The following is a 144179-nucleotide window of genomic DNA, read 5'->3' on the forward strand; positions in this document are numbered from 1 at the left end:
ACAAACAGGCCAAAAAAGTAACTCACTATACTCCAGATTAACAAACCTAGGTGGGCATTCTACATGAAAATAGAGGCATTCTAATTTATTTATTTTTAGAAATATTAATAAGAACACCCAAATGCTTCCCAAGCTTTAGAATGATTAGCACCATTCTGTTTAACTACATACATTGGTAAATGTTTCTTTCTTTCTTTGGCTAAAACACGAAGGAAGAAAATAGGGAGGGAAAAAATATCAAAGGCTTGCTATACATTTTCTTTGCTATCAGCATGGGGATTCCTGAACTGTGCAATAGCTTATGCAATTAATTAATAGGCAAATGTGAGTATTGTCCACGCTGGTTTCATTCCAGACTGTGGTCACATCCACACAAGTGCTGTTATGTGACTTTAATCATCATGGATTCCCCCAAAGAATCCTGGAAACTGCAGTTTGTTCAGGGTGCTGAGAGTTGTTAGGAAACCCATCACAAAGATAAAATTCCCAGCACCCTTAACAAACTGTCCCCATCCTGATTTGCTTGTGAAGTGTTTATATGTCTTCCCATTAAATCATTCACCCATTCAACACTTTTCAATGCATTTCCCTATCCTTTTCCTAACCATGAAGTCTTCCTTTTTTTCAAGTGGATTTGTTGTGATGGGGTGACAGAGTGCTTTCATCAGCTTTAATTGTACAAACGTACATCTCCTAGTATGTGCTTTAATTTTTCCCGCAAAATGCCGATAGTCTGGATGTATCCTCAATGTTTACACCTGAAGCTAAGTTCTCTGTAACTTGAAAAATCATTCCCAATATTTTCAATATTGGTTGGTCCAAAACAAGCTGTCCTTCAGCTGGAACAAACTAAGGATGTGATTCTAGAGTAAGTCTCATTGAACTTAATGAGACTTATCTCTGGGTAAACACACACAGCATTGGGTTGCATGAGACACTAGGATGATTATTAACAGCTTGCCAATAAGCCATTCTGCAGACATTACACTCAGCATGCAGTGTGGTTAATGCAATGTAGCAGATGTTCCAGTGGCAGCAATGGAGGAACCAGTCTTAAATAAATCCTCCTAGTCTGGTCTTGAATAAATTCAGCTAGAATTAATTGACAAGAACAACATAACAAGGAAGAAAAGGAACCATCAAAGTATTTTGTTAAAGGCCTCCTTCACGTGGTACAAGCAAAACTGTGTCCTTGCACCTCTGCCGTGATTTGAACAATTTCTGCAATGTCTGAAAGGCATTCACATGTTTGTAAAGAAGCACTAACCATATCCCTAATACCTTTGATTAGGGACGCAGGTGGCGCTGTGGTCTAAACCACTGAGCCTAGGGCTTGCCGATCGGAAGGTCGGTGGTTTGAATCCCCACAACGGAGTGAGCTCCCGTTGCTCGGTCCCTGCTCCTGCCAACCTAGCAGTTCGAAAGCACGTTAAAGTGCAAGCAGATAAATAGGTACCGCTCCTGCGGGAAGGTAAATGGCATTTCAGTGCACTGCTCTGGTTTCGCCAGAAGTGGCTTAGTCATGCTAACCACATGACCCAGAAAAACTGTCTGCAGACAAACGTTGGCTCCCTTGGCCAATAAAGCTAGATGAGCGCCGCAACCCTAGAGTTGTCCGTGACTGGACTTAACTGTCAGGGGTCATTTACCTTTACTTTTTAGTACCTATGATTAGTGAATACTCCTAGACAAACATTCACCATTTAGGGCTGACTATTAGAAGTTACAGTAGCATAGCATCTTTCTAAGATGTTTTTTCATTACTGCCACTGCAACAGAAGTCACTGTGTTGACAGCCCAGCCATCATCTTGCATCATCCACATCCTAACCCAGATTTGATATTGTTCTGAGCCAAGGATGGTGAACCTCAGGCATGGGGCTGAATTCAGCCCTCCAAGCGTCTCCATATAGCTCTTGGGACCTTCCCTAGGTCACACACCTCTCCAGCCACATTCCCTACTGGCCCTGCTTTGCAAACTCCTTAGATGTTTTTGCCTGGCTGGGATGTGTCCTTGAACTCTGATAAGGCCTCTTGCTTGCCTTGATGGAAGATAGAGAGGGGGGTGTGAGTGAGTGAAGAAACTAGTCCACTGTACCACAGTAAAGTTTACATTAATTACTCTACCCAAATGTGCCTCTGGCCCACCAATGGCATAGAATCAGAGAATTGTAAAGTTGGAAAGGACCATGAGGGTCATCTAGTCCAACCCCCAATGTAGGACTTTAACCCATGTAGGACTTTGCCCAATGTAGGACTTTAACCCAGGACTCTGAGATTTAAGCATTATTCTTTCCTCACTTTTCTATCTAAGGCAAAAGTGAACTTCTAGCAACAGTATCTTTTGTGTGTGTGTGCGCACACACACACACACACACACACACACACACGGTGTGAGGGAAGGACTTCGGGGGCGGAGTGTTTTTTCAGTCCACTGCTAACAATTCGAGTTTTTCCTTTTTTTCTTTCTCATGTGTGCCAGCAGGTGCGACCTGACATTCTTCAGGGTGGGGAAAAAAACCTTCACCTTTTGTGGCCAGAGAAAAGTACTGGCACATTCTTATCCTTTGATATGATGCATACTTCTCAAAATTCGCAGGAGAATAGAATTGCCACTCGGGAGGAAATGCTTATTAGAATACTGGGACTCTGTAGTATGCTGTGACTTAGATCTATTGCTAGTAACAGATCAGGCAAAAAAATGTTCCCATTATGTCAATTGCAAATGAAAGCTACACACATAGATTTCACAGAAATCACAAAGCAAATGTCCATCCATCATACTCCGACTTTGTTGTAATCTGCATCCATGTCTCTATATCACTTTAATGTCTCCGGGTTTTTTGATCTGAAATTGTTGACAACCTGGGAAACTAAAATAGTGTTCTATTCCAACGATTTCCTGTGAATGCTACTTTTGCATTTACTTAGCAATTATGGAGCACTTGGCAGAGTACAAAACAGAGACATGATTATATAGTCTCCGCTTACATTCTAGGGGAAATATAAAAATGGCAGCTCCATTCTGTTCTTTTTCTGGAAAGGCAGACACATTTTTCCCCAGGACGACTCCACACTGACAATGGGGAAATGACTGTGTGTACTGAGCAGCCTGTATGTGCCCCACCATTGACCCCCATCAGCGTCCTTCACTGAATGTACCAGTGGATACACTAGGCAGCCTAAAGCAGGTCTGTAGTCAGGATTATTATGCCGAGGGGGCCTGAGGGACCGAGGATGAATTGCAGGACATCCAGAACACACACACAGTTGGGCTCTTTTATGTAAAGTTCTTTGACTGTATTACATTTTAGTGTGCAGTTGCATAGAATGCTGCATAACTCTTCCCTTTATCCTCCCAAATAAAAGGGCAAAGGATTACTTTTTAAAATGAGAGTTGAATATTGAGAGAAGGAGTCTTGAATACCCCTGGGGGCTAAAATGCCCCAGAGCTCTGTTTTCCCTAGTCTGAAACATTTAGGATGTGAAAACAACATCAACTTTTATTAATAATCTTTTCTGTAACAGAGCCTAGGGTGCTGTAGAACAACGGATGACAACAGAATTACATCAGTGGTTAAAATTAACATAGAACTTAAATATTCATAAAAGCAGTGTTGTTGTTTTCTGGGGGGGCGCATACCCCTAAACATTTTGTGAACCTAACAGGAGAAGAAACTTTTTTAAAAAAAAAAAAAATTCTCTAGCACAGTGAGTCGTCATTTCCGTTGAATAGCACGGGGAATCGTCAGTTACATTGCTACCCCCGATAGCAGCCTCATTTCCTGTCACTGTGTTTCCTGAGTCTCAGATGGAAGTGAGCATTTAATGTGTGGAGTAGGAGTTGGAATCTAGCACAGTGACTGGTCAGTTTCGTTGTTACCACCTCCTATGGCGGATTCATTTCCTTTCCCAGTGTTTCCCGAGTCTCAGACAGAACAAGCGTTTAATGTGTGAAGCAGTGTGGAATGTGGATGTGTGGAATCAGGAAGAAGTTAGTGCACACAAGCTCATGCCAATGTGGAAGTTATTGTGAGCTGTCAGCTGTGTAATATGAGGTAATGCATGTTCTTTGTATTATTGTCCATTTCCTGTATTTATTTTTCCCAGTTTGAACTATAAAATTGTGATTTTCTTGAGTCAAAATGAGAGTACCCTTAAACATTTTAGAAAAAAGCACTTGCATAAAAGACACGAATCCATGCACTGGTGTTCAGGGCAGAGTTTACAAGATCCTACTGAAAAAGCTGGGCAAACAGAAACTATTATAGCTGATTCCCAAATCCAAACAACGAAGGGGACAGACACAACTCCAAGGAACAAAGAGTTGAGATCCAGTAACAAAAAGGGATATTCACAACTACGTAGGTAATAGTTGTCCAGTACCTTTGGATCTCGGTAGGGCATTTTTTGGGCAGGGCCATGGTACCCTCTCCTTCAAGGTGAAAGATACCATTCCCTCTCACAGGGAGACATTAACCAGACCCAGGCAATCCCTCACAGCTAGGTTACACAAGCCAAGATTCTAATGTAGCAGTTAGAATAGATGCAATGGATGAGCACATCTGAGCTCTGAGGTAAACATTGCACCATGTGGAGACATCCTAGAAAAGAGGCACATTGCATGTTAACTAACGCAGCAAAAAATGGATGCACTGGTACTTTTCCTACTTGAAGGTCACAAATGAAGAAGAACTTGCAAACCCAAACACAACCTGCCAGCAAGTCACATATGTGTGGTATTTGCCACAAATTCTCCACACCATGTCGGCCTCCCATCTCCCTTTGATCTTTATTCAGAAATCAGTTTTTTTAAAAAGGGAGATTAGACTCTATGGCCTTTCTCTTCAGACTAAAATTAAATAGCTAAGCTTGAAAAGGTTACAGAAACATAATCCTTCCCTGGGCCCTCAAGTGAGTTGCTACAAAGTCCCATAACATACCTTAGGTTTGCACAGTGCCAACCTAACCATCCCCTCACCACATCTCCTCTCCCTCCCTCCCAGGAAGCAATAAGAGCTCACCTGCCAGGAAGCCAGTGAATAAATCTAGCAACCAAATCAAGTATTTTAAAAGACAGTTAACTTTTTGTTTTGCTTTAAACATGGTGCAAAATCCTATATTTGAAGGATAATGCATTCAAAGGCATGCCTATGGACTAATATTTCAATCTGATGCCTTGCCACAAAGTACAAGAACAACACCACTAATGTGTCAGATATCTCCAATTTCATGTCATTATGCATTTACCATCTCATGCTAAAATACTTATTGAACTAGCTATCCAATGTTATTTAAAAATGGGTTAGGAATGGAATGCCTGGCACAATGGAACACATGAGCAATCCCAGAGTTATAAATGATCGGTGGAAAGATGGATAATTCTTAGCTATATACAAAGCAAATGGTACCAGCTACGATCATTTATCAGAGATGACATCTGCAATTCATTCTGCTCTGTGCATATCTGAAAATCAGCAGCATTTTCATTCTAAGTGTGGGGCAGCTCCACAGAGACGCTGTCTCAAGTCTCAGGGGAACAGGTTAAGTCTACTTAATATGGGGACGAATCTGATTTCCAGGATGCTATTTGTCAGTCAACGTAAGAATTTAAGATATAAGATATATACACTTTTTATGAAAGTCCAATTATGATTACACATCTTCAGTGCACTTAAGCCTTGAGGTCCCAGATGATGTTGAACTGCAACTCCCATCATCCCTGACCACTGGCTAAGCTGGCTGGAGATTATGGTAGTTGTAGTCCGACAGCATCTGGGGATCTGAGGATGAAGAATGCTGCGCTGGATAAACTTGTAACTTTTCTTTAAGCTTCACTGCTAGACCCACATTCCCTCCCTCTCTGTTTCACAGGATGAAATCTGTCAGTCCTGTCTGCAAGAATGTGCTACTTTCCTCCTTTCCACGTCCCTTTTGTCTTTTTATTTCATACCTTTTGTCAGCCAGTCCCCTTCCTTGCACTCGCATGTGCAATCAGACGAAGCTTCAGAACTGACATCAGCAGACAGAGACATGGCAGAGCAGCGAGGGAAAAGTAAAGTGTGAGAGGCTGAGTCCAGAAGCCCTTGGAGAGATTTTCTGTCAGGCTGTGGTGAGGAAATGCAAAGTACAGCTCTATTCTTTCTTCTTCCGAGCATCCAAAGGGCTTCCCTGCCCTCCAGATAGAATGTGTGATGAGGCGGGTGGGGGACAAGTTGGACTGGACTCCCATTATGTAAAATAAAGCCAGTTTTTATTGACATTTTCAAGACTGGCTCCGGGTCTGGGTGTGCCCTGGGAACAGTGTTGTCTGGTAGACCGCCTCCTACCTCAGTGGTACCTGGGGACAGAGGTAGTGAGGCACCATTCAAATTTTGCACAGGGCACCTGAGATAGCATATACCTGAGTGATACTATGTCAGAGGAATTCTGGGAAATTTAAAATGGTGGGTTACAGTTCCAACACAATAGGGCGAGGGCAGGCATCAGCAGCAGTGGTTCTGCTGTAAATTTGGATGGCATGGGCACAATGCTACTACTACAGTGGTATCTTGGTTTTCAAATGTTTGGGAAGACGAATGTTTCAGTTTTTGAACGCCGAAAACCCGGAAGTAAATGCTTCCGTTTTCAAACACGCCTCAGAAGTCGAACAGCTTCCGCTGAGTTTTTTCCCCAATTTTCTCTATTGAATTTGCAGACCGCCCTTCGTGCCTTGGTTTTCGAATGTTTTGGAAGTCAAATGGTCTTCCGGAACAGATTACAGTACATTCAAAAACCAAGGTACCACTTTATTCCCCAAATCTTGGACCTCTTCTTCTGATTTGGACAGTCTCTTCCATATCTCAGCTTTCTCAAAGAGGCCAGCCAGCTTCCACTTAATAGCTTCATGCTCACATTATCCTTTATCAGGCCTAGTCTCTGTGTTATTATGACCACCAGATGGAATTTTATGAAACTAACTGCTCCTTGATCAGTGGAACAGTAGGTTTCCATGAGAGTATGTAGCTCTTCAAAAGGGAGGTGAGGTGAGAAAGTTGTGACAGATTTTTTTTAACAAGGAGGGAGGAGATATTGCTTGCAGTGTAATAAAACACTGTTTTCTTCCTCCTAAGTAAAATTATTTAGTACATCTTAGCTGCATTTCCTTGCCTTCTTTTGATTTGTGTCATTTTCATGCTACATGTCCTAACGATGTCTGGGAAGGCATTTTTTGGTATGCACTTCAATCCCCGGCAATAGAGGTCATTTCAGGCCATGGAAAAGGCAACCTCGGGCTTATTCCCTACAGCTCGTGTCTGTTTTGAAGATGGTGTAGAATTCTGTCTTGCTTATTTATCACAGCCCAGTGGTCATAGCAGGATGCCTTCCTCCCAAACTTAGCCACTGTTCACAAATAAACTAACGGTCCCAAAGTATTTGTTTTTCAAATGTGTAACTTATTAGTGAGCTCGTTTATAAACTGCTGCCGCTGCTGTCCAAATCATTTCTTCAAAGGTCATGTTCCCGATTAAAAGAATAGGGATCAAAGTTATTAGAAGAAATTGTGATGCGTGGGTGTGGGTGTGTAAATGAATCATTAAATGAGATTTTTTGACAGAGTTCAGAAGGGATTGTGGACTTCCTGTCTGACATCAGCACATTAACACCATGTTAAGTGGAAAATATATTAGGTAATGAAAAGGGTGGCAGGAAACCTCGGATAGTTCAGAGCTGAAATGCTGTGTGGGAGGGGGGAATCCACAGGTCAATGGGCAGATCTTTGATGGCAGAGAGGGGCAGCACTATTAACAGTATTAACGAAAAAGCCATGCTTAGCAAGGCTTAGAACAGGAGTGGGAAATTTGTGGTCCTCTGAATCTTGTTGGGCTAGAACCCGTATCATCCCTGACCATGTGCCATGCTGTCTGCAGCTGATGGGAGTTGGAATTGAACTCTAGAGGGTCACAGTTCCCCTACCTCTGACACATGCCAACATCTTGTTTCTCCATTAGAACATGTTGTTGTTGTCATTTAGTCGTTTAGTCGTGTCTGTCCCTTCGTGACCCCATGGACCAGAGCACATCAGGCACTCCTGTCTTCCACTGCCTCCTGCAATTTGCTCAAACTCATGCTGGTAGCTTCGAGAACACTGTCCAACCATCTCGTCCTCTGTCGTCCCCTTCTCATTGTGCCCTCCATCTTTCCCAGCATCAGGGTCTTTTCCAGGGAGTCTTCTCTTCTCATGAGGTGGCCAGAGTATTGGAGCCTCAGCTTCACAATCTGTCCTTCCAGTGAGCACTCAGGGCTGATTTCCTTAAAAATGAATTGGTTTGATCTTCTTGCAGTCCATGGGACTCTCAAGAGTCTCCTCCAGCACCATAATTCAAAAGCATCAATTCTTTGGCGATCAGCCTTCTTTATGGTCCAGCTCTCACTTCCACACATCACTACTGGGAAAACCATAGCTTTAACTATATGGACCTTTGTTGGCAAGGTGATGTCTCTGCTTTTTAAGATGCTGTCTAGGTTTGTCATTGCTTTTCTCCCAAGAAGCAGGCATCTTTTAATTTCGTGGCTGCTGTCACCATCTGCAGTGATCACGGAGCCCAAGACTCCATTTCTTCCCCTTCTATTTGCCAGGAGGTGATGGACCCAGTGACCATGATCTTCGGGGGGTTTTGATGTTGAGCTTCAAACCATATTTTGCGCTCTCCTCTTTCACCCTCATTAAAAGGTTCTTTAATTCCTCCTCACTTTCTGCCATCAAGGTTGTGTCATCTGCATATCTGAGGTTGCTGATCTTTCTTCCGGCAATCTTAATTCTGGTTTGGGATTCATCCAGCCCAGCCTTTCACATGAGGAATTCTGCATTTAAGTTAAATAAGCAGGGAGACAATATACAGCCTTGCCGTACTCCTTTCCCAATTTTGAACCAATCAGTTGTTCCATATCCAGTTCTAACTGTAGCTTCTTGTCCCACATAGAGATTTCTCAGGTGATCAGGCACTCCCATTTCTTTAAGAACTTGCCATAGTTTGCTGTGGGTGACCCAGTCAACAGCTTTTGCATAGTCAATGAAGCAGAAGTAGATGTCTTTCTGGAACTCTCTAAAATGGAAAATTGATGGTTGTGATGAATAAAGATGGCTGTGGACAAGAAATGGAATGATGCTTAAGATTCAATTTATGCCCTCCTTACATTTTAGCAGTGCCTCCCAGTGCGTCCTGAAGTGTTACTGAGTGGGACACACAATGTGGGTGGCTTCCCCCCCCCCCCGCCCATTTGCTATACTATCTTGTTGTGAGAACCCTTTAAGAAAGATTCCTTTCCTCCCTATATGTTGTACTTAAATTCTATTCAAATACACACTGCCTATATATACCTTCATTCGCTACCTCAATTAAGATTTAAAATGAAAAATAAAGTAATCTTAACTAGCAGCCTTGTACCCAGAATTGATTGGCAATAATAATAAGAATAAGAGTAAGAATAAGAATAAGAATAAGAATAAGAATAAGAATTTATTACGGGCGGGCCTCCACAGCCACTTAGGAAGCTTCCAGAAGGATATTTAAAACACAATAAAAGATCAAACATTAAAAACTTCCCTAAACAGGGCTGCCTTCAGATGTCTTCTAAAAGTCATTTAGTTGTTTATTTCCTTGGCATCTGGTGGGAGTGCGTTCCACAGGGCGGGCGCCACTGCTGAGAAGGCCCTCTGCCTGGTTCCCTGTAACCTCACTTCTCACAGTGAGGGAACCACCAGAAGGCCCTCGGCGCTGGACCTCAGTGTCCAGGCTGAATGAGGGGGTGGAGACACTCCTTCAGGTATCCTGGGCCAAGGCCGTTTAGGGCTTTAAAGGTCAGCAGCAACACTTAGAATTGTGCTTGGAAATGTATTGGGAGCCAATGTAGGTCTTTCAGGACTGGTGTTATATGGTCTCAGCGGCCACTTGCAGTCACCAGTCTAGCTGTCACATTCTGGATTAATTGTAGTTTCTGGGTCACCTTTAAAGGTAGCCCCACATAAAGCACATTGCAGTAGTCCAAGTGAGAGATAACTAGAGCATGCACCACTCTGGCGAGACAGTCTGTGGGCAGATAGGGTCTCAGCCTGCATACCAGATGGAGCTGGTAAACAGCTGCCCTGAACAGAGAATTGACCTGTGCCTCAAAGGACATCTGCGAGTCCAAAATGACTCCCAGGCTGAGCACCTGGTCCCTCAGGGGCACAGTTACCCCATTCAGGACCAGGGAGTCCTCCACACCAGCCCACCCTCTGTCCCCCCCCCAAACAGTACAGTGTTACCTCAGGTTACATATGCTTCAGGTTATATACGCTTCAGGTTACAGACTCCGCTAACCCAGAAATAGTACCTTGGGTTAAGAACTTTGCTTCAGGATGAGAACAGAAATCGTGCTCCGGCGGTGCAGTGGCAGCAGGAGGCCCCATTAGTTAAAGTGGTGCTTCAGGTTAAGAACAGTTTCAGGTTAAGAATGGACCTCCGGAATGGATTAAGTACTTAATCCAACCACCTCCAGGCTTCAAAGAAGCCCCCGAAAATCAGTGCAGTTTTGAAACCAGTGGTTAACATCAGTGGAGTTTTGAAAGATTCAGTCCACCAGTTTGGTGCAAAATAGCATTCAACTGTATCTGAAGACAGAAGAAAACCTGCTCTTTGACCATATAGAATTTAGTTATGATATCTGAAGAGGTGTCCAAATGTGTAGAGAGCAGATGGGCAGATAGAGAGAGAACTTTCCAAAATATATAGTAGCAGATAATAATAACAACATATTTTTATGGTCGGCCATTAAAATTCCCAATTAAACTCCCAATGTGGCTTATAAAACATAACAGATAACTGCTGATGTGATATTATAGCTGGGGAGCAGACATTCTGGAGACTCTCCCACAGGGACGAGCCAGGCTAGGAAGAAAACTTCAATTTAAATTGGACGTGGGCTGTGAGATATTTGGGTTTCAAACTCAGTGACTAGCCACAGTGGAATATAGAGAATATTGAAAGAATCTTGTGGGTAGGGGACTGGAGAGAGGGTGCTTGAAGGTCACTGTCTGCTAAAGAAAATACAGTTATAAACAAAATCTTTGCTCCAAAAAGTGATGAATCACTGCTCCAAACCTGCTAACCAGGAGACAGCGTCTCACTGTACTTCCTCTAAAGTAAGAAGTAAGTGTGGGACTCGGAGGATTTTCAGCTCTGAAGGGATATCTGATACAATAAATAAATTAAAATAGAAAAAAAAAAGTCTTGAAAATGCAGTTGTGACCAGCTAATGGGGAAAAGCAAAGGAGCAGCAGTTATAAACTAAATAGAATTTGATGCTAAAAGTATAGTTACGGACATAGCATCACAAGTTAAGGTAACTATAGCCAAGGTCAAAGGATCTGAATCAACATCTGTAATGATTGCCTCAGCCAAGTTTCCTGATGTGTTCATTTCCAATGGATAAGAACGGAGAGAAATCTGGGCGACCAACTTTTTGCTTTTGTTTTCCCCCCTTGTTTGAAGTATTTCTTTTCAGTGTGAGATACCACATCCTGATTACAAGTGTGCTCAAGGGGCATGTGATGGATAGAACTGCTTTGCTTCAGAGATCCCTGGTGAAGTTCCAGACAGACAGAAAACTCCCCTTTCCCTCCCTCCTTCCCCTCCCTGAAGTCAGGGAGACCTAAAATAATAGTGAAAAGGTTAAAAGGAAGCATACAGCTCCACATTTTACTCTAATAAAGCTGTCCAGTACCTGGCCAACTAACAGAACCGTTTTTTAAAAAAAAATCAAATGGTAACTGCTTTGCTATATAAAAGCTGGCTTCAAATGGATGATAATAGTGTGGCTCTAATACATAATACTGTAGTTATCTAGATTAACAAACAAGACAAGGGTTTTTTTAATCAAGTGTGTATCAAATATATTAATAATAAAGCTTGCAGGTGACAGGAGCCTTGAGCTGTTTATATAGGTTTGTATCAATGTAGGGAGGATTTTGATAATCAAAATCTTGAATAACTTTGGATAACTTAATAATAATAATAATAATAATAATAATAATTTATTATTTATACCCCTCCCATCCAGTTGGGTTTCCCCAGCCACTCTTGGCAGCTCCCAACAGAATATTAATAATAATAATAAAGTGACAAAACTAAGATATGGATTGGATAATAGATGCCCTAATTGTTTGTTTATATAGATGTAAAGAATGAAAATGAAAGACAAGGAGAAGAGGGATGGGCTTAAGTTTATAGGAAATAGTTTAGTGCCCAGATGAATGATTATTTGAAAGAGAGGACATGCATCAAATTCTAGCCACATTTACACTCACATTAAATTTAAGTGGATGCATAAGTTTGACTCTGGATTTATTGCTGGAAGTTTATGGAAACTGTCACTTAAAAGACCGTGGTTGGTTGTCAACTAAGTTTTACTCAGAATAGACCCATTAAAATTATTGGGCCTAACTTAGCCATGTCCATTAATTCCTAGTCTATGTTAATAACACTCTGTTTCCTCTTCTTTTCCTGGACCTATGTTCTATGAAACTGGTGAGTCTACAAAAAAATTGGACACAGAGACATAACTATGCAGATGGGGAAATATTCAAATGCACAAGTTTTGCGTTTTTGTTTTTTGGTCATAGGACCATGTCCTGCACTGGCATCAGCATTTGTAGTGGCCATTTTTTTAGGATAGAATTTGATCTAGAGCTTGTCACAGCTCAGCCACCAAACCTACATTTAGCATCACCATTTAGGATTGCCTTCACCAGGTACCTGTGGTGGGCCACACCCTAACCAGGGCCCAACACTAACGTCATCCACACTCAAAGCACTCTTGTATCTTTTTTAACAGTCATTGCTTACCCCAAAGAATCCTGGGAACTGTAGTTTGTTAAGGGTGCTGTGAGTTCTTAGGAGACCTTTCAGAGAGCTACAATTACCAGCAGCCTGAACAAACTACAGTTTCCAGATTCTTTGGGCGAAGCTGTGACTGCTAAAGTGGTACGGTCCTGGGCACTATAGTATGTTAAGGGTGCTTAGAATTATAACTTTCTGAAGAGTAAACTACAGTTACCAGAATTGTTGGTGGGGGAGGGGGAGGCTTTGAGTGTGGTTTGAAGGTAGACCATTAACACAGCCACTATCTTGGTATCTGCCATTTTGTTGCACTTTTTGATGGAAAGAGCCAGATTGTAAAAGGAAGTAAGACCAGTTGTAAGTCAACTTACATCCAAGTCAGGCTTAGGATTGTTTTGCACTGCCATACTGTCAGATCTTAAGTACAAGAAAAGGACTTCTTTCTTTTTCCTGTAGGGTATCGTTGAACAGGCCAGCTTAAGCCTTACGCTTGAATAACGAAATAATGTTCAGGCACCAACAATTTATAGGCTGCGACTTCACCCCTGACATAATAAATGTTTCACTGTGCTGTTTCATTGCAGGACACTGATTTAAGACACCTCGACTCTGTTAATCTTTGGCTTTCAATTGTAGGAGAACAAATTGATTAAAAAGGTAAATAAATGCCGTGGGAGTAACCAAAGGGCCAGCCGTTACTTTCCAAGTCAGCATTTACGTGACTTGGGTTCATTTTGATGAGAATAATTTACAGCAAGATGAATAAATAATAGCAGCGTGTTCTCACTGTCTGAACACAATACATAATACCCTGGGATTTATTTATTTTTTTAAAAAAACCTCTGCTCTAATGACTGATGGTTGGCTTTTATGTCGTGAGCAACTGTGACAAGTAAATCATCTGAAAATAACAGACACGCTTAGCTTTGTGTAAACCACACTCCTCAAAGGGCATCCCAAGTCAATTTGGAGAGACACTGCGCTGCAGTAAAGCAGTGTGATCTCTTTTCTCCTTTCTTTATCAATAGAGAGCCCCGCAGATGGTTTGCTGGGCTCACTGTCAGCTATTTACTACTACGTGGTTGGATCCATCTCTTCAAAAGACAGGTGTATGTATCATGAAGGGAGGTGTGCTTCTGGTTCAATGAAGCACAGAAATGTGCTGCATTTAAGCATTTGGATGAGGGAAACCTCCTTGAGCTGTTGCTGGGCCCACCACTGTCCTAGCATATACCATGTTTCTTACCACCATAACAAGAGAGGTGTGTGTGTGTGTGTGTGTGTGTGTGTGTGTCTTAAACAAGGACACCTTGGCTCTTTTTAGGTGACACTTCGCTTCAAATCTCCTGATGACAGCTCCCAGGGGTGTCATATAGATTTATAAATAGCATGGGGAACAAGATGAAACCCTGTAGGACACGACAAGACACCACAAGACAACTTGTTGAATATTAGCCTCGCATGACTACTTTCTGGAAATGGCCCTGGCGGTAGGAGCAAATCGACTATAGTATGGTATTTACAACCCCCTCAGAGGTCCCAGAAATATACTGTGCTCAACAGTGTCAAAAGTGGCTGAGAGATCAAAGATAACTGCTTTTAGTTCTTGAATGAGGCTCTTTCAGTCCCAGCCACTGACTTTTGAATATTGCCATGTCCCAGTCAACAAATGCCTCATATCAGCCGTTGCCAACCTGGTGCCCTTCGGGGGTTTTGGACTCCAACTTCCATTGAGCCCAGACAGTTCAGGAGTTGTAGTTCAAAACATCTTGAGGACATCAGCATGGCAACCCATGACCCAGATAGAAGCCTATACAGATTTGAGTCAGCAGGAGACAACCGTGGCTGGCTTGAGAAACCTTATGAGGAAGATGAGAAAGAATACTACATCCTTTCAAAGGCATTGCTCCAGAAATGTTCACTTCTTGTTTAAAGTATCATCTTATTGTCATCAAGCAACAGGCCTTCAAAGCAATGTTAACATTTCCTCTTTCAATTGTGATCCTCTCTACCTCATCTCTCAGCTATTTCGTACCAACTTTTGACCTTCCTCTTCCTGCTGAGCCCAATATGGGGTGTCTGCAAACATCCCTGAACTTTCACTTTGGCCTGGATTTTCTTTGGACCCTGAAAAAGGTTCATTAATTTGAAACACATCAACGTGCATTCGGGGAAGGATTAACTCACTCAGCACTGGTGCTTGGAACAGTTCTGAAGAACATGATGTAACCTCTTGATCCACAGATCTGCAGGAGATTTGAAAAATGACATTAAAGGCTTTCCACCCCCTGCCCCCGGTAGAAATACATCTAAAACAAACAAACAGAGAACTGCATCAAACTTCCAAATAATATTTTGGGCCAAGATTTTCAAAGGACCTCAGCATGGGGTGGATTTTCAAATGAATCCAACTCCCTCTGCGGCATGGGTTCTTCTGAGACTTGTGTACAGAGTTGCAAAGGGATTTGTACCCCTTTAATAGCTCCTAGAATACTTATTTTTAAACTATGTGTACAGATTGTGGAATATACTGATGTTGCCCTTTAAAAGAGCTTCAGTGCCACCTTTTGTGGTGTATGGTGTGTTAGGGGAGGGATATTATTCCTTCTGAGGCAGTTTGTCCATCTTTGGCCCCCACCTAGCACTCAGATCTCTCAGATCAGGTTTAAGACATGAATAAAAATGCATAGTGTTATGCTCAATATTTCTTTGGAAAAACCATCCAAAATCAAAATTGCAAGAGCAGCCAAGGCAATATGCTGAAATAGAATAGCGTCGTTCATTGAGAAATCATGAATTTCCAATATGCACTTGAAAGGCAAAGTAAGGATGGACTGAATGAAGGCTAAGCAATGGGCAATAGTGCAAAAACAAGCAATATTGGTACACAATAAAATAATAGCTTTGTCCATTATAATTTTGTGCAGTCTGGAGGCCAAGATGATGCAGCCATCCATTGAGTAAGAGGCATTTGGGACTGTAAGCACAATGGCAGCCCTAACTACTATTTCTAGCTGGAGATTCCAGGGACTGACCCTGGGTACTTCAGTGATAATGGTCAAAGGGACCATTATCTTTTCTTTTCTATGGTCAAAAGGACCATTATCTTTTCTAATCTTTTCTTCTTCTTCTTCTTTTTTGGCTGTAATTTTCAGACCCTACCTTTTGGGCTGTAATTTTCAGACCCTACCTTAATATGTATTTTTGTTCGGTTCCTACTTCTCCTGTGTTCTAATGAATTAGAGATGTCAGCTTTAATGCATTGCAAAGGGAGACTCGGTGAGGATTCCGTTTGCAAGGGGATTTTTGCCAGGTTGGTTCCTAAGAAAAACAATTTAGAATGAAACAGAGCATGCTCATTTAATAAAGAAATAACCATTTCATCTATAATTCAGTATGAATCCACCTACTGGTGTGTGTGTTTGGGAAACAAATTAACAGGACAAGTGCTGCCAAATCTAAATTAGCTTAATCCCAAAAGTAGATTGATTCATGGCTTATGTGCAGCTAACTGCAGAATGCTAAATGGCCCCACCTGTGCCTATATCCTCAGGCCCAAGCTAAGTCATCATTTCAAATGGCTTCTTGATATTTACTATCTTTTAAATATAGGTATAGGAGCTTGATACTCATCTTGTATGGATACCTATCCATTGAGATGATAGGGGGCTATTTTTTCTCCTGAACCTAAAACTGCAAACAAGTTTACATATACATATTGAGAGCAATGGATTACACTTGGCACTAAGGGACGTGAGACGCTGCCTTATACCAAGTCAGATAATTGTTCCATGATCAATATTAGCATCGTCTTCACTTACAAACCATCCAGGCTCCATGGTTCCAAGCCAGGGGTTTTCCAAGCCAGCCCTATGTGGAGATGTTGGGAGTTCTGCAAGCAAAGCAGGTTCTCTACCACTGAGCTATGCCCCTTCCCCCAAATATTTGGGAACCTGGGGCCCTGCAGCTACTGTTGGACTCCAGCTCCCATCATTTCTAGCCAGCACGGCCAATGATCAGAGTTGACTCTGGGAAGAAGTACTTCCTTTTATCTGTTCTGAAACATTGAACTTTGAGAAAGGGAGAAAGACTTCTCTCTATCAACTTTCTCTATACCATGCACAATTGGATACACCACTATCACATGCCTCCCTTATTCATCTTTTCCCTCAAACCTTACAAGCGAAAAAGCCTCTAAAATTGGTCATGGGGACCAAATTGTTCAACTGTGCAGGAAACAATATAGCTGCAAAAATTGTCATTGGGTGAATTCCAGATAAGCCTGAATGATTGCTCCAGGTATTTGCACACTTTCCAGAAAAGGGGGAAGGGAATGGCCCTGAAATCACAGATAGGTAAATATTCACATTTTGTCCCATGAATATTTGAGAAATGAACTACAGTATTTCTTGTTATCATGACCAAGCAGTGAATGTAAGGAGAGTTAAGTCTCAAACATAATTGAAGTAGGGTTGCCATATTTCAAACAGTGAAAATCCGGACCGAAAAGTTGAGCTTTTCTCGGCCAGAGTTGTTCAGACAGCTGGATTCCAGGTATGTCCGGGAAATCCCATATGTATGGCAATCCTTAATGAAGATTCAGCCTCCACGTCTAACCATCTATCTTAAAGATCAGTAACAGATGGCAAATAATTGGTCATGGATAAGACCCATGTCAGTTTTCTCCATTGGTTTTGGCTGTTAAAAATCTAAAAGAAAATCACAACAGCACATAACTGGAGTGACTCAGAGGGGAAAATAAGGTCAAATAAGAGGCTGGCCCAGAGTTTGCTGGAAAATGTTCAACTGGTTTCCTGTACAGAACATGTTACCATAATTACCAGACCACTGGGCACTCCTCCTTATATTTAACCTTCTTAGTGACTTAAAAATAATAATAATCTAGGCACATGGATATGAAGCTATGTACCTTACTTGATTCGTATTTTCTTTTACTTCATCAGAGGCAGAGTAATACCCAGTTCCCACAAATGACAGAGGAAACAATTTCTTGGTGTTCCCTCTCTTGGGCAGTAATTACAATTTGCTTGGAATGCAGTTTATTGTGATTCATTAAGCACACTTCCCAAGGGCATAATTGAGTAGCACCTACATAAATATCTGATCCAGTTAAATTCTTGGAGACGATCACAATGAAAATAATAGTAGATACAACATTAAAAATGTACGGAGATAAAATTAACAGGATATCAAAGTTTTCACCGTATATCAGATCTCAGTTCAGCCCTTATTAACGCCTATGAGAAGACTTTGACTGACTTGAAAGATATTGAATAAGTTGTTGAATGATACTTCCATTTTTGCACAGGTATGGTGAATAGCAGGCCAGCTCTACTAGAAATGGAGGGTTCTGGTGGATGCAGTGAAAAAGTCAGCTAGAATCACCTTCCCTAATGTTTCATGTTCATTTAAGGCAATTCCTGATCAAGATATCTGCATTCCAGACTGTATAATAGAGTTGTCAGTCTACTGTTTCCAACCTCCAGGAGAAAACCCCCAGATAGACTGAGGTGGGGAGCCTGCGGTCTTTCAGATCTTGATGGACTGCAGCTCCCATCATCCCTGGCCATTAGGCCTGCTGACTCCGGTTGATGGAAATTGGACTCTGACATCATCTGGAAGGCCACAAGTTCTCCATCCCTCTTATAGACAAAGATAAGGAAAACCTGAAAATGAAACCAGTTTCTTCATTTTATTTACTTGTTTGTAAGTTCATTAAGTATAATTATGCCATATTTCTACAAATGATATTCAAGAGAGATAAGAACAAATAAGACGTCATATACATAACATGCAATATTGTAAAAGACACAATAAATGTACCCCTGCCTGTACGGGCCAGTCATGTCCGGCTCTAGGGTTGTGCGCTCATCTCACTTAAGAGGCCGGGAGCCAGTGCTGTCCGCAGACACTTCCGGGTCACGTGGCCAGCGTGACGAAGCTGCTCTGGCGAGCCGGCACCAGCACACGGAAACACTGTTTACCTTCCCGCTATAAAGCCGTACCTATTTATCTACCTGCACTTAGGGGTGCTTTCGAACTGCTAGGTGGGCAGGAGCTGGGACCAAAAGACGGGAGCTCACCCCGCCGCGGGGATTCGAACCGCCGACCATACGATCAGCAAGTCCTAGGCACTGAGGTTTTACCCACAGCGCTACCTGCATCCCTAAAAGTCACAATATATAACAGCAAATATATAGAGAGATAGAGACAATAAAGGAGCATAGAGACAATAAAGGAGCAAGTTCAATTTTGAACCTTGTACTGCCCAAACAAAGAGCAATGAAAGTAAATTAAGCTAGCTGGTAAGCAAAAATAAGTTAAATATTAAAAAGTCAGCAAAACAGAACAGGGTTTGCCTGGTGCCAGAAGAAGAAGAAGAAGAAGAAGAAGAAGAAGAAGAAGAAGAAGAAACCATGCATATCAACCACTGAAGCCTCCTTCCCAACAAACAATCACCTGATAAATGGATGTGGTAGCATCTGGAGAAGGGTTCTTTAACAAAGATTCCAGCTGCTGTTTGCACAAGAATCACTCAGGTATATGGGCATCTGCAGGGTAGTTGCCTGATACCTCAAGTTTCACAAATGATATAAATGAACTCTTCTTTAAAATGAAAGCTGGAGCTCTGAAGATTATGGTTCACCTTAGGGGACAACTCCCCCTCCCCAATGTGAATGCCCATGCTCAGGCACCATGGTCCAAAAGCATTTGGGCTTAGTAGCTCAGAAGTATCACCTTTAAATGGACCTGGACATACTGTGAGCTAGTGAAGTTCTTTAAAAAAATATGTTCATAATGACAACCCACCCCATCAACATGTTCTTTGCCAGATTTTTCACTTTTTAATGGTAGCCCTGTGTATCACACATTACGACCTCAGCCCAGCGTCTCCACCCCCATCGCTCAGCCCAGACACTGAGGTCCATCTCTGAGGGCCTTCTGACGGTTCCCTCACTGCAAGAAGTGAGGTTACAGGGAACCAGGCAGAGGGCCTTCTTGGTAGTGGTGCCTGCCCTGTGGAACGCCCTCCCATCAGATGTCCAGGAAATAAACAACTATCTGACTTTTAGAAGACATCTGAAGGCAGCCCTGTTTAGGGAAGTTTTTAATGGTTGGTTCTATTTCTAATATTCCACGCAAGCTGCTGGTGATAACCACGGTCAGTTCATTCAGTTCCAGGAGAAAATGCAGCTGCTGTACAAACTTAAGTTGGAAAAAGTCAGTGCAAGCCCCAGATCCTGTCTTGGCCATCCAGCAGCAAATGTAGATCGAGGACTACCAGCAAGCTGCCAGCTTGATTCCTACAATTCTAAGAGTACAATGCACTCTGTACAGGTTTTAGTGTCTGAGGACTTCCTGTGACCAACTCTTGAAGGTTTGTTCCTTTCTCCTTTGTGTGTGGGGAAAGGGATCTGTGGTTGGTTGATGGTAAGGGAAAGGAACCTATTCTAAATCCCTTATTGTTATTGCTACCCCAGGATCAACACTGAAATAAAAAAGGGATTCTAGTGAGGAGGAGACCATGTACAATTGAGTCAGACCATTGTTATATTTAGTTCCATCTCTTCCACACCAGGGGTAGCCAATGTGGTACCCTAGCCAGCATAACCAATGACTAGGAATTATGGGAGTTGTAGTCCAATATCAGGACATGGGTGGCGCTGTGGGTTAAACCACAGAGCCTGGGTCTTGCCGATCAGAAGGTCGGCAGTTCGAATCCCTGTAACTGGGTGAGCTCCCGTTGCTCGGTCCCTGCTCCTGCCAACCTAGCAGTTTGAAAGCACGTCAAAGTGCAAGTAGATAAATAGGTACCGTTCCAGCGGGAAGGTAAACGGCGTTTCCGTGCACTGCTCTGGTTCGCCAGAAGCAGCTTAGTCATGCTGGCCACATGACCCGGAAGCTGTACGCCAGCTCCCTCAGCCAATAAAGCGAGATGAGCGCCGCAACCCCAGATTTGGTCACGGCTGGACCTAATGGTCAGGGGTCCCTTTACCCTAGTCCAAGATCAGAGGAGCACCACATTGGCTATCTGTTGCGTATACAGACTGGCCCTGGAAAGCCACAGCCAGTCGGTGCAGACAATACTAAACCAATAATGAAAAGCAGTTAAAAGGAAGCTTTCTATGTTCTTTTCCAGTTGTGAATCCTCATGAACATTTTAAGCTCTGATGTGCATTCTGCCACAGACCCATGTCTCTCTCTCTGCAATGTTCTTTTATAGTTTCTTTAAGTATCATTGTCAGGTACCAGACACACAAAGTTTTGTGTGGTGCTGTCTTTTCTTCTCTTTTTGCCCCTTGTTCTGCCTGAGTTTGGCCTTTTGCATTATTATTTTTTTCTAGTTACCTTGGGTTATGCTTCTTGTATGTGCAAGTTTAATTGCATGAAGAGCCGAACGTCAAGGCACTTTTAATTAATGCCTTAAGAAAGGTATAAACTGGAGCTCAGAAGATGAAAGCTCGGCATTTGACTAATTTAACTAAATCACACATTCAGGAATCGCCATAGCTATAAGGACAAGACCCTTTGCCAACTGTTTTTGCACACTTTGAGAATTATTCTCTTTTCTTCAGAGAGTCTTATAATATCAACATTAAAGTAAGCTCCACGGTGGACTTTCATGTTCAAAGTTCTTTTCATTTTCCCCCCTTCTTCAGATCTGATTAAAACCTTCAAACTTGCAAGTTGATATTCTTCTGCATATTGGAAAGGAGCGGGTAGGGAAGAACTGATAAATCTTTCTGCCTTTTGGGATCCCCCTGCATGAAAGATATTCTGCAGTGCTACAAAATATGCTATGGTGTTCACCTAGAAAAGCGGGTGGTGGTTTTAGTGGGGAATGTGGTTGAGGCAGACAGACAGCATTACACTGGAATTTATAGTATTATCTTCTAGACACTTAAAAAAAAAAAATCCACACTCCCTCATCCACACTGTGTAATATGGAATTTTCCATGTCCCATGTCACTTGATTCCCAGTATAAGAACTGCTCATGTTTCACTCAATCAGATTGAAGGATTTCATTGGTTATATTAGCCAGGCTCCTCAGAATGCAAGGATTCAAAGACTCCATTAAACTAATATGAAACGATTAATCTTAGGATTGTGGGTTAGAGCCCCACACTGGGCAAAGGATTCCTACATTTCCAACTCTACAGTTCTATTATTCCATGAATAACAAAGCTGAAAGGGTTCTGACCTAGTTTTTTAAAAAATATCTACCCTGCCTTTTCTCCAGGCAGCTCAAGATGGTAAACATGGCCCTCCCCACCAGTCTTCCATTTTATCTTCACAATAATCATGGGAAGTCCTTAAGGTGGGAAGACAGTGAGTGGCCCTTGCTTGCCCTGTGAGCTTAATGGCTAAGTGAGGATTTGACCCTGATTCTTCCTGGCCCTAGTCTGATACTTTAACCACTACAGTACGTGTATAGGGTCATACGTGTAACCTTATGCCACCTTCCTCCCTCATGAATGGGTAAAGTTTTCATAATATGTGCATTTTAGTTATAGATGTTCATATTTTATTACTTACTTAATTGGTTTGTATACTTGTAAAACAGCTAAGAAGCCTATTTTGCCATCAAGCAGTATATAATTAAGGGACGTGGGTGGCGCTGTGGGCTAAAGCCTCAGTGCCTAGGGCTTGCCGATCGAAAGGTCGGCGGTTCGAATCCCCGCGGCGGGGTGCGCTCCCGCTGTTCGGTCTCAGCGCCTGCCAACCTAGCAGTTCGAAAGCACCCCTGGGTGCAAGTAGATAAATAGGGACCGCTTACTAGCGGGAAGGTAAACGGTGTTTCCGTGTGCGGCTCTGGCTCGCCAGAGCAGCGATGTCACGCTGGCCACGTGACCCGGAAGTGTCTTCGGACAACGCTGGCCCTTGGCCTCTTTGAGTGAGATGGGCGCACAACCCTAGAGTCTGTCAAGACTGGCCCGTACGGGCAGGGGTACCTTTACCTTTTAGTATATAATTAAATTGCTACCACCATTATTATCTAATAAAAGGTAGCAGGAAATTCTTGTTTGTGATGAAAAATGACCCATGCTCTTGCCACATGTAAAGCGTGGTTGTGTGAATTCACCCTGGCTTTCATGTTGGAACGGAAGACTGCCTAGGATCAGTTCTTAGAAGCTTTGCTCCCTAATCCTAAGTAGGTGAGGACAGGATATTTGTACATAGTTACATATTCTGGGACACTTTTCTTCACTGCTACTCCACATTTTGCAGAAATCAACGGCAATTATGGGTCCTCTTGAACACATTAAGCCCAATTAGGCATCCCACAAAGCTATGGTACATTTCTTTCTTTGTACATGAATGTGTTGAGTGTGTTCCTCCTCTAGTTTATTTAACCATTTGGTTTAAAAGGGTGTATATGACCAGAGACATCCTGCATAGTACATCATAGATGAAAGTTCCAGTGCAAAGCAGAACAACCTTAGCTAGAAAACACAAACTCTTGCCTGATGAAAAACAAACTAAAAAATGTGTTGCACAGTAGTTAGGACATCTTGGCAGTGATAATTCATGTACCAGTAACAGCTTATGTGATTTTGAGGCTTTACAGCCTTTGGGTAAAGAATTGTTCTGAGTGCTGCTGATACTGCTATTGCTTTGAGCGTCATCACACATATTTTTTCATGGTATTAAATCATTATTTTATAAACAATTGTTTGTAATAAAACTGCTTCATTACGATTGGACCCATCCCAAGCTCCTTGACTCTAAAATAAGGGTAAAGCTGGGACATATCTTACAGAGATAAACTATACAGAAATATACAAATACCAGAAGGTGGGCTGTATTAGCTGGGGAAAGCTAATATTTTGGCCCAGGTTTTATTTTTCTGTTGGAGAAGGAGTATTTAACATCCCCATTATAATCTCTCTAGACTCACCATTGGTGATAAGATTCTTTCACAAGCCACTGTAAAGGACTCCTATTAATGGAAATAGAAGTGATGCAAACTGTAATTTTCTAGCATCAAAAATGAATGGGAGAATTTATTTCCTCAGCTAAATATTCTGATTCCTGCAATGTGAGCACCAGCTACGAAGCACATATTTGAAGTTTACAGTCCATACTTTTCCATTCTGATGATAGGAAATTTCTTTGGAAGGGCATTAGCTCAGTGCTAGAGTATTTACTTTGCATGCAGAAGGTGCCAGGTTTAGTTCCTGGTGTCTCTGAGTAGGGCTGAGAATGTCCCCTGGAGAGTCACTGCCAGTCAGATGGATCAATGGTCCTATGAGTGTAATCATAGGGAAATTACCCCTGTATATTGATAATCTCCGTATGGGCTGTTGCTGCCATTTTGTGGCTGGACCTGCCCTCCAGCTGCCATTTCATCATTTGCCCTGGCTGATGGGAAACATCATTCCATTATAAGTTTATTTTTTAGTAGATTTCGTAAACCTGACATTGTCCAAATTAGTTTATCTGGTTGGAAATTTGCAGCATCTATCTATCTATCTATCTATCTATCTATCTATCTATCATCTATCTATCATCTATCTATCTATCTATCTATCTATCTATCATCTATCATCTATCATCTATCATCTATCTATCTATCATCTATCTATCTATCTATCATCTATCATCTATCTATCTATCTATCATCTATCTATCCATCATCTATCTATCTATCTATCTATCTATCTATCTATCTATCTATCATCTATCTATCTATCATCTATCATCTATCTATCTATCTATCTATCTATCATCATCTATCTATTTTATATATTGCCCTTCATCCAAGGATCACAAGGCAGTTTTCGGTGTAAAAGCACAAAAATCCATAATATAATAAAAGACAAAACAATAGCGTCCCCCAGTTTCAAACCGCATAGATTGTTTAATTGGCCAAAATCCTAATTAGCCAAATCAACCATTGTAAGATGGTTTCGTAACAGTGATAAATCTAAGGTAACATGCTTTGTATGCTACTGTCAGACAGGCCCTCTTGGTATGCAACAGCGGGGGTGAAGGGAAGGTGATAACACCTTCCCTGAAATTTTAATGTCTGTTCAATTTGGCCCACAGATTCTAACCTGCAGCACTGTAGCACATTCCAGTATGCATAAGCAACTCCATGCTCTGGCTTGATTAGGTGGAGGCCCTGAAAGGTAAAATCAAGGTTAGAAAGGGGCCCACACAGAGCAGAATATGTGAAAAACCCTGGTTTGCTTAGCCAGTCTTATGGGTGTATTCCTTCTGTGATAAGTAATGGTCAAGAGCACAAGCAGTGACTCATTTCTTCCAGAAGAGTCATCCCAAATGAATATTTATCCCAAATGGCTGTTATCTATCTATGAAAGAGGGGCTGTTTAACTATCTCATATACAGTTGATTTATCTTCGTAATGTGGAACCTCTTAATGACCTCTCCTTACTTACATTGTTAAACTTTTATTCAAGTACAATTTGAAGCCAAATAAATAATTTTACATATTTTTAAAGGTCTGATATCACTATAACTCTACGATAGTGAACTCTTGGCTTCATTTATGGGGTTGAATCTAAATTAATATTAATATTTCTTAATCTTTTTTTCCCACACAGCCCTATGCATGTTTGCTCAAAAGTAAGCCCCTCTGGAACTTATTCTCCCTGAGTTCAGTGGAACTTACTCCCAGGTAAATGCATACAGTGGTACCTCAGGTTAAGAACTTAATTCGTTCTGGGGGTCCATTCTTAATCTGAAACTGTTCTTAACCTGAAGTACCACTTTAGCTAATGGGGCCTCCCACTGCCGCCGCGCCACCACACAATTTCTGTTCTCATCCTGAAGCAAAGTTCTTAACCTGATATACTATTTCTGGGTTAGCGGAGTCTAACCTGAAGCGTCTGTAACCTGAAGCATCTGTAACCCAAGGTACCGCTGTATTGGACTGCAGCCTGCATATTTTCCAGTCTTTACAATGAGAGTGAATCTGAGGCTGTGTAACACCATGTTTCATTCTAGAATCAATGGAGATGGAGTACTTGTCCACACACAGCCTAGATCTATTGTATTCTTTTTCCTTTTTGCCCTTGAAAAGTGCTTCTTGAGAAACTGGCTTCATTCCAAATATGAAATATCACTGCATATCGATTTTTGCATTACCCAGCAGTGTGCTTATTTGAAAATGGATGTAGGGGGTCTGGGCTATTGGAGTTGTATCCTCAGCAGCCCAGAGATACTTTGGGTGGATGTATAACAAGATTGTAATCACTCCTTATTTGTTCACCTGGAGCATTTGCAGGGAGACAAAAGCATTGATAACCTAAAGAAGGGAAGGGTTTTAAAATACATTTTAAGTACTCACACCCCACCCTTTGGATGGCAGGATCGAGAATCAATCTAGACTGAAAACAGCATGTTGAGGACAAGCATGAACAATTCCAGATTAAGAAAACCTGATTTTGTGCTACACAAGTGTGCATGTGCTCAAAAATGTTCCAGAGTTCCTGTGCTCCAAAACAGCATAGAATAAAAAAAAAAATATTTTCATAGTCTCTGGCAAAGTTATTTATTTGTTTCTGTCATGCTTAACGTTCAACCAGTGTTTGAATTTTGGGTGAAAAGGTGGGGTCTCTTCATAAAACTTCTCCCCCTCCCCCTTTTAGCCCTATCATGGCTCCTTTAGGTTTCTAAAGACATAGCTAAGGGGACTGCAACAAATGTTAAAGGGATGGCACACCCTCACACACATATTATTTAAACACTGCTTTCAGCCACTAATATATTTCCCTTAACTAGGCTTGAATCTTTGCATTTTTGGATGCTTGTTCTAAATCCTTACAACTAAGGGAATCAGTTCCACCACAATTTTTCCATCTGCATGTGAAGAGAAAGACTGCCAATCAACCAGACCCAAGTTGACCAATTTTTGCTTTTAGGATTGTTACTAGAAAAGCAAAGGGGCAAAACTGCTGAGTGTGTGTTATCACCCAGTGATAGCCTGGGCAGCAAGGTCAGCAGCCAGCTCTGAGTGCTGATATACATTGAGCAGTTTGATACTGACACAGTACAGAAGTAGTCAATCCCCATTCTGCTACTTCACGAAACTGTCAGGGAAGGTTGTTGTGTTCCCTTCCTGTGCGCCTCAGCACTCGGAAGCTCAAGGTACTGGGATTCAGATATGGAAATGTTAAATTCAAAATTATTTTGCGTCCTATAGTCCTGAGAAGCATCAGAAACACATCATCAGCCTTTCTGAGTTTAAGCTACCGATAGTGATCTGCTAGCTGGTTGCTGGGGAACAAAACAAAGCAATTGAACAAATATAAAGAAGAAGAAGAAGCAGAAGCAGAAGCAGAAGCAGAAGAAGAAACAGCATCAGACAAAATCGTTCATATGAGGGTCAGCAGTAAAATTAATAAATATCTTAGGAGAATAAAGTCATTCCGTATAGTTACTCTGTATAGGTCAAGCAGAGTTCTTGGGTGAGGGAAGTCTACAAGTTCATGAGGCCATCGGTGGAAACAGCCTGACCCTTGTATCCACCAACTTTATAAATCTTAAAGAGTGGGGTCTCTGAGGCTGATCTTAGGACCTGGGCGTATGGCTTTAAGAAGTTGTTCAAGTGACTGGGTCCCAAACGGTTCAGGGTTTTAAAGATTAATATTGGAATTTTAAATTGAGCCTGGTAATGAATAGGTACACAATGCAACAATGTTGTGAAACTGGTGTGTTAAGATTAAACTGCCTAGGTCCCACCAGCGTTCTGGCAGCTGAATTTTGCACCACCTGAAGTTTCCAGCAAACCTTTAAAAGCAGCCCTATGCAGAGAGCATGACCATCGTTTGGTCCAGAAGTAACCAACACATGTGTGGCCATGGCCAAACTGATTTCTCCAGACAGGGTCTCATCTGGAGAGCCAACCTAAGCTGGTAAAAGTCATGAAAGTAAGCTGCAAAGAAGACACATTGTGAAAATAAGCAATTGCTCATTGCAATCAATAATTCCCTGAAAGGAATATTAGTGGCACAATATTGTAATGATGCACCTACATAGCTCCCATATGCTTGAAAAGGTACATTTTCAGTTGACTGGGCCTTTAAAGCAAAGGAAACCCCAAAATAACATGGTTTAAGTCCATAATCACCATTTCTGAATATTCAAACAACAATGTTCATGGTGAAATGCCAGATTTTGAAAAAGGTATTTTGGGTTTAAATAAAAATCTGCTTTCTACTTCTTGGATAAGAAAGAGTCCAAAGTGTTTAGTGAAATGATCTTTCATAAGTTATTAGCATCATTTGAACTGAATTATTGCAGTCACTCAGCTCCATCTTCTGGTCTCCAAATGCACAACACCAGTTTTTTAATATGTACATGGATGGAGTGGAGTTTGGTTTTTGGTTGTATAGCTGCCTTATGAAACATTAGCAATCATTTATATTGCAAAGTTTAGTGTGCAAAATGCATGAATAGTCCATTCTCCTTTCTGAATCATTATCCCCCTTCCCTGTAAAGAAAACCGAAGCTAATAGACAGATTGATATATAAATAGTTTGTTCCACCCTTCCTACAAGGAGTTCAAAATGGCTCGCTGCAATTATTTGAAACAGGTTAGACTCAGACGGTGACTTGCTTAAAACACCACGCTAGCCACAAATCTCACTGGACCATCTTTTGATTTGGCAAACCCACCCAAGGGAAGTGTGACTTTCAAGCTACATGCTGTTTGTTTGGGGAAGGGCTGGGCTTAGTGGTAGTGTAGCTGCTTTGCATGCAGAATCCCCAGTATCTCCAGGTAGGACTGGGAAACACCCCAGTCTAAAATGCTGGAGATCTGTTTCCAGAGTGTCGACCAAAGATTTGAGTTGGTGTAAAGTTGCTTCCTAAGTTCCTGATTGTTCTCTGGTCCTGACTGGTTCTACCCCTTCTGCATTCTTGTGTTGTCCTCTGATCGCAATTGTTTTCCAATTCTGATTTACAGCTCACAGATCCTAATTCACTCTGGACTGCTGCCCATAGCCTGTCCTTGACAGTTAAGCAGGAAACTGGTGGTGTTTAAATGTGGGTAACAGTAGTGTGTATGCTAAAGTCTGCTGAAGGGTAGTGAGACGAATGTTTGCAATGGAGGGAGCAGATGTTCCAGACTGAAAGGTCAACCCTGCTGTGAAGGCATAGCAAAATACCTATCTGTGAGGGCAGTGAGACAGTCAAAAATAAAAATACTATTTAATAATAATAATATTCACAATTGGAAATAATAATAATAATTTTTATCAATGAGAAGAAAATAGAAGTGAGTGTGACATAATTAGGCTATTGTATTGCTGGCTGCTTGGTGGCTGTTTAACAATTGGAAATAATAGTCATAATAGTAAAATATTGATAAAGACAGAAAGAGAAAACTGAACACAGCTGTAAAAAAGCCTAAAAACTAAAAATTGGCAAAATCCTGTTCAGACTTCAAAACCCCTAATCAAATAGCAGATTCAATTACTATGATCATTCCTGCTCAGTATGGCAAGAGTTAGAAGAACAATAAGACATACCACCAGAAACAATAATATTAATCTCTTGTCGCCATACATGGCACCATGAAAATACCCAAACATAGTACAGAAATGGAACTGGTTGTATTTCACTAAAAAGGACACATCCAAACTTATCCCCCCCCCCAAAAAAAAAAAAAGAAAAAGAAAAAGAGAGAGCTTGCTTCATGATTCAACTAAGATGTTAAAACTTAGTTATTTAGCAGCTGTTCCCATTCCCTGTAAACTGCACGGCTTTCCGTTTATATTCCTCAGCAGAGCGTTGTAAAGAGTTCGTAGCTGAGCTATTAAAAAAGACCCCCTGGTGCTGCTCCAGCTAGAATCTGAGCAGCCCGGATGGGCTAAGCCATGCTTTCCTGTCAAAGTGACATCTCTGTTTCAGGCTGAAGAGAAATGGCAGAGTCACCTGCTTCTTGGGTTCTCACCAGCTGAAAACTCTCAGTGGATCTTGTATGCTTGACTTTGCTACAGTGCTACGTTTCAGACAGTAGGCAAGAAAAACGTGGGGTGAGGGAGAGAAGGAGAGATGGCAGCTGTAGCACCACCTGAGTACCAACTGCATGAGGCATATAGGGTTGTTTATCTGTGCACCCAGGTAAGATTGAGTGCCCATGCTGAAACTGCGTTTGAGCATTGTACTAGGGACATAAGCCTTTTTTTCTGAATTGTGTGCATCAGGGGTTGACAGCATGACACCCTTGGGTGCCAACATGCCCACCAGTACCTCCTACTGCATGTGTGAAATCTCTCGGTGAACATTCCTGAAAAATCCACAAAGGATACGAGCCCCTCTTTGCATAGGGGCTCACCTCTCCTATATCCTGAACGCATCCAGTTAAGCAAGCCTACATTTCATTGGGGTTTTTTCCCACTGATGGGAGGAGAGGGGAGCATGGCTGCATCATTTTGTGATCCTTTTCCTTCCTGCTAGTTTTGATGCAGCAGTCAGTTTGTGCTACTTCACACACCTCCCACAAACAGTCATTTCACAACCGGGATCCACACAGCAATTCCTCAAAATATCAAATGGACTCCGAAAGGTTAAGCACCCCTGGTGGACTGGTGCTGAGAGAAAGCCTACAAGGCTGGCTGGCTGGCTTCTGCTTCTGTCTCTTGCAGGAAAGGCTATATGACAAATAAGAATGAAAGCAAAATATACAAACAGACATTCGTATGAATAGTCATAGTAAGAATAGCAGTGAAGATGCTTTGAGCAAATGTGAGCAAAACTACCCAAAACTACCCAAAACTCTAAATCAGTGTAGAAGATGTGGTTTTATATTTGAAGAGGAAACACACATTTTTGTCTATTTCTAGATTGTAAGCCTCTTGGGACAGGGACCAGCTCACTCATTCTTTGTAAAGTATAATGTACATGAATGTGGCTACATTATTAATAATACTAAAGCAGCAAGCATAGGGAAAGAAAACAAAAGGTTTTTGTTTATTTTTTATTTTATTTTTTGTTAAAACAAAGCAGCATTTACACTTTGGTGAAAAACCCACCTCTGTAATTTACATTACAATATCCATACAGAAAAACAAAGTAGAACTCAATTAATTGGTTTTGCAAACTTCTGTAGCAATATATTTGCTCAAACAGATCTCATTCTGAAAAATAATTACTGTCCACTATACTCTATGACTGCTACTATTAAAAAGACTGGTATTTAAAAAAATAGGGGAAATGTTTGTTTGGTGATATTGTTTATTTGTCTGCATTTAACTACTACTTACATTTAGTTTTCTTAGAAAGATGTCATTTACAAACAAAACTATACCAAAAAAAAAGCCTCTGTCCATGGCACAAACTAACAATCTGCACATGACTTGTAGAACACAGTAAACCAAGGTTTGGCATAGCAAGTTATCTGAACCCACTCTTGTGGCTAAACTTTGTTCTCACTAGCCACAAGCTGTAACCAAGGTTTGCTCTTGCTTTAGCTCAGCATGGTGCTGGGCCAAAAGGGAGCTTGCATGTTCGTGCAGGCTTGCTAAGCTGTTGTTTGGCTTGCTGTTGTGTTGAGCAAGACCAATATGTTGAGTATGGTTCCAATGCTGTGAACTGTGGCAGCATGTCAGAAAACTCAAACAGGTAAGTGCAAAGAAGTTATCTGACTATCTGGTGTCACTGCACCCAGGAATTCAGCCTGCCAAATCATTTTTAATACATTTATTTAGAGCCTTTCTATATCGCTTTCTGCCAAAGGTGACCTCAAAGCCACTTTGCATATAACAGTCACACAATTTCAATGCAAATCATAAAAGGCAATAAAAACACCAGCCATAAACAATGAAAACCAATTCATCAAGAACAGTTGAGTGTGTAAAGCTCTCAAAAGGAAGCAAGCAACAGAAACTGGGCGTCTTCACACATTTCTTAAGCTGGGCTCTGTCCAAGGATGTCAGGTGCTGATACAAGCCCTCCTTACCATATTACTTAAACTCAGTGCTTTTTTACTAAATAAAATAAAATAAAAAATGTTCAGGGGTAATCTCCTTTTCCTACTCATACTGAAATCCTGCCCCTCAATGAGGCCAAATTCACAAAATGTTTAGGGGTACCCCCCCCCCGAAAAGCACTGCTCGTACTATTACTTGAGTTAGGTTGAAAAGCTTTTACTTGGTTCTTCTGAATTACAACCTCAATTACGCAAAAATAAGTTCCGTTAACACTTACTGTAAGCTCTAGGCTCTTGAGACTGCGATCCTAAGCATACTCACTCTAAAGTCATTCCTGTTAGTAACAGTGGGGAGGTATATCTTTAAATATGTGTAGGGTAGGATCAGGTATCAAAAATAAGGTTTGGGCTCAGATCTAAGCCATGATCCTAGGCATGATTCTGCAGGGACTGGGGATCTCAGTTTCGCAGCAAATCTAATAGGCTGAACTTCCCCACCTTGCCAGATCAAATGATGAACAGTGAATTCAACCATTCTTCCTGGATGGATAGACTGTGTGAACTTGGTTGTTGAGCCAATCCAGCCACATATCTACCTGCCCCACATCTGATGTCACATATGGATGTGATTTGGAGGATATAGCCTTGCAGGCCAAAATGGGCTGGAGGGTCATTACCACAGACATATAATTGACTTCTATTTGAAACTGCAGGTTTCCATTTGGAATTAAGGTGCCAAGTCATGAAGTTCTGATGCACTGGAATCATGATTCTAAACACATTCCCCTGGTTGATTTCATTGGACCTACTTAAGTGTGTCAAGGATCAAATTTGTAAAATTATTGTATTTTAATCCTATTGGCATCCAAAGTTCCTTAAGCAGCATATAATGTTTCTGAGCTATGTTCTAGCCATGCCAAAAAATATAGTGCAGGTTTCAAGCCTTATGCATGTTTTCCACTTAGAAATGGCAGGAGCATACTCTTTCAGCAACAGAGGTGTTATGCTATGAAGAAATCTAAATGGGATGCATAGGAGGCCATTACGCTGCTCGCTAATAAAACATATATAGCATTCTTCCTAGAATGCAAAGCTGGGATCCCTCATGGTGAATGGACAACATACTTTAATATCCATACAGACTTTCAACCTGTCCAGTAAGTCAGATATATTACTTTCATCATATCTTCCTCTATGAATATCATAACTTGAAATATATAGTACAATGAGATCTTCCTGGCTCAGAATGTTTTATAAATGGAATGTCAGGTTACTCTATTATGGCAACTTTTTGATAGTAGAAGTTGTAGCCTGGTTGCTGCTGCTAATAGATCTGCTCTGAGAAAGAGGTTGGACCCATTTAATATAATCGCTTAAAAATAGTAAAAATGTGTTGGGGTGCTCTCATTTGTAATTTTCTTCTAAATACTTGTGTCACTATTATTTACCTGGGACCTTTGAGACAGGATCTTCATATATACTTGATTTGCTCTACCTCTGTAGACCTGTAACACTCTTTTCGTAGGATCTATGTGCAATATTATTCTTGAGGAAAAAATGAAACGTCTTGGTTCAGTTTACTCAGTGTGATTATTTGCAGCCACAGTACAATATATTAGAACCAAAACATAAAACTGAGTGCAGATAGATGTTTCTGGATTTATTCTCCAAGGTATAAAATATGAATGGTATAATTGTTGAACAGCAAACAATTCAACTAAAAACTCTTGAAATGTTATAACTGAAACTATTTTGATGAAATATTAATCTTGGTATAGTCCCTTTATTTTGGAAAAGGATGCAATTCTTTTGTTCTCAAAACACATTATTAGAAAAGGAGAACCTTTACAGTTCAATTTCTGTCCTTATTCATGTTGTGCAAAACAATCTGGATTTTCTCATGAGAGATTAATGAACATATGGGAGATCAGTGGCAGCAACACTCAGCATCTCATCCATAAGCAATGGGCATGAATGCGATCTAATGTCATTCTTTTTGGAGATGGCTTCATCCAGATCCAGCTGTTTATCACTGATCTTCACCTCCATGCAGCCATTATAAAACACTGTTACAGGGGTTGCCTCAAGTGGAACAACTGCATTAAAAAAAATCAGCAATCTTTATTGAAATATTGATCCATGCTTCTTTTTATTTTTTGACATGTATAAATGCTAAAAGATGTATTCAGTTGTGTATCTCGTATTACACATATAGACACACACACACATATTCAAACAAATGTAGAAATCAAGCAAGAGTGAGGAATGTCACACACAGAGATTAAACAAACAAAATAACATGGAAGACAAACATTTCAGCTATTGAAAATGCTCTGCATACTCCTGACATTGGGCTCCAATCCTTTCTGCAAAACAGTGACAGTCTGTAGGTACCCATTCATAATTTGTTAATCACATTTTTTTGTTTTGTTCTTGTTATGGGTTTTGTTATTAAGCCTCATTTTGCCACATGACCTTCAAGCTGGAACACTTCTCAAGGAGGCTAATGGGGTGGGGAGTTAATCTTATTGAAAAAGCTCCTCTTTATCCAGCCATTCCCAATCTCTTTTCTTAAAACATCTCATGGTTAAACTGTAGCCACATGGCTCAAACTATGAGGGAAACCTCCCTTAGGTGGCAATTGATGGTAGAAGATTGGGATTTTCCCAGAGAATTTCCCATTGACAAAAATGTGACTATAGGTGATGTGCCCTTTGACTTACTGTTGTGTTGATTTATGTACCTGGATTATTTCTTTGTGTGTGCTAATTCTTTTCCTGGTCCTTGAGCACTATGAAGCACATGGTGGTTCCATGTGATTCTAATTTGCTCTTTTCCCATTACTTCTATTGCCAAGGTTTAGATCATCAGCATATTTTTCTCAGCTGATCTCCCCTTTCTCAAATGAGAGGGAAACACCCAAAAGGGCGACTACTGACCACTGGATAGCAAAGAGTATGAAACTTCCATACAATGTGCTGAAGCTGATTCCACCCATAGCTAATCTAAACTCAAAGCTTACTTGCACCAGCTAGGTAACATTGTTTATGAATGTTACCTCAGTGAATTTCAGTTATTCACAATTTCCAGGTTGATTTTTACACACACAAGGAAGTTCACCAAATCATAATAGCAGGTAGCATTTTGGATGGCCTCTCATAAAAAGGCTTTCCTTCACACATCTCCAAATTATTAATATAGAAATAATAGGTTGCAAAATACACTAGCTTAGTTGCATTTCGTATGTAATTCCTCAGACTAGCCAGCAGAGGACACTTAAAGTATGCTGTAACAGCTTCATAAGATTACAGAGGGGGGGGAAACATAAAGGCAGGGAAGGAGGGAAAATAGGTCCCCTAGGGTCATGTCCAAAAATAGACTATGTGAGAGAAAGTCCTCTTCTATTAGTGCCAAACTAATGCAGTTTTAACCACTATTGCAATACCAGGTTTCGCTAGAAACTATGCAACAGGGTTTTAAAAGAAACAAAAGGACAAATAAAATTGAAACAAAAAAGTATTAAAGCATAACTTGATTATTCTAATCAATTAAATTAATTAAAGGGAACAACACTTACCAGGAATGCCACCTAAGTAGGTATCGACAGAGCCATTCATCGCTTGATCAAGGGCAGAGAGTTCCTGTTCCAAGGAGGCAAGCAGAGTGTGTGAATCAGCTGTAAGTTCAAGCTGCTGCCTAGTCACTCTGAGTCTCAGCAGCGTTCTTCCTGAGGTACACAATCGCTTTGACTCCAACTGGGCCACAATGACATTCTCAACTGATACAATGATATCCTATGGACCAGAAGCAAAAAATGGCCTTGTTAACTGAATTTCTTTATTTCTTTTTTTCTATCCACAAGGAAACTCGAAGCAGTTGACAGTAGAACAGTAAAACAAATACAGAGATATAAAAAATCCACAGACAAACATGAAAAAAGTTACAACAAATCAACAAATGCTGTAATACCCTATGAATAAAATACCCAAGAGAAAAAAACCACCACTTACCAAACAATGCACAATTCATAAATATTCAATCAATGCATCCTGACAGCAAAACCATGGTAATAAACAACAAGGGGACATGCACTTTAGTAGAATATATCCCCCAGCTGAAAATATACTGAAAATATTGTGATGCACCATTAAAGCAGGCAAATCCACTCTAGAGCCAGCAGCAGCTAAGCAAAAGCAAAAGAGGAGCCCTGCTGGATCACACTAAAAGCCTATCTAGTCGAGCATCCTGCTCTCACTGTAGCCATCCAGGTGTCTATGGGAAGGCCCCTGGCAGTTTATTAACAGAATGGCCAGGCTAATCACAAGATCCTCTAACCAGGGAGGCACCCATTAGTACTCTTTCATCATAGGGAACTGAGAGTCATTATACCCCAATACACCTGGCTCACACTAGGGGCTTCCCTAGAAAACCTGTTTATTGAGCATTCAGCCTAATTTACTTGTACAAAGCTTACATAGTGGCTAGACAAGGTTCCAGTCTTTACTGAGCATTTGTTGTGATTTGTCTGTGGGATGGATAACAGTGAGCACTCCTTCTGATTTGCAAGTGTGCTGGTTACACATTTTCCCGCTAATCATTCATTCATCCTATATTTTTCAGTGCCTTCAGGGATAACATCCCCAATTGCAAAGTCTCAGCTGTTGCTGTTTTAAAGTGGGTTTGATGCACCAGGGCGAGAGAGCACTTTAACTGCGCAAACCTAAATTTACAGTGCGCGCTTGAATCCCTCCCACCGAAGAAAGAGAGACTGGGGGGGGGGGGAGAGGCAGCCTTCTCCATTCTCCCAACTAGCAACATAAAGAGGTGAGGTGCTGGAGGCAACTGTCTCCAGTAATGGTTGCGACTGTAGCCCAGCCTGGGGAGTCCTCACAAGGTGACAAAGCTGTACTTCAACGCCAAGGGAATCTCTGGTCTACTACCTTTAATTGTTACATGTTTTATTATCATACTGTAGCACATGAGAAACCAACTGTATCAACGTTTTCAAAGAACTTCAGCATCATTATTTCTGATGATGTTAATAATAATAATTTTTATTTATACCCCGCCCTTCCCAGCCAAGGCCGGGCTCAGGGCGGCTAACAAGCAATAATAAAAACAAGTTGAATGAATACAACTTAAAAACAAGATTAAAATACAACATTAAAATATTAAAATGAGGCATTTTAATAAAAAGTAAAGCACTTTTGCAGGACTGTACTAACTAACATCCAGAGAAGAGTTTGCTTTAAAGAATCAGGTCATAAAAATTCTGCACATAGTAAGCTAGCAGGTCAAGGAGAGATTTCCCACAGCAAGCTTTCAAGCATGCTATCTCCCAAGGGCATTCTGGAGTGGTGCAGCCAAGAAAGGAAAGCTGCCCCTTTGAGTCACCTCAGAGTTCACCACTCTCAGTGGAAAAGCTCCATTCACAATTCCAAAAACAGCCTAGTCATTTACAAGTCCTAACATTAGAACTGTCCCTCGAGTCTTCACCTTGCTTTAAGCCTCTGTGGAGTGGGGGGTGGAGGAGGATACCGAATTTCAGTCAGATCAGATGCCATGGGAAGGTTGAGGGCTAAAATAGTATCCACACTTTCCCTCAACAAATTATCCCCCCTCACTCAGCAAAAGAAAGAATCTGGCCAGCTCTGCCCACCATGCATGAAGAACTACCTGTGTGCCCTTGGAGTTGGAGTCAACTATGGACAAAGCAAGAGGCACTGTTTCACCAGAAACCAAGGCAAGCAGGACTCCAGTGCCTGTGGATGGCCGGATGGCCAGGGTCACGTTTATTAACCAATCTTCGCCGTTGTTCAGGCTGCTGTCTGTTTTATTTTAAACAAATAAAGCAAGAGAAAATTGTCAATTTAGCAAGCCACAAAAGAATTGCTTTCTAGTTTGCTTGGAAAACTTGACTCTCTAACCAAATATTTAACACTGGGGTTTTGTCCTTCCTGAACTTTTTTGTTTAACGACCAGTATGTAATTTCCTCAGAGATCCCCCTTTTGATGGTTATAAGCCTCCCAGGAAGCCCTGATAAAGAACAGGATCAGAGTGTGCCAGTTGCCCTGAAATACTTATTCTTGGTTACTGGTCAAACTGTATGATTGCAATGTTCACAGAAAATAGGTAGCTGCTGATCTACAGCACATCACAAGAAGCTTTTCACCCGATAATCTAGTTAGAATCACATCCTGACAACAATTTAGGCCGTCTAAATCTGAAGGACTGCCTACTTCCTTTTGCCTCCCTTGATGGTCTGGCCTACAAGTGTTTACCTATATATGTTTCAAAACATTACGTCCCACTTCTCAGGGCAAAACCCTCCCAAGTGTGCATCAAAACCATTCCACAGTAAAATTAAAACCTTGAAATATTATACTGAAACAAAAGCAACTATATATAAAAAAATCAGAATGCTGCTTCTTAAATATTTTGAAATGAAAAGGTGTCTTGAAAGATGGTAGGATAGGAGCCACTATATATCTCCTTAGGAATGAAATGGGCAGGAGGCCTGTACTAAAAATGTGCTCTGACATTTCATCTGCCATACACAGAAGCAGAGCTGAGGCCTGGGAAATAACTCAAACTAAACAGAGGACACTACCTCCTACTTTGGGAATTCTGGTACCACATCAAGCCTACCACCCACATGGTTAGATGGAGAACATTTTTATAGTTCCACTGATTGCACTGAGGGCAAAATGAAAGATAATGCCCTCCCCTCTCTGTGTGCTGTTCCTTAAATATAGTAACTAAAAGGTAAAGGTAAAGGACCCCTGACAGTTAAGTCCAGTCACAGACGACTCTGGGGTTGCAGCGCTCATCTCACTTTACAGGCCAAGGGAGCCGGCATTTGTCCACAGACATTTTTCCCAGGTCATGTGGCCAGCATGACTAAGCCACTTCTGGCGCAATGGAACACCGAAACCAGAGCAGTGCATGGAAATGCTGTTTACCTTCCCGCCAGAGTGGTACCTATTTATCTACTTGCACTTTGACGTGCTTTCGAACTGCTAGGTTGACAGGAGCTGGGACTGAGCAATGGAAGCTCACTCTGTTGCTGGGATTTTAACCACCGACCTTCTGATCGGTAAGCCCAAGAAGCTCTGTGGTTTCGCCCACAGTGCCACCTGCGTCCCAAATATAGTAACTACCCCAGGTGAAAAATATTTTCAGAGAAAGTGTGAGAATTACTTACTGTAGTTAATATGAAACTTTGCTACTCCAGTGCCAGGATAGTAAGATCCTTTCCCAACGCTTACTAAACAGTGTTTGCTTTCTTTCTGTTGAATGATGTCTTTTACACCAGAATTTCCCTGATTCAACAAGTTCCAGGCACGGATACACCCATCCAGGCGTGGGTTAATCTGAAGAAGAAGTTGCAGCATTGTTTGTGGCAATCCACAATGTTCCAAAAACATACCCCATACTACATGTTACCAAATGTCATCTAGAAACCTTTTTCTTGTTTCTTTTTTGGAAAAAATTAATTAAGTTTTATAAATATGCCAAATAGTATAATTTTATATGCTAACAAAATTATAAATGGTATATTAAAGGTAAAGGTAAAGGGAGCCCTGATGTTAATCGCCAACTCTGGGGTTGCGGCACTCATCTCGTTTTATTGGCCGAGGAAGCTGGCGTATAGCTTCCAGGTCATGTGGCCAGCATGACTAAGCCACTTCTGGAGAACCAGAGCAGCACACAGAAACACGGTTTACCTTCCCGCTGGAGCGGTACCTATTTATCTACTTGCACTTTGACGTGCTTTCAAACTACTAGGTTGGCAGGAGCTGGGACCGAGCAACGGGAGCTCACCCCGTCACGGGGATTCGAACTGCCGACCTTCTGATCAGCAAGTCCTAGGCTCTGTGGTTTAACCCACAGCACCACCCGCGTCCCTTTTAAATGGTATATTATATGTTGTTAAATTAGTCCATTGAGGTTTAATAGGAAAGTAAGCATTTTTTCCAATTTGCCCAAATATTTCACCACCTACCACAAAAATAGAGAACACAGGCTCTCTATTTCCCACAGAATTCCCACAGACTTTACATCAGTACCCAGGATTTCCTAGATCATGTACTTAGCTGCAAAATGAATTATGTTCCTAACTTGCCATAAATCCAATAATGTATACTATAGTTTCCGCCCTCTACAAGAATTGATAAATGTCACAAGGTTTGCACGTCAGCAGAAGAAAAGAATTATAGGTGAGACAAGATAGATTCACGGTTCTTTTTCTCTTATTCTGAAAATGCATGGTCACCCTGACACAGCAATTGCAATGAGCATGTTCGGTGTTATTCAAGGAGGGTCTGCTTCCACCCCAATCACAGTTCAGGAAAGAAAGAAAAATCTGCTTGGGATCAAGAGTTTTTTGTCCATCTCTGAAGTAAGATACAAAAGTGTGTTTTTTTAGATCACACAGTGAGGTTTTATCTAGCTAAAGAACTGTCAGTACCTGTGTGGTGCAGCTCAGTTTTGCTTTCTGCTCTTTCTTCAAAGAGGTGGATTTTATTTTTATTTTTAGTCAACTGGACAGCAAGCTATACAAGAGCAATGAACAAAAGGACCTGAATTCTAATTTTTGGACAAGCCAATTTCTTGTCCAAAACCCTCGTAAAATAAGAGCTTGCAGTATGGAGACAGCTTTCTGTGGGCTGACTGGTTCTCAGAAAGAAACTTTAATTATATGCCCATCAAGCTAGATAAAAAGAACCCTCAATTTAAATGTTCCATAGGGCCAGTGTTCACACTTACAAGGTTTTTAACCTGTGTGCAGGTTTCTTTTTGTGCAGTGTTCCCACACCAGGACAACATTGTGGCCACAGTTTGCTTGTATGCAAATGCTGCACAGGAGTCTAAGAACCCTTTAAATTCCTTTCCTTTTTATCACTGTTGCCGCAAGAGTCCAGGGGGTCAGTGCATCTAGATGTTAATCAGAAGGTCAGGGGTTGAGCCCACCCAGGGCAGGATTCCTGCATTGTGGGTGCTTGGACTAGATAACCCTCTACAATTCTATGATGCTTGAAACTTAAAGCTGCTTCTTTTATCTGCCCCTTGTTTCAGGGCCTTTGCAGGAGTGGTTTCAAGGATATGGAATGGCTGGGGAAACCCAGCCAGATGGGCGGGGTATAAATAATAAAATTACTACTACTACTACTACGGAATGTCCTTCCTTGGAAAACTCAGCAAGCTCCTTCTCTTTCAATCTTTAAGTCAAAACACTTGAAGTTCACTGGATTTTTGGATGTTTCTAAGTTGCATCCTGCTGCTACAATTAGTTTACTGTTGCTCTGGTAACCTGCACTTTGTTTCCTTTTTCTTGCAGCGGCATATATTTATTATGATACATATATATAGTAAACTGCTATATTGTGCCCAAATGGCAGGATACAAATCTTCTAAATAAATAAATCTAGCACAAAACTGCTAGCACAAATGAGCCTGTTGCAAATCTGGTGTTTCCAAGCTTAATAGCCCTATTCTAGTCCTCTCCATTACAACCCTCCATGAGCTGAACCACTTTTTCCTCCATTCCAGGATGGCTCCCCTTTTTACTGAAGTTACATGAATCTGCAGCAGTAGATACAATTAGTTGCATGCATCCTTGAATACTTATTTCTGTTCAGAGTTTCCCCAACTTGAATGGCTTTCAAACTAATGTGTTTCCTTTTTTCTTTTCTTTTTATCTGGGGTCTGGAATTACTTGGAACAAGGAAGACCAGACTTGTAGATTAATCTACAAAGTGGATGTGTGTTCTAAGAATGAAACTAAATAATGAAATTCACAAATCTACCTGAAAGGATAATCTCTCACTGGCCACTGAAATGCAGTGGTACAAAGCTTTGTAAAAGATCTCAGGAAATATTGTCCATGATGATGTTTTTAAAAAGGGGGGGGGATGCATTAACTCTAATTACAATAAAGGAGATAACGCAACACCTGATGTGTGACATTAGCACTGAAAACAATTACCGGCTTAATGAGAGTGTTGTCCACTTTGCGAGGTAGTCCTGCAATATACACCTTTGTCTCCAGAAAGCCATTGGAGGGCTTAAAAAGATTTCTTGGGCTATTGATGCTCATAACTGCTTCTTTTGCTATTTTTACACTGATGCTGTGCTCTAGTTCTTCCACGGAGATCTAAAGGTAAAAGAACCAGATATACTTCTGAATGTTGAGAGAAGTCGTCCCAAACCAACCAAGGGGATCTGTATTCAAACAGCATTCTGCTTTGACTGGCACAAGGAAAAAGGAGCTCAGTTTGGTTAAAAGAAACACAAAAAACCTATGTCCAGCACCCAGGGTGTGTGCACACTGATAGTATGTGCATACATCCATATGCAGAAGTGGTGTTGGGAGCATGAAACAGTATCCACACAAGTGCATGTGCTCACAAAGGACAGGATCTGCTAGAAGTGAATTTTCCAGCTTTTACAGCCATTCTTTAGAAAATGCCAGTATGAGCTCCTCTTGTCTGAATGAAGAATAGGAACTGTATCAAATCTTAGACTCAGAGCTCCAACGGAGGGTTCTTTTATTATGAAGACATGGAAGTATTCTGGGGACATGAAAGTACTTTGTGAAAATGACAATCTGAAGCTAGTATTGCATATTCATCAAGGGGCTTTAAAAGTGGCATCTTCTTTTATAAGCAATTCAATGTTCAGTTTCCTAACTCATGGGGGAGGGGGCTTACCATGTGCCACAAACCATCGTTAATGGCTTTGCCACCGCTTGTTACTTTGGCTGCCAGTTCATTCTTGAATTGAATTTCAATCTTTCCATCACGCAGTGCAAGCAAAAACCATTCTGTGTTGTCGTGGGATTCGGCATACAGTATAACACCCTCATTATCGTAAGTCCGGAAATCAAATTCTGCAGAAAATCTGGGTTGTTAGGAAGGGGGAGAATGAAGTATGACTGATAAAGGAACTGGATCTGTACTTTAAGAACTTTGCAACAGAATGACAATACAATTAATAAATGGTACTGATAGGAGAGCTGCACGCTACTATTCAACAGAAACTGATAATAATAGGACTAAATGTGCATTCATACTGCTATCTACTTAAATGTGCATTCATACTGATATACACTTACCTTGTAACTTCTGGCAATCTGAACCTTAAATACAAAACAGGGATCCCTGAAAATTGCTCTGCCAGATAAAGCAATTCATAATACTTTTCAAGATTCAGGGCGAGACAATTCTGCACAACCTAGACATAAGAGAAAACGAAATGTTACATTATGGTTTGATCAAGTGAGTCCACATTTCTGTTCTGAGCCAGTTTTTGTAATTTATTCCTAATCAATAGGATGAATTCAAGCAACTACCTCCTCCCCAACTATCTCCATGTACGTTGGCTCTTGCAGTCACCATGCAGTGAGAAGGTTTTACACATAAGCAATAATATTGATTATACTGGGATGATATTTAATTTAACTGGTTCCTGGTACTGAATTTCCCACACATTAGATTTGGAAACAGTTTCCACCCACTAAAGGGAAGACTGTTAATAATCCTGCCCAGATTAACAAAGACTTCTGTTTATTCTGCCTAGTATTAAAAAATAAACCTGTGAAGCTGAAATCTTCTAGGGCAATATTTACTCGGAAGATAAATGGCCTGCTTGCCAGTTCCATTATCTTCAGGGAATGGAATCACACCCCAGGTTGCCTAATCATTAAATCACAGTTAACTACCACTCACTAGGTTCTCTTAAGTATGTTCAAGCACAATAGCAACCTTTGATCTGTGAACTATTTAAGCCCCACTACATTGAACTGCGTCAAAGCTTGTTTTAAGTGGTAGCTGTCTGAATACATTTCAACATGCCCAGCCTTGCCAAAGAAGTATAAAGGAAGCTATTCATAGAGGAATGTTTTCATTGAAATCATGCACAGCCTCATGGTTTCCTCAGCAAGAAGAGTGCATGTTAAACTGCTTTGCCCACTTACTACACCTCTTATGAATTTTTAGCTTGCTGCGAGAGAATTAAATTATTTTTGAAAAAGTGGAGCCACATGTTAACGTTATAAAACAACTATACTAGTGATGGATAGTACAAACACAGGCTTTGAACCTATTATTAAACACTTACTTTGGAGAACTATCTGAAGAAGTGTGCAAGCACACAAAATCTCATACCAATAACAAACTTAGTTGGTCTCTAAGGTGCTACTGGAAGGAATTTTTTTATTTTGGAGAACAGAGAAAGAGACAATCATTTGCAGGACTATTGAAAGTGTTATGATATGGACATGCCATTATTAATTGTTTTCCCCTTTCGTTGTCTCCGGTCAAACAGGGTTTAGAAGTTTCTGATGTGCTAGAAAACCCCTGCAAATTTAATTTTATGGATACACTCAATGAAGGGTCTCCATCAATGACCTCAGGGCACAGGTATGTATGAGATGAGATGTTCCTTTAGGTATTGGGGTTCCAAGCCATACAGGGTTTTATAGGTCAAAACCAGCCCTTTGAATTGGGTCTGGAAACAAACTGGAAGCAACTGAGGTAGGGAGCAAGGACCACCTTTATGTGGACCCAGTTTACATTCCCCTGCCATATTCTGGACCATTTTGGACAAGTGGCTGGTGCATGTGTGGTTTTTCTCAGCCTCACTGGGGATGAATATTACTTTCCAAGGAAAGTAAGGAGGGGATACTTCACCTCACAAGTTTTCATGTCCTTAGAAAGCTTGAAGCCCTTCTTGCCATCACAATAGCAGGTGTAGCTTCCAGGAGTATTGACACACATTTGGGAACAGGCATTTTCAGCACATTCGTCCACATCTACAGTGAAATGGGAAAAGGCAGCTTGACATTTGCACTTATCACGAGCCCAGCCTCCTGGGAAGCAAACTGACATTTAAGTGGCATGAAGCTCAGGCAGTGTTGGGATTGCTCAACACATCTTCTGTTAAGTTACATGGCATGCAAGTTCCAGGTAATGGCTCCATGGTTCCCATGCCTTTTTCCCAAAATGAATTTGGCATTCATCTACTGTAAAACTGAACGGTCTGTGGACAACAAACCCAAATGCAGCCCACTGGTTAGGTATTGTAGCTTAGCAGATACTTCACCCACACTCCAGTTTTGTAATCCTACACTACCACCACCAACTTCATCAAACTTTGTTACAAGTTTTGCCAGCCTACTGCACGTATATTTTCATGCATCTTAAGGAGCAGCATGCATGAAATTTCACATTATGTGCAAAGGATGATAGGCAAATCTAACTCCCTTAGTCCATGTTTAGCTGAGAAAAGAGAAGGTTAAGAAGAGACATGAGAGTGTCTTCAAACACCCAAAGGGCTGCCATGCAGAACATGCAGCAGACTTGTCCCTTTAGATAGCAGAATGAGAATGAATGGGTGGAAATTGCAAGGAAGCAGATTTTGGCTAAGCATCAGGAGAAACTTCCTAATGGTAAGAGCTGCCTGACAGTGGAACAAGCTGCCTCGGGTGGTCCTTTGCTGGAGGTACTTCAGCAGAGGCTGAGTTGCAATCTGTCAGGGATGCTACAGTTGCATCCTGCATTGAAAATCCTGCACTGAGCAAAGGTTTGGACTTCAATGACTTCTAGAGTCCCTTTCAACTAGTGGAGGTGGTCCATTAAGATGAATGAAGCACTCCCCCACCAACCTCAGTCTTCCCTCAGCCAGCCATCACCTGCCTGCCTTCTTATTCTAGGGAGTTGGCACTGACTGTCTGCTTCCTTCTTCTAGTCGTGGTTTTGCCCTTGTAAGAATCAGCAGGGAGGAGGATGGGGAATAAAAGCAGAATTAGTTGGCTCTGCCGATCCTTGGTTCTGGCTCCACCTAGCTTTGGCCACCTTGCCTTCTGCCCTACCACCCTTAATGGGAAACAGCCACTATTGCTTCTAGCTCTAGGCTTTATGTGGCTGTCTTTCTCAATCACAGCAACTCAAAAGCAGTTTTCCCAACCAACCACAATCCACTCATACAAATATGTTCTTGTTGGCATCCGTCTGTCTCGGGAGACAATGTAAGCGCCTAGAAAATGTCTATGGTGGCTGTGAACTGCATAACCACGACTAACTGTTGGAGAAAAATATTCACAGAAATGAGCTGCAAAGCTAAAAAGCAACAACAACAATAATAATCAGAGCGTAAATTGTGCGAGCAAGCTCAGACCAAGCTGCCTTAACCATGATATGATATATTGCTATTTTTAAAAAATGTAGCATCTCAAAATGGTCCCTATTATATGCTCAAACACTATGCACCGCATACATGCATGCTACCTTTGTAAAGCAAAAATCAGCTCGGTACAATTGCAGTGGGAGATGAGTGTGCGTGCCAAATTGCAAAGCCCAGGGGGCTTGGGAAGCATTCATTCAGAAAAGAAATGTGGGCTGACCAGGGCAAAACACATTTTGTCCTGACTGAGCGAAGCTGACTACGTTCTCTGCTTTGTTGGCTAAGCACAATAAATAATTTAGAAGTGCAAGGCTGTGTGAAAGACAGCATTAGTAACTTGCCTTCTCTGAGAGTAAACAAGACTCCCACTGCCTGAGAAGATCCCACTGGGATCAAGCCCAAGAAATCTTGCAAATCCTGTTCCTAAAATATCACGCTTGCATGATAAAGACTTATCATGCCCTGAGATGTATAAAATGTAAGTTGCAGAGCTTGGTTTTGCAGCAGCCTAAGCATTTATGTGCATTGTCTGACTCAGAAAGCTAAAAATTTCCAGTGTATTCTAAACTGCAAAGTAGCTATAACCCTTCCACAGCTGCAGAAAAATATTGCTTTTTGCAATATTTCTCCCTCATTTTGGGTCACATAAACATGGTAAAATATAGTTTAACTGATAGAATGGAAGATACTTAAAATTTAACTAGGAAGGTCTCATTTACTTATATAATAAATTCATTGACTAAGGGTGGTTTTACCCTTTACACAGCAGGTGCCAGTTCTGTGAATACATGAGCATTACACCAGTCTTTCTGCAGTAGAACTTTACAATGTGTGGATGTCGTACCAATAGCTTTAAAAGCGGGTGATTAAGCCTTTTCAAGCCAGGTATGGCACTCACCCATCAGCAACATGCGGGGGTGTTATAGGGGGCAGAGTCAAAATGGGTGTGGCCTATTTGTATTTTATAAATAGGAAAATGTGGAGTTCCTTTTGACAACACAGAATCATAGCAGGGGACCTGCGGGAGTGGACAGTACAAAAGAGTCTTATGTTTTCAATAAAAGTTGACAGAATTTTGGGATGTCACAGAAAATCCTTTGGCATGATGGTACCACAAAGGAGCTTTTGCGGGAGAGGCAGGTGTAGCCTGTGGGCCACAGCTTTAAGCATTCAGCATGGTGCCATGATTGGAAATATCTAGCCTCTGAGTGGCCATTGCAGCAGACTCCAGTGTAATACTTGGTGTACTCAAGAAGGTCACATCTGCCACATGAAGTATGTAACTGCTTTCACCAAACCAAATTAGTAAAATGTTCCGAGAACTTTGGAAGGAAGTTTGCATGGCAATCCGTGTGGTGTGATGGCTACTGGTCTTGGGTCTGGATACAGAAAAGGCATGTCCAAACTCCTACTCAAAATCCTCATGTCCCACTGAGTTCAAGTTTGCTTGTTTCTTTCTTTCTGGCATTTCTACGTAGCCTTTCAAGATAAGTCTTTTAGGTGATTTAAAATAATGTGGGGGGGGGGGGAAATAGCATAAAGGATATTTAAAACCTTTGGTACTGAAAACGTAGGAGCAGCTGAACCTAACTGACACCAGAGCTATTAGGAAGCAAAAAATATGGCATCTCACCCTAAGGAAGGATGAGATGCAAATATCTCAACAGTGGAAACAGACATCACTAACCACATGGTAAAATATTACATAGAGACAGAAGCTAACCAGACTGGGAGGTGAATCTTACTTCAGCACTGCAATTTTGGACAGTAGGCTAGTTTTAGAGGGTGCAGAGCAGGCCAACGTTGCTGCTTTAAAATGTTTTTATTGTTTTATTCCCAGCCCCTTCAGCTGATGGAACCTTGGGTGGCTAGGACACACAGCTCTGTCCTACATCTTACTGCTACTTTCTGCCCCTCTGGCCTCTGCATCACTCTGTCAAATGGTAGGGTTAGCCCTGAAGGAAGGAAGGCAACAGTATAGGGCTCACTACTTCACACGTAGATGGTACATACAGATATTTTTTTGTATTCCACATATTTATTTGACTTCTTCGCTTGAAGTAGGCGTATGTTGTATATATTGATGGATGTGGTGTTTTCTTTAAAGAAGATTCCCTTCTTTTAGCTTCCTTTATGTTTTAGAAACAAGATGGTAGAAACTCAAGAGGGCTAATTTAGGTGGCATAGTCCCAATATTGTGACATTTGCAATCTGTGTGGAAAGTAATCTAAACTGCCTATGCATTACCAAAAAAACCATGAAATCTATAAAACAAACCACACACACACAAACTAAATAGAATGTGGAAAATCTGCAGAAAATAATGATGAATATGTCAAGAAAGGTAAGCTAAAACATCATTTAAAAACAAAAGTTCTACCTTCACACTTCTTTGTAGTTGAGTTATAAGCATAACCTGCTGGACATTCACACTCGTACTTCCCAGGAGTATTCTTGCATTGTGCTGTCCCACAAATCTTTGGGTCCAACATGCATTCATTCATGTCTGTAAATGCAAAATGCTATTATAAATTTCCCACAAAAAAAGGAATGGATTGATTTCTGCTGCTATTGGCTATTGTTTCTTGCCACTTGCCCCAAGGGTAGAAGGGATCTAAAGAGACAATAGGAAATGGTGGAATATGCAAAATGTGAACAGCATAAACCAGTCATGGCCAAACTTGGCCCTCCAGTTGTTTTGGGACTACAACGCCCATCATCCCCAGCTAACAGCACCAGTGGTCAGGGATGATGGGAATTGTAGTCCCAAAACAGCTGGAGGGCCAAGTTTGGCCATCACTGGCATAAACCATAAACTCACAGAATCTAGACATTTTACTATTTTCAAAAAAGTTGATAGCCATAAGAATGGGCAGTTTTCCAGAGATAATTATCTTATTTTTCATATTTTCTCACAGTGCACTATATTTTCCTTGCATGTGCTTACTCATGTGGCAAGGTTCCATGCGATCAGGCTAAGCAGCTATTTTTGATATTGGAAGTACATGCTCCCCCATTTCCTTTTAATTAAGCAGTACGATTGCAATCCAGGGCCCTGCGTGGGGTGGATGGTTCAGCTGCAAGCTAGACAGATGGCAAATTGTGAACACATGGGTCACACCAGGCATTAGTGTAGCCTTCCCTCTGCCCCTTGTTTGACCCAATCCCATCTGTTAATAGACTACATTTTCAAAGAAGACCAGTGGATTTACAGGTATGTGCCAAAACTCTAAGGCTTTGCTACTCCTGAGGCCAAGGTTGCTAATACACACAGTTCCATTTAAGATATAAGACAAACATGTTGAAACTTGTCCGTATGGACCTTAGCACTGCAATCAATAGGTATAAATCCTGTTACAGAATAGGACTTTCTTTTTGTTTTATGTGCTGCTGACATTTCTATGTTTGGCTTCTTCCTTACCCTCACAGTCCAGTTTATTTGGATGTATATAATAACCATCTTCACAATAACAACGGTAGCTTCCAGGAAAATTAATACAAGTTTGACTACACCCTCCATTTCTGTTTGTTAGGTCTTCACATTCATTGATATCTAGGGGGAAACAAAACAAAACCTTCACTAAGAAATTGCTTGCATCAATAGTGCTTGTTTGATATGGAAAGATATATTTAAAAGTGAGCCAGCTCTATTTTCCACTGTAGGGAGAGAAAAAAACCTACGATTACGTACCCTCTTCACATTTCTCTCCTTGCCATCCAGGTTTACAGACACAGGTGAACTTGGCTTGCCCATCTCTGCATTCCTTATAACCTTCTTCATTGCATGGCAGTGGAATACACTGGTCTGATATTACTGCAAAGGCAGGTAGACAAAGCAGAAAAAGTGTCAGTCTTATGATCCACCTTTTCTTAATCTTGATAGTTCATCTTTTCTCACAGAATGGAAAAACTTTATCTACAAGAACAATAATTGACAAAGCCAATTCAGCCCTGAAAAATGTATTTTATTCCTTGTGGCGTCTTTGGGCACAGCTAATGGATGCCCGTTTGACATAGGTTTTATTTCCAACTTCTTTCACCGGTCTGAATAATAGTAAGCTTCCTATTTCTGATGAAGTGAGTGGAAATTCCTCAAGAGTTATGGTTGCCCCTTACATATGCGGCCTTTAGGAATTAGATCTAGAGACCTTTTTTTCCTCCAGCCCTATAGAAACAGTTGATCTAAGACATAATCTCCTGCTGGATCTCATTTTGTTAGTTTTGTTTCTTCCGATCCTTCCTCCTTTGAGAGGAAAGGCAGAATATAAAGCTAATAAATAAAAATAATATATTGTTAATGTTAAGAGCATTGTATCAATGTATATAAATGTGTGCTGCCCTGGGAACCTTCAGACTGAAAGGTAGGCTGAATTCTTTTTTGAAAAATTAAAAATATAACATAATACAAATAGTAGGTCTTTCTTCCTTTGTGACCAGTATATGAAAGAATACAAGAACAAACAAAAGTTAAGACAGCAGATTGCAGAACAATGAATTTGAGAACTTCATTCAGCATCAGCGTGTGTGCTAGAACAGAATGGGCAGATCTACATCAAACATTTAACCAATGTACTGTACATTTAAATCATGTGACTTTCCCCAAAGAATCCTGAGAATTGGAGTTCCCTCCTCATAGAGCTACAATTCCCAGCATCCTTAAGAAGCTACAGTTCCCAGGATAGCATCCACTGAGTTTTTACGCATTTCCCCCCAAGCCAGTTTTGATCTAAAATGAGAAACCAAATGACCTATCTGTGTTTTAATCCAGTTATGCTTACACAGCCTGTAAAAGCTTCTTCCTGAGATTGCTGTCAAAGAGCAGGTGGAAAAGAAAAGAGGAAAAGCAGAAAACCAGAAAGTGGAGGGGAAGGAGGAAGGAACTGTGACGCGTATAAATGTAACAGAGAACACATTAGAAAGCTGTTGCTACCAATAAACGTGGTAACATTTTTTAATACATTCACCCATTAATAATTTGTCCATCCCGCAATTTCCAACGCATTTCCCTGTCACTTTCCTAACCGCAAAAGTCTTTTCTTTTAAAGTGGATTTATTGCGCCAGGGTAACAGAACACTTTAATCCATTTTAATTGCACAAACAATACCTGGTTTGCACCTGAATCTCTCCCGTAAAAATAGTGACAGTCTGGAGGCAACCATAGTGTCCCTAAGCCTTGGGATTCACCAAACTGTGAGATCAAGTGTTATGATTTCAGGCGCATCAACCAACCACTTCGAAAATTCTTATGTGCCAATGCTAAGACTTGTGGCAATGCTGAGACACAAAGTGCTTGCTGCAGGGCATGGGGCTCCGATACTCCTGGCACATCACTGCTACTGCAAGCCCGGTGCATCTCATATTGCAGGCATCCCCAAACTCGGCCCTCCAGATGTTTTGGGACTACAACTCCCATCATCCCTAGCTAACAGGACCAGTGGTCAGGGATGGTGGGAATTGTAGTCCCAAAACATCTGGAAGGCTGAGTTTGGGAATGCCTGTCATATTAGCTTGAGATGCTACAGAATTTTGGGGACTGGATTGCCAGGATATGAAGTCGCAGTTACAACATTTTTTGTTGTTGCTGCTTGTAATATCGTCAGAGCTTCTCCAGTGGGTAATCTGTGACAACCGTCTTATGGCACAAGCACGTATGAGGAATAAAATTAACATCAAGTACAGCGACGCTCCTCACTAGAGACTATTCAGCAAGATAATTTGCTCACACTTCCCTGCCACCCCCCAAGAGCCTCTAATGAGAGTAAGAGAGAGAGAGAAACAAGGGATGAATAAGAACACACTTTAATTTGTGACTGCAGGCATGCTAGCACAGCAGTCTGGGAGCCACGCTCCATCTCTGACTGCACGTGTGATAATGATCAAGGATTCCTTTTTGCCCTTATCTGTTCTCAAGGACAAAAGACAGAGACAGATGCTTAAGGATTAGAATGTATGCTTCGCTTGGGATCTCTTTCCAAACACCTCGAAAATGTTGCGATAAGAACAATGAGAAGGAGCATTTACAGCAAAGGAGAGAAGCTGCTTCTGGGGCATTGCTTCCTACTCATGTCTTACACCATACTTTGGATGTGTTTATTTATTTGAAATAATCTATATATTGCCTTTCCAGCCACAATGCTTATTCAAAGCTGTTTGCGCCTGATCAAACAGACTGAATGAACTGCAATGTTTGGAGTTGGAACTTTTAAGGATAAAAAGGATAAAAAGAAAGGAAGCACTAGAATTTAGTGCAATGGTCTCCAACTTTTTCAGACCCCTAGAATCAAATTTATGTTGTAGAAATTGACCTGTTATTGGGGTTCAGGAAGGGCCTAGACAGGGCCCTCAACAATTGTGGTTGCCCTGTTAAGGGGGATGTCGTCCCTCTCAGAGTATTATGCCTCAGACTGCACATGCACACCACAGCCCAGTTCCTCGACCCCATGATGAAAATAAACTCTGGGTCAAAGTTCTTAGGTACCCAGTCAAAGAAGACTTCTTGCAGACGGCATGGAGAGCTAAGATGGGGCCAAAACAGTGATAAAATAATGATATTTCCTGAGTACACGAAGGAGGCCCAGGAGACATTTTCTGGTGCAGAAACACAGCTCAAGAGCACAGCATCATACTGAATTATCTTCATTAAATTTCCCACATTTTTCCGCGTCAGCATTAATAGGAGAGTCCAGTCCTTTAAGGACCCCAATGTGGCTGAAGACTTCCTCAGCAGCGCTTGCATAGTCCTATGCTATATGCCTCATAATAAAGGTCAAGTTCTCTTCTTGCTGGAAAAGCACTGCAGAAATTGAGTCTGTGTAGACATTACTGGCTTAAACCACAGCTGCGTCATTCTTTTTCACAATTTGGATTGAAGACGGTTTGGGGGAAAGCACATCCAAGGGCAGTAAAGCACAAGAAATGACAGGGTAGATATGGTTCCTGACTAATGCTGAGTGCACTGGAAGCAGAGTAAACAGAGGGGGTTGGGGGGTTGGGTTTACACAACATGAGTAACTGTGTTATCTGCAATCTGTATTTCTGGTAGACCAACTGGTGTCAGTTACAAGAAAGGCTGGGACAGAAAAAATAAAGGTACCTCTCGACTCAGGAGGTATGGTATACATAACCACAAATGCTTACCTTTCACACAGGACCTCAGGTCAGCTGGAATCCCAGAAGTCTGTAATGGACTCGTGAAAATTTCCGTTCGAAATGAAGCCAGGCAGTCTGTGAAAGCACAAGCAATTTTAGATGTTTATTTATTTGCTATATTTATGGGCTGCTTTTCAGGCCTGTCCCTCTCAAGGAAAATTAAGCTGCATATTGAAAGACAGTAACCACTACAACCACAATCTACTATTCTAAAGATTCTTAAGGACGGTGTTCCATATTCAGCTAAATCAAACAGTGAAGGAATTCTGGCATTGTCTTGCTTCAGACTGTAGAGGACTATTGGTGAGTTGAAGGTTGCTTTTTTAAAGGCATCCCACATACAAAAAGAGTTTGAAGTAGCCTTCTCCCTTCCATGCTGGCTTTTCATGTGCACAGGTAACAATAAAAAACTTGACCCTCCACCTGTAGACTGATCGTGAAATGATAGAACCATGTGCTTTTGCTGTTTGTGCAGCTCAGGGCTCATCCGCACTTCTGTTTGTGCTGTGATTTCTAGGAACAAGTCTGTGATTTGTGGGCATGGGTCTAAGTGGGTTTCCCTGGGGAAAGGGGCAGGACAAAAATCAACAATGCTTGGACCCATGCCTACAGATCACAGACCTGTGCTTAGAAATTGCGGCACAGACGGAAGTCCTGTCAGAATCAGAAGAGGCACATTTCTTTTTCATTACAAAAGAGATCATAGAACTGGAAGAAAATGAAGGCCACCCAGATGTTGAAACTAAGTTCCTTCAAGTGCTAGAAATCTATAAGAGCTAGTGATGGGTAGCATATTTTGCTAGCTTGAATAATGTTATACTCTTTAGCAGTGCTTTTTTCCCAGAGGGTACTCCAGGGTACACAGTACCAGCACCTTTTTGTTGTTGTTAAAAAGTGTGGCACTTGCTGTGACAACTTCATGGCAAGCACTGACACCTATATTTCCAGAAAAAAAGTGCTGCTCTTTAGTGGTAAAGTTATGTAACATTGTTTTGGTACTCCATATATGACTATTTCTGCCTGGTTTCACAACTGATAGCAATCTGATTCTGGCAAAAAACAAAATACCAAATGTGCTAAATACAATTAAACCATTATTATTTTTTCTTTTTTAAAAAAGCATGTCAATACAGTACAACATTATAGTGCGCCCACCAACAGAAAGCTGACAAATCACTCCCAGGTACAGAAGGTGGGTGTAGACAAGGAATACAATTCCTCAAGCATAAAAACAGTGCTTTATGCTGTACAAGGAAGGAAAGGAGAAATCTCAGAGTAATCAGCCATTACAGCCCCAAAACTGGCTAGTATTGCACCAATCCTAAACACATTTACCTTGGAGCAATTCCCATGAAAGGCCCAGCTAAGATTATTTCAAATTGTTCATTGAATCAGGCAGCAAAAGACAGCAACACCTGGCTTGCTGCCATTTCATGTGTCCCTCAATGCCTTTAGATCAATCCCCACACTGCTAGGCCTACTGTGGAATGAGACACAGCCACAAAGCTGCTGCTTTATTTATCTGGACAAAAAATAAGTGGTCCTGCCCTTCTGTCCCAGGAATGTGACCTCCAGGGCAGCTAAGGTTACAGTACAACCATCTAAAATCACACCAACAAAAAGCAATATCCTTCAGCCTGAATGTCACTCGATAATCAAACTTTGCCAGTAGCAAAGGCCTGTTGAAAGAGCAGCTTTTTTTTTACTTTTTTGCAGAAGGCAGGGAGAAAAGAGGTCAGCCAGGTTTCCAGGGGAAGGTGTTTTGGAATCAACAAAAATGTCCCCATTTATGCCAGATGCTTACTCTGATGACCACAAGGAAACTCATATGGAAGGAAGTTGCCAAGGTAACTATTTCAACTTGTAGGTCCCATTTCATGAATCTTTCCCTTCTGATTGCCACCACATGGGAAAAGCATGCGGAAAGCATGGGTGGGTGGGTGGGAGTATTGCACCTGTCGGGCCTTCTCAGCCATTCTGGGCAGCTCCCAACAGAATATTAAAAACATGATAAAATATCAAACATTAAAAACTTCCCTAAACCAGGCTGCTTGCAGATGTCTTCTAAAAGTCAGATAATTGTTTATTTCCTCGACATCTGGTGGGAGGGTGTTCCACAGGGCGGGTGCCACTACCGAGAAGGCCCTCTGCCTGGTTCCCTGTAACCTCACTTCTTGCAGTGAGGGAACCACCAGAAGGCCCTCGGAGCTGGACCTCAGTGTCTGGGCTGAACGATGGGGGTGGAGACGCTCCTTCAGGTATACTGGGCTGAGGCCGTTTGGTAAGCTCTTTAGTCGGTCATCTTTCAATGACATAATTGCTCCCAAGAAAACTTTCAGATGCAGTTTCTTTCTCCATATAATTGCTATTGCAGACAGAAGCTAGAATGCAGGGCAGTGGGGGATCTCATAGGGAGATGCTAGCCTTGCTGGATTGAAGAAAATATGGCATTAACAGAGAACAGTTCTGTGCTGTGCATCCTGCTCTCAATGAAAAACATCCCATATAGTGTCACAGTGGGGCAGCTATAATGGGAGATGCTGCCCACACAGACGAGTACTTATATGCTTTGCAAATATAATCACATTAAGCGGTCTCACTGACTGCAAACCATTTCATTGCAACCACCTTCCAATTTTCTCCTAAAATCTTTTAAAGAAAAATGTTAAATAAGTAAATAAATTTGGACTTTTTTAAACGAAACTTACCTAAATATCGGGGGTAGAAATAATCCTGTGTTTAAAAAGAAAAAGGAAGAAAGACAGATCCCATTAGAATGTAAATCAAATAGGAGAAACAGCTTAATTGTTTGCACTGCTTAGGATGATAATTAAAATTTGCTTGTGCTGTAACTGTAATAGGTCATAAAGAAATTGATTTTATCCATTTTTTGTATTTGTTGCTTGTTTAATAGTTTAATTAAATTGTTTTTTAATGCAACTCACAAAATATTTATTAAGTAAAGTGCGGCAAAGCAGCCTAACTTTGAAAATACTTCTTGAGGAACCAACAAACTGAGATCAGGTTATCCTTTCTAATTATGTGGCTAAGAACCTGTAACTGAGCTCACTATTCAATCTCATTTGTGATTTCAAAGAACGAGATGGGGCATCTTTGCTTGGTAACTCTAGAACCTGGAGGTTCCATAATTTTAAAGTCACATCTTAAAGACGTCAATGTATACTCTGTATAGTCTGAGAACATGGTCAAGTGCTAAGGACCACCTGACATCATCATCATCATCATCATCATCATCTATTATTTATATGCCACCCATCTGACTGGGTGGCCCCAGCCATTGCCCCAGACAATTAAAAGATCAATAACAAGACCTGATAAAAGCTCTGTTGCATGGTCATTCTCTATCAAAGTGGAACAGGAGTGAAGATGAAATATGAGCAATAATTAAATGACACAAGAGCCTTATAAAGAGCAGTACAAATATGAACTAAAGCCATAATATGGAGAAATTCCATATACCGTCACTTGCTTAATGATGTGAAAGTGTACATAGGAATTGGATATACTATTCAAACCCTAAACAAAGGCTCCTAGTATTTAGGTTTGCTGGAAAATTCAGAATAGTGTATAAATATGTGCTTAATGATAGCTGTAAAATAAGTGTTATGTACACATATTGAACATTAGAAGCGAATGTTACTGGCTGCCCTTACACTGCCAGGCTTGGTTCAAGTTTCTTTCATTGCTTTACAAACCCTTAACAACTTGGGAACAGCATACCTCAGAATGTCCTGTGCTGCCACCAAGGTATTTTGGGGAGTCACTGTTAGTGGTCCCCTGTGGCTTGGATACATGGCTCATATTCATCAGGAGCCACACATGCACTATTGTGGGCTCAATTTTGTGGGACTCCCTTCCAGTTAAAGTCAGATATTTCTCCTCCATGTTAAACTTCCAGTGCTTATCAAATGCTTACTGAAGGCCTACTGAATTGAATTCTGATTTTATAGTATTGCCGGTAACCCGTCTTTAGTCTTATTGTACACCAGTTAGAGACAACTGTGATTAACTGGTATACAAATTGTTGAAATAAATAAATAAAAGTTCTGCCTTGGTCACACCACACCTGGAGTACTGTGTCTATTTCTGGGCAGCCCACTTTAAGAAGGATATTGACAAGCTAAAATGTTTGCAGAAGAAGTTGACCAAGATGATCAAAGGTCTGGAAACCAAGCCCTATGAGGAACGGTTGAGAGAGTTGGGTATGTTTAACCTGGAAAAGAGGAGACTGAGAGGAGATGTGATAGCCATCTTCAAATATTTAAAGGACTGTCAACATGGAAGATGGAGCACGCTTGATTCCTCCTGCTCTGGAAACCAAAGGTTTCATGTTACAAGAAAGGAGATTCCGACTCCCCATCAGGAAGAACTTTCTGATGGTAAGAGTTGTTCAACAGTGGAACATACTCCTTCGGAAGGTGGTGGGCATTGCTTCACTGGAGGTTTTGAAGCAGAGATTGGATGGCCATCTGTTGTGGATGCTTCAGTTTAGATTCCTGCTTGCAAGGGGTTGGACTAGACAACTCTCAGGGTCCCTTTCAATTCTACAATTCTGAGATTCTATAAATCACAGAAGCAGGCTATGCTCTACCAAGACTACTTGCCACCCTTAGTAACTGGAAACTGTCCATAGTCTTAAGAGCTCTTACCGTTTCAGGGTTATTTTCAAAGACCTCTCTGGCTTCTTCCTTGTTGCAGTATTCTTCAATGCACTCCCGCTCCAAATTCCCCTTCTTGCTTTCTTCCATAAAGGAGTTTGCTCGACGTTTTCTGGCAAGAAACTCTGATGCATGATGCTCAGATAAAACTTAAAAAACAACAACAAGCATTTTGCGTGTAAGAGGCTCTGCTGTGCAACCAAGCAATGTCTTAGATTATAACAAAGATTTAAAGTTAAGATTTTGGTGGCCACATGGACCACTATTAAAGCAGTATAACTAATTAAATGTCAGCATTGCTTTGTTTGTGTGTGTGTGTGTGTGCTAAAAATCCTAAACCATTGAGAACCTGATAAACATACTAAGAACACAACAAATTCCTGATAAAGCCAGCTGGGATAATTAAGAATGAACCTACACAGTGTCATGAAGATTGGAATATCTTCCAGAGAAGCAGCCAGTTTCTGGCCTAGTCAATTTCACATGGCTACAGAATTCTCGTTTCCAGTCAGTTAGACGTGAAACTAAGTACAGTGGTGCCTCGCAAGACGAAAAGAATCCGTTCCATGAGTCTCTTCGTCTTGCGGTTTTTTTCGTCTTGCGAAGCAAGCCCATTAGCGGCTTAGCGCTATTAGTGGCTTAGCGGGCTTAGCGGATCAGCTGATAAGCGGCTTAGCGGATCAGCTGATAAGCGGCTCAGCAGATCAGCTGATAAGCGGCTTAGCGGATCAGCTGTTAAGCGGCTTAGCGGCTTGGGAAAAAGGGGGGGGAGGAAAAAAACCCCGCAGGAACTCGCAAGACATTTTCGTCTTGCAAAGCAAGCCCACAGGAAATTCGTTTTGCGAAGCACCTCCAAAACGGAAAACCCTTTCGTCTAGCGGGGTTTTCGTCTTGCGAGGCATTCGTCTTGCGGGGCACTACTGTAGACCTGAAGATGCCTTTCAGGACAGCAGCAAATGGGAACCCTCCATACATCCTCAATGGAACAGACACCATAAATTTAAAGCACCTGGCTTTCACCAAAGTGTACTGGTAACCGTAGATTGTTAGAGGTGCTGAGAATTGTAGCTAAACTACAGTTTCCATGATTCTTTGAGGGAAGCCATGTGCTTTAAATGAACAGTGTGGGTGGGAACAGGGCGGTGGGGCCCAACAGCCTAGCAGGTTTCCAGCACCTATAACCTGTCATTTCATACAGAAAGTATCATGGTGACCAGGCTCCTCATGTGATGCGCATCCACATAAGAGAGAACACTGGCCACATCCATGCCACACTAACAGTCATGGAGAATCTTGGGAACTGTAGTTTCTTAAGGGCACACAGATATGTAGGCCTGGGGGATTAGCACTACAGTTCCCAGGGTTCTTTGGGGAAAACCATGACTGTTAAAGTGGTATAAGAGTTCTTGAAGTATATGGTACGGATGTGACCACTGTGAAAAAAATAGCCACTCTTGAGTTTCCCCTGGCTCAGGCTGGGGGATAAACCGGGCAGGGGATAGTTGGTTTATCCTGGTGAAGGATCACCCCACCCCTTAAAAACAACAATAGCCCAATTAGCACTGAACTGCTTAGCGGCCACAAACTATTCAGTGACAGATAGAAAATGGCATGGAATGGAGAAACTGATCAGCTGCCCCTCTGCAGCAAGTTTATCCACCTACCCACCTACTCTACCAATGGATTGTCACTGAACAGTTGCTTGTGTTAGTTATATGTCAACATGATAGAGAGGAGAACTTTAAGAATACTTAAATAAGCTGTTTTGGAGGGAATCTGCAAGCAATGAAGCCCGAGCAGCAGGAATGAACAAGCTCACTTTCCCACATACTGTTGAGTACTGGGCAGGGATGTATAAAAGAGGCCCCAGGCAGCAGAGACTGATTGGCATGCAAAGCACTCTAGGGAGAGAACAAGGACACTCCAGCTAAACTAGGCTCAACTTCTTCCCACTGGCTTGGACTGGCCTGGTCTGTGGGTATTGATATGTATTTGTGAGAAGGCTAAATGAACAAAATATTGAAATAGCCTAGTTATGCAGCTTTGTATACCTGAGACACAACTGAGTAAAGAAAATACTACATTGGCAAATACAAAAACAGCAGATTTGTGCCTGTACAACTGCACAGCAAGACCATTCCATAGTTGTGTCTGTAATTTGGGATTATCTGGAACTGTGCATTCTTTCCATATTTTTGCCTTGTTAATAACGTCCTGTGATTAAAATCCAAGCAGTGAATAGGCAGGAAGGTGACTAGTAAAAAACTTCCATAGCCCTATGTAAATTTTAGTAGACTCTTCTTTGTATGGTTTTTTAGACTGGAACTCAAGTTATTTTACAAATTTTTAAAAAGCTATAAAATTAGTAAATGAATGTGTTTATATCTGTAGGATATAATTACACGGCTTATAATATAGCACTAGCAAAATGTGCACACCAGTGTTTACTAAGAAAGAAAGAAACACTGCCACCTAAAACTGTAATAAAATGATCTGTTGAGCCTTCCTGGGGAGGGTGTAGCATAACTTCAATACCACTAGCACTTCTTCAAGCACTAAAATCTTATACAGTGGTACCTCAGGTTAAGAACTTAATTCATTCTGGAGGTCTCTTCTTAACCTGAAACTGTTCTTAACCTGAAGCACCACTTTAGCTAATGGGACCTCCTGCTGCCGCTGCGCCGCCACTGCACGATTTCTGTTCTCATCCTGAAGCAAAGTTCTTAACCCGAGGTAATATTTCTGGGTTAGTGGAGTCTGTAACCTGAAGTGTATGTAACCTGAAGCGTATGTAATCCGAGGTACCACTGTATTCCTGACAAAGGGAACATGCAGCAATATATCATACAAGTGGGCCTACAGTAGATAGCTATGGAGTGCTCCTATTCAGGGTACCAGACATGACTTTCCCAAAGACACACCATCCCACCACCACCGCCTGGTTTTATATTCCCCACCCCACAACAAACACTCAGCAACTTGGGTTTCTCTGAACCCTGCTGTGAATGGTGCTGTTTTGGTTACTTAAGGAACAAAAGGTTACTTAAGGAACAAAATATATATATATTAGTATACACAGCTGTAGGATATACAGCAACTGCTGCTAAAAATGTATTTTTTAAAATCAATGGTTCAGAGCATTTCTCCATAATCTGGAGCATTATTCAGATAATAGACAAGGACATTAATTTGGATAAACAAGGCTGCATTTCTAAATAAAAATAAAACCCTATTTCAGTGGGACACCTTCTGAGCAAATAAGATTTGGTTTGGGCCGGGGGGGGGGGGGGTTGAGCAGGAACTCAGGGGCACTGAGTTCCCTTAACTTTTTAAAAATTAAATAAATAATTTGAAAGGGGGGGGGGTCCTGTGGGGACTGGAACTGATATACTCCCAATGCCTGAGCCAAAAATCAATACAGTTGTTGCCATTTCTAATCCATATCACTGTCTGCTTGAGTTTATTAATCACATCTTACATTTAGCCATTGCTGTATGTGTATGGCACTGTGACTGGCCCACAACAAACAAACAAACTTTGTAGTGAGTCCTCCCACCTTTTCCCCCAGAAAAAAAAGCACTGGCTTGGGCTTTAGGAGTTGAAAGTCACTGAAAAGTGATTCATGAATAAGGCTTTTACTGTCAGGGAAAGAAGAAATCTTCTTGCATGTAGGTCATATGTTTCGATTCAAGTGAAAGGAAACTGACCCATTTAGAAGTGCTCCACTGCAATGCAGTGAGGCCTGCAAATCAAATGAGCTTTGGGCCCTTTCCAATCAAAAGTAGAGAGTATATTTATTAATTTCTTATCTATTTGGGAGAATTTCTATACAGCTCAATATAGAAAATGCTAGAAAAATAGTACATTTTGAGTCTCGAAAGAACATACAAAATAAAATACAGAAAAAGCTGTACAGTGGTACCTCGGTTTATGAAGTCAATCCATTCCAGAAGTCCATTCTTAAACTGAAACCGTTCTTAAACCGAGGCGCGCTTTCCCTAATGAGGCCTCCCACCGCTGGTGCCCTTCCACCATTCGGCTTCTGTTCTAAGACTGAGGTAAAGTTCACAAACTGGGACACTACTTCTGGTTTTGCGGAGTTCATAAACCGAATAGTTCATAAACAGGGCTATTCTTAAACCGAGGTACCATTGTATAGCATCTTCAATAGTGTGGACAACAAGAGGCCAATAAGAAAGAAAGAGAATAAGAAAGTTCTAACAAGGGTCTAAGAAGGGATGGGAAACTTGAGCCCTCCAGATGTTGCTGAACTACAACTCCCATCATCCCTGACCATTTGCTATGCTGGTTGGGGCTGGTGCAAGTTGAAGTCCAGTCCTGGTCCAAAGCAAAGCACATTGGACACTTGCTGGATATCCAAAAAGAGGGAATTCCACTAAATTAGGGTTGCCATATACCTGGACATTACCGGGATTTCAATGGCAGAAGTTCAGAGGGAATTATGGAGTGGAACAGTTAAAAGTGCCTCACTTGAAAACTGGAATGCCTGGCACACAGGAAATAAGGGAGTCCCTCAAATACGCTGGTCCCAAATTGTGTACAACTTCAGTATCAGCAAGACCTGGCCTAGTTAGCACAGTGGCAGCCAGTGCAGTCATTTCAGCAACATTATATGCTGATGACAGGCTGTTCTAGTCAGGAGTCTTGACTGCTGCACTCTGAGCTAGCTGGAGAGACCAGAGCAACCAGTAATTGATCTCTGATGTCACCAATGCCTGAACTGCTGTGGATACAGGTTATCCCTGTCCAGGAACAGCTGAAGTTGATCAGAGGTACTCCTCGCCACCTATTTGACCTAGCCATCTTTCTCAAGTCAACAGGGCCCTTGCTATTGGCTTCCAACAGATATGGACTTCATAGTTCAATAAAGCAAAAGTAAAAGTGAAACATTTTATTAGCCCCATGTTCAAATCATTGAATGCTTTGAGTTACAAATAACTTTCCTTCCAATGCAGATATTTTGAGGGAAAAACATTTTTTTACATCAGCATGGCATACACTGCACTTTCAAGATATACAGTATCTCAGTTCTACTAATACAATTGCACAAATTGCTTTCTGCTTTATAAAAGTCAGTTGGCATTTGCTTGTTGGATCCTTGGCTTTGTTTAATTTGTTGAAAATCTGTTTCTGTATTCTGCCAGAAGTAATATATCCAGGAAAGCAAATCTATTAAGATTGATAACTTTGAAAAAACTTTTCTGTGTACAGCATATCATTTCTGAATGAAAGCAATTCCAATCAAAATGCCCATCAAATAAAAGTGTTTTCCCATAGATCTCTGTGAGATGCAGCAGTTCTAATAAAACTTGTCAGACGTCTACAATAAAAATAATAAAACTTTTCTGCTATCTTAAAAAAAAACCCCAGCTTTCCTAGCTATGTAACATCATTCTTTTAATTTAATTTCAAGTCTTAGTTTTGGATACCAGTGTTGAAAGCAGAGGTAAATTCTGTGTTACTTGAAAGCTAATATTTCTGACATTTTGAACAAGCAATCCTAAACACATTTACCATGGATAACAAATCTCTCCTCATCCTCCTACATTAGGCTAGTGGGCATTGTGGTCATAGGCTATGAAAATGCCTTTCCTTTTTGCCCTCTATTGTAAAAGCTCAGCAACTTTTTGCCCCCCCCCCCATTGTGCCATGGTTTAAAACAAACTATGGTTTATTGTGAATGAGCAGTGTGCTGTTGCATACTGCTGAAAAGTTCCTGTGGAGTCCTCCTCTGCTTCTGTTGCTTCTACACTAAGAAAAAAACCTTACAAATCCATCATGGTTTGCTTAGAAACAACCCATAAGCTGAGTCCACAGTGTGGTGTGTGTGCATGTGTTAGGAGCATCATGGGAACTTTTGAGCAGCATGCAATAGCACGCTGCTTGTTCTCATTAAAATATAATTTGTTTTAATTTAAGCTATGGTTTAAGGAGACAGGCTACTATAGTATACCTCTTTGTGATAGAAAAAGCACAGTACTTCAAAAAAAGAAAGAAAGAAAGAAAACCAAGAATGTGATGGTGAAAGAATACTGCCAGAAACTCGAACAAAAAGAGAACTAACTCTTGATCACAAAAAAGAAACATTATTATTTTTTGTTATTATTCTGTGTCAGTTATTGCACAAACATTCTGCAGCACAGCATTGTTTTTTAAGTGACCTCATTATTTTGCAGTAGTGGAAAACATGTTTATTTGTCAGTATTACTAATTACTTCTTCAGCACATTGATTGCTTCCTAGCCCTTAGCTCTGCTTGCACAAAAACTGATTGCTTCAGGATGGGGGATGGGGATTTGCTTGAGCAGAACAGTGTCACTTTTCCAACAAGAGCAGCTCTTTACAATCAAAATCAGCATCTCTCAGCCATACCTGATACAAATGAGCCAAATCAAGTTTACAATTGTCCTCCACACACATTCTGGAGAGCAAATTTCTTTGAACTCAATGGGATTTACTCCTGAGTAAACGAACAAAGAAAATGTGCTGAATCTCTACTATTTGTTGATGCAAAGATACATCCTTCGCACCCTATTTGTTTTTAGAACGGTTTTGCAATTGTTATTACACACTACAAGCACCCAACTGGAGCAAGAGGGCACCGGGACACAATACTGAGTTTCACTGGAAAAGCAAACAAAAACGAACTTTTAACTAAAGTTGGGGATCCAACTGATTTTACTTACATGTCCTAGCTTCAGAGAGAGCGATCGCTGAAATATACAGGCAGGAAATGAACAAGCAAGCCACGCAGTGAAGCCTCATCCTTTGGGGGAGTAGCTGCAGTGGGTTATGTAGGGCGTGTGTATCTGTTGGGGGTTAGGAAGGGGAGGGGGCTATTTGCATTTGCTGACAGGTCGCCTTCTTGCTGCTGCTTCTCTGTTGACACCGTGCCTGGAATCAGGGAGGCAGCAGCAGGGAAAATGTTCAGACCTCCCCCTGCTGAGGGAGGGGAGGGAGAGGAGACTGGCTGGGGGCTGGAATCTGGTTGCATACAGAGGCAGGACATTTCCAGGAAACATTCCTGCTGCATTTCACATGGTGGGTAAACAGGAAGCACGGGAGGGAACCTCGAGTCCATATCCCAGAGGCCTTTGAACCTCCCTGGTGCTGGTTTCCAGCAGCTGACTGGAAAACACAATGGCGAGAGAGAGAGAGAGAGAGAGAGAGAGAGAGAGAGAGGAGGGATATTAGAGACAAAGTTGCCTTTCCATCATATGTTTCCCCACTGGTTTCTTTAGCATTTCACTGCATCGCCAGCCCACCTGCCTTATCCTGCTTTTCTTCCCCAAATCAAAGGCTGTTACTTGCCAGGTTGAGTTTATGTTTGACTGGACTTTGGTTTCTATTTATGTATTGATAGCAGCTAGTCTTCAGAAGGTACTGGAGACAGAGCCTAGCCCATGGGTAGGCAAACTAAGGCCCAGGGACCGGAACCAGCCCAATCGCCTTCTAAATCCGGCCTGCGGACAGTCCAGGAATCAGTGTGTTTTTAGATGAGTAGAATGTGTGCTTTTATTTAAAATGCATCTCTGGGTTATTTGTGGGGCATAGGAATTCATTCATTCCTCCCCCCCCCCAAAAAAAAATATAGTCCGGTCCCCCACAAGGTCTGAGGGACAGTGGACTGGCCCCCTGCTGAAAAAGTTTGCTGACCCCTGGCCTAGCCACTGCGACTAGCAGTCACTGAGAGCCTCATCACCCTTGTATCTGTCTAATCTTCTTAAAGCCGTCCGAGATGGTGACCATCACCACTTCCCATGGAAGTGTGTTTCATTGTTAAAACAATGCTCTGTGCAACATATATTTCTATCTTATTTTTCTATCCAGGAGTTCGAGGTTGTGTGTGCTTTCCTCCCCTCCGCCTTGTGTATTCACAACATCCCTGTAAGGTAGGCTACGTTTTAAGTTACTTGTGTACATAAGCTGCCGTTCTTGTCAGTCGATTTGAGATGGGAATCCAGGGAGGGACCCAATCCACATAGAGCGTACTAGCCCAGGGACTCCTGCTGGCAGGAAGCCCATTCCATATGATGTAGGCATTGGATTTTTAGGGAGGAATTATTATTTATTGGGTCACTCCCTGCCTTTCCGACAAACCTAGCTACCTCGCAGGGTTGTTGTGGGAATTAAATGAGAACTATGCGTGCCACCTTGGGTTCCTCGGGCAAAAACATGGGATATAAATGCATTTTTTAAAAAAAGTGTCGACTGGTGGTAACACAGGATTTACGTGCTTAGAGAGAACTGTCTTATACGACGAGAAAGCGCCTCTCAAAAGGCAGCCTTTGCTGCGGCGCATCCGCATCGCGCGCGAACTCTGGTCACCCTGGAAACCCTTCCCCGCCTCCTTCGCAACTAATGGTCGGCGGGCAGCCGCCAATCCAGCCGCCGCCCGCTCTCCATTGGCTCCTTTCCTTTCCTTGCCCCCGCCCCCGTTTCCTTCGCTCCGCTCTCCTGGTAACCATTGGAAACCGGCTTGGTTACGCGTCCCTTGCGCGCCCCGCGTCGTTATCGGCCTGCCTCGGGGACCCGAACCAATAAGCGATCTCCCGAGGCGTCACGTGAAAGAGGGGAAGGCGAGACGAAAGCAGCGGGGGTCACGTGGCTCCGTTGGAAGGGCCGCTTTTGAGAACCGGCGGCCGCTTTGGGGGCTCTCGGAGTGACGGGTGAGGCGGAGAAAGGGCGGTTAGCGGGGAGGGAGGGAGGGGCCGGTGAGTCCCGCGCGGCGCCTTCGAAGAGGACGCCCCCCCCCCCCCGCGAGGGTCTGCCTGTGATGGGGAAGCCGGGGGTGGCGGACCTGTCTCGGTGTGTTGACGTGCTCCTACCCTGAGGCGCTGGTAAAAGGGGCTCCTAAGGCTCGGGCCCAGTTGCCTTCTGGGCGCCTGGTTAGGGAAACGAGGCTCAGTCCAGTGTGGGGAGCCGGCTAAATATTCCCAGAGGTTAAATTCCAACCTCTGGGAATATTTTGTATCCATTATCTAGGAAAACTTAGGATCCAGCTTGCACCTCTTCACTGTGCTACAAAATTGTGTATCTGGCGCGAAGAGAGGATGCTCCACTACATTGGAAACAAAACTGCTTTTTTAAACTGCAACTTTTTCAGTGGGTTAGCCACTTGAAAGCTAGCCTTATAAAAGCTGTTGATTTCTGAGTTGGTTTTGGAATAATAAAGTTTGGTGATTCGTTATTCATTGTATCCCCTCCTCCCTTTTTTATTTTAGGTGTAAGACAGCATCCAAGTTGCTCATGTTTTGGAACTCCAGGATCCGTCTACATGCTGCGTCCTTAATTCATTTGGTGTGCTGAATGGCTGTTAGATAGGGATGTATAGTCTGATGGCCAATTGTTGCAACTGGCTAAAGCGGTGGCGAGAACCTGTCAGGTAAATTACTAGACGTTAGAACCATCTTCTTTTCAATACCTTGAAGTCTTAAGATTGTACTATGTCTGGCAAGTGTCACAAAGAGGATGAGTATGTCTAATGCTGTTCTACTTGTGCAGCAGACTTCTGCTTGTGCAAAGGAGCTCTGATTTTCCTACAGGCCACTGCACAAGTTCAAAATTTGTTCCTGGGATCCCTCTAGAGCAGATTTTAGGGTGAATGAGAACACATTGTACAAGTGGAGTGCAGCACTGGATACAACCCAAAGGCTTTAAAAACAACAATAGCACAACCATTTTGAAATCGCATATTTTTAAAACTGTAAACTGAAGAGAGTAAAAGAAATTGGAAACTTTAAATGTGCACTTTGAAAGGGCATGTGGATGTGAAAATACAATAGACCTTTATTAGTGGCATTCATGTGCCTGTTCTTATTCCCCAGCCTTATTTAAAAACTTATAGGAACTGTTTGGTGCTAAAGGTCCCTGTGTCTCTCCATTTTTACTAACCCAGGGCTTTATTTGAACCAGTATTCAGTCTCTAGCACTTTCTGCTGGAGATTACTTCAAGAACAAAGACCTCTGGATATGAGCATGATGTCTTTGTTAACTGGGGGAACATAATCTGTACGTGGGGAAATGTGGTGGTTAAAGGCATGGCAACATGGCACAAAGAAAACTGCAACAACATTTCTGTTCAGTTTTACAATTGACATCATGTATCCACATTCATCAAGAGGCAAAAAAAGAATCCCACCCTCTTTTTTGCTGAGAAGCGTTTTTTTTAATTTTTATTTTTTAAGCAGAAAATTGATTTCTTCTACCCAACTCAATATCCAGAGCTTGCTAGTTCTCCCTTGGTACTTGTTTCCAGTGCCACAGTATGGCCCAATAAAAACACAGGTATCTGAACATAGCACGAGAGGAAAGCAACACAATGCTCAAAGAAATTTCAAAGTATGTACAAATGTGTGGGGGGGGGGGGGAGTTGACAAAAAGCATATTTAAGTACACAGGGAGACCTCTGCTTCTTCATATTCATGTAACTGCATCTCGGGATCCCTTTGTGCTCCAAGTCCCTTCTCAAAACTTGCATTTTCCAGGAAGCCTTTGGAGTATCTCCCCTAATCACACTACCCTATGGTATGAGTAGTTGAAAAATTTTGCATATTCTTCCTCTGTTTTCCCAATGCCTCCATTCCCAACTCTCCATTGCTTCCATGTAAGATTACAGTTAAGAATGGTGCTGCATATAAATAATAGGAGTTGATGATTCTTGAAGATACATTCAATACCTCCCCCCTAAAATTCTATATGGCATTCAGTCAGGACAAAGTCTGAAAATATTTTTTCTTTGTATATAATTCAAAGGAGTGTGACATTAATCATGGTGGGTCTTGATAACGCTGGAAAAACAGCAACAGTGAAAGGAATCCAAGGAGGTAAGTAATATCTAAACTATTTTTATATTTATAAAAGTATTAAAATGAGCTTTTTAACATATTGTTTGTGCAGGAGGAATTTTTTTATTTATTGCCCTTGGCTAAAACAAGGCCAAGACTGCAGTCCTAACCTCCATTATCTGGGAGTAAACCCCATTGAATTCAGTAGATTTACTTCTGTTTAGACATGGTTAGGATTGTGCTGCAAGATGCCATATAATGCTAGTAAATACAAAACCCCCAACTGAATCATCCCTAATTGTGAACACCTCCCGATACGTATCCTTCAGGTTACGCACGTGGCAAACCCGGAAGTAATGGGAAAGGTTTCCACCATGCGTGCATGCGCAGACGCGGCACCTCTGGATGTGAATGTTTCAGGGTTCACACGGACCCCTGGAATGAATTAAATTCATATCCAGAGGTACCACTGTAGGTCTAGGAAAAGCTATGTAATATAGCAGGATAATTGCTTTCTGTTTGATGCTACAAGTTGCACTTTTTAAGCTGAATGTGGATTCTTTTCTAGTTGAAAGCAAAACTTGGGTTGTATGGCTGTGCCTCTCCTTTGAATTCTGCTTGGGCTTATATTTGGAGATGCCATAGGCACTTGGGCTGCAACCTCATGCACTTACCAAGGAACAAGACCCATTGAAAACAGTTGTGCTTGCTTCTGAGTATGCCTGCGTAGATGGTTCAGTGAATCACTGTCAGAACATCTCACTTTTTTGTGAGCATTGCTTTCATTTGTTTTGTACATCGTTAGCCACATGCACATTTTTAGTGCTTCCAGAGCCTCTGGATATCACTAAAACTTTGGGAGCAATGTAGATGCAAAATGAGGCTGTTACACTCAAATATATGCACTTCAATATATATTACTATTGCATGTTTCCAAAATAGAGGGTTTACAAACAGTTGTTGAAGACTGGTGCCCCTATCATTGTAGATAAATATTTGTTAGGAGTCACCTTGTTTCATAAAATAGAAGGGAAGCATATATGGTAAGCATTTGAGGAACTGCTGACATAAATTATTTTTTAATTATAGCACATATATAAAATATCCACATTAATGAGACATTTCACATTTTAGTTTAGGATAGAAAATCAATGGTTCCCTTTTGCCCCCCCCCTTTGTATGTGCAGTAACTCTTATTTGCTGAAATGCACAGTAATGAGCAGACATCAGTAAATTTTACCTAAAAATCAATGTTGTAGGTATTACCTTTTTATGATATTGACTTGTGATATAATTTGGAAAGAAGGAAATTGTATGTGCATAACAAAGTGTTATTCTAATGATATTTTTATATCCCTATTTATAATTGGGAAGGTACCAACAATTTGCCAGATCACCTTTATCCCTTCAACCATAAAAATCTCTTTTAGCATCACTTTCTCTCCTCTGCCAGCTCCAATAAAACAGCATGCAAGCTTAGCATCAAATAAAATTTCTGTTTCAGCTGGGGAGAAGTTTCAGAAGTGTCTGTTCTGAGTGCTTGACAGTTTACTGACATACATGAACACATTGTTTTGGATGAATACAGTCCAGAATAACCGTGGATTTTTCATATGTGAAATAGTGAGTATCTTTTCTAGGTGAAAAGATCATATGACTTCAATATGACCCAGATCCAAAGGGCCCATGGGCAAGGGCTTTTCATTTTCAGCATCTCAGTGGAAGCTCCTGACAACTGAAAAGTCATTGTGAACATCAGAGAATTCCTCATTGTGGTGCTCAACTGCAACTGGTGAAAAGAGAAAGTCACTTCACTTCTCCCCTGCCCTGAAAGCTCTTGGCATGGGCATGGGCATCTTTTGGCACTGTGATGCCTGTAGCTCCAAACAAATTCTCATTCTAGCTCTTCTTGGGTTATGAAGCCCTGGCAGAAAGCATGCCAGCAACAAATTATCTTCATTAAAAACAAATCTGGATTGAAATGTGGGAATATGAAATCAAGTGAAACAAGATCATTTTAATATGAGGAGTTTGTCACCTCCCCCTGTCCTTATTGGGTTGCTTCTTCAAGGTTTCCTCTCAGGGTATGGTACCTATCTCTCTCAGTTCTTCATAAATGTGGCATTGTTTTGCATATGAAGTAGACATTATTAACACGAATTTCTAGTCCCACAGTGAAATATTGCCTTAAACATGTCCAGGATTTGTATAGTTCTGCTCTACAGGCTGAAATTGGTAGCCTACCATCAGTTACATAATTTGCAGCAAGACAGGTGATAAGAAATTTAATTTGCATTCATTGTGATCACAGTAGCTTATGCATTATTGTCTGTCCACATGACATCTTGTGATCCATGTTTGTAATATTTGTAGCCATTATATACATAGAAAAACTAGAAACAGGTCTGTAAAATCCATGTTATTCTGATCCTGAAAGTACATCAATCTCTCTTACCAGATTTATGCATTGCCCCCCCCCCCTTACTTCATCAAAAATAGGCTGGAGAGGAATAACATGTTGGAAATAGGTTTCCCTTTCTCCAAACTTGATCTTGAGTTGGAAAACATTACCCTCTTCTTACCTTTCCTTTATTTGATAGTTTGAGGATTATGGTTCCCGATATTCATTTTAAGTGTCTCTCTGTGTGTGCTCACACATGCTTGTGTGTCTGTTAATGTAAAAAACAAAACAAAAACTTTACAATTTGAAAAACCAGTATTCTGTCTTAAAGTGCCCACAGCCCCCCCCCAAAGATAATTCAAACTGTATCACAAGTATCTCATAACTTGTTCTTTAATTTCATCAGAGTCTCCAGAGGATGTGGCCCCAACTGTTGGCTTTTCTAAAATTGATCTTAAGCAAGGCCGGTTTGAAGTCACAATCTTTGACTTGGGAGGTGGCAAGAGAATCCGGGCTATCTGGAAGAATTACTATGCTGAATCATATGGGGTAATATTTGTTGTGGATTCCAGTGATGTTGAGAGAATGGAAGAGACAAAAGAAACTATGTCGGAAGTTCTAAAGCATCCCAAGATAGCAGGGAAACCTGTATTGGTGTAAGTAACAAAAATCAAGAATTATTTTAAGTACTGATCAATAACTTAAATATATTTCCTAAAACATTGAGTTTGTGATACTACTTTTTCCTTAAGTTGCCTTTAAAGCGGAATATTTTCTTTCCAACCCAACAAGCAGAGAAATTAAATTGTATTGTGCTACTGCTTTCATTAGAAATGATGGCTTCAATATGGCAGAACTATTGTCTGTGCAAACACTCTTGAAATGAGTTGTATAATTTCTGCAAACATTCCATTATTGCCTGTAGTGATAACTCTATAATTGTTTTGACGAATAATGATGTCAACACAAGTAATATGACCCTTGTGTTGTCTAACATAAGCATGTTATTAGCTAACCGTTGGTATTAATGAGGTCTCCGTGTTTAACACCAGGGGGTGCAAGTGATGCATTATCAGAAGAACTTGGTGTCTAGAAACTGAAGTTGTCTCATGCATAACTCTGTGTCTCGGGATGTGTGCAGGTCTAACTCCAACATCAGTGTAATGATGTAGCAGAAAGTGGATGCACTGCAATTTAGACACCTGCAGAGTAAAATACCCTTCTGCCCTTCTGAACAATATGGTCATGATCCAGCCACAGTGAAGCAGGCTTTTTAATGTAATGCTAACTTACATGTTCTTAATTCTTCCATTGAAAGCAGTGGGGCTTGATAGTCAGTTTAAATTAGAACTATGAATTTAGAATGAAATGAGAAAAGTGACACTCAGTAACAACTGGTAACATTTTGACCTGATAGGGCTGCAACTTTTAATATATTGTGTTTTCAGCACAACAAGACTTAATACATCACTTACTAGAGAGTGTATTAATTGACAGTAAAGTTGTGCTTAAAATATAATTGAACAAATGCCAGACATTTAGAGATGAATTTCATATTGTTTAATTATCAAAAAATCAATGTTTCATGTAATTACTAAAACCGTTAACTTATTTTTTTATATTAATTACCCATGGGTAGTATTAATTTTTTGGTAACAAAATAAATATGAAAATTATATTTGTGTGAAATTTGTGCTGTTATAATGACTTTCTATACTGCATCACCTGTGACCAATCTCACACTCTTTCTCATTTTGCACTCATTGTTCGGACACTAGTTGCACCACCCTAGTTACTCTTCCGGTTGGCAACTTAATTCTGATGACTGTACAAAATAACTGGCAGAGGAAACTGAGCAAACCATCCTGCCAATTGCAGAGAACACTCTGAATAATCTTTTATCTTTGATGTTGGATTTTTGGAACTCAAATGTGATTCAACTGACGAGGATTTCAGGAAATTCAGTTTGGAAAAATTTTGGTTGAAATATCTCCCTGTATTTCCCAAAACAGGAGAAAGGCTCTCCACATCATTATACAATTTATGCCTTAGGGAATCTGATTTTCCTGTGCAACAGACTGGATATTTAAAATATTCTAAGATCTGGCTATTTTAAATTTCATGTGCATTTTTAAATTTTTTTTTTTTGGGGGGGGGAATATATATATATATACATTTAAAAAGTATTCGTGATTATTATTTTTAATTGAGCCCCAAAATACTGTTTATGATTAAAAGTCAGCAATGTTTCAATACTTTCTAAAAATTAAAATAGGGGCACCAGATGTGGATGGGGGCATAACATTTTTATATAATCTGAGAGGGGGCATGGGTTAAAAGTTCAGAAATGCTGCTTTAGAACTCTTTCCACATTTCTGTCTAGGAGCTTCTTGTTTATAGATAAGTCCCTACAGGTGAAGATCTTGTCATCAGTTACTTCAATCATTTTATAATAAAAATTGTTCAGAGTTTTGTTTTGGAATGAGTTAGCTATAGCTGCCAGCTGCTATTTTTATTTCTTAACTTAATTATTGAGCTACATGTTTGGGGGAGGGAATTGATCATACTCCTAGTCCTACCATCTTCACTTTAGACAACTGAAATACTGACAACATTTTGCTCTAAAACAATTAGGGTGAAATGAATGAAGTTTTGCTTCTAGGCAATTTCTTGTTATGATCCCTTTAAGCTATTATAAGGTTGTAACTTTAGGATGGATGGTTTTGCAGAAGAATATCTAACCTTTTTTTATTATTATTTCTGGGCCACTATCTAGAATTAGATTTGTTTGTCTCTGTTGAAGTTTCAGTCAATACTTGCTGAAAGTCCATCCGTCTTCACTGGCCACAAAGAGTGAATGTGTGTGTGTGTGTGAGAGAGAGAGAGAGAGATGTATGCCTATGTACTTGTATTTCCCTGTGACGCATAATAATATACTTTCTGCAACTATTTGGTATAAAGGATTTGGAGGTGACGTGATCTGTCTTACTAGTGACCTATGTTAAATTGTAGAAACTGAGAACTAGCTTGGCTCACCCACTATAATCTAAAAACACTGAAATGGTTGTGACGTATCAGGCCCATGGATGCCCTCCTCTTCCATACCCAGGGCATAAGCATGAGTAGTTATGTACAAAAGTACATCTTAGTTGTCCATAATATTTTCACTCGAAGTCTTGATGGATGAATATGTTCAACATGTTGATAGCTTTCTTCAATATAAACACACTCTAAATTTCCAAGTTTGTACAAATACTGTATTTTTTTCCAGCTTACCTAGTGCAGCCATCTTTAACATTTTCATACCAAAAACTCCCTCCTTTAAACCAATAGGTGCAAATTGGCACCCAGTTTTAATTATATGTGCACACGCCTGCCCATCTCCCTCCCTCCCACCATCTCTCACCAAAGGAATTCGGGCAGATACTTAGTGGGCTGAATTTTTCTCTTTCACACCCAAGCTCTACCCTCCATTGCATCTGGTGACCTCTGTTAGGCTCCGCTTTCTTGTAGTCTAATGGCAGATTACTATACCCCAATCTTAGGTAAAATCAGTGCTATTTTTCACTTTTCTAGGGCTTGCCAATCGAAAGGTCGACGGTTCGAATCCCCGCGGCGGGGTGCGCTCCCGTTGTTTGGTCCCAGCGCCTGCCAACCTAGCAGTTCGAAAGCACCTCCGGGTGCAAGTAGATAAATAGGGACTGCTTATTAGTGGGAAGGTAAACGGCGTTTCTGTGTGCGGCTCTGGCTCGCCAGAGCAGCGATGTCACGCTGGCCACGTGACCCGGAAGTGTCTTCGGACAGCGCTGGCCCCCGGCCTCTTGAGTGAGATGGGCGCACAACCCTGGAGTCTGTCAAGACTGGCCCGTACGGGCAGGGGTACCTTTACCTTTACCTTATGCCCCTTATTTATCTGATAAGAAAAACAAATGTTAAAGAAGCCCCGAAAGTGGTTTTCCTATATCAGTGCATCTCATATGAAGTCAGAAAGAGACTGGTTGTGGGTCCTGATTTAACTAGTTGGACCAATTATTCTAGTGTACGTGTTTGTGCCCTTTAATATATTTTAAACAGACCATATCTGTAGCATTACTTTGCATGCTGTTTAGTGGCACCTAATTGTAAGCCACTTTTGGTTGGAAAGGCATGCTGTACATGCCTCCTATTGATAGCATAACAGATACCCCTTAACTGCACCTCCGGCTGGGCTGGGGGAATTAGGATCATGTTGTTGCACTAAAGCATGCATGGTTGTTGCACTAAAGCATGCATGGTTGTTGCACTAAAGCATGCATGGTTGTTGCACTAAAGCATGCACAGTATCTGAATGGACCTGCTGCCTATATGAATCAAAGACATTCTCAGAGACTAAGTGCTCTTCAACCAAAAGCCCCTTTTTAAAGTGATCAATATTTGTGAGCACAATCCTAGTAAAACAAGAAAAATACCATTCTGGTATAGAACATAGGAATTTAATATAGAAGGCTTAGTTACAAATACCTATCTGGCTATAAAGCTCTATAGATTACCTCTGGCATTTATATATCAGCCTAAACTATTTCAGAAGGATGTGAGGATTTCAGTGCTGAAAGTTGTAGATAAAAGTGAATACATTCTGAATGTGTGTTCTTGTACTGAATCAGTCAAATATGTTTAGAATTGCAATACCTTTTTAAGGGGATTAGAAGACTTTTAAAAATGTTTATTGATTAAAATCCTATACACAGAAATGAGAGTAAGTCTCATTGAATTCAGTGGGACTTGCTTCTGAGTAATTTCTCCAAGATTGTACTAGGAGTTCTCTTCTAAACCATATGGAGCTTTCCATCAGCCAGACTGTATTTTGGAGTCAGCGTTCGAAATTAGCTGAGCGCCAGTCACGTTTTTTGACTGGCAAGTGGCCTTTTGTGACTGGATGATGTCTGGGTGCCACCCTTGGCAACTAACATCTCCCCCTGCCTGGCTGCAGTCAGCTGGTCTGCAGGCACAGCAGCAGCAAAAAAAGGGTGCATTTGTGGGGTGAATCAGCTTCTCCAGGGAGGGAGTTCCAGAGTCTGGGATCAGCCACCAAGAAGGCCCTTTCCCCCATTCAGGCATGCCTGTGAAGGTGGTAGGACAGAGAGAAGGGCTTCATTGAAAATCTCAAAACCAGGTCATATTTGTATGAGGGAATACAATATTTCAGATAGCTTGGACATTAAGGGTTTTATAGGTCATAACCAGCACTTCTTGTAAGCTAGGGCCAGTGACACAGAAGCAGGCAGGAGATTTGGTGTACTATTCTGAGATGTAAGACTCTTTATAAATACATTTTGTGGCCTGCAAAAAATCCACTGTTTACTTCTAGATAGAAACATTTTTGTCCCTCTTGTCCATAAAAATAAACTTAGCTCAATGCTTTTCCATAATCATAAACAATGTTCTCCTTCAAACGATGTTTGAAGCTTTGTTTTAGATGGGATCCTTGTCACAGTCAGGAAGAGATAAGTGAGGAGCACATCCTTTCAGAAGGGAACTTGTTTACCAAATCACGCAAAAGAATTATTCTGATGGGATGTGTGTGGTGCTGTAACATAGCTCTTATTCTTAAAATTATTTAATTACTCCTGAGTCTGAGGTTTCAAGTGTCTTTTTTGTAGCAATAATGACTAATAATAAAAGCAGAGATTTTTAGGAAGTAAATTCAGCAGTACATCCTGTACTTTTTAAGCAAACGTTCTGAATCGCAACCACATACAACTTGCAATATTGTAATAGGCCAAGGCAAAAATCGTTGTCTGTTTTTTCTGAAAATGTTTAATTGTATCCCTAGGTTGATGTATGTTCAGTTGCAGGGGAGGGGAGGGGAAGGGAAGGTATTGCTAAAGCCAGATACTTCATGTACAGGGCCGCTTAAACAGAACTTTGCCACATAGATTAGGAGATTAGGAGCAGTGGTGAAGTAATAAGTAAGCATGGTTTCTGTACCACTTACGTAGTGGTTATTTAAATACTACTGAACCTTCCAAAAAGCAACTCCCATGCCATTGATGTAATCTATTTCAGGTACTTTTTCTTAGACTCTTTATGCCAGTGAGTGTAAATATCAGTTGCAGTCAGTTATAGTGGATCAAGAATGGTCTCTTACTTGTCTTTGCTTTTGTATATGCCTGTTCCTACAGTGTTGTGGACTATTCCATGCCGTGACTATTTTATTTGTCTCCAGTGTCAGTAGGAGGAGTAGGAGTACAGAGTCGGTAGGAGGCAGATCGAAGAGGGGAGGAGTATGACTAGGGAAGAATGACTGTAACAGATGTGTTTTCTGATCTCTTTTTGTTTCGGTTCATATTGGATTACAGTGGTACCTCTGGATGCGAACGGGATCCGTTCCGGAGCCCTGTTCACATCCTGAAGCGAACGCAACCCATGTGTGCGGGTTGCAATTCGCTGCTTCCATGCATGCGTGTGACGTCATTTTGAGTGCATGCGCAAGCGGTGAAACCCAGAAGTAATGCGCTCTGTTACTTCCGGGTCGCCGCGGAGCGCAACCCGAAAAGGCTTAACCTGAAGCGACTTCAACCCGAGGTATGACTGTATCTTGGTGACCTATAAGCATGTTTAGCTGATAACCATTCCTGGGAACTCCATGGCAGTGTTTGTGTCTATGGCTTTCCATGAATGGGGAAGTGTGCTGATGCACCAGGAGGAAACAGTGGCTGCTTCTTTCCTCTCCCATGGTTTCACTCACTGTTGTGTCCAAATTTGAGCTTGTGGTTTGCCTGACTCCAAATGATCCATTAGCAGTAACTTAGATTTATTATTGGCTTACTGCTCGAAGTGTGTTTGGGAGAGCCCAGGATCCTAGGTATGCAGAACACTAAACCAAACCATAGCTTAGCTCTCAGTAGCATAGAGGAGTTTGGGAGGAACTTAAGTGGCTGCAGTTTCATCACTGTGCAGCAGCACACTTGCTCATTCACAGTAAGCCACAGTTTGGCTTAGTGTTATATGTGAATGAGACCAGTGTAGGAAGAAAATATAGCCATTACACTAAGGAGCTATAATGGCTGGTTGGTTGAGGGGGTGGAGAAACCGGGTGTTGTAAAAAGAATTGAGGGAAACTCTGTCCTAGAGTCTTATAAGGATAACCAGTTCATCCCATAAACCATACTTTATCATTTTTTTTACCTCCTTAAACTGAAAAGCCTTTGCTTTTAAGTACAAAATTTTGTAAATGGCAAGTGTAAAATCCTTGGTGTTGTATTGCTGTGTTTTTGCCACAGCTATTCCTTCAGGTTACTTTAAATTACAAGGTTGCATGAATGTAAATACGCTGCTGTTGGAAGAAAATGTTATATGAGATTTTAACTGGACATGCTTGGTCTGAAAAACCTGACTAGCTTGGTAGTGACTATTGTGTGCTAGTCTTGCAAAATGGGAAGGACTGATTTTTTAAAAAAATGCTGCCAGGGTGGGGGAGAATTTTAAGTGTCAGGGTTGAACAACAGCATCAGCTGTTCATGCTTTCCTTTATGAATTGATACAAGAGTCCTAAATTTTACGTGTCTGGTTCAAATTATTGTAGAGTCAATTCCCATTTTGTTCTCTCTAAAATGGGGAACAGTGGCTTAATCTCTGTGAACAGACCAGGGTATTAAGATGGATCTGATCTTGTCTTACCGTCCTGGCTTGTTAACAGATGAGTAAGTCAGCCATGGAAATAAGCCAACAAAAGGAAGGTGCTAGCCTGCTACAAATTTAGCACTCTTCATTTCCATGTTGTCCATAGAAGAAAAACCCCATACAGTACTTGGCAGTTCACATGGGAACTTAGACTTCTAACCTCTTGGCAGACTTGTTTTTTGGTCTTTGTTGTTGTTGTTTTTTAAGCCTTCTATTAAGCAGACTAGATTCCACTAGCCTATTGCATCTTCCTACTAGTCACAAAGGGTACATTCTTCTTTTTCTGATAGCACAGAGTTCCCTGGTTGGGACATAAGAAAGAACTCTGGGCTTTTCCATGCACAAAGTGATTTAATATAATGCTACCCTCTAGTTTTGTACCAGCAAGGAATGATTGCCCAAAGCTAAATGGAAGAGGGAGTGTTCTTTGCTTAGCCCTGACACTTATTCCCAGATTCATAAGCCATGGTTTTGAAAGGTTGTCTGAACCTGGTCTGCAGATGGGGCCAGATCTCATTTGCTCCTTCCATGTTAATTGTGGGGGACACCTAGCCAGCACATTTTGTACTAGAATTCAAAATGTAATGCTTGAATCTGCTCTGAATGTAGTCTGTATTCTTAAGTATTTATTTTAAAAGCGTCATTTTAATATGACATGTATGAAGTACTTATCAATTACAGTATATTGCATATAATAAAACCTTTATAAAATTGGTCTGGAGCAGAATAGTAAATATGTATAATTTTCTTGACCTGACAATGTCCAGTGACTTTTCTTGCATACTTAGGCCAACATTTATTTTCCTGTTTTAAGGCCTGTTTAACTTTTAACTTTCAGCTACACATTTCAAATACATTACTGCCTTTCTTTTCATATAATTACAACAAAACGTGTTTTCTTTATATAGTTTTCTAATATGTAAATTGGCAACATGGTTTAATTTAATCTTCCCCACACATACTTTTCATTCTTGTCTCACACTAGTGATAGATTTGCACTTTATGTAACAAACTGTATATATGGTAATAGTCTTTTTACTTTTCTATTCTGAGTAAAAACAAATTAGCTTTTTAAATAAATTAAATTAGCATTTGTGAAATGTGGTAATTTGACAACTATGGAGAGCTAAAGCTGCTGGCAGCAAAAAAAGTTCTTCTGCAGACAATAGCTCTTTCGTTTCTGAATAATTATGACTCCAGTGTTAAACCACATTCAGAGTAGACCCAATTGTAATCAATTGACTTAAGCTCCTTAATAGTAAGCCTTTAGTTTTGTGTTTTTAGTAGTCAGTGTCATGTTACTGTGTTCTGGCATAGTTGTGGGGGGGAATATATTTATGAGATGACCACAAGAATCTCATGCCCACAAACGGACCGATCCCTTTTATGGTCTAATTGTTGCAATGCTTACATAAACAGATGTTATGCTCAGGGTCAAAGAACCACATACCTATTTCTATGTGTCCAATACAACTTTCAGCTTGTGTTGTATGCTCTATGGCAAAACATTTGTGAACAGAGAGAACTTTTGAAAATAACCTTTTAAAAAATAAAATGGCTTAGTGGATGGTATTGTGATTCAACCAGAAAAAAATCTGTTGAGGGTGATGAAGCCTTTGGACATGCCTAAAATAGATCTTTTGGTTCTAGCCTGTGGCATGATAGCAGCTTATACATGCCCTCTACACCAGGAAACTGGAACTGGCCACAAGGAAGGGACAAACAATTTCCCCCCCTGTATAATGTATGAAATAGCCTTTCCCCCCCATTTTTATTTTTTACCTTTTTGACCCTAGTCTTCGGATGAAATTAATAAACCTGTATTGCTAACACTTGTTTAACAGACACAGAAAAGCTGTGCTGTGAGAATAATTCCCTTTTTGGAATAACAAATGTTCAAAGTTGGTTGAAGCATGCTATGCATTTGCACCAATTTTTGTTTTTTTTAATCATATATATTGAAGAAACTTATTACGTTTTGAAAGTATAAACCAAGACCTTGGTTACAGATGCACATCTCCCCAAATATCATAGAACTGTTATGTTTATACAAATGACATGGAAGAAAACGTGTAACATACAAAAATAGCTATATCCTTTACTGCATTCTTAAAGATTTTACACATAGAATGTTTTTGTAACAACCTTTCCCCCTTTTAACCTGTTTCAGTGCAGCTCTTTTAGCTGAACAATCTATTTCCCTGTTCTTCAACTAGTATTTTGTGAAATACCACAGTCACAAATAATTTCAAACTCTTTGTTCTTAGAAAAGCCAGACAACAGAGGAATGTGAACTCGCTGCAGCTTTGCTGAGCACGTTCTGGATGACATTGTCCTAGCATTTATAACACTGGGCTTGCAGTTTTCCTTCATCTAAACTGCTGAATAAAATTGCTAGGAGCATACAGTCACTTCCCAAGGAAGTGAATCGAATGTGGAGGCGAGTGCTGTGTAGCACGTGGTTGCACCTGTTGTCACAAGCACCTGTTTGACTAGTTCCTGTGACTGGTAACAGAACTCCATCCTGCTACACCCAGCACTACCTTGTTCCCTTTTTTGAGAAACTCTTCATTATTATATCAAAGTCCACCACTAGATCTTAAAAAGCAATGGCAGGGGATGAGGGTCAGAAAGTCTGCCTGTTCCCTTGTAAGTCACCCCTTTTGTTCCTTAGATCCCCTGCCAAATTTGCAGCATTCAGGGCATGTGAGAAAGAGAATGTTGAATCAAACAGTGGCTTTGCCTGATAGTGCAACCCCCCGCCCCCAGCAGCGTCACCTAAGTTCATTACATACTGGATTAGGGCTATTGCAAAGAACATTTAACTGCCTGTATCCCCCCCCCAACCCCCCCCCCAAAAACCCTATTAACAGCAGGGGCAGCACCAGCAGCATATTGCTCTGCACGGATGCTTCTTTCGATACCTTGCCGCCAGCCTGAATTTTTCTGTTGTCGTCTGAACATAGTCCTGAGTTTTGACAACTTCCATTTCGATGCTGTCGATCATTTCACCTTGTTCTTCCACCAAAAGTGAGATTTGGACAAAGAGGCCCTTCAAGTCTCTCACCTGGTTCTCCAGATTGACCAGTTCTTTGTGTCTCTGTTCAATCTCAGATAGCTGAGCTTTTGTGATATTGACCTCAGTGAGCAAGTTTTCGTTGAAGATTTCCCATTTTCCTTGCTGAACCATGTCGTTCACTTCTTCCTCGGAGACTTCTTTTCCAGCCACTTCAAGCTGGCGCACAATAAAAGCTTTGCATTTTTCTTGCTTGGCTGTTATGGCGGCGTTGTACAGAAACATGATATTTTGGAAGCGACGGAACAGGACCGCCCGCTGAGCACTCAGAACCCTTATAATGGCAGATGATGAACCATGTTCTTTCTCTGCTTTCTTCACTGTTTTTGACAAGTCGTCCAAGCACTTGCTAATGTGTTCTGCTTGAACCTTTATCCCTTTTGTGATGCTGCACTCCTTTTTAAGTACGCTGAATCTCCTCATGGAAGCCACTAGGCTTTTTTGCTGCTGGCTGAACTTTTGGACGTCTGCTGCCAAATTGTTAATATCATTGTGAAGTTGCTGGATTTCATTCAGGTACCTTTCAGTTATGGGCTCCTTTTCAAAAATGACAGCTGTTTGTTCAAGTTCTTTTTCCTCTGCCACAACACTAGGAGAACGACTGTTTTCTTCTATTAATTGCAGTTCCTTTGCTCGCAATTTAAGCTCTTGAAGGCGGTCTTTCATCTTCTGTAGAGTTTTCTGCGGTTCTGTTCTTTTTAAAACCAGACAGTTGTGTAAACCTAAGGATTAAAAACCACTTTAGTAAGCTGTTGTTTACCCACAGACCTATTACAAGGATGGCAGAAAACCTTTAACGGAGAGGGAGGGGGAGTCAGAAAAATGCAGCAGCATAAGCTACCATAAATAGGTTGCACATAAAGCAAATTTTATTTTTCCCTTAGACATGCTCTAAGGGTCCACCTCAAGATTCTTTGAAATGTGCAGGAAATACACATAATTGTTGACTGCCTAATACTGGTCCAATATTGTACTACTTCTTTTTATTATTCTTTTTTGGTGTGATGGGCAGAAAGAAAACTCAAGTGATCTGCAAGGTGGCAATATCTTGAAAATTACATATGTAAACATTTTTTAAAAATCCTAATCATGAATTGGAGACTTGCATGATCTTTCACTTCTTACCTTCTCTCTCCAGAGCTAACCATGGTGCAGTCTATAAACTTTGCAGAGCTAACTGCTTGGTGTGGTGAAACATTGTACAAAAGTAAACAATAACCATGTCTGGTTAGAATGTACTCTTCTGTATTTATTAAAGGAATGAAATAGGTAAGATAATTTGTGCAAGAAATCTGCGTGGAAATCTGCTAATCATGACTACAAAGTCAGAAACATTACTTCTGCACTTTGGAAAGAACTAAATCTGTGACATTAAAAACGAAAACAAAAAGCTAGTTTCTTTTTTGGCATGGAAGCAGTCCAGTTATTTTGTACTTCCCAAGAAGAGATACAGCTGTTGCTTCTAAAACTTGAAATGCTTGGTAAACTTAAACAGTCATTACTTTAGTTTGGAGATGGTGGATTATTTATATCAAGGATGGGGAGCCCTTTTCAACCTGGGAGCCACATTTTCCAGGGAATGCATGAGAGGCTTGGGTGGGATGACAGGCAAAAGTAAGTGAAATGATGGCTTGAGACTCTTACCTTTTTGTACATTAGGCTTTGTTGCTTCCATGCAACAAACACACACAGGAGCCTACATACTTCACTTTATCCAGGCAAACGAACACAATTCATGGAAGCATTCTAGTCAGGCAAAAGCAACTGAGGGCATGGAGCAGGGCTGGTAAGAAGGGGAGTGGTCTGCAAAGGTCCCAAGGGCCAGATAGCGCATGCTGGGGCCCATATTTGTCCCCTGGGCCTGAGATTCCCCACCTCTGCCTTACATAATTTAAATATCTATGTCCTCTTTCCACCCAATGGTGCCCAAGGTTGCAAACAATAAATAAGATAAAACAACCATATGAAGTATAAAACAGCAGATAAAACAGGCAGATAAAAATACAGGTCTTTTAAAAAATAATAAAAACCCAGCCCATTATATTGGAAATTTGGATATTGTAGGGATTTTTTTCATTACACATCTGTAAACAGTGTCTTGAAAGATATACATGCATGCACACACCACTCCCAATTTGAATAACTTTTTTTTAAAGAAAAGAGTGTCTCAGCCTGTTCAAAGGATCAGGCATTGCCAAAGACATTACCAGAATGTGAGTAGGATTATATATAAAAACTTGTTATTCGCAAATGCTTTATTCTGTACTACTGGACTGAGGGAAGTAATATCAATGTCTCTTTGCTCTTCAGTTTCTACTCTCTGAAGATTCAATAGCTTGTTGATTGCTGACTAAGGATCCAATCCCTTGGGGGATATCTTCTATTCATGTTTTTTGACATTTGCAAATGAACTGTTCCCAGTAGAGTGTGCCCTAACATGCAGTCCCATGGCCCTTTGATAAAACTGTATATCTCACAGGATTATGCTCCAAATTCCAGCTCTTGTGATGCTTGTTTTTCATTGAAGGGTTTTATTTGTGGAGAGGTGGGTGAGAAAGAAGGAGAAGGTTTATGGCCTTGGAGGGAAAGAAGCAAAAGTCTTGGTAGGCTTTCAGTTTGACTGACCTTTTGGTGCATTGCCTTCATGTTAAGGCTATGCTTGCTGGTTTGGTTCACTCTAATTTTTCTCTTGTTTACCGCATTTCTGTATGCTGCTGTATAATCTATGGTGTCCCTTTATTGTAACTATATCCTGTACCCATATGCTGTGGACTTAACTGTGAAAACTGGATAAGGATTGGGTGGCAAGAGCTGTTACTCTTGTTGGGTGGCTTTGAGCTGTACTCAGTGGAATTTTTCATACATTGGTTCACTCGACATTGCTGTCTGAATACAAACTTCATTTTTCTATGAAGCAGGAGGTTTGATACTCAAAAACCACTTACTATGTTGCTTGGCCAGATCACATAGAACATCTAAAGTAAATGCATTTGCAGTTCTGGTGTCAGGACTTTGCACTCAGTTTGGCTAACACACACTGTGTAATGAGTCTAATGTTTCAGGACCAATGGTAGAATGCTTCCATGCTGAAACAGTTTCCAGTTGTCTCAGTTGGCAATTGTAAACAGTGGAACTTCCCTAAAGTGCTTGGCTCAGGAATAGTTCCCAGATCAATTAATGATTTGGTTAGAATGCAATACATATTTTAATTTAATAAACTGGGTTTGGCAGCAGTTCTTATCTGACGCCATACAGACTGCCTTTAAGGAAGGTGGTGAGTAAGTATCAGCAATATGGTACCTTGTTGTAAGCATATTAATGAAACCATTTGAGCATCTGAAAATTATATAGCTGGGGTTTATGGCCTGAGATGTGTATTTGCTTGTCATATGATTCTGTGGGAAACACCTAATTCATTGATACAACTGCTGAGTATGTCCTATTAGTCCCCTTTCAAATGTGTTTTTCTCCCTCCTTAATACTGAGGTATAATTTTCTGTGCCTCCTTGTATCATTCTCCTAAAGTGCAATCTCCAATCCCATTTCCTTAGAATACCATGAGTGTTCTGGAACTTAATAGGCAAGCATATTTCAGTACCAGTTGTTGGAAACTTGCAGTCTACAAGAAAAATAAGCTGTGTTCTGATAATACATTGCAAAACGCTGTGACTTCTAGAGCAGAAAATTTTATGATGACTTTCTTCAGTAATGTTACAAAACTGCTTGGTACAATTTAGCATATTCTTTTTTCTTTTTAAATCAGTTTGGTGCATGTAAAAATGAACTGATGTACTAAATTGAGACTTCAGGGTACCAACCTGAAAATATCTCTTAGCACAGTCTAACACATCCCTGGCCAACATTAATTTAGTATGTCTAACCACTTAGTAATTAAGTGGCAGAACGATAGTCTCTATTTTGTCACCTACGGAAAACACTAACTTGGATTGCATTAAACTGAATTAATGTAAAACTGTAATTCTTGAAGCCTTGTTATTACAGTTAAAAATAAGACCTTTAAAAGTTGGCTCTTGCTCATATGCTTTTTAAGAGGCTCAGTACTCCATTGCTACATCTCTCTAGCTGTGAAACACAAGTGTATACAACAAAGAATAGAAAATGGCTGTAATAGACTTTGCACTAGCCTCTTTTGCTTCCAGGAACAATGCAAAACTCTGCTTTTAACTCAATATGATTGCCCTGGTTTTAACTTAAAAAGCCTTGTGCAGTTTGGGATCAGAGTATCTGCCTCTATATGAATTTGCCTGAGTGTTAAGATCTTCCTCAAGACACTATTCTGTTGGTGCTCCCATTTCCAAAGGTGAAGTGACTAGCAGCTGGGATAGATTTCTTTAAATTTTTGATTGGTGTTATCTAATTCTGGGTGCACTCTTTCTGATGGCCATCCTTTCCTTTAGGCATCCGGACAAACTATTGTTTTTAATTTTTTTTTAATGACAATTTTTATTTTTATTTTCTCTGTTACTTGCTGTTTTGGCATTTTATCATTCTGCTGCGGTTGCTTTCTAAAAAGTATGCAACATTTTGAGATGTTAGGCTAATATTCTTCAAATTCATCCCACTGGTGCAAGGACTTCTGCTGGCTCAGTAGAACTTCCTCATCATCTCCTCTCCTCTCAGGCCCCCCCATCTGCTCCCGACGATTGGGGGAACCCCTAGAACAGATTTGCTGGCGCACAGGGTGAGGAAAGGAAATGGAAGTTCTATTGCACCAGCAAAAGTCCTTGTGTAGCAACTTCATTGGCCACAACTTTATATTTGCTGCTTGCTTTATCGTTCCATTGTAGGCTGCTGGGATATAACAAACCTTAATTTAAATATAAAATGTTTGAAATTGTAAATATATCCTCTCCTACCACTCTATTGCAGTACTGCGTGCGCACGCACACACACACACACACACAAACACAGTGTGTATATATATATATATTTAAAATGCCTTGTGAAGATTCTACCTTGCTTTTACTATGGCAGAAGTTTACATTCCCCCTGCCTCAATCTTCTAAAGTCTCAAATAAGGAATAGAATATCTTCATTTTTCAAGAATAGCATTGCCCTTCTATTAAAGATTGTTGGTGTTGGACCAGGGTCAACACATGTATCGTTTTTACAACAGCTTTATTATATAACGAAGTATTGGGTGAGAGTTGATTATTCCAGAGGTGAGAACCAAATGATACAGGGTGGAGATCACTAAATGAATACTCCCAGAGAAAGGCAGTGTGATTCAGAAATGAGGAGGAGGAGAAGCACTTCGTAATAAGAAACAGCTCATAATGAAACCAGAGCTTCAGTTGCCAATCGGCAGCAACAAACTTGAAAAAACCAGCACCATAAATGTATGCCTTACTTGGAAAGAGCCATAAATAAATTGAGCTAATGTTCTTGGTGACTGGAGAAATCAATTGTATTTGTAACTGCAACTGTACTGTTTGTTGAATAATGTTATGAACAGTTTCATATGGGCTGTGCCAATACTCTTGGAGGTAGGAATTGTTCTCTGCAAGAGTTTTGGTTGTCATTGCAAGACAGATTTTGTGTTGCGAGTTTTGCAGGGCAGGCATGATTTGTTCCCTTGTTGACGCTTTCCCTGGTAAACAGGGAGTCTTGAACTGTTTCAGCTGCTTAACAAAATGTCTACTTCTGTATTGGTGAAATACTCTAAGGACTTGGATACCCTGCAGTTGAGCTAGTCATTGAAATCTTTACAGTGGTTATTGCACATTTAATCAGGCTAAGAGATACAAAATCTGTTGATAACTTAATTTAATGTTTCCTTTGAGTGTTTGCAGTGTTAACATTGCAGCATTTGTCTAGAACAGTCCTTCCCGAACTGTAGTTTGAGGAACCCTGACGTTCTCTAGGAGAATAACAAGAATGGCAGAAAAATATTTCCGAAAGGCGGGTCCCCAATGTATGAAATGCTGCAGGTGTTTTAGAGCTGCAATCTTCAACCTTTTTAGACTTGGGATCCATTGTTTAGCCCCAACAAGGCTTTCCAGAGCTTAATCTTTTAATGTATATTTCTATGGTGGTAATGTTACAGTTGAGACCCACTTTAGGTCATGCTGTGACTCACCATCTGAAGACCAGCATACTGGAATATGAAGTGACTTTGGGCAACCTGGCAGTGAAGGCTCTTGCCAGCATGCCCTGATTATTATAGAATACTCTCTGTTTTGAGGGGAGTTGTTGACGGACAAGTTGGTGTACAAGGCAGTTTCTGAATGCAGAAAATATGAAAAGCCGCTATCTAAATTCAGAGTACAGAAACAGAATATTTTTAAATCACTTGTAAAGCCAGACTTTATAGGAAATTTCTAATGTATCAATGAAAGTGCCATCTGAGGCATTACATTGTGCTCACCCTGCAGCTTGCAGCAGGCAAGTTTAGCTGAACTTTTTAAAAAATCATGTTTTAACCTTTTATAATAATAACCCAGCTTTTTGAGGATTAAGGAAATCCTGGAGTAAAGTTTCATTACATCTGTTATCTGTGAGCATGACCTTTGACTGCAAGCGTTTCCACATACAGTACTCATATTTTTTTTCATAATTGTAAGATGATGTCATTTCTGTCAAATGTACACATACACTCCCTTTCCCATGATTCCTAAAATAAAAGTGCTGAAGCTCTCCAACTGTAATAAAGTCCCCCGAGGCTCTTACAACCTTTTTCTGTTTCCTTGATTCCACACCACATTCAAGTAGGTATATTAAGCATACAAGTAAATAAAACAAGAATCCTTCACGCAGTGTTTAGCTTTGTATTCTTAACTTTACAACCACCCACCTCCCAGAATATTGCTTCAAGTATATATTTTGCTGTGAACCTTCCTCAGTTTTAAAATGAGGAATTTGTGCAAAGAATGGTTTTATTGACTTGGAAAATTAAAAATGAACTCTCATCTTTTAAGCTGCTGCTGGCATGCTTCCAAATGAAACGAGTTTGGGTGCATAAAACACGTCTAGCAGATTAGTATTCATGTACCTAAGTAATAAAGCTCTCCAAACATATCTATTGGAAATGTTTTCAAACTTTGCAGAGGGCAGACGTCTCCTGTATTCTTAACACATCTTAACATTGGGGGCTTTTAAATTACTCAGTGTTCTACTTTGTATTATTTGATGTAAAATAAAACCCAACTACTTACCTTTTTTTAAAATCCTGAGTTGCCGGAAGCCTCTTTAGGATCTGGTGCTTCAAGATGCTTTTCAATATCCTTGTGAGGGTAAAGAACAGAGCAGGAGTGCCATTTCCATTAAAACAGTTTCTGCTTACTTAATCCTCCTAGACCTTAATGATCATTGGGAAAGTGCATCTTAGAAAGCTGTGGAGTATGAGAGCCTTCACTAGTTACGTTGTACAACAGAGCAAATTGCTTACTTTACGCTTGGGGAATCTGGTTCTGCCTGTTGGAAACCCAGCCTTGCTTTCAAGGCGGGCCATTCTATTCTAATGAGGCAGCACCAGGAAGTGCCATTGCCTGCCTTCCTCCTTACTGGACTTGCTGGTTTACATTGCAAATGCCTGTTGCTTAATATGATTCTACTCCTAAAAATAAATCCCCTGAACATCGGATACTTGGCATGCAAATAAGAGGAATTTTTAGACTATGCATATCAGTGCCAGGGATCACAGATAATATAGAGGGGAGGAAATACTGGGGTCCTCAGAGGTCAACAAGCATGCATAAAGTGCTATCGTGTGAATGTACAGAGTGACTGATCCCTCCCCACTCCATGCCATCCTTTCACATGAGATGCTGTGTATGTGTGAGAGAGAGAGAGGAGAGAGAGAGAGAGAGAGCACGTACGCAAGAGCGAGATAGAGCGCTAGCCCTTAGGAATAGCTATCGTGCAGGCATGAAACACCATACAGAGCTTTTGGTTCTGGCCACTGAAGATACACAAGTTTGAACTCTACTTAAAAATAACTCTTTGAATTTGTGCATTCCTTTTGTTGGAACAATTTACAACAAAACAATAAGCTTGACATTCACCTGCTTCAAAAAAAATAGAAGTGTATACTGTATGTTTTAAGAGTAATTAATACAATGTTATGATTTTCCTTTTCTGATGATTAACCATTATGTGCAACTTATTCCTCTAAGGAGTAATTATTGTAAATGGGCAATATTGGAGACTGTCACTGCCTTCTATTGCACACATAAATTGAGATTTTCTCCTGCTATTGCTTGTTGTCTTGTACGTTTACTAATGTAAACAGTGCTGTTGCATCTTCTCACTTGGTGGCTTTCTTTTTCTTAGGTTAGCAAATAAGCAGGATAAAGAAGGCGCCTTGGCAGAAGCGGATGTAATTGAGTGTTTATCTCTCGAAAAGCTTGTCAACGAGCACAAATGTCTCTGTCAGATTGTAAGTGCATTTTAATAAGATTAATTGTAGGTTCATTTTAATAAGATTGATTAACTTCCTTAAACCTGATGTGTGAGCAGAACTTTGAAACTAGAATTGTGTAATCCCATTGTTCCCATCCACTTTACAACCAGCCATTTTCTCTTCTTCTGTGCTCCTGAGCTCTGGTTGTGATTACTGCACCAGTTTTAATAAAAGACAGGTAGACTTGCTTCAGCGACTTATTATCCAGACTGTAAGGAAATTAAGGCCAAACCCACCCTAGCCTTTGCCACCACTCAAATGCTTTAGGCTGCTGTTCCATTGTAGTGTCCATCATTGCACTGAATTTAACTGCTGCTCTTGAGCTTTATTAACTTATTTATTTAACAAATGTTGCTAATAAAAGGTGGCGACAGGGTGTGGTGGGGGAATCAGTAACCTTTAGAGTAACCGAGTGAAATAGTTTAAGCAATGGCAAATCTTCCCAACATGTCTTTCACGATAAGTTTTATTCCAGGGTTCTGGTATTTGTTGGAACATTTCTATCTGTGGATCTGTGCAATATGCTGGTATGCACTTACGCCAAACACATGGGAGCGGGGCTAGTAAGCTCAGCCCCACAACCGTCCTCACACGCCCCTTGAATGCGTGGTGGTGTCATCCTTTCTCCCATTTTATTCTTTGACATGGCAGATTCACTTAAGATGACAGCGCTTTAAATTCCATTAACGTTATGCCACATGTGTACTGCTTTAGAAGAACCCTAGTAAAAAAAAATTCCAGTGTCTAAATCCTCATTTAAATTGCTCTTGTACCAAATTGCCAAAGTGATCATTTCCCTCATATTTTGGGAATATATATGAGGGCAGCTTCTGGGAAAGCCATTTTTGGAGTGTGTAGGCAAACCTGCACCTGCATCTCTCTGGATTGCAGCCTTTACAGTTCAGTACTGAGATGAATCAAAATGTGTATGAGTTCCAACTGACAAGCACCTGTATAATTGCCAGTGAGTTAGGATCTCTTTGTCCACGTTGATAGTAATTTAACAATATAATGCTGCTGATTTTTCTCTTGCATATAGGAGCCTTGTTCAGCGATCATGGGCTATGGAAAGAAAATTGACAAATCTATAAAGAAAGGTTTACTCTGGCTGTTACATATTATAGCCAAAGATTTTGATGCCTTACATGAACGAATCCAGAAAGACACCATAGAGCAAAAAGCAGCTGAAGAACAAGAGAAAAGAGAGCGGGCAGAACGAGTGAGGAAGATACGGGAAGAAAGGTATGTTTGTTTTGCTTTTAAGAAGGGACTGTATGAAAGAACACTATTAAGTTTTTTTTTATTAAAAAAATTTAGTTATTTAAAGAATGTCATTTGTTTAGTTTGAAGTAGCATAATAACTTTCATTTATTTATTTTGAAGTAACTTAACAACTTGAAATAACATAATAATGTATATTTACTTAAAAATATTTATTTTGAAATAAATATAATAGCAACCCCAAAGGAAAATAAAAATAGTTTACCAAGATATATAAGTAGTTACATAAAACATTTTTTCTACTGCCTTTCATCATACCATATGTCAGTGTTATGTACAGCATGAAACATCATCGCATCTCAGACAAGTGTAATGTGCACAACCTTGTTTACGGATGTCTTTATGGGTGCCCTGGAGGGGAACAGTCAATGAATCTTCTATGACAATGTTAAAGTTACTATTTAATTGAACTAGAAAAGTACATGTGTTGGAGATTGCTAAATCATCGAATCATAGAGTTGGAAGGGACCAAAGGTCATCTAGTCTATCCCCCTGCAATGCAGGAATTTCAGCTAAAGCATCCATGACAGATGGCCACGCAACCTCTGCTTAAAAGCCTCCAAGGAAGGAGAGTCCACTGCCTCTTGTGGGAGTCTTGTTTCACTGCCAAACAGCTCTTACTGTCAGAAAGTTTTTCCGAATGTTTAGTTGGAATCTCCTTTCTTGTAAATTGAAGCCATTGGTTTGAGTCCTACCCCCCAGAGCTGTTAATTGTCGCTTTCCAAGTGTATTGGTAATCATGTGGTAAGGTAAAGATAAAGGGACCCCTGACCATTAGGTCCAGTCGTGACCGACTCTGGGGTTGGGGTGCTCAACTCGCTTTATTGGCCAAGGGAGCCGGTGTACAGCTTCCGGGTCATGTGGCCAGCATGACTAAGCCGCTTCTGGTGAACCAGAGCAGCGCATGGAAATGCCGTTTACTTTCCCACTGGAGCAGTACCTATTTATCTACTTGCACATTGATGTGCTTTCGAACGGCTAGGTTGGCAGGAGCAGGGCACCGAGCAACGGGAGCTCACCCTGTCTCAGGGATTTGAACCGCCAACCTTCTGATCAGCAAGTCCTAGGCTCAGTGGTTTAACCCACAGTGCCACCCGCGTCCCAGTCATGTGTTAGAAGTCGTCAACTACTTCGTCGGAACCTGGAGCATCATTAGAGTGAGGCTGTTACAGTGATGCCTGCTGTGGTGGTGCCTGCTGTTCCTTGCAAAATCCTAGGGCTAGGTTCAGGTTCTTACATGCTGTTATTATGATGTGCACAGCATTCTGGAGTAAAACAACCATGAGTAATTTTATTGACGGACCACATGAGGTTTTTGTTTACTTTTTTAAAAAAACAATCTGTGTTCATAATTCCTTAACATGCCAATCTTTTACATTGATTTGTGTTTTATTCAGCACAGGGTGTACTGTCCACACCTTAAATGACCATTCTAAAGTACAGCACTCCAGTATCATTTAATCAGTCCAGATAATAAATGTATTTAAATGTATTGTGCTTCAGTGCAGTTTCTAAACTTTCAAAAGCAGCAGAGAAACATTGTGTTTACACACTGAGCAAAAAGAGTCCATGTGCTCAAGCATCTGCCTTGCTTGCTTGCTTGCTCTAATGACCAGGCATGGTCATTACATTGAGGCTGCAACATTAACTCTACTTACCTTGGAATAAGCATCATTCAATTTAGTGGTAGTTGCTTTTGAATAGACATGATTAGGTTCGCCCTGTAAGCTTGTTTTTAGTAGAAGTTGTAGATGATGTAAGATTGCACAGTATCAAGTTATTTCCATGATTGCATGCATTTGGGAGAACTTTTTCTCATACAGTAAAGCATGTAGAGTAAAGATTAGAGGCAGGCAGCTGCAGAAAATTCTGCATGGTTCATCAAGAGGCGGTAAAAGGCAGATACTTTGCACCAATTTTTCTCACTTCAGGTCAGCATCCTAGAAATGGCTGTTCATTAGTCTCGTGTTCCTATAGTTTTCTGTTCCTATTCTATGATAAATTAGGTGAAAATAGTACCATGCTTCGGAGAAAGCTTTGTAGACAGAAGTCCAGACAGTGATCTCTTTCCAAACTGAAGCTTTATAACAGAAAAGAGTTATTGATATTTTGATCATAGTAATGACTTGTTTTCCAAATCTCTCTGCTGTCCTCTTTCACTTCTGTCCCCATGATTTCTACAGTTGCTGTCTCTAGGATTGAAAATATATTTTTTTAAAAGCAAACAGTGGATGTGCAGTATTACAAGTCTCTGTGGAATTTATGGGAGCATTGTGTTTGCTTTTCTGGTCATTTTAGTATATGGTGTGCAGAAACATATATTGGATAATGTAGGAAAGATTAAAAATCCATGTAATAAGTAATTAAGTTACAGTGAATGCAGCATGTACATTGATGATACACCAAATCTCTTACAAAAGTTTTCAAAACTATAACAAAAAATCAATACATTTCTTGTTGCTTGTACCTCTCAGAAAAGTGCTTTGAGTACAGATTTGGTTCCAGCAGAGACTTTCCACTAGAAGAAATGCATCTAACTGGATCTAACTCACAAGTGTTGTGTACTCAAAACTTTATATGGTTGACAACCATAACCTCCTTTCCTGATTCTCCCCCTTCTCCTACACAAGCCTCTTTGCCACTGTTTTTCCTTTTCTCTCTGCTCCCCACCTTTTTCCTAGCTGCCCCCATACCTTTATTTTCCTTTTGGTTCCTGACTGTTGTTTGTCTGAATTAAATTGTCCAGAAGCACCTCCAAGCTAGTCAAATGATTCCTCTTTATGGAGTGTGCTGTATCAGAGGTTCCCAAACACACTCAACTCCCTTCTATCTATCTTCCTACTCACTGCACCTGGTAAATAAGGCTGCCCTTGTGTGCTTTCAAAGAACAGGCAAGTCTCAAATCATCCAAAATAGGTGCTGCTAACAATACCACAACAACAAAATTGGAGAAACCTGCCATGAGAATCAGGTGGTGGTCTTGTGCGTGGTAAAATCTTTGGAAAATAGAGGGATATTGAATTTTATCTTGTTCTGATTTGCACTCAATTTTTTGCCTTAAGGATAGAACAGAATGCATGTTCAAATGTATATTGAAAGCTGGTGGTGCTAATAGCTAAAAGAGTGCGTGCCATCAGCCAGGACATTTCAGAATTGGATCTCATTTCAGCCCCTGCTGGCTGGCCTCAAAAAAGCCAGTGCTCTCACCTTCACATTCGTTCTTTGCAATTTGAGGAATAATATACATTTGTTACAAGGGGTGTTGTAAGGATGACTGACATAATGTACATGAGATGCTTTAAACACTTATAATGTGCTAAGGATCATAACCTCAATGGCATTTCCTTTGGAATCGTGTTGATTCAAGATCATCTGTCTTTCTTTTTTAAAAACAACAACAATAACAAAGAGATCGGAAAGAGCGAGAAGAAGCAGAACGTGAAGGAAGAAGTGTTCCTAATGAAGATGACACTGAACCAATAAGAGGCAACCCATTCCAGCCTATATCAGCTGTAATCACTGAGGTATCGGAACATTCGTATGTTTTAAAAAATGTTTTTGATAATCCATATATTTCAGACTGATACTGTTCAATAATGGATATGGATTCTGAGTGTTGATTAGTAGTGATTTTTCCTGCTCAACCTTCCCCTTAATTGAAAAAGTATTTGGAGCAACACAGCAACTGCCCCTACCAATATCAAGAATCCTAGATAAGTGCTGGTTTGGGTTTGAAAGGATGGTCTAGAAGTCTTAAAAGAGGTACATTACAGTATATATGTTCAAGTAAGGGAGTTTCAACATGATCATCACCATTGTTTACTTGGAAGTTATTAACATTGACTAGTCTGACTGTGGGAACGTATTTTAAATATTCAATGTATAATATTAAAAACTGGTTTGTATCCAGTGCTGCGTGAGCATGGTATTCCACTTGTGCAACTGGACTTCCTTTCTTCTGCTCTTCCCATGTGCCTCTTCTTAATCTGCTCCAGACAGTCCCTCAACCCAGTGGAGCAAATTTTGAGGTTGAATGTGGGGGTGGCGGGGGGTTTCAAGGCAGAGGAGGGGGAAGTTCTGTTGTGCAAATGGAACTCTGCTGTGCAAACTGAACAGCAGCATTGGCTACAACTCAGTATCTTAAATAGTCAAGCGAAGGCTGTGGTGGCAGTTCTCCAAAAATTAATCCCAAACTATTTGGTATTTCATATTATAGTACTGTACATATACAGTCCAGTACCCCTCTTCCATGTCTGCACATCAGGCAGCAGCCCCTTGCAAGTAATGCAAACAAGAGTGCCATACTTAGGACTGTAGGCTTGGCTCCTATCCAGGAGTGCCATAAACTTCTGCTGCTGCACCAGTTATTGCACTCGTTCTATAGGATAGTCATCATTGTTCTAGGAAAAATACTAAGTATGGGCTTGTTACATCTATGCAATCTAACTTTTTATAGATACTTCATTTCTATGAGCTTCTTTGAAAATGTATATGCTCCTGCTTTTCCAAGTTTGCTGAAAACATAAAATATAATTCAAAACAAATACAAGTGTTAACAAAAGAGCTGCATTAAAAGCAGCTTCCTTGTACTCAGACTACTCTTGATTGTTCCTTTCCGCATGAGCCAAAGACCTTTGGAAGCATATATTAAGGTCAGAACTGCCTTCATAATAGCAGCACTTTTTTTTTTAGTTAAACTGGTTTAGAATAACATTACCAAAAAATGTCAGCAGCTCAGCTTCCGAAATCAATGTAAGTGATTAAAAGCTTAGTATTCTCAGCAAAGAAGAAGCTATATTACAAAGTCTAAGTACATTATACACAGTGGTTTGTTTGTGGAATCCCCCAGTAATCTCTGTGTACATACACGGGAACTAAACTAACACTACTGACAATATTTGTAAAGCTGAACCTTTAAATACCTGACATTTAAAAACAATTAAAATGTAAAGTTGCATATAGCATGCCTTTACTAAGAATACAGAAACTAACTAATATTCAGATATTAAGTCTTCTATATCTGAAGTTTCATTTTATATTATTGATTATCTATGATCTAGCAGAAAGGATGGTGTGCTACCTAGGAGATTAATAAAAAATCTAGGCTGACTGTGAACTCGCTTCAAATAGAGGCACCCTTTCTCTCTGAAGATATATTGCTGAGCTGAATGTAAACAATTATAAAAAGTTTTGCTTAGCTTGTGCTACAAATGATTTTAATAATAATAATATAATATTTTCACTGATCCTTGTAGAGTTGTTTGTTTTTCTTTTTGCTGACTTTCCCCCTGTTCCACTGCCCACCCCAAAATTTCATGTCTGCACTGCTGGTTTACAAAAATTGCATTTTTTTCTCTGCTTTGTTAGAATGAAAAGAAAATTGAACAAGAAAAGAAGAGGCAGCGGGAGGAAAATGAGAAGTCTTCCATTGCCTTGAAACCTAAAACAGATCAGGAGCAAATGGACACTCAGAGCCTGAACAGCCAGCGATCAAATGAGAGTAGATTGGTAGAAAACTATAAATCTGCACTAACACAACGTTTGGAACATGAAGATGAGAATGACCAGCAAATTTCAGAAAGTCTTGACTCTGGTGATAATGCCACTTTGAATTCTGGAATAGGTGGGTTGAGTTTCATGCTTGTAGTATAAACACTGGCTTCACTTGCTAGCCAGCTTCTATTGTGTTTGCCACAACTCCCCTTCTCCGTCCTCTAGCATGCACATAATGGTTGGATGAAATGCAGGAAATATTTTTCACTTGCACTACAGTTTGGAGAAGTGAAGATCCAGCAGGACAGCTGCCTTTTCCTCCTGCTTCTGATTAAACAGGTTTTGGGAGAAATGTAGGGGTTCTTACCTCATTTGCAGAAGAAAATTGGCATAACAGATTCCTGCTTCCGTACTGTAGTGTAGTTTTCAGCTCAAAGATGAAGTGAATGGGTTGGGGGTTTAAAAGCTGCTCTAAATCCTTCATCTTTGTTACCAAAGGGGGCCCTTGTTGAGTGGGTTTTTATTTTTAATTCCTTCGTAAGCTGGTGGGTTCCAGTTACGATACCATACTGCAAATGTTGCTCTTAAAGTTAGATTGGACTGTTTTAATTGGATAATAGGTATGCAATATGTTTCTGTAGTACGTTATGATGAAAGTTTGCCTTGTTTATTTAAGGGCAAAGTGGTAATAGTATAAGTTATAACTTATTATATGATGACATCCCATCATCATGCAAGCAGACAGTCACTCATGCAATGCATCTTCCCCTTTCCCCATACCGTCAGATGGGCACAGTCAAATTTCATCTTTTACTCTGAATGGTGATGATGACGATGACGATAATAATAATAATAATAATAATAATAATAATAATAATAAAAAAAAAAAACAAACCCAAAATAAGTTTGCAGTTCTGTATATATTTCACAGAGTGCACTTGTGCTTATTCTGAGCAAGCAGGCATTGGATTGATAGGGTCATTCTGGTTAGATGTTGGAACCTTTCTCATCCTGCCTGATGGAAATTAGCAGGGAAAGTCAAAAGTCTTACCATGCAATCCTAAACACACTTGGTGGGGCGTTCTGCTTTGTGCTGTAGTCAGAGGCTCTTTAATCAAAACTAACCTTCCCTCAACATTGTGCCCCCCAGGCGTTGTTGGGTTATAACTTCCATCAGGATGTTCCACTCTGGTCTGTGGTCAGGGATGTTGGAAGCTGTAGAACAAAATATTCAGCGGGCACCAGGGTAGGGAAGGCTAGCCTGAAAATCGTCAGGTATTCCCAGATTGGCTTGCCTCTTTGGAGGCTCTCCCTAAGATGTCCCCATTATCTTAGGTGAGAGAAAACTGTAGATAGCCTTCTTGATTAGACAGCCAGCTTTTAAATGGTTGTCCCCAGGGAGGCTTGCCCAATGTCCATGTGGATGACCTTTCAGTACCAGGTGAAAACTATTTTTCTTTTTTCAGGCCTTTTAACCTCTGATAAGGTCATTTTTAATGTTGCAGTTTTATTTGCTGTTTTTATTTGATTGTCGTTTCAAAGGATTACACTGTTTTTACCATTTGGAAACTATAAGCCATTCTGAAAATAGAAAGGCAGGATACCTATTTGTTAAACGAACAAGTAAACATTAGAGTTGGTTAGATGCAAATGCTAAATTGCAAGTGTTGCTTGTGTTTTGCTTTAGAGAACAGCAAAAAGAAAACAAAGAAACTAAAATTGAAAAGGAGTCATCGAGTAGAACCAGTCAATACGGAAGAGACGGTTTCCCCGAATCCTACACCAGTAGCACCTCTTGCACCAGGTTCGTAAGCATGAATAACTACTGGTATGTCAGTTTCAAAAAGGCCATTTCACGTGACCTTTCAGATAATAGGAAAATAGATCTCACATGGCTTTTTTCATAACATACAGAAATTTTAAGAATAAACCTGCCGCTGTTGGATTTTATTCCAGAGTGAACAATACTCTTGCTAGGAGGGATTCCCCCCACCCCACCCAGCACACACTGGGAGATAGTTGGGAGCATCATTTTACAACTCCTGGAATTAAGATGCTTGAGGAATTGGATCTCCATTACCATAATTCTGACAATAACTGACCTGATTCAAAACTCTTGGGGTTAATGGATTAACCACCACTTTTTCCACTTCCCAAATGTTCTGGTGGCAGTTCTTGGTGAAAGCCATATCAAAATACGTCTCTTGAAGGAATATACAAGCATTTGTGCCCTTAAAAAATAGTAATCCTAGATTAATGGGAAACATGACAGAATGAATAATAAGTGAACAGATGTGAAAGTGACACAGATTAGAAATAGTCTGATAACTGTGGGCATATAGGGAATCTCTTTCTTTCCATGCCCTGCTTATAAGTTTCCCAGAAATATTGGCTGGTTACCGCTAGAGACAGAAAACTGGATTAAATGGCCCATTACAGATGGTACTTGTCATTAGTAGCAACGAAAAAGGAGCACGACTGTTCTTACGTTCTTTCTCATCCCTGGCAGCTTGTTTTAAAATGGAATTTTCAATGCACAGTTTATTTATATTATGAATTTCTCCCCAACAGCCTAGATCTCTGCAGACATGTTGTGTTTGGGTCCCACTGACACCTAAAGGAAAATGTTCAGTGAGATTGTGTAATTTGCGTATTTTGATTGTCTCGGTGATATGTTGTTTGTTTGCCTTTAAGTATATGCGTGTAACCTTTTCTGGGTTATGAATGAATGAATACATTCCATCTTCACAAAGATGAATGTTTGCATCAGTAGATTTCTGTTTGACAATATGGTGTTGCTCTTTGATATTCTTTTTCCTGTAGTTGGCTGGGAAACTCCTACTAAAGTTAACAGAATTCGAAAACTTGAACCTCTTGGTGAAACCCGTCGTAATGGTAATTTCAGAGGAGATCACAATTTGTTGGTTTTCCTCAGAAACCTGTTCCATTTTGCATGCTGGCTTTTTTTCTTTCATTTCAGCTAACCATGTGCAGCTTTAATAGCATATTTTTTCAAGTTTTGAAAAGAGCTCATTCTTTGTTCTATCTCCCCCTCCCCTGTTTAAAGCAAAGTGTGGGCTGCATCTTGCTTATGCAGTATTTGCTTCATTCTGTTTGCTTCAATACAAATTGGTCTCTGGTGTGCCCCTGCACCATGATTTACAAATAAAGCAACCAGCACCCCGTGGTAACGGATCCCATTGCATATAATACTAAATATGTACTTAGGTATAGACCAGAGGGAAAAAATGAAACAAATTGCATATATTGCCAGCTTTACATATATCAATGAATTCCTAAAGCTCAGGTGGGGTGTAAGGATAAAGCTGTTTTAAAATAGACCTTTGTTCTAAATCTCATTGATTGTACAATAAATGAACCGATTCTTTTAAAAATTCAGCTGCCTTTTTCTTCTTCTCAGATGACTAATGGAGGGAAAGTATTTCAAGACCTGTGAAATACATCTAGATGCTTTTGCACTATAGCATATCCTCATTGCTTAAGCATTTCTATTGAGCAATATTTCAAAAAAATGGGGATTCCCTTAGATCAGTGGTAGAGCACATGCCTTGTATATACAAGACCAGACCTCATATCTCTACTTTAAAGGATTTCCCCTAGAAAAGGCTGCAAATGATTCATGTCCTAGCGAACTGCTACAAGCCAGAATAAGTAATATTAAGATGGATGAAGATTCAGGTAGGTAACCGTGTTGGTCTGACACAGTAGAAATATATATATAAAAATTAAAAAATTGTCCAGGAGCACCTTAGAGACCAACTAAGTTTGTTCTTGGTATGAGCTTTCGTGTGCATGCACACTTCAGATACCAAGATGGATGAAAGCAGCTTCATACATTTGCAGAACTATTATTTTTCCAAAAAAGTTAAAAAAAAATTGTTAATACTTGTAGTACAAATACTTTGCACTGTAATGAAATAGTTACGTAATATGCCTTTCCACAAATTTGTGTAACAAAATGCATCTTTCTTTTTAAGGAGTATAAAGAGAAGAAAGCAAGAGAAAAGAGAGAACAGCAGAGGTAGGGAGGAGAGTGAAGGGCTTGCATTTACTGATTTCATTCCCTTTGCTCAAAACAAGGCAGCCTGATTTGTGGCTGGAGCATGAGAATGGAAATCAAAGATATATATATCCTTGGACCCAAAACGGAGCGACTTTCCCTCTCTTTCTGATGTGTAGAGCCAAAATGGAAAATCTTCTCATGCAAGAAATACTTCTGATTGCACTTGGTAACTCAGCTTGGTGAATTGCTGACACAAGAATGCATATGGTATTCATCACCCATAGATTTGATTCCCAGAAATACAGTTAATAATGTTTATCTGTCATTGAGTTCCTTGCATTCTTGTCCGCATTTCATTAACGAAGACCCACAACTTAGATTTGAGATGATAAAACAGAATCTGGGGACAAACGGAGAGTCATGTGCCATGGCTTTTTTGATGCTACTATGGGCACTAATGAAATTTTAGAATCTTCTGTTAGAAAGTGTGCATTTGCCAGAATTCCAATACTTTTCAGCTTCAGGAGAAAGAACAGACTTCATCAATCCTCCAAAAGGTTTGGTCTACACTTCCCATCATCTTTAGTCAGCATGGCCAGCCAGGGCTGATGGGAATAGTAATTAAAAACATCTGGAAGGCACAAGGTTTTGGGGATGTTGAGACAATTTCCCTAAAATTCAGACCATTTTAAAAACTCCCCTATGCAAAAAAAGAAAGAAAAGCCATTGGATTCATGTATATTTTTACTATAGAAAACTATGTAGCAAATATTTATGACAATACTTAACGTCATGCAACGTCATGTATGAAAAAATAATTAACATGACAAACTGAATCAAAACTAGGGGGCATAAGTTGTATATAGCTTACCATCTATTTTTGGTGCCACAGATTCAAAAATATCCTAAGAGCTGCTTGCATGCACTTTTCCTGTTTGCTGTCTCACTTTCCTGCTGAGCACATAAACCAATAGTTTTCTTTTTCTTACTTGATAATTTTGCACGTATTAAGCTTGCATGTCTCACACATGGATTTTTTTTAGAGTGTAAAGATGAATGTTTTCCTTCCCTCTTAGCTATATTTATTAATTTGGCTGTGGGGGGGTGGGGTGTCTCCTTTTTCCTTTTTCAAATCCTGTTTATCTTAGGAAACATATTGTATTGTCTTAAAAAAAGAACTCCCCAAATGACTATTCAGAAGTGTACAAGCAAATCTGGAGCTAGTGTGTCTGGACAACATTACAGTTGAAGGAGTCCACTTAAAAGCCCCTACTATCATTTGCTGCCTCTTTGTAGCTAACTATGTTGATGTGGAAAACAGTGGAAGAGAGGGAGGAACCCTGCAAGTGAATGGTCGCTTGAAATTCTTCCTTTCCCTTTCTTTATCGCTCCTGGTCAATGTGGGCTTCACATGGTTAACTATAAAGCAGTTGGGGAAAATAGCAGCAGCAACAGTTTGGGGTGCGCCTGTGTATATAATCAAAATTATCACCCAACAATTCAGGTTAGACAAGTTTTCAATTCCGTCCCCTTTTTTCTTCATATTACGTTTTGACCCTATCCCTATATTTCTTTAACATACTATGATTTTCCTCGCTGGAATACATTACCTGTAGACAAAGTATGTGCTGGTGTGAAATGTTTCAAGCATTACCATTTTTCTTCCACAAGTCTTCATGACAAAATAATGTCATTAGGAGAAATTGCAAAATAGGGGTTTATGGAATACCTTTTCAGTATTGTATGTTTTGCCATGCCCCCATACTTAATAAACCAGCAGACATTGGTGTTCCTATTCTTCAAAAGAATGGCTAGATATATGGCATTTTATATATTAACTTGATTTCTTTTCTGATATGTGTTAGATTTCTATGGAAAGCCGCTGCCTCCACTGACTATACGGCAAAGACCTAACAGCGATACCCATGAAGTAATATCTTAACCAACAGTCATGTGGCAGTTTTTAAAGAAGCATGTATCATGTAAAGGGAAGACCTGTATAAGACACTGTGTTCTTATTTCCAGAGACACCTGCTTTTCTTAAATGTTGCTGGGCAAGGACAGTAAGGCTGCCTTGATATCTCAGCCGTGAAGATGGCCCTCACAAACTCCTATTTCCTTCTTGACTCACCAATTCTTCTTCAGGGTTAATGTGGAACAAGAGAACTTACATAAGTAAAACTCTTGGGAAATGGAACACTTTTTTTCCTTCCTGGAAAGGATAGTTGCAATCCTGAAGAAAACATTTTCAAGACCAAATGCAACTTAACCGTGCACGTGCAAAGACTGTTTTTAAGTTTGGCTTAATACAACAAGACTTTTTCTTTTGTTCTTTTTGGGGAGTTGTAAAATACATGCATGTTCAAGTGGGGGGGTATAAAGTGTACATTTTAACTATTTTTATATTTTTCTAGTATTTTGTTTTAACAGAACTATTTGGTTAACAGAACTATTTTGAAATATTAAAGTCCATAGCTATATTCATAAGCAGAACATATTTAAGAATGTCACATTTTCACAGCACTTCACTCTTGCATGTGATTTGCCTCACAAATTGTCTTGTTACTTTGCCATGCTCTGATCCGCCAAGAAGAAATGTGAGTGCAAATGGATGTTGTGCTCATGTCTTTAGTGAACCACAGCTAGACTTCCTGGAATAGTACCATTTCTATCTTCTGGAGGCAAGATTTCAGACAGATATGTGTGCAATGACCATTCCTGGAATTGATTTTTCATTTCTTCCTGTTAGATTGTGTTGCTCTTGTGCAACAAATGGAATTGTATCCAAAATTATGAGAATTTTCTTCATGGAATCATTTGATTTTGACTATAGTGACCCAAAATGAATTATCTGAGAACAAAAGCCCCAAGATCTAAGGATGGAAACTACAAGCAATAAAAAGTTGAAAATAATTTAAATTTCCTGGAAAATTAAATCACTTATTGCAGAAATTGGGAACCTGTCACTCTCCAGAATCTGTTGGACTAAAGCTTCTGTCATCCATCACTTTGCAGCTGGCTGAGAGTTGCAGTCAAATAACATCTGGAGGGCTACAGGTTTAGTGTGTATGCATTTTTCTTAAGATAACACTGGAATGGTACTTTTTCACACTTTTGTGTTCAGATTTATACATATGAGAATATATGACCAGGGAAGCCCCTGTACACTTAAGTATGATGGACAGCTCTGAATATTCTTGTACACAGTGGGTACAAATTCACACTAGCACTAAAGTGAATAAGGAAGTCTCTTCTATTGGAGCCCTCTGGATCTCTGAAAACTGTCATGTTCTGAAAACGTATTTCTAAACTTTTAACAAACGGGAAAAGAACATGAAAATATTTCTTTAGTACTACATTTATGTGTGTTTGGATATCAGTTGAAGAGAATAACTTGTACACCAGAAATAAAATTGACAATTGAAGCCTCACATTTGACTTTCAACTTCTGTGAATTTCGTGTAATTGTAAATTTCATTCCTTGAAATATGTTGTTTAGTCGTGTCCGACACTTCGCGACCCCATGGACCGGAGCATGCTAGGCACTCCTGTCTTCCACTGCCTCCTGCAGTTTGGTCAAACTCATGCTGGTAGCTTCGAGAACACTGTCCAACCATATCTAACTTAAAACTTGTGTGGATATAAATTTCATTTGCATGTGGATGTAGAAGTTATCCATCTACTGACTGTTTAATTCCCCTTGCCTAGGAAAAGCAAGGAACCACAGGACCAGCTCTTACCACATCTGAGGATGATCCTGTCTTTTTTTTGGGGGGGGGGTATTTTAACTGGGTGTTTTGTGATAAAAATATGCTTTGTCCAAAGTGCTGGTAGAGCATGACAGCATCATTTTGAAAAGCATTTATTTCCTGCATTTTCTCCTTCTCTCCCAAGGATCTCAGAAGTGGCCTACATTCTTAATCCTCCTTTAATTCCCCATAACAACCCTGTGAAGTAGGGAGCTACAGTCCTGCCCAGCACCACGCTGCTTTCCCCTCTGGGTCGCAGCTTCGCGCCCCAAGTCAGGAGAAAGATTCCCTGCAGGGACAGAAGTCAGCGGGTTGCGAAGCCGCTCTCGGCCGCGGGAGGAGCGGCTGCAGCCCCGCCCTTCGTATGACCCGGCGCGCTCGGCGATGCCATTTCCGCTGCGAAGGGCCGGCCCACGGAGCGCCATGCGTGCGCTGCGGCGCTTGGGCCGGCTCGCCAGGCGGCTCCGCGGCTGGGTAGACGTCTGTCGCCGGAGAGACACCCACTCTTCGGCCGAGGAGCAGGTGAGCGCCGAGCGGGCGTCGCCTCCTCCAGCAGGGAAAAAGGTGCAGCCCGGGCTTCCTGGCCGCTACGGGAACCAATCGCAAAGCAGAAGCCTTCCCGGCCGCGCGCCGCTAGCTCCTCCCCTCTTCCCGCAAGGCTTTGAAAACTCCTGGAAGCAGCTGTAGACGCATTAAAAATATAGATTGAAAGATGCAGCGCCAATTTCCGGACTCGATAGAACTTTTTCTTTTCCCCTTAAAGGGCTGCCCCTTGAAATCCATCCGTTATTTTAAAGCTGGCGTTCGTGCCTCCCCACCCCGCGTCGTAGCAAAAAGGCGAGGCGCTCCTGCTTTTCTTGCACGCGGGTCTTTCATTAGAAGCTGCAGCCCTGCGCGCTTTCCTTCACTGGCTGCAGTTGGGGCTTACTCTGAAGGAGACTTGCAGAGGATTTCCTCGCGCGTAAAACGGAAAGCTCGGCCTTCCTGCGTGTGCGCTAAGGCGTCTCTGCGCGACCGAGCAAGGGGTTGAGACGCGCAGGGAAACCTGCCGGGTTGTTTGTTAAGGGGAAGGGTTTGCCTGGAGACCCAGGATCGGCCCCGCCTCCAAGAGGCGACCTTAGCACTGGATTGCTGCATGCTGCTTCCTTATTTACCGAGCTTCAGCGTGCATCCCACCCCACCCTGCAATATTCATTTCACACCAAGTTGCACAGCCACTCTTGGGCAGCCTGAGCTAGAAAGAATTGAAGCCCCTTTCCCCCCTGCTGCTGTTTTTTGGTTGAGGCGCACACACCGGTGCCCTCCCTGCTCGATCAAAATGTTGATTCTTCTGCCCTAAGGGGGCATTTAAAATGGTTTCCCCTTTCAGAACTGGGAGATCTTTTTTCACAATTGATGAAATGCAGCTGCCGGTTTTTCTTTTTTTATAGATCTCTGTAAAAGATGGGGATAAATTCACCACCACCTGTCTCCCAACTGGGTCTGAATGGAGAGTAAATCTGCCTATGGGATTTTAAGTAGCCATCATCAGCCATGGCCAGTTCCAGCTCCAGCCATGTTTATTTATTACATTTATATCCCGCCATTAAAAAGCTTGAGGCGGCTTCCTTGGTTCTCCCCTTTCCCATTTGAAATCCCATGGATTTCAAGCCCGTTAGTTAATTTTGGGTAGAGAGACCAAGTCACCCAGGGAGCTTCATGGCTGAGTGGGGATTTGAAGCATGATTTTCCCTGAGCCTTGTTTCTTGCAATCCTAGTAACCACAATGGTTCTGCCTCCATCCTTTTACTGCACCCACCAAGATAAAGAGAAACTGGGGAGAGGCATCTGATTATCTGTCTAGAATACCTTTCCTCAGTCGAGTGACCTTCAGATGCTTTGCACTTCAACTTCCATCAGTCCTGGTTAGCACAGCTGGTGTAGGAGATTATGAGCAGACTGTTGGCAGCAGGTGTTTTAACAGGTCCATTTGCTCTCACTCCCATTCAAGAGAGAGGGTGGGGGTAAACAAGTAGGTAGAAATGATGGATTCTGTGTGTATTTTCTTGGGGAACCAGGATTGGAAAGATTGGGCGTGATGCATCCTTGAGAGAGCAGTAGTATGTGTACTGCTTCCTCCTGCCGCTTGTGGTCCAGCAAGGAAGTTTGGGCAAGGGGAAGCTGCCTTGTCCTCTCACCTGCTGGCTCTTGTATAGATGATGCAGCACTGGGGACCAGGGACCAGCGACCTCAGCCCTTCCTGACAAAGGCTGAGGTTGAGCAGGGCCAACCCTGCTGTTAGGCAGAGTGAGGCAATCACCTCAGATGCAAGTACTTGGAGGAGGGAAGTGTCCTTAGCACTCTGAGCTTCTGACATTTGACCTCCCTCTGCTGGAGATCAGAGCCCCCCCCCCCACACATACATCCAAGTGCAGTAAATGATGCCATTCTGTTGCCAGTGTTGTCAGCTTCCATACATGGAATTGGGGACAAATGGACCATCTTGTCCTTTGCCTCAGGCTGCAAAATATTTTGAGCTGGTTCTGTGGACAGGCAGGAAGAAACAGTCTTTTGCTTGCTTATTCTAGAGGTTTTTGTTGCTGCGTTTGCATTTTTCCTGAGGTTTTTTACTGTTGCTTCTGCATTTTTATATTTGTAAATGTATTGTAAGATGCTTGGGGGGAGGGGAGGGGAAGCCTTCTGGTAAGAAGCAACTAGCAAGTCAGTAATAATAAACAACTTACAGTGAAATCTTAACCATGTCTACTCAGAATTAAGCATTACTTAATTCATCAGGCCTCTCCTAGGTAAGTGGGGTTGGAATTACAGACAGTTATTTTCAAGTGAAATGGAAGGGGAACTTATTCACAAATCTTTTGTATTAACCTTTTAAGAATCCATGCTGGTGTAGAAACATCAGTTACTTGTTGAGAATACAGCTTCTTAAACTGTTCCACATAGAGTTAAAGTATAAGTACAGTATAGCCTTTGGGTAATTGGTATTCATATATGCTTTTTTTCATATTCTCTCCAAGTTGGAAACAAAATCAAAAACAAAGCTTCAAAAGAAAATATGCCAAGTTGTTCTCAGTCATTTTGAGAAACAATACTCCAAAGAGTTGGGAGAAGTGTGGAACTCAATCAGGTCAATTTTCTGTTTTCTTTTCTCTCCCCCACCCTCCCCCCTTGTTCAATGCACCATAAAATAATTACAGTAAGCATAGCTCCTCAGAATGCAAACTAATGCAAAGTTTTGAGTTTTCAAATGTGCTTTCCGTTTCCTCAGTCTTTTATACTGAGAAGGCGGGGGAGAAATCTGATGACTACATAAAAAAGGGATGACAAAGTTCTGGGTTTTTAGGGGCCAAAGTCGTGCCCTCCAGATGTTGAACTTCAACCTCCATCAGCAACAGCCAGCATGGCCAGTGGTCAAGGATGCAAAGCAGGGGATTGGACTAGAATGACCATCAGAGTCTCTTCCAACTCTGCAGATCTCTGATGGAAGTCAAACAGCATCTGGATGGCACTATGTTGCTCTGTTTTTCATGAGTAGTCCAGGGCTGAAAGTACATTTTGCCATGTACAGTGGTGCCCCGCAAGACGAATGCCTCACAAGACGAAAAACTCGCTAGACGAAAGAGTTTTCCGTTTTTTGAGTCGTTCCGCAAGACAAATTTCCCTATGGGCTTGCTTCGCAAGACGAAACGTCTTGCGAGTTCTTGCGAGTTTTTTTCCTTTTTCTTAAAGCCGCTAAGCCGTTAATAGCCGCTAAGCCGTTAATAGCCGCTAAGCCACTAATAGCCGTGCTTCGCAAGACGAAGAGACTCGCGGAACGGATTAATTTCGTCTTGCGAGGCACCACTGTACCTTATTTATCTATTTATTTAGGAATACATTCCTTCCTTTTCAAAGCAAAAAAACCCCATTCGCATAGCAGCTCATTGGTGTTCTGGTTTCATAATAAGATGTAGAGTATAACTGCTAACAACTTGAAAATATTGTTACTGTTGTTTTCCCTTGCAAATGAAATTATGGGTAAGCATTTGAATATACCTTGATTAAATTTGGATCACCAAGGACTAGAAGAATTGTCCCAGGGATTTGATATGACCCGTTCTCTGCTAGTTGGCCATCCCTAATGTAAAAGAAGAGTTCATAATTAGGCACAGGAAGCTTAGTATGCGTGCAAATGACACAGGGACATTTCTATTTAATACAGACAAATGGACTAAATTCTATGTTTGTCTGGGTTTGCTCAGCCAGGACTAAGCTGTGTACTTTTAAAAAAAAAATGTGTCTTGCAATGTAAGATAGCCTTTGGAGGTTTGCACAGTGCCTTTTCTTTGTGTATAGATGATGCAAACCAACCTGTACATCAGGACTAATTCTTCTGGGACAGAAGAGCAAGGCTGACTTGAGCCTAGAACTTTTCATTTTAGAAATTTCCCTGAGCTTGGGTGCTGGAGAAGTATAAAATATTACTTCAAACTCTTGTGTGCTGTTAAGAAGGTAATAAGAGCCTGCTGGATCAGGCCAATGGCCCACCCAGTCTGGCATCCTGTTCTCACAGTGGCCAGCTAGCGAGGCAGAGGAAGTGACTTGCCCACCCAAACTGACCCAGAAAGCTTCATGCCATTCAAACCTGTGTCTTCCCCATCATAGCCCGACTAACTGCTACACCACTCTGGCTCTCCTGTAATATTACAGAAAGCAGAAAGTAAATCATGTGATCAGGGAAAAATTCAAAGGCAGTTTCTATAATCCCACTCACACTAAGAGTGACTCATTCCAGACTAAAAATTAGGTGCAATATGCTACCCTCCTGTAGCCTTTCGTTCAGTGTATTGATCCAAATGGTGATGATGGAAATGCATTTGCATGTAACGCAGTCTGCAAATTAACTGTAGCCCATCATTTTAGCATAAATCTCTGCTTGGTGCTGAGCTGTTTCCTCTCCCCTTTTCCTGACGCTGACACACTTTTGTCTTCTTATATCCCAGCGCATGCCTATGTGTAACATGTATATTTCTTTTTTAATCTCCAGTCAAGTGCTTTCAACACCTCAGTGCTGGCAGTATGCTGTCCTCCTTAATAAATTCAATTTTTCCTCTGAAGTGGAGAATGACTTGCACTTAAAGGGCTATCGCCTCGTTTTCCCGGAAACTTCGTCCTGTTTTCGGCAGTCGCTCAAGTGTTACATCAGTAGCAGTCCTGGAAGGTTCCCTGCTCAGAAACACAGAGCTGGTAAACTGAAAGAATATTACCTGCTGAATGCAGCGTCAGTTCTGGCTGTGCTGGCCCTGGAAGTTGAGAATGGAGAGAAGGTTTTAGATATGTGCGCTGCTCCAGGGGGTAAATCGATAGCAACGCTTCAGTATGCTTGGCCAGGTAAACCACTGCACTCCTAAACCAATTAGAACACACAAATTGGTTGCTAGATTGCTTAAATAACCTATTAAGCAGGTTATTCAGAGGCATTCATTAAGAAAGCTCTTGCGGCATCCTTTCCCCTCCCTATTGCAGTCAAAACCCAGCACATCAGGAAGTGGAATCGGAGCTGTCTGATTTTTATTTCAAACGCAATCTGCATATTATGCCCTTGCTGCCTGACACCAATTTTTCTGTGCATTAGTCTGAAGGCACATGAAAAGAAGTGCTCTGCAGTCCTCTGATATTTTCACATCATCTTTGTGATACTCTGGTACTCTAATTTTGCAGGGTCAGCTAGAGAGGGAAACAAAGCAACCTTGGCATGCTCACGAGGTGCTGATACATTAAAAGAATGCTTCCCAGTTTGTTGAGTGCAGGAGGCTCATGAAAAGGAAAAGGGAACGTAAGAGGATTAGCAGGGCCAGTGCTAGTTGGCAGACTGGGGAGGCTGCCTCAAGCTGCAGATGTTTGAGGGGAAGCAGCAAATTGATTGGAAGACAAGACTTTGTGGGCACATACCCCACCCTATGGGATACAGGTGGCACTGTAGTCTAAACCACAGAGCCTAAGGCTCGCTGATCAGAAGGTCGGCAGTTCGAATCCCCACGAGAGGGTGAGCTCCTGTTGCTCGGTCCCAGCTCCTGCCCACCTAGCAGTACGAAAGCATGTCAAGGTGCAAATAGATAAATAGGTACCACTCTGGCGGGAAGGTAAGTGGCGTTTCAGTGCACTGCTCTAGTTCGCCAGAAGCAGCTTAGTCATGCTGGCCACATGAGCTGTACGCTGGCTCCCTCGGCCAATAAAGCGAGATGAGTGCCAGAACCCCAGAGTCGGTCACGATTGGACCTAATGGTCAGGGGTCCCTATACCTTTACCTTTACCCTACCCTATACTCCCTTAAGGAAGTCTGCTGACCTCAGACCTGGTGAAAGATGCTGTCCTGTCATCACCCCCAGATCATCCCTTCCTGTGGGTGCTTTGCAATAAAAAAGGGACAGTCGGCGCTTCATTGCACACACTGGAGTATAATGTAGTTTGCCACCAAATGCAATTCTTACAATATTTTTATTCTACTGTCAATATACGTGTTCCAAAAGAGACTGCTTGACCATTTGGCTGGATCAGTGGTTCCCAAACCTCCATCTCCCACCCAACAACTTGAAAATGATTTTTCTGTGTGTTGTAGCAAATGAAATGCTGTGTATGATTTTTTTTTAAATTATGTTTTTATTGCTTCTTTTATTTCTTACATAGAATTCAAATGGTAATTCAGTAAAGTGCAATGTGAGAAATAAAAGAAGCAAGTGAAATACAATTAAAATGAGTATTGATATTTAATGTGAAGGATTTGCTGTCTCCTGTCTTCAACCACAAATCCACAGGCACACTGTTGACCACCTGAATGAAGCTTGTGGACCAAGCAGTGGTCCACGTTTTGGGTACCCCTGGGCTATATCACTGTTCAGCAGTGATGGTTTCCAGTCTTCATATTGTGTACTGTCAAATCATCTGTCAATGGGCAAAATCAATCAATTGATTGTGTCTCCACTACATGCTGATGTGTGTGTTTTTAAATTAGTCCTAATTCTTGAGATAATGTTGCTACTTCTAGCTTCAGCTTCCGATTTCACAGGGATTGTTCTGATAGTCTGGTTTGCATGCCACCTTGGCCAGTTTGTTGGGACAAGTGGCAAATTGTGACTGCATGTATTAACTTATCCGAGATTCTATTTCTTTAGGGCTTCTGCACTGCAATGAGTATGACCATTTGAGATCACGCTGGCTGAAGCAGACACTAGAATCCTTCATCCCAGAATCTTTGATGAGTCTCATTACTGTTTCACAGTTGGATGGAAGGCAAATTGGAAATCTTCAGCCTGAAGGCTTCGATAAGGTATCTCTATCATGGCTGCTAGCTACATGGGGCTCAGACTCTCTCATTCTCCCATCAACCCCTTTTCAGTTCAGGGATATCACAATTCTCAGTGATGGCTCTTGAATAAAATAGGAAGATAAAAACTGTAATTTATTAATTATGCATTTATCCTTTGGGTCGCAGAGGGTTCCATCAGATCTCTCATCAGGCCACTGATATTAACATCATTTTTTCAAACTATATGAGTTTCTAAGATATTTAGAATATCCCCTCCTGGTGGTACCGTGGCCTGCCTTGATTCATCTGCCATCAACTAGGGAAAAGGCATTATTTGCAATGGCACCTACATTATGGAACAATCCCTCCCCACTCCCAAGATCCGGAACACCCCGCCCAGTGCTGAGTTTTCAATAGCAGCTGAAGACGTTCTTGCTCACCCAAGCTTTCGGGGACCCTTGATCACCAGCATAAGGGCTCGCTATTTATTATTAGTGTAGTGTATAGCGTATATATTTCTTACATAGCTTTGTGAAGCTTTATTTTTTTAATGGTTGTATGCTGCTTTGACGCGGGTGGCGCTGTGGGTAAAAGCCTCAGCGCCTAGGACTAGCCGATCGAAAGGTCGGCGGTTCGAATCCCCGCGGCGGGGTGCACTCCCGTTGTTCGGTCCCAGCGCCTGCCAACCTAGCAGTTCGAAAGCACTCCCGGGTGCAAGTAGATAAATAGGGACCGCTTACTAGTGGGAAGGTAAACAGCGTTTCCGTGTGTGGCTCTGGCTCGCAAGAGCAGCGATGTCACGCTAGCCACGTGACCCGGAAGTGTCTCAGGACAGCGCTGGCCCCCGGCCTCTTGAGTGAGATGGGCGCACAACCCTAGAGTCTGTCAAGACTGGCCCGTACGGGCAGGGGTACCTTTACCTTTACCTTTATGCTGCTTTGATACCTTTTGTGCAAACTGTTTTAGTAACTTTTTTATAAACATTTTTGTTTTGCATTTCCATAAATGCTTGCATTTGAATAATATATATGCAATGCTTGAAATGCAGTAAAAAAATATATTTGATTTGTAGGGAGATGGCACTGTCATTGGGTGTATTCTACAGTATGAGATTCTTCTGTCCAGAGTTTCCATGTTCGGTTTATTTTTACTTTGCTATTGGTCACTCAGGTACTAGTGGATGCTCCATGCTCAAATGACAGAAGTTGGTTATTCTGTTCCAATACCCAGCAGGCTACCCTACGATTAGCACAAAGGAAGGCATTATCTGCTATACAGATACAGCTTCTAAGGTAAGAAACACAAAGGAAGACGACTGAAATTCAATAACGCTCAGCCCTGCACTGAAGGACGTGCTGAATTGTATTCTGAGGCTCGGTGTCTGTCTGACCCATATACTATCCTCTCCATATGCAGCCACACAGAGCCAGTCATCATTTAAGAAGGCATACAGCTACAGTGTCGTCTCCCAATAACTGGCATGGTTGAGAGAGAGAGAGAGAGAGAGAGAGAGAGAGATTCTGCTCTTCATGCTGAGCAATAGGCCTTTAACTAGGACAGTCACAGGAGGCAGAGGAACAAGTTTGCGCTTACTTAGCTTCTAATGTACTTCAGTACAACACAGTCTCCTAAACCTTTTTTCAAAAAGCTTTTTCTTTACCCGTAGAAAAAATAATACAATTTTTTATCACATCAGTACAGTTTGGGGGACAAATATATCCTAAGAAATCCATAAAAAATACATTACCTGAGTGAAGGTATGAAATGCAAGACCATTTGCACCTGTATTGAGAACTTTTGTTTTCCGGTATAACAATATTGTTGCCTGTAAGTCATCGGGTCAACAGTACCCCACAATGTTAAGTATGTACACCTACAAGAATGGCATGTAGAGTCTAACTGACCCTGCAGTTTCTAAAATGTGAAATAGCACATTGCATCATTAACATGCATAAAACATTGGCTGCTGCATTATTATTTTTGCCATTACCCTTCTCTTAGTGTCCGCAGTGGTAGGGCATTACTCTTGACATTTCAGGTAAGCTGGGTATGTTTCTAGACTCAGCCTAGGATTTGATCCCCTCCAGATCTGTTAGGAGGAGTTGGTTTTGGGTTGTTTTGTCCATTGTAGATCGTTCAGTTTCCAAATAATACCAGCATTTAAGCAGGAAATGTATACGTACTATATTCGGGGAGGGGAAGAGAGGGGAACCACCGCTGGTCACCATTTGATTATGCATTTGGAATTATCCACAACACTTTCTCTTTTGAGAGCAAGTGTGGTGTAGTGGTTAAGAGCGGTAGTCTCGTAATCTGGTGAACTGGGTTCGTGTCTCCCCTCCTCCACATGCAGCTGCTGGGTGACCTTGGGCCAGTCACACTTCTTTGACTCTCTCAGCCCCATTCACATCACAGAGTGTTTGTTGTGGGGGAGGAAGGGAAAGGAGAATGTTAGCCGCTTTGAGACTCCTTAAAGGGAGTGAAAGGCTCACTTACTTCTTCATAAAGAAAAATTATGCTCTATCCAGAGGAGGCATTTTAAGCTAGGATCTTGCCCTAAGAGCATACTCACAAATGCTCCCAGTGGGACCCTATACTATACCATGTATAGCCCTGGTGCTGTGTTTTATCAGTGTTCCTAGCCAGATCATGAGGCCAGCAGGAGAGTAGTGGCGTTTACATAGTCTCTTTCCAGCCAACATTGGGCTTGGATAGTGTTGACCTGCACTATAAACAGGAACCCATTTCAGGCCATTTTCATTGTTAAAACCTCCTGTAGGTGATCTGGGAATCGTAAGTTTGGTTTGTACAGTGCTGCAAATCTTGAGGGTGGGGATCTAGGCTGTGTGTGGAGTACCTAGCCAACTCTCAGAAGTAGAATTCCCAGAAATCCTCAAGAATAAGGAGGAGGGAGCTGTAATAGATAAACAATTAACAATTTTTTCTCTCGCGCCTAATTAAAACAAGTGGTTGGGTCCAGAGGACGTTATTCCTGCTTTGGTCACATCAAAATCAGTGGGACTAATAGCCTGATTTACTTTATGTGGGATTGCAACTTTCATCAGCACTTGGTTATTGCTAGCCAAGCCCATACAATTAAATTAATTTTCCAAATAATGTATTCTAGGTTTTTCATCTGTCCTCAAGAAAATTCATGGCTTGAATTAGGTGTATTTGGTTTACTGTTGCTTATACTGCTGCCCTTGCCTTATGTTTTACTGAGGCAAGTAGAAATGATTAGAAATGTAAAATGTAGAGCCATATAATATGATAAGGTTATATGAAAGAGGAGGCCAATGAGTTAAGCAAGGATTTCCCCCCCTCTTCCTCATTCATTTTCTCCCGCTATATATTATTTTATGGCTATTGATCAAATACTAAAGCTTTTTAATGTAGTGCTATGTTTCACCTCAGAAGTATCCCAGCTGTCAGGATGAATTGAGAGAGAAATAAAATAGTTTGTTTTCCTAAAAGTAGTGTTCTTTATGGAACGCTCTCATAAATGGCAGCACAAGAGAAGGTTGGGGACTGTTTTCCCCCCTTTTCTTTGCATGGCTTCCTCAAGAAAAGGTCTACAGGAAGCTTGTGATTTATAACCGAAATATGAGTGTCTTATTGCAGTAATGCATCATGTCACCCATTTCCTTTGGAGAAATCAATCACATTTAAAACACTGACCTCCTTCAGTTTTCTCTTTCCAATATTTGACATGTAAAATCCAATTTGTGAACTCCTGGCTCAAGGAAGCATACATCATTCAGTGAAATTTTTGCAAATTTGTATAAATCATTCTAGATTATAATGCTGAAGTGGAACATTCTTGACAGCAGGAACCTTGTTGGTAGAGAAAAATCCAAACAAACCAAAATTGCCCATCTCCCCAAAGCACATTTAATCCAATTGGGCCTGCTGTCTAGAAGAGAGAGAAATTGTGTGTTTGATGAAAGCATACCAGGCTACAGCAATAGCAGCTGCAAACCAATAACTTTTCTGCTATAGTTTTGAATATTAATTCAGCCGTCCACCTCTCGTTATTCATAAATAAATAAAACAATAAATGCATTGATTAATCCATTGTTATACATCCCTTTTCTGTTATGCCTTCTGGCTAAAACAAATAAAAGTAAGTTATTAATACTATAACATTTCACTGTTTTGCCATGAATCAGCAAGACTCTGAAACAGTGGGATTTTACAGCTTATGTGCGTGCATGAGGTCACTCCATGTGGTTTATTACCCATTAACATATTAACACGCTGGCTAAGGGCTAATGTCTTGGAGTGAAAATCACCGCCATTCTGCTTCTCCTTAGGTCTTGCTGCCGCGCTAACCAGGTCTAGGCTGTGGTCTGGCTTAGCGTTACAGTCAACCCTGAGCTTGTGTTCATTTCCTCCAAACAAATTTTAGTTACAGCTCATGGTTTGGCTGAAGGGACTGTTGGAGGGCGAGTGTGATGTTTGGAGCATCTATGAATACACGTGGCTTCCCACTTCACACAGTTGCCCTTTCACCTGTTGAGGTTAGCAACAATGAAGAAGGGGGTAGGCTGGCATGCTCACAGCCCTCGATGTTTAGTTGGCCACGAAGAGGGCTAGCTTCAACTGTGTTTCCGGGTCTGGATTGCAGATAACCATAGCTTGCTAAATTTGAGCATTATGGTAACCTCAAAGTTATTGGAGGCCAGAAAGTGAAGGAGTGATTTGGAACTAATCAGGGAAAGGATTGTGAGACTGCACAGATTTGAGGCATAGCGCTGGTAGCCAACTGGTTTTCCTATGCCATGCAAACGGACCTAACAGCTCACTTCATTTTGATCAAAGAATCACAGTAATTTAGAGCTTTACTTTTTTCCACATGTTATAAATGGCTGCAAGGCTGGAACACACAGTGGGAGAAGTGAGTGATGTACAGTCAGGCACAAAGTAGTGCTGTGATCGTTCAAACATTTCTCTAGGTATATTTCTATCTATAGTTTGGACAAAGTATGGCACCAGTTTCTGTCTGGTTTGGAGTTACGAATATTAATCTAGTAGTCTATATCAGATGTTCCTTTGAATCTTTCTTTTCTTTAAAGGCAGGCATGGCCAAGTGTTAATTGGGCATGTTCTTAGGAGAAGGGGTGGAGCTACATTTATTAATTCATTGCATTAATCACCCTCCTAAGAGCCTAGGGTGATGTACAATAAAACAAAAATAGCTACAAGATACATCAACCAAGTTTTCAAAATACATATTTTTTCCTTTCACCTTGCACTACTTATGAGAGAGTGCTGAGTTTTAGTGCCCATTCAAACTAAATTTTGGGCCATGTGGCGAAACTTAGTGTGAAGCCCCATCGCCCTAGCAGAAGTACTTATATGGGTTTCTGCTTGTGGGACCAGGTAGTTGACTCTAACTCATAGTGTGTTACGAGGGTAGCCAATTTGATGCCCTCAAGGTCTTGCTGGGCTACAACTCCCACGTGCTTCAGCATGACCAGCAGTCAGGAATGATGGGAATTTATTCAGTATTTGTTTTCTATCCCTGGGGTCTATTATACCTCTCTTGGTTTGCCTCCATCCAGATTTCCAAGAATGCTGTCAGTACTCCAGATAAAAGATATACAGTGGTGCCCCACAAGACGAATGCCTCGCAAGACGGAAAACCCGCTAGACGAAAGGGTTTTCCATTTTTCAATGCGCTTCGCAGGACGAATTTCTCTATGGGCTTGCTTCGCAAGACGAAAATGTCTTGCGATTCTTGCGATTTTTTCCCCGCTCCCCACCCCCTTTTTCTAAGGCGCTAAGCTGCTAATAGCCTTTTAGCAGCTAATCTGCTAATCCCTTAAACCTTTAAGAGCCTCTAATAGCCGCTAAACCGCTAATAGCGCTAATCCGCTAATAGGGTTGCTTCGCAAGACGAAAAAACTGCTAGACGAAGAGACTCGCGGAACGGATTAATTTCGTCTTGCGAGGCACCACTGTATAGACTGGACTTAGGTTTGGAATTTAATGTATGTTTAGATGTAAGCACCATCTTATAAGAGGCACTCCCCCTTCTCTCATGCACGGGATGAATGCCTCTTCTGATGCCGTTATGACAAAGAAACAACACTTCAGAAACAATGCTTTGCAACCTATATGCAAATTTAATGATGCAGCTAAAACTCATATGATCAGTTCCGTCGGGTTTTAGCCCTAGCCACAGTGCCCTGCAGCATCCCTCAAAGCCTTGTTCTTTTTCTACACATATACACAAATCTTTTTCGCAACATGCACACTCCCATCTCTGTAGAACTCTGCAAACTGAGAGGGGTGACAGATCCCCCCTTTTTTTGCCAGTGCTTCCCTCCTCCCCCAGGAAACAGAAGAATATTTCTTTTTCGTTTCATAGGTCGAAAAGCTACACTAAGTTACAGAGCTTCTTATACACCCTTTTAAGACCAACGGCTTTAAGAGCAGCAATATTGTAGCTATACCAGCTGGATAAACTAAAATGTAGAGGTTAATCAAGATTGCAGCCTCTCTGTCTCTCCCCCTCCCTCCCCAGGCATGGTCTGTTTTGGATAACAAAAATTAGATGAAAACAATGGATGACTATGTGAATGATAACAGTTCAGCTAATATTTCAACTTCATATATATCCCTTTCAACCTAAAATGCTCTTTTCTCTTGGCTGAGTTTTATACAAAAGGAGCTATCATCACCTCCATAACGAGAGGTGAGACATGTATGAAGCTTTCTGGCACTGTTTTTGGCACATCACCAATGCCAGCATGTCGCCACGCTTCAGAGGCATATGATAAATTGCATATTGTGGATACAGAAGGGATTTTCTGGCCTTTTCGGATTGATTTTGTATGGGAGGGGAAAGCCTACAATAACTGGGGAATGTAAGTGGAGTGACTGTGATGTGGCTAGGACAGGTTGATCTTTAAAAGGAAAACAAAATCTATGATCACTTTCATAAGAAGGAATGTGGGGATGAAAGTAAATGTGATTTCAGCTGCTTGAGTGGCTTAGAGGGGATTGCTTTTCTGCTGATCAGAAGCAGCCCGGCATTCTCAGAAAACGACTTCTAATAGCAAACACGAGATGGCAGCGTTGAAGTACAGCATAATCTCCCATAACTCAGCCTGGAATTTTTGCTTTCTCTTTTTGCTGCTGTTTTAATACGAACAATGGATAAATTAGGGACATAATTAATGCTGGTCCTTCTAACAGGATAAAGAACATGTAATTAGTCTCTCAAGGAGTGGGCTGAGGAAGTGGAGTTTGTAATGTGAATGACTGTGCCAACTCTATTGCCCTATCTGTATGCATGTATGCCTATCTCTGTATACAGTGTGTGTGTGTGAGAGAGAGAGACCGACCAAGAGCAAATAAATAGCAATCTATCACGAAGTTTAATGTGCCTTTATGTGAAGGAGTTGCTTTTTGGCAACTCCTAGTGACAAAAGATTGGGGGGGGGGGTGAGCTGACATTTAAAATGTCAAGTTTTTCAAAGTTGCTGAGAATTTGAAGTGATACTTATTGCTCCTATTTTCTCTTTTGCTTTTTTGCCTTTTTTCTTTTCGTGTTTGTTTTCTCTCCAGCTACTGCTAATGGAAGCCTTTAAAAGATATTCAGAATGCGTTAACAGCTTTTAAGTCTTCAGAGCGCTTGGGATAAAAAATGTTTATTGTCCCATTTATATCCATGGCTTAAATCCACATTCTTCAACTTCCCTGCTTTATGATTGATCCATTTATCGGTCGTTCTTTGAGCTGGTGCTAAATTTGCGATTAATTGAGCCTTGCTTAAATTCATAATAATGCTGCATATAATTTACATAGCCCTTTCCTAGAGTGCCTAAAACACTTCACATTTTATATCAGTAATCCTTAAAGAAGCCCTGTAGGATTGACCAGTATTATTACCATATTACAGTCTGTGGGGGAAGTAAAGGGGTGATTCAAGAAAGTTGGTTGTGCTTAAGTTTAATTAAGAACAGTGGGCCAAGGTAGTTGCAACTTGTTTCTCAGTGATTTCAATGGAATACAAGTGCAACTAAATTACTTTGGATTAGGGTCACATCTACACCATACATTTAAAGCACATGGCCCTCCCAAAGAATCCTGGGAACTGTAGTTCACAGACCTACAGTTTCCAGTACCCTTCAACTACAGTTCCCATGATTCTTTAGGAGGAAGCCTTGGGCTTTAAATATATGGTGTGGATTTGACCCAGGATACAGATATGTTTTCTTCTGCCTCCTTCCGTCTCCCTGTCCTTTCTGTCACTTCTCCCTAAAAGTAGTCTCAGTGCCATTGGCACAAATCAACCAAATGTAAGAATACGGCCTATATTACGTGATGTCTTTTCCCAGTTTGTTGGCAGGTTACTGCTACGGAATTTTGGCTCAATACAACTCTTCAACAAATTGAAACTTTCAAATACACTGTATAACCGTTTGTTGATAGTTTATCATTTGGCTAAATTCTGATACACAAAAGCCAGTTTCACCTTGTCCCTCATATTCTACAGCACAATTTAAATAGTAGTACAGTGGTACCTCGGGTTCTTAATTTGTTCCTGAGGTCCATTCTTAACCTGAAACTGTTCTTAACCTGAAGCACCACTTTAGCTAATGGGGTCTCCTGCCGCCGCCACACCGCCGGAGCACAATTTCTGTTCTTATTCTGAAGCAAAGTTCTTAACCTGAAGCACTATTTCTGGGTTAGCAGAGTCTGTAACCTGAAGCGTATGTAACCTGAAGCGTATGTAACCTGAAGCATATGTAACCCAAGGTACCACTGTATGTAATATCATTCCCAATAATAGCAGTGTATGAGGATATGTATATTCCTGCATCAGGAGTATTGTGGATAGTCTTGCCCATTGAGCCCTAGAATGCTATACTGCTAAGCAAGCTGGTGCCCTCAAAATAGGTACATTGTAAGATGGCGAAATGAAAAGGCAAGTTTCTAGCGAAAAGCAATATTGGGTGTGAGTTTCGGAAAGAGATGCACCATAATCGATGTTTAACAACTGTAATTGCAAACACAAATGAGGACTTTTTATGAGCATGTGACTTCATTTTTTAGTATGCATATCTAGTTATAGCAGTTGCACAGTCAGCATCACAGGTATAACACGGTGCTGTTAATAATAATAAGAACCCCAAAATGCTATTCTAATAGAAAATTTAATGATACAAAATTAAGACTTTAAAAGTATTTTCTCAAATAACACACTAATGGTTTCTGTAATATAATTAAATCGGATTTTATATTCCTTAGTTGCGTGTTAAGAAGTGTACGACTTGCTGCTGATAAGCTAGGCAATGTCCAGTCCACGGAAAGTGTGGATCTTACTACAAGGCTTTCTCATTTGAAGTGCATACTTTGAATCAATCCAACTCAACATTTCCTGTTCCTTGCACACAGGTCTGCAATTAAAGCCTTGCGTCCTGGAGGATCTCTGGTTTATTCCACATGCACTCTTTCTAAGGCGGAGAATAGTGATGTCGTAACACAGATCCTCGACTCCTGCAGCAATGTTTGTCCAGTGGATATGAGCGCCCTGGCCAGTTCTGCATCCCAGGAATTCACTCTTGCTTCTGGTGTCCAGCAGCATGAACTTCTAGTACTTCCAGAAAGGGGGAAAGCTTGGGGACCAATGTATGTAGCTAAATTAAAGAAAATGTGATTGATATTCTTCTTGTGGTTGCAGTTCTTTTAGGTCATAATGACCAATCCTTTTTTTCGGGGCCACAGCTTTTTGAAGTGAAAACCTGAACAGGAGATTGAAATCCAATCTCTTCTATTTGCTGGCAGCATCCCCCTCCATTTTTCTATTTCGGTACCCAGTTGGAAGATTGGGGGAGAAGCGGGGGATACCCAGTGGGACATGCAGAGATGTGTTTTCAGCAATTGCCCCAATTTCGAATGTGAATTGTAGGCATGTTGAAGAACACTCAGTTCACGAGTCTGTGGGCCATGTGTGTGCACTTGCCTGTAGCTTGTAACGGAATTGTCAGAATTTGAGCACTCATTTTAAATCCAGTTAAAATATATTTGCTTGTAGAAACTTATTTGAACACAGGATGACACTAAGAGCAAGCAGTTTATAAAGATGGAAGCAATTGTTTCATGTATTCACAGCACCTCACTACACAAAACAGGGGAACATTTCAGGAACAAACGCCTGCTACGAATTCTATTTTTTTAAGAGAACAGCAGTGGAGACTTTGTATCAGAATCATAGAATTGTAGAGTTAGATATTCTGGTGGTATCTTCTAGTTCTGCGCACACATTGAGCAGTGGACAGCAAGTTAACACCTAGATCACACTAATCTATAATGCAGTGTCACCTGCACCCTGCAAATAGTGACAACTGGAATCCACTTTGCCCAAGATCCTTCTGCTCAGCTGCAGAGCTCAAATTTGGTTTGCCAAAATAGTCTTGTTTTGGAATTGCTTCACCAACCTTCCGTTTCCAAGGATGTTCAGTGAATCCTAAACAGCCGCCATCAACCTCATTTAACCGGGAAAAGTTGCTGAGCAAGCATCTCTTTAGCTAGCTCTAGAAACATTAACTTTCTACTGCTTATTAGCAAGTAAGTATGTTAAATAGAAAGTTCAGCCACTGGATAGCATTTCTTTTGCACACAAAGAAGTAACTTGGGTTTTGTGATTTTCAGATGCCATGTTTCTGGAACAGTTTTCAGGACAATGAGAGACTGATTTAAAGTTATTAACGTTTTATTTTCCACTATCCCACCAGATTATGGATATCATTGTGCACTTTTAAAAAGTCAGCGTCTGGTTTATATGGAGAATTTGTCCCTTTATGATGAAGCCGTGTCATGTGCCAACAAAATCAGTTTTATTATGAAGTAACTTGTTCCCTTAGAGGATTGTTTTCTGCCTCCCTTGGAGGTTGTAGATGACACATGGAGACCAGCTTATTGTTACTGCTTTTACCTCTGTCAGAATATGCAATGAAAGAGTTGATTGTGTTGAAAGGCCTCTAAAACAGCAGATTGTCAAGCAAATGTGGTGCTTTGGCATGGAGTTTGGAGACATAAATGCATCTTATCTGGCAGCTGCAAAACAAAATACTTGAAATGAAACTAGGATGACAAATGGCAGTAGCCGCCACACAGTGTTACAAGAGCATTTCTACGCAAATTCAGCCATAATTACTGGTATAAACAATCCTGAACAAATGGCTTGTCTAAAGCAATGTTAGTTCTATTCTGAACGCAAGAGAGAATGAAGAAATGGCACTCTCAAGCAAATGTCCACTCATAATTTATGAATTATTGCAAAACAATACTAATATTTATTTCTTCAGTATTGATCACCCGCTCATCACTGAATATTTCAATTTTAAAGCAGGGAATGATGAAATAAAATAATAGCAGCATGCTGAAAACAATATACAAATATTACAGAATCCATAGAAACAATCGATAAATAAATTAACAGCTCCATCATAAAACAAAACTAAATGATGTTAAGGCAACAATTAGCATTTCCAATTTAACCAAGTATCTGGATATAGGAAATAGGATATTCAAAGTGAAACAACCAAACAGCCTTAGCAGTTGCTCCCATCCCATCTCTCAACTGGAGCAACCCACTCCCCTTATTTTTCACATAAAGAAGGCTGCACTCTGTGCCAACAGATTTTCACTCTAGAGCTTATGAGCAGCTTCCCACCCATCACTCTCAGTATCCAATCCAGCCAGGTTTTCACTCCGAGTGACATCAACCCTTGCCTCAATTCTCCCCAGCAAAAACTTCCCAACTTTTTCTACAATAGCAATAGAGCAAAATATACAAGAGAAATAGAGTTGAGATACCCAAGTAATGACACCAAAGGGGCACAACCCCTGGACTGTAACTTCCATTATTGGCCATGGTGGCTGGGGCTGAGGAGTTGGGAGTCCAACCACATCTGGAGGGTCACCGCTTTCCTGTCCCTGATACACGATGCTGTGATAGATGGACCAATACAGTGGTACCCCACAAAACGAATGCCTTGGAAGACTAAAAACCCGCTAGATGAAAGGGTTTTTCGCTTTCTGAGATGCTTTGCAAGACGGATTTCTAAGGGCTTGCTTCGCTAGACGAAACAGCCCTGCCTCTCCTGTCATGGCAACGGTCGCACGCTCGCTTCCCCGCTCCTCCGGCTCCCTCCCACCTTCCTGCTGATGGCTCCTCCGGCTCCCTCCCACCTTCCGGCCGACCTTCCGACCTTCCAGCTGCCTCGCGCCGCTGCCCACCGCCCTCGCGCGCTCCGCTCAGAAGCCGTTGCTGCCAGCAGCCAGCGTTGCAGCCGGAGTCGCGCTCCTGAGCCCCGCAGCCCTCCAGCAGCCGCATCACGCGGTGTCCACAAGGCGCGGGTGAGTCCAAGGACTGGCTGCCCTGCTTCTCCCCACCCCTCCCCGTCGTGGTGCTTCGCAAGTTGAAAAAACTCGCAGAACGAATTAATTTCGTCTTGCGAGGCACCACTGTACTTCAATAGACCAAGGCCACTTCCAATGGACCTATGCTCCCAGGCCATTAGGATTTCTCACAAGGACAGCCTAAGACTGACTCATATGCAGAATGGCTCTCCTAAAACCTAAGAAGAGTCTGTGGGATTAGGTGAGTGTTGTTAGAATTCCTGCTCCAGTCATGGGATTTTTGTCTATCACATGACGGTGTATGTTTTGACTCCACAGAGTGGGAAGTGACGGAGACAGGATGTTGGTGTTACTGTGTTCCATGAAGTGGGACTATTGTCCTTTGTAACTGGCTGACTGACCGGACCCAAAGGGTGCTCATCAATGGTTCCTCTTCATCCTGGAGAAGAGTGACTAGTGGGGTGCCACAGGGTTCTGTCTTGGGCCCGGTCTTATTCAACATCTTTATCAACGACTTGGATGATGGACTCAAGGGCATCCTGATCAAATTTGCAGATGACACCAAACTGGGAGGGGTGGCTAACACCCCAGAGGACAGGATCACACTTCAAAACTACCTTGACAGATTAGAGAACTGGGCCAAAACAAACAAGATGAATTTGAACAGGGAGAAATGTAAAGTATTGCACTTGGGCAAAAAAAATGAGAGGCACAAATACAAGATGGGTGACACCTGGCTTGAGAGCAGTACATGTGAAAAGGATCTAGGAGTCTTGGTTGACCACAAACTTGACATGAGCCAACAGTGTGACGCGGCAGCTAAAAAAGCCAATGCAATTCTGGGCTGCATCAATAGGAGTATAGCATCTAGATCAAGGGAAGTTATAGTGCCACTGTATTCTGCTCTGGTCAGACCTCACCTGGAGTACTGTGTCCAGTTCTGGGCACCACAGTTCAAGAAGGACACTGACAAACTGGAACGTGTCCAGAGGAGGGCAACCAAAATGGTCAAAGGCCTGGAAACGATGCCTTATGAGGAACGGCTAAGGGAGCTGGGCATGTTTAGCCTGGAGAAGAGGAGGTTAAGGGGGGATATGATAGCCATGTTCAAATATATAAAAGGATGTCACATAGAGGAGGGAGAAAGGTTGTTTTCTGCTGCTCCAGAGAAGCGGACACAGAGCAATGGATCCAAACTACAAGAAAGAAGATTCCACCTAAACATTAGGAAGAACTTCCTGACAGTAGGAGCTGTTCGACAGTGGAATTTGCTGCCAAGGAGTGTGGTGGAGTCTCCTTCTTTGGAGGTCTTTAAGCAGAGGCTTGACAACCATATGTCAGGAGTGCTCTGATGGTGTTTCCTGCTTGGCAGGGGGTTGGACTCGATGGCCCTTGTGGTCTCTTCCAACTCTATGATTCTATGATTCTATGATTCTTTTTCTCTTTGCTGTCTGATGCGAGAGAGAGAGGGAGCCATGTTGCAGTGCTCCTTGTGTGTTTATATGTAAACAAAGTAGATTAGCCAAAATGCTGAGTTGCTGAGGTCTGTTACACAAGCTGCGAAGACTCTGCGGATCCCTAAGTGTGCCGATGTCTGTTGGCATCGGTCGCTGTGATGCTCGGACAGAAGAAAGCTTTTGACGCTCCCAAACGAAAGGTTAGGAGGTAGAAAACATGCCAGTCTGGCATGTGTCTCTGCCAGTGTCCTACTCGAGAGTAGAATGAGCTCCTGTCAAGTGGCTCATCTAGTCAAGCATTGTGTTCTCACAGTAGTCAACTAGATGCCCAATGGGAGACCCGCAAAGTGGATCTGAGCAAAACAGCATTCTTCCCTCCTATGCTTTCCAACAGAAAGCATACTCCAACTATGGAGACAGAACATATCCATGAAGGTTAGTAGTCACTGATGGATATGTTCTACCTCTGCAGTTTACAAAAACTGTTTACAGGAATTCACGCCACCATAAATGGTTATGTGTCTCCTTTAGCATCATACTGGTCGTATTTACTTAGTAAGGTCAGTGAGACCTGCTCTTAAGTAACTGCACAGCCTCGCATCCTTTGTTGTTTAAGACTGAGAAGTCCTCCATGCAGGGTGCCAATAGATTGGGCTAGCCTCCAAGGCTACAGCATTTAGTAACAGCATGTTTAAAAGCTCCCTCAGCCCACATAACAGTGAAGCAATTAAAAGGCACCACCAAGCTATAACATAATTTTTAAAAACCCAGCAATTCATGAAGCCAGCATGTTCACATAAAACTGCCAAAAATAATAATAAAAATGTGCAGATCAAAGTTTGTACGGACTACAGAGGCACTTTAAACACACAATCCTCCCCCCGCCCCAACCTAACCCTTAAAAGCTCTCAGAATGGATTTTACTGCATCTCGTACATATATTTAGGTGTCAACATGCATTTATCAGCCTAATGATGGCTTCCCCCACAAGAATCCTGTGAACTGTACTTACAGGTGATGGGAATTGTTGCTCTGTGGAAACTAGAGTTCCCAGGATTCTTTGAGGGAATGACCTAGGAATTTGGTTTCGATATACGGTATGGTTGTGACCATAGGCCATATTAAAATTGGTTCACCACCACAGTTCTACCCATGCTTATTTGAAAAACAAATAACATTGATTTCAGTGGGTCTGAGATTGCAGATCTGTAATGATGCCCAGCTTTTCAAACATTCTTCCACTGTATTTTGGATTACACTGCTTCAAGTTATTTTCAGCTGTGTGTTTGATTTGCGTGCTGAATAAAATATATTCTTGCTTTTCTGCTACACTTTCTACATGGTAAATGAAACTGATGGAAAGTGTTGCAGCGGGGATATTCTGATTCACCCAACTGAATTTGTGTCTTGAAATGATTCCAAATTCTGGCATTACATGTAATATTCTGGGGATTACTGCTGTTAGGTGTTTTCAGATTGTCATCTGAATGTATTAAGAACTGTATTTCTTCGTGTGATTATTCTTCAGGTTTCAAGGGCAATTTTATAACCTTTATGACTCTGATGATCAGCTTGTACACAGGGCACTGCCTTGAACAAACTCAAACCATTGGTCCATCCAGCTCACAGCAAGTTCCAGTGTTTGTTTTCCAATCATACCTGGACATGCAAGGAATTGTTCATAAAAACTAGGGAACAAACAAAACTTCCAGCAACTGGCAAACCTGTCACCCAACCCCCCCCCCCAAAAAAAACCCCAACCATGATTGGGTCAGGGAAAGATCTAGTGAATTGGCATCCTATTCAGATCTGGGAACAGCTTCCAGTTCCCAGTCTAAAGTGATCCTGTCAGGGTGCCTGCAAAGTGATTGATATGGTTAATACAAACTAGAGATTTCTGCTGAGCTGCCAGGCTGCACTCTTAGCCCTGCCTTTGAGGACGAGAAGCCTGAGACAGCAACAACAAAAGCATCACAGGGAATGCCAGGCAGCTATTTTTGCCAGGGTAACTGGAAGGACTCAAATGGAAGAAAGACAAGACATGCATTTGCTATAGCTTTTGTGTGTTATCACCAGAGCAGTTTTTTTAAAATTAAAAAAAGGCCTCTTTTTCTCAAATTTAATAAGCACATTTCTGGAATTACATAATTAGAATTAGAATTGGCTTTTTCTGTGTCAAACACTGCATTAGCCATTCACGAGAGAGAGAGAGAGAGAGAGAGAGAGAGAGAGCGCACTGGAGTCCAGCAATGCAATGTCTGGAAATGTCCTAGGAGATGTGGAAACGTATGGTAACAAATCACTGAGATGTGTTGCTTAGAACAGCAGTGCCCAGATAAGGCTGAGAAAAACTCCCATCTGAAAGCCTAGCAAGTCACTCTTCCTATGTTCCTATGAAGTGTTTTAAGAAAAAAATACAGCTGGTGCTCTCCTAAATGATTTGCAGCCTGTTCCTCTCTCCCATTTTCCCCACTGTTTCTTTAGACATTTTTTTTTTTTTGCACATAGTAAAAGTAGAAGAAGAGAAGATGGGCAGTGACAACTAATGTACGGTTAATTCATTGTTCCAGCTGCCTTGCCTAGCTTTACCCAGACCAGAAATAAAAAAAGGTGGATATTGTACAATTGGGGGCAATCTGGACACTGGAATTTTAGTATGGAAGGAGAGGAAGCAAAAATGACAACAGTAGCAGGAGCAACAACCACCAGGCAGCAAAAGAACCATGATTTAAGCAAGGAGGTTGTATTTAAATGGGGAGTTAGGGCTAGATTGATAGCATTATGTCAGTAGCAAAAAGAGAAGGCCTGGAACAGTAGTTAATGGTTGTTTGGGTCTATGTTTAGCCACATTATTTGTAAGTGTGCACAATGTTGGGATGCAAATGGTGTTTCCATATGCCATCTCTATATTTCCTTCAGACTTGCTTACATATTTTAATTGCATACATAAATGAGCAATTTATTCTCAATCATTCCTCAATTCCTATTTCCAGACAATGTGATCTCAAAGAATGGATGTATTTGACTAAAGGTGTATTGAGACACTTGTGTCCTCCACAGTCCTAGAACAATACAAAATGTGCTCTAGGAAAATCCCAATAATTCATGTCCCTGGTGCCAACTCATCACTCCCATTCATTTTTCTTTTCTCTGAAGCAGGTAACAATTTATGGTAACACCATAAAAATACGATAAGCAATAAAATAACTAAAAAATACAATAAGCACTACAACATACGAATAAAGTAAGGCAAGAACCATCTCAGCTGCATGGAAACCAATACAAAAGTAGCTATACAGCAACCAGTTAAATCTATTTCCCCAAAGCCCTTTCCCCTGTGTAATTGTCTCTGAGTTACTATGACGTTATTGAATTTGTATTAGTTGTTTTGATGAATTTGTTGCTGTTGTTGCTTTATTTACATACTATTGTGTTTGATATTACAATAATCGTGCTGTTTGGTGTGTGTGTTTTTTTATAATGCTGTTGTGATTGTTGTGAACTGCATTGAGCTCAATCTTTGTTGTCGGAAAAGCGGAATACAAATATCAAATCCAATTTGTCCAATCCTCTTTTAAAGCCACTCAAGTTGCCATTGTGTCAGAAACTCAACAAAGTATCACTGACCACAAATCTAGCTTTGCTGCCTAGCCTCCCACAATTGTGCGTGCTGCGGGGATTCGTGCAGTTCTGACAGCGTCCCACTGTTAAATACAAATGAAGGTAAATGTGGAAGTTATTTACCTATTCAGTAATCAGGTTGTCAAACTGAAACGGCAAGCATGGGGACTACACGTGAGCTCCTCTCATCTTTGAAGCTGTGTCGTGTCTCCCATACACAATTTTGACTGAGGAAAATTTTGCATAAACTGTTTCTTAACAGCAAAGAGACATCTGTCAAAAAGGACTTTCATCGGCTACTCTTTCAGCCTTCCCAGAATGCCTGTTGAGCCCTTGAGGGGGTGTAGTGGGCTTGGCTATATATATATATATATATATATATATATATATATATCTGATTCCCCCACCCCTTACAGTTTACAGAACCACATGCAGTGTGTGGCAGGCATCCCACAGCTCAGAGGGCCCTATTTAAAATGCATTGTAGGTAGTAACTAAAATAAAATGACTTCCTTCTTCAGCAAAAATGTCATAACTCTCTTTCATGGCTGAGTGGCTGTGAAACCATTCTCAAGGGGAGGGGCTGGTGTCAAATTATAAAACCGAGCTTGGTATAGCTTTCATTATTTATGTCCATGTGCACTGAATTTTTCTAGTTTTTGCTCAGAGTTACAGCCTTCCCCTTAACATGCAACAAAGAGATACCTCCCACTCCCCCACAATTATACACTTATTTTATCCAAAAAATATTCAATTTGGATTATGTATTATTAATATTTAATAGTCCTTAAATATTTCATATTACAGTCTGAACACCTGTGTGATTCACGGCCAGTGGTTCAGCATTCATTTAATAACTCTGGGATGGAACTCAAGACCACAAGTGTTTTAAAACTGTCCATTATAGCTGTTTCATCCACAATTTCTTGGCCTCTGACTCCAGTAGGAGGTCCTCTTGTGTGTGTGTGCGTGTGTATGAATTGTGCTTTGTATGAGAATTGTTATTGTTTTATGCAAATTTTTAACAGTATTCGTGTTTTTAAATGTAAGTCACTTGGAGACCTTGAGAAAATCCAACTAATAAATCTAAATCTTAATAGAAAATAAAGGAATAAATAACATGAAGTACTGGATAGCTTGAAATATTGCAATTGGGGTAAGGATAAACATGGGTTGTGCAAGGTCCAATGCTGCAATCAGGGAGAGCTGCTTACGTGAGGGCCTCCAAATAGGGATAATGTTAAAGTCTAGAGTGACCCTAGACAAGACTAGCAGATCATGCTTAGTATGAGTTGGCCTCCTAATGAAGGGATGGGGAACCTTAGGCCCAGTGGACCATAAAAAAGGCTGATTGCCGAAGAATTGATGCCTTTGAATTATGGCGCTGGAGGAGACTCTTGAGAGTCCCATGGACTGCAAGAAGATCAAATGTATCCATTCTTAAGGAAATCAACCTTGAGTGCTCACTGGAAGGACAGATCGTGAAGCTGAGGCTCCAATACTTTGCCCACCTCATGAGAAGAGAAGACTCCCTGGAAAAGACCCTGATGTTGGGAAAGATGGAGGGCACAAGGAGAAGGGGACGACAGAGGACGAGATGGTTGGACAGTGTTCTCAAAGCTACAAACATGAGTTTGACCAAACTGCAGAAGGCAGTGGAAGACAGGAGTGCCTGGCGTGCTCTGGTCCATGGGGTCACAAAGAGTCGGACACGACTAAACGACTAAACAACAAGAACAACAACAGGCCCAGGTGCTGAATATGTCCCTTCATGCCTTTCTATCTGGCTCCCATAACTGTCTCTAGGCCACTCCTTGCCAGGTCACACTCCTGACTCACCCTGCTTCACACCCTGCAAATTTTTGACCAGCTGTCCTGTGTCCTTGAATTATGATAATGTCTCTTGTGTCATGAACTGGCAGACTGTGGAGAGGAAGAAGAGGATCCCAGCGAGGGATGGAGCTGGGACTGGGACACACAGGGGCAAGCTGGGGATGGGGGAGGAGAGGTTGGCATAGGAAGTACTCACAGGGTGGCGGAGGATGGCAAGGGGATGGAGGCCAATACATAGGAAGCAGAGCAGCAGGACGCATTCTGAGAGCCTGGGGAGCTGCTGTCTCCATAAACATAGTGGGCTCTGAGGTGTGGGGTGCTTCAGGAGGCAGAGGCAGGCAAGGTCCCACAGCCCAGTTCACTATCTCTAGGAGGAAGTGTGTGAATCCTCAGCTGGAGTAGACTTGGAGCAGGTGAGGGTCACCTGCCTCATCAAGCCCAGATGCTACAATCATCATGTTAAGTATAACTGGGCAGCAGAGTTGAAGTGCTGGGTCTGCTCAACTGCCTGTGTTGATAGACTTTAGCTCGAATGCACCAGGATCTCTGAGGCACTGTGCTTTGGTCTGGACTTTGGACACGTGGATTGACTCTGGAATGGGGACTTGATATCCTGACTTGCTGCCAAGTAGGCCAGGGGTTCAGGACATCTTGCTTGGGTATGTGTGGAAACTAGTCTATGATACAAAGGTTCTGTCCACTGTTCTGTCCATTTTTGCTTCTAGTCCCATCCATACTCTGGACTCATACAGTGGTACCTCTGGTTACGAACTTATTTCGTTCCGGAGGTCCGTTCTCAACCTGAGGTACCACTTTAGCTAATGGGGCCTCCCGCTACCGCTGCACCGCTGGCACACGATTTCTGTTCTCATCCTTAGGTAAAGTTCTTAACCCGAGGTACTACTGCTGGGTTAGCAGAGTCTGTAACCCGAAGTGTTTGTAACCCGAGGTGTTAACCTTCAGTGGTAACCTGAAGTACCACTGTATTTAAGGCCCCCAGAAATAAGGCCCTTGGGATGAAAAAGGATCCCAACCCCTGAGCTAATGGGAGTTCACATATTTAAAGTGTTGAGTGTCCACCCACACATTGTGATGCCCTTATTTGCATCTCCTAGCTAGACTTCCATTGGAGATAATATGCCTGACAGATAAGTGGAAATTATTTATGGTGACTGATGATGGCAGTGCCATGCATCCATGCAATCAAGTAATAGCTTGACATGATTTTATCCTAATTCTCTATCCCTAACAGAGACAGTTAAGGTCAGAAAATAAATCTCGAAAATCAATTGGGACATTTTCACAAATCAAGAGAGATGAAAGCCAACAGAAGGGTAATTTGGATAACTTCAATGTGTGTTACATCAATGTGTGTTTGTTCAATGTATAGACAAGCCAATGAGAGGACAGCAAAAAAAATTATGGTGATTCTATTTATGTGCAAATCTTCAAAGCAAAGACAGCACAGATGACCAAACTATAGATGACAGGGCTGCCACATACATTTTTTCCCATGGATCTCCTCCATTTGCAATTAAAGTGGGGAATGCGAGAGGTCTACTTTTGTTCTGAAAAATGTGCAATGGGAGATGGGAGAATTAAAACATGCCCCTTTCCACTAACGTATGTCGCTGTGTTCCATTATGCTGTGCATTTTCTTTGAGTTCGGGTGTGGGGGTTGGCTTGAAATTGCTTCAAGCACCCTACCCCAACCTGGTGCACAATGGCTGTGAGGGCCAGGGATGATGAGCATTGTAGTCCCAAACACCTGAAGTGGAACACAGCCAGGAAAGGTGATAGAAGAACCAGTTTCACTCACGTTCATGAAAAGAGGAGCCGCTCACCCTCCTGCATCCCTACTTTACATGTGAACAGTAAAGAGAGGGGTAACTGTCCTGTCACATCCCGTTGGGACCTAAGCATTATGCTATATCAAAATGGGGGATATTTGCCTAGCCATAGAGAATTGGTCAGCCATTACCCTGTTTAGGGAAGTTTTTAATGACTGCTGTTTTAATGTATTTTTAATATTTTGTTGGAAGCCACCCAGAATGGTTGGGGAAACCCAGCTAGATCGGCAGGGTATGAATTATTATTATTATTATTATTATTATTATTATTACTACTACTATTATTAATTCTAATATCATCATCATCATGATAGAAAGCTCTTTCTGCTGTTTCTTGTTGTTGTTGTTTAGTCGTGTCCGACTCTTCATGACCCCATGAACCAGAGCACTTCTGTCTTCCACTGCCTCCCAAAGTTTGGTCAGACTCATGTTTGTAGCTTCGAGAACACTGTCCAACCATCTCGTCCTCTGTCATCCCCTTCTCCTTGTGCCCTCAATCTTTCCCAACATCAGGGTCTTTTCCAGGGAGTCTTCTCTTCTCATGAGGTGGCCAAAGTATTGGAGCCTCAGCTTCAGGATATGTCCTTCCAGTGAGCACTCAGGGCTGATTTCCTTCAGAATGGATAGGTTTGATCTTCTTGCATCTGCTGTTTCTGGTTAAGTGCAATTCTCTTTTTCTTTCTCTCCACTTACCCACTATTGCTTAGAAGACAATTGAATGAAGCTAATGACTAGTAGCAGACGCTTTCTGGTTAGTGCCAGTGACATAAACTGGACATCATTTACATTTTCCGAAGCTAACTTTAGTTGGATCAGACTGCAGAGTGTTTGATAGAGACCCTGTATGAAAAACAACTCCTCCCTTGCCTACAGCAGCATTTTTAAAATTCTACTCTGATCACATGCTTGTCAGTTAAAACTAGGATAGCTGTGACAGTATATTTTTATTAAGACTACAGTATGTGTTTGTGCGCTTTGCTTTTAATTGGAGGAAATGATTATTTTTGCATGAGGTAGTTCAAATCCAGCATCAAGGGAATGGTTATGGCATTTCATCTCGTACTCTGTTTGGCAATACACAGCAGCTGCTGGTATTCTCCAAATTAATTTTCCTCACCTTCAGTAGCAGATGCCACCCTGGTGGCTGTAAAATACCGTGAGCTCTGGAGGTTTCAAAGATTAAAAACAAGCCAAAGTCAAAGCTGAAAACAAATAAATAAATGAACACGAAAAGAAGCTATTTCCTGTATTAATACGGTATAGTGCCTCTACTATGGTTACATTGGTTCTTCACCTCTGCCCCCCCAATACATTTAAGTATAAGAATTACACGGTATGGTTGTTTTGTGATAGCAGTTCCTGTGTTGGAATCAGAGAACTGGAGAGTTGGAAGGGCCATCAAGTCCAATCCCCTAAAATGCCAAAGCATCTCTAACAGATGGCCATCTGATTTCTGCTTTGAGACCTTCAATGAAGGAGCGTTCACCACCTTCCAAAGTAGGCCACTGTCTACTTTCCACTGTCAAACAGCTATTACTGTCATGAAGTTCCTCCTAATGTTTAGTTGGAATCTCCTTTCTTGTAATTTGAATCCATTGGTTTGGGTAAAGGTAGAAAGGCGTGGGTGGCGCTGTGGTCTAAACCACTGAGCCTCTTGGGCTTGCCGATCAGAAGGTCGGTGGTTTGAATCCCCGTGGTGGGGTGAGCTCCCATTGCTCGGTCCCAGCTCCTGCCAACCTAGCAGTTCGAAAGCACGCCAAAAAGTCCAAGTAGATTAATAGCTACCGCTCCGGTGGGGAGGTAAATGGCATTTCTGTGCACTGCTCTGATGACAGTGTTCGTTGCGCCAGAAGCGGCTTAGTCATGCTGGACATGTGACTCAGAAAAACTCTCTGCGGAGTGGACAAATGCCAGTTCCCTTGGCCTCTAAAGCGAGATGAACGCTGCAACCCCTGAGTTGGTCATGACTGGACTTAACTGTCAGGGGTCCCTTTACCTTTAAAAAGATAAAGGACCCCTGGATGGTTATGTCTAGTCAAAGGCAACTATGGGGTGCAGAGCTCATCTCGCTTTCAGGCCGAGGGAGCCAGCGTTTGTCCACAGACAGCTTTCCGGGTCACGTGGCTGGCCAGCATGACTAAACTGCTTCTGGCACAATACTTAAATTCCAGTCCTCATGTAGAATAACTGCTGATTAAACACTCCTCTAGCAGTTTTTATATGCCTGTTGTCTTTGTCCATGGAGTTTTCTTGGCAGGGATACTGGAGTGGCTTGCCGGTTCCTGCTCCAGGTGGATCACGTTTGGTCCAAACTCTCCACTATGACTTGTTCATTTTATTGGGAAAGATGGAGGGCACAAGGAGAAGAGGACGACAGAGGACGAGATGGTTAGACAGTGTTCTCGAAGCTACAAACATGAATCTGACCAAACTGTGGGTGGCAGTGGAAGACAGAAGTGCCTGGCGTGCTCTGGTCCATGGGGTCACGAAGAGTCGGACACGACTGAACGACTAAACAACAACAAACAGCAGTTTTTAATCAAATTTGTTTTCAGTGCAGCTTTTTAAACCTTTTCTTATATGAAGTCCCTTTCATCTTCCCTTTGTAAGTTTTATATTTGGATTCATGTAAGTCTGTTTATCGTAAAGAATGTATGAGTTTGCAGAATGTACCACGCTTGTCTACATGCTTACCGTACTTCTAGAAGCAGCTTGTACGAATGGAAGTGTTCCACAGAGGGGGGTTTTCTCACACACACTTTATCAAAATCCCATTATATTGTACATTTCCCTGCACACTTAGAAAGCAAGTAATTGACAAGAATTCCCTTTCCCCATTTGGCCTTTATGAACTGGCAGGTGAACGTCAGCTTCAGTGATGACCTTTAAGAACATTCTACAATATCATTGTTTCTGACCAGAACAAGTCATAATAAGTTTACCTTCATCCATAAAATAGCAATGAAGCTGTGATGATTCATTTGGGCAAAAAGTGAGGGGGGAACAATGAAGTCCATTGTTGTTCCTGGACTTTTAAGATTTTAACTATTTTTCATTTCCTACTGTATTTCCAGAAATCACTGGTAGTTGGGCTGGCTACTTGCAACATGATCAGATGCTAAATCCTTCATAAAAGGTGCTTGTATATATTATAGCAGTACAGTATGTTGTAGTACATGCTCCCTTCCACTCATGGCATGTTGAGGAATGTTCCCTTCCACTCATGGCATATGTAATATCTACAGCCTTTAATGGCAAGGAGGAGAATGATGTTATAAAGTTCTCACATTAGTAGCACAGAAAAAGAGGAATAAATAAATTTAGCAGGCAACGGATGATTAGGAAATGGGAAAAGAGGAGGAGAAAACAGACAGAGACTTGAGGGACAGATCTTAATTAAGGGAAGGAAGGTATCAGGGTCAAGTCTACAGCTTGTTAGAGCCATTACAGAAGAAGATGGAAAGAATCTGGCAGCAGTCCCAGTTAACGTTCAGAAACAGGAGGTTTCTGATTATCAGGAATGCTTGATAATTGCAGGGCTCTCTCTATGCGAGGCAGTATTTGGTAGCAACTGTTTAAATACCCTAGTAAAAGTATTTATTTATTTTTGGCCTTTGTATGCTGCCCAGGCAACCATGTCCTCTTGGGGTTTCACAATTTAAAATCCATAAAATAAATATAATAACAATTCAAAGAATCGGCATAAAACAAGTGTAAATCAGTATAAAACCCATGATATTTTACCGTGCGAACAGTGCCTGGATATGATTAACAGAAGTGTACCTGTGAGTGATTTTGTTTCTCTGCGTGTGAGCATTTGTGTGCAAGAGAGAAAGATTTTAAACTGAGAAATGACTTGTGATAGTCACCACTGATACAAGCACTTCAAACTTTGTCCCAGGCAGTTGCTACAGACTATAATGCTATAGAAATGCTCTAGTTACCTATCTGGAATAGATAGCATGTGAAGCCAGCTTCAGGCTTGTCTTTTGTTTATGTTCCTGTTTCTTCAAAAATCAAAAGAAACTACAAGATACTTGTCAGCTTTCTCATTTCAGCTCATGTAACTGTGTCCTGGAATCCATATTATAACATATTTTATCTTGCCACCACACACTACTGAGAAACGTCAATACAAATGATAGAGTAGAAGACTACCTAACAGCTTCTCTCTATGTGTTGACCCCCATTGCTCCGAAGTCATACTGAAAACATTATCGCCTTTCTATGCCAGGAGGTTTTTCCTAGTCTCTGTTGCTTTCTCTGAAGATGTATTGTACTGTATAGCCCATATTTCCATTATCAAGGTTGGCAGGTTTGGAGCAGTGTTTCTAAAGGGTTTGTTAAGAAATTACCCAGAGACTGTTGTGTCTGGTGAAAAAAACAAACTTAGCTGACTGTAGGTTTTGTTACAAAATAAGATAGCATAAAAATAAGCACAAAGCTCAGTAATGTGGAAAGCAATGTCTTAATAGATAGATGGAGCAACATGGAGTCAGTGGTTAATTGGATTTATTGTTAAAAATTAAAATAAATCCCTGCCCTTTCAAAAGCTGTATTTATGAAACCGCCTGTGCAGAAGAGATGATGAACACATGGAAGCCAGGATTTGGGCCCTACATTGCAATTTTGCTTCCTTGCCCTCCAAATATGTAGACTGCATTCAGACGTGGCGTTTATTGCATCAGTTTTATTGGTTATAATGCTAGAGCATCTGTTACAATTTCAAACATTACTTTTATAATGCAGTGTTTATTTTTTCTCTTGTTGTTTTGGATGGGTGTAACATTTCAGTTAACTAAATGACTCTTAACGGTTCCCATTTTTTCTTAATTAATTCTTGGTAGGGTTTAATTCTTGGTATCTGACTCTGCTTCCATGTCCTAGCAAAGCAAATTCTTTCATTAGCTGCTGCGTATTTGTGTTTCATATACCTTTTTATTTAAATTGCATCGTGTATAATTTAAAAAGGCATACTTTTTTCCACCTAAAATATTTTCTTAATGATTGTTATAACCATTTGCCATAATATTCTGGCTTTCCTACACCTACATCACATATGAAAAAGATATCCCTTTTCCTCATGACAAATACAGCATTTTCCATCCTTCACCCTACTGGTCACTGAGTTCTTCAGGGACAGTCCAGTGCTACAGAGATGCCATTTTAATGCAGTTTTCCTTATAAATGGTTGCAACTGAAAAGTCAGATCATTGTCTAAATTTCCAGACTTCCATTCTCATTTCTTTTGCATGTCTATGTTCCACTTCAACATACACACATACAGTGGTGCCCCGCGAGACGAATGCCTCACAAGACGGAAAACCCGCTAGACGAAAGGGTTTTCCGTTTTGGAGGTGCTTCGCAAAACGAATTTCCTATGGGCTTGCTTTGCAAGACGAAAATGTATTGCGAGTTCCTGCGATTTTTTTTCGCTCCCCACCCCCTTTTTTCTAAGGCACTAAGCTGCTAACAGCCTTTTAGCAGCTAATCCGCTAATCCCTTAAGCCTTTAATAGCCGCTAATAGCCGCTAAACCGCTAATAGCGCTAATCCGCTAATGGGGTTGCTTCGCAAGACGAAAAAACCGCTAGACGAAGAGACTCACGGAACGGATTCTTTTCGTCTTGCGAGGCACCACTGTACATATTTACCATGAGCAATATTCAACCATGTACTGTAGTTATGTTAGTGCAACAATTTTAGCTGTATCTCTCCCCACCCCCATCTACTTCATTGTGGCAATGAAGATAGTACAAAAATGAAGTAGTCGCCATGGCAGCAGAACCAGCCATTTAAAAAAAATGATGCAGAAGTTCTGGAATGGGGTAGATTAACATTATATCTCTCTTTCTCTCAGCAAGTGTAGATGTAAACCTAAAGCAATGTGACTTTGGAAGGGTTGGACTCAAGGAAATAAATTTTACTTGGCATTTCTGTGAATAAAGCAAATCCATCTCTCAAAATCTTTGCAGATGCTATCTCACCATGCACTCTGCTTCCCAAAACAAGATTTGAATTTCACAAATGAAATTAGAGTGGCAAGGCCTTGCCCTGAATAGAAACTAATCCTTCAGAGTCTTTACCCTGAAGCTGCTCATGTAATCTACAAACTTGTTAATGTGCAAGTTTTGCTAATTCACTCACAATAACCTGTAATATTAATGCAGGCAAGTGTCAATATTAACATTCAGTATTAGATGCATAAAATGCTTCCTGTTTGCCTTTTAAATAATAAAAAATGTGCACTGTAAGATTCAGGTATATCACTCTGAAATTTGTATTTTATTCGAGCAATCCAGATCTCATTACATTAGGCAAACACTGTACTAGCGGAAAGTGGATCATGTAAATACCTCTAATATTATTCATGAATTTTCTCTTCTGCAGTGGGTTGAAAATATGCTACAGATATTCTCTTATAAATGACCTTGTTTAAGTTTTAGTATTGTATTCCTATATATTTTCATTACTATTTAAGAGGCTTTGATTTACTTCGCTAGGTGTGATTTAATATTTCCCTGTTCTTACTGTTCATCTGCATTTTCACTATATTTTAGTTCCTTTTCTTCCCCATATCCTCTCCAGACCTTGCTGGTCTGTTGTCGCTGATTTCTATCCCTGGTTTGAACTGCCACCTATACTTAATACGTTTAGCCTTAGACAAAGTTTTAATGTAGCTTTTAAAAATCAGTCCATAAGTTATGACTACTTTTTGCTGTGTCATCCACTGGTAGAAATGAGCCCATTAAATACTTGTTATAAGCTGTCTTGCAGTGTAATGCCGCTAGTATATTGGCTGCAGGGAAAATAAGACTTGCTGTTAAAACACTTCAGAGCATAGAGAGAGAGGTGTACATGCCATGTATAGTAATGTCATTGCAATCACCTTTGGGCACTGAACTTGTCTTGATTTTTAAAAAAATCCTATTAGAAGAAATTGGTGCTTTTGATGAGCTTTTAGAATTCATAATAGATATATGTCTCATGAAAACATGCATGACAAGAGAGGTATTATATGTAATCCACATATATGAGCAGACTCTCTCTCTCTCTAGTCTGCTCACACATGTGGACAACATCCTCATGTATACATACATGTACAGACATCATTGCTTACTATGATAGGAATGTATCCTCATATGCTTTCCCCTCTCCTCTCCTCCTCCAGATGCTGTTGTTCCTAATTATCCAAGTTTAATGCAGGTTTAATGAGAGCTGGACCATAAAGAAGGCTGATCGCCAAAGAATTGATGTTTTTGAATTATGGTGCTGGAGGAGACTCTTGAGAGTCCCATGGACTGCAAGAAGATCAAACCTATCCATTCTGAAGGAAATCAGCCCTGAGTGCTCACTGGAAGGACAGATCGTGAAGCTGAGACTCCAATACTTTGGCCACCTCATGAGAAGAGAAGACTCCCTGGAAAGGGCCCTGAGGTTGGGAAAGATGGAGGGCACAAGGAGAAGGGGATGACAGAGGAGGAGATGGTTGGACAGTGCTCTCGAAGCTACCAGCATGAGTTTGACCAAACTGCAGGAGGCAGTGGAGGACAGGGTGCCTGGCGTGTTCTGGTCCATGGGGTCACGAAGAGTCGGAGACGACTAAACAACTAAACAACAACAACAACGCAGGATTGGAGAACCCATGACGCTCCAGATGTTGGTAAACTGCAATTGCCAGATCTCTGGCCATTGGTTATCCAGGCTAGGGCTGATTGGATTTGGAGTCCAACAACATCTGGACAGCCAGGCATTCATTACCCTTAGTTTCATGTTACTAACAAATCCTAAACTGTGGTTAATCCTAACTACAGTTTGCTGGGGGCCCGGGGGGATGGGGACGACAACACAACTGTATACAGAATGTTGTAGTGTCTTTCAATCTGGTTTTTTTGTTTATCACTGAATTTACTGATTTTTGAGTGCTTTTTAAATAGTTTCTTTTAACTGATATTTTATTCTTTTTGTAAACCACTTTGAAGTTGTATTACAACCAAGGGTTGTATACAGCTGGCAAAACATATAAATCTGTAGGTTTCGAGCCTGCTTGATTTAAACAAACCATAGTAAAGGGTAAAGGGACCCCTGACCATTAGGTCCAGTCATGACCGACTCTGGGGTTGCCGAGGGAGCCGGCGCACAGCTTCCGGGTCATATGGCCAGCATGACTAAGCCACTTCTGGCGAACCAGAGCAGCACACGGAAACGCCGTTTACCTTCCCGCCGGAGCGGTACCTATTTATCTACTTGCACTTGACGTGCTTTCGAACTGCTAGGTTGGCAGGAGCAGGGACCAAGCAACGGGAGCTCACCCCATCACAGGAATTCGAACCGCCGACCTTCTGATCGGCAAGTCCTAGGCTCTGTGGTTTAACCCACAGCGCCACCCGTATGGAAACAAACCATACTTAGAGCCTAATAGTTTGCTGGGTTTAGGCAATTATAGCAAGCTAAGGTTGATATAAAAAAAACCAAAAATAAAAACTTCTGAATTCCTCCATGTAGCTGTACCAGAGGTCTGGGAGGGGGAGGGCTATAGTTCCACAGCAGAGCAACTGCTTTGCATGCAGAAAATCCCAGTTTAAATCTCAGGCATCTCCAAGCATAGCTGGGAATGTCTTCCCCTGGAAACCCTGGAGAATTTCTGCCAATGCTGAGCCTGAAGAGCCAACGTTCTGATTCGTTATTGACCCAGGAGAGGCCAGGTTTGTGCCCATCACATGAATCTCTGTTCCTGCTAATTTGGTTCTTGAGGTGCTACGAAAGCTTGAAGCCTATTTGATGACAAATTATGTGATTCAGGAAAAGTAAGTGTATCACCTTGCTCTAACATGCCACTTTCAGCTCTCTAAAATGGAACTATAGTCTGTCTCTAATCTAATGCAGTATGAGAAGTGTTGCCCCTTTCCATTATTCTGTAGCAAAATTAGTGGACCTTAAAAATTCTGTCATAAAACCATATTGCACTAACAACATAAGGCTTTCCGTGAATGAATCTTCATAACATCGTTAGCTTTGCCTCTAGTCTTTAGCTCCCACTATAAAAAAACCCTTTTACATATTCTTTACCATTCCCTCCCTCCCTCCCTCCTTCCTTTCCTGCTTAAGTTAAGCAATTTTAGCAACTGGTTCTAATTTTGGGTCTTTTGCTTCTACCAGTGCACTTGTAAGAACTCTCAGAAATACCGGTATTCTCCAAGCAGGTGATGGCTCTGTGGCATCCAGGGTCTTCTGCTTTATGACTCTAGCCATTACATTTTGGAATGCCATCTCTGAAAGGCTACTTGAAAACCCTTCACTCAGATTTTCATTACTACATAATAGCCATCCTTCTGGAGACGTGCCCTCTTGCATAAAAAATAAAATGAAGCAAGCTTATTCTGACAATAGCCCTAGCACATGCTATGCCTGAGAATGTGGATGGTACAACACAAAAGCAACCTCATCTTGTTTTCTAATCACTTTAAAAAGCAAAGTCAAGACATTTTAATTTATTTTTTTTGCTTTTGCTTTTAGATAAAAGGCATTCAACTGAGTTTCACTCCATTGAACCCAGTCTGCAGAACTGACAACATACCTTGAAAAAATTCCTTCAGTAGATAATTAGATCAGTATAATACAAGTATAGCATGAATTAACCTTTGCACTCACATGTGAATGCAGTCATATATTCTTGGTGTGAATTGTTTTCACTGATTAGCAGGGCTGTCTATTAGGAATTGTAACGTATTGATTGGTGCAAAATGGCAGCAATTAGAGATTTTTGAAAGGTCCAGAGGCTCACAGATTAGCCACATCATGCTAGTAGTTATGGGTTTTCAATAAAGAAGATAGAAGATGTGTTGAATTTTGAAGCACAAGGGTTCTTAATCATTTCATTATGAAAAGTAATGGGGTAGCTTATTTTCTATGGTAACCTGACCTCCCCTTCACATTAGGCGAGGCCAGATTTTCAGATTATTGTCTTTACTCTTTACCATGATCATTTATAATAATAGCTTGATTCATGCAACCATTTGTAATCTATTGAAATTAACACAAGTTCACATTTTGGTGTGCTTGGCACATTTGTGATTAATCATGTTTCCAGATCACGACTTTATTTATTTATTTATTTAGTAGGTAAGTAAGTAAGTAAAGTAAGTAAACCCCCCTTCATCCAAAGATCACAGGGTGGTTCACAACATAAGAAAAGACTAATATGGATTGGTTATATTTCAGTCTGCTTAGGTGACCTGAAGGAGAAGTTGTCTTGAAAAGTTTTAAACTGGAAGAAGTCAGATTGGGCTATTAAATGAAAAGGAGGCAGGGGTTCTAAGCCTTTCCATTATAACTTTTATATGATTTTGTCATGAATGATAGATGTGTGAGTAATTGATATAATAGTTTGAGTATAAAATGTTTAAGTAAAATATATTTTGAATGTTCATGTTATATTGAATACAGGGACAAGCTGCCTCTAGTTTTGTACAAGTGTATACTTGTTCATTTGTATTACTCTGCTATTCCTTACACAGGCACAAACTGTACATTCATTGAAATTTACATGTGCATCACTTTACAAGTGTACAGCTCAACTGTTTTCCATACACAGATTGCATTCTTGCTGAATGTAATGTGTGAACGTTCAATGCTAAAATGGTAGAATTTGTCTGACAGTTTAATCATTTTCGTGTTGTCTTTTTAGGGTATATAATTGTATCCTTTTAAAATTGGTTTTGACTTTGTTCACCCAGGTTGTCTCGATAAAGAGAAATGGTTGAAAATGCCAGGAACCTGTATATTGCAATTTCTAAAGGGTGGGATTGTCTTTTGTTTTTGTCCTTGCTAATCAGCCTTCACCTTGCCTGCCCTTCTATGTCCTTTTTGTGCACAGATTGCTGAGATGTTCTGCTGTTGCCCTACTCCATTTTCATGTGGGGGTCCTAACTTCTTCCCTTCCTCCCTTTTCTATATTCTTCCATGTGGTCCCACAGCAAACCATGACTAATGTCTCCCCTTAGCTTGTAAGGATCAAGTTGCTGATGAATAACTGTTAATAAAAGGCT

At 41.1% G+C, this 144179-nt stretch overlaps 4 protein-coding genes across 11 annotated transcripts; 2 read left to right on the top strand and 2 right to left on the bottom strand.

Annotated features, from left to right (window-relative positions):
• Positions 1-30817: 30817 nt before the first annotated feature.
• On the bottom strand, positions 30818-64818 carry PROS1 (protein S). The gene is made up of 15 exons (XM_083438367.1): positions 64503-64818; positions 57788-57945; positions 55826-55850; positions 53106-53192; positions 49659-49781; positions 49389-49520; positions 48348-48473; positions 44476-44597; positions 42900-43018; positions 42496-42685; positions 41772-41939; positions 38988-39156; positions 37459-37610; positions 35360-35576; positions 30818-33878 (listed from the first exon to the last, which is right to left on the bottom strand). The coding sequence occupies exons 1-15, from the start codon at positions 64579-64581 to the stop codon at positions 33691-33693; spliced, it is 2055 nt and encodes a 684-aa protein (XP_083294493.1). The 5' UTR covers positions 64582-64818; the 3' UTR covers positions 30818-33690.
• Positions 64819-66317: 1499 nt separating this feature from the next.
• ARL13B (ARF like GTPase 13B) lies at positions 66318-104393 on the top strand. 8 transcript variants are annotated; one of them, XM_083438434.1, is made up of 12 exons: positions 66329-66485; positions 67041-67201; positions 68572-68642; positions 71411-71660; positions 90035-90140; positions 91204-91406; positions 94855-94969; positions 96813-97068; positions 98626-98742; positions 99762-99833; positions 100937-100980; positions 102828-104393. In XM_083438434.1, the coding sequence occupies exons 2-11, from the start codon at positions 67143-67145 to the stop codon at positions 100942-100944; spliced, it is 1257 nt and encodes a 418-aa protein (XP_083294560.1). In that variant the 5' UTR covers positions 66329-66485; positions 67041-67142; the 3' UTR covers positions 100945-100980; positions 102828-104393. The 8 variants fall into 8 exon arrangements, with proteins under 8 accessions (XP_083294561.1, XP_083294555.1, XP_083294560.1 ...); XM_083438435.1 differs by lacking the exon at positions 99762-99833 and having other exon boundaries at positions 66318-66485; XM_083438432.1 differs by lacking the exon at positions 100937-100980 and having other exon boundaries at positions 66330-66485.
• Positions 79292-89614, bottom strand: STX19 (syntaxin 19). Its single transcript, XM_083438484.1, has 2 exons — positions 88918-89614; positions 79292-82464 (listed from the first exon to the last, which is right to left on the bottom strand). Exon 2 carries the CDS (start codon positions 82406-82408, stop codon positions 81533-81535), a length of 876 nt encoding a protein of 291 aa, XP_083294610.1. The 5' UTR covers positions 82409-82464; positions 88918-89614; the 3' UTR covers positions 79292-81532.
• Positions 104394-105080: 687 nt separating the features above from the next.
• On the top strand, positions 105081-121669 carry NSUN3 (NOP2/Sun RNA methyltransferase 3). Its single transcript, XM_083438455.1, has 6 exons — positions 105081-105233; positions 107726-107835; positions 109735-110078; positions 111860-112014; positions 113164-113285; positions 121402-121669. Exons 1-6 carry the CDS (start codon positions 105096-105098, stop codon positions 121661-121663), a joined length of 1131 nt encoding a protein of 376 aa, XP_083294581.1. The 5' UTR covers positions 105081-105095; the 3' UTR covers positions 121664-121669.
• The last annotated feature ends 22510 nt before the right edge of the window (positions 121670-144179 follow it).

The sequence above is a fragment of the Podarcis tiliguerta genome (genome assembly GCF_965153285.1).
Source record: "Podarcis tiliguerta genome assembly, chromosome: 4".
Taxonomy (NCBI): domain Eukaryota; kingdom Metazoa; phylum Chordata; class Lepidosauria; order Squamata; family Lacertidae; genus Podarcis; species Podarcis tiliguerta.

Excerpts from the sequence above, each read along its gene's own strand:
- PROS1 (XM_083438367.1), bottom strand. The coding sequence starts at position 64,581 with ATGAGGCTTCACTGCGTGGCTTGCTTGTTCATTTCCTGCCTGTATATT. Across the intron at positions 57,946-64,502 it reads TCTCTCTGAAGCTAGGACAT|TTTTATCTGAGCATCATGCA; the intron begins GTAAGTAAAATC and ends TTGTTTTTTAAG. Across the intron at positions 49,521-49,658 it reads AGGAGAGAAATGTGAAGAGG|ATATCAATGAATGTGAAGAC; the intron begins GTACGTAATCGT and ends GTTTCCCCCTAG.
- ARL13B (XM_083438429.1), top strand. The coding sequence starts at position 67,143 with ATGTATAGTCTGATGGCCAATTGTTGCAACTGGCTAAAGCGGTGGCGA. Across the intron at positions 71,661-90,034 it reads GCAGGGAAACCTGTATTGGT|GTTAGCAAATAAGCAGGATA; the intron begins GTAAGTAACAAA and ends TCTTTTTCTTAG. Across the intron at positions 94,970-96,812 it reads TATCAGCTGTAATCACTGAG|AATGAAAAGAAAATTGAACA; the intron begins GTATCGGAACAT and ends CTGCTTTGTTAG.
- STX19 (XM_083438484.1), bottom strand. The coding sequence starts at position 82,408 with ATGAAAGACCGCCTTCAAGAGCTTAAATTGCGAGCAAAGGAACTGCAA.
- NSUN3 (XM_083438455.1), top strand. The coding sequence starts at position 105,096 with ATGCCATTTCCGCTGCGAAGGGCCGGCCCACGGAGCGCCATGCGTGCG. Across the intron at positions 112,015-113,163 it reads AGCCTGAAGGCTTCGATAAG|GTACTAGTGGATGCTCCATG; the intron begins GTATCTCTATCA and ends TTGGTCACTCAG. Across the intron at positions 113,286-121,401 it reads ATACAGATACAGCTTCTAAG|GTCTGCAATTAAAGCCTTGC; the intron begins GTAAGAAACACA and ends CCTTGCACACAG.